The 137,915-nt window shown below is 46.0% G+C and overlaps 9 protein-coding genes and 26 non-coding genes across 39 annotated transcripts in view; 5 read left to right on the forward strand and 30 right to left on the reverse strand.

Moving 5' to 3' along the window:
• plcb3 (phospholipase C, beta 3 (phosphatidylinositol-specific)) overlaps window positions 1-6,917 on the reverse strand; it is a 24,305-nt gene extending 17,388 nt beyond the window's left edge. Inside the window, exons 1-2 of the mRNA XM_068307842.1 lie at window positions 6,140-6,917; window positions 652-738 (exon numbers count right to left, since the gene is read on the reverse strand). Of these exons, the coding sequence (XP_068163943.1) occupies window positions 652-738; window positions 6,140-6,238 (186 nt within the window). The 5' untranslated portion in view covers window positions 6,239-6,917. The remainder of the gene's footprint in view (window positions 1-651; window positions 739-6,139) is intronic.
• A 10,239-nt stretch (window positions 6,918-17,156) lies between these two features.
• On the forward strand, window positions 17,157-23,394 carry ppp1r14bb (protein phosphatase 1, regulatory (inhibitor) subunit 14Bb). The gene is made up of 4 exons (XM_068308234.1): window positions 17,157-17,795; window positions 21,146-21,229; window positions 21,336-21,368; window positions 21,468-23,394. Exons 1-4 carry the CDS (start codon window positions 17,595-17,597, stop codon window positions 21,534-21,536), a joined length of 387 nt encoding a protein of 128 aa, XP_068164335.1. The 5' UTR covers window positions 17,157-17,594; the 3' UTR covers window positions 21,537-23,394.
• Window positions 23,395-24,280: 886 nt separating this feature from the next.
• On the forward strand, window positions 24,281-27,155 carry brms1 (BRMS1 transcriptional repressor and anoikis regulator). Of its 3 annotated transcripts, none has more exons than XM_068308202.1 (10): window positions 24,281-24,406; window positions 25,599-25,830; window positions 25,903-25,993; window positions 26,057-26,184; window positions 26,283-26,362; window positions 26,451-26,547; window positions 26,626-26,709; window positions 26,782-26,846; window positions 26,946-26,985; window positions 27,059-27,155. In XM_068308202.1, the coding sequence occupies exons 2-10, from the start codon at window positions 25,629-25,631 to the stop codon at window positions 27,064-27,066; spliced, it is 795 nt and encodes a 264-aa protein (XP_068164303.1). In that variant the 5' UTR covers window positions 24,281-24,406; window positions 25,599-25,628; the 3' UTR covers window positions 27,067-27,155. The 3 variants fall into 3 exon arrangements, with proteins under 3 accessions (XP_068164303.1, XP_068164302.1, XP_068164304.1); XM_068308201.1 differs by having other exon boundaries at window positions 24,309-24,484; XM_068308203.1 differs by having other exon boundaries at window positions 24,372-24,449.
• A 1,319-nt stretch (window positions 27,156-28,474) lies between these two features.
• On the reverse strand, window positions 28,475-31,764 carry tmem179ba (transmembrane protein 179Ba). Its single transcript, XM_068308250.1, has 6 exons — window positions 31,634-31,764; window positions 31,150-31,262; window positions 29,716-29,906; window positions 29,503-29,640; window positions 29,323-29,401; window positions 28,475-29,240 (listed from the first exon to the last, which is right to left on the reverse strand). Exons 2-6 carry the CDS (start codon window positions 31,246-31,248, stop codon window positions 29,064-29,066), a joined length of 684 nt encoding a protein of 227 aa, XP_068164351.1. The 5' UTR covers window positions 31,249-31,262; window positions 31,634-31,764; the 3' UTR covers window positions 28,475-29,063.
• Window positions 31,765-33,015: 1,251 nt separating this feature from the next.
• Window positions 33,016-33,097, reverse strand: trnal-aag (transfer RNA leucine (anticodon AAG)). The gene has a single exon. It is a non-coding gene; the product is annotated as a tRNA-Leu (tRNA).
• Window positions 33,098-34,205: 1,108 nt separating this feature from the next.
• On the reverse strand, window positions 34,206-34,287 carry trnal-uag (transfer RNA leucine (anticodon UAG)). Its single transcript has one exon. It is a non-coding gene; the product is annotated as a tRNA-Leu (tRNA).
• Window positions 34,288-38,026: 3,739 nt separating this feature from the next.
• Window positions 38,027-38,108, reverse strand: trnal-uaa (transfer RNA leucine (anticodon UAA)). Its single transcript has one exon. It is a non-coding gene; the product is annotated as a tRNA-Leu (tRNA).
• A 1,535-nt stretch (window positions 38,109-39,643) lies between these two features.
• Window positions 39,644-39,725, reverse strand: trnal-aag (transfer RNA leucine (anticodon AAG)). Its single transcript has one exon. It is a non-coding gene; the product is annotated as a tRNA-Leu (tRNA).
• A 1,800-nt stretch (window positions 39,726-41,525) lies between these two features.
• On the reverse strand, window positions 41,526-41,607 carry trnal-uaa (transfer RNA leucine (anticodon UAA)). The gene has a single exon. It is a non-coding gene; the product is annotated as a tRNA-Leu (tRNA).
• Window positions 41,608-43,485: 1,878 nt separating this feature from the next.
• On the reverse strand, window positions 43,486-43,567 carry trnal-aag (transfer RNA leucine (anticodon AAG)). The gene has a single exon. It is a non-coding gene; the product is annotated as a tRNA-Leu (tRNA).
• A 1,096-nt stretch (window positions 43,568-44,663) lies between these two features.
• On the reverse strand, window positions 44,664-44,745 carry trnal-uag (transfer RNA leucine (anticodon UAG)). Its single transcript has one exon. It is a non-coding gene; the product is annotated as a tRNA-Leu (tRNA).
• A 183-nt stretch (window positions 44,746-44,928) lies between these two features.
• On the reverse strand, window positions 44,929-45,010 carry trnal-aag (transfer RNA leucine (anticodon AAG)). Its single transcript has one exon. It is a non-coding gene; the product is annotated as a tRNA-Leu (tRNA).
• Window positions 45,011-46,160: 1,150 nt separating this feature from the next.
• trnal-aag (transfer RNA leucine (anticodon AAG)) lies at window positions 46,161-46,242 on the reverse strand. Its single transcript has one exon. It is a non-coding gene; the product is annotated as a tRNA-Leu (tRNA).
• Window positions 46,243-48,917: 2,675 nt separating this feature from the next.
• Window positions 48,918-48,999, reverse strand: trnal-uag (transfer RNA leucine (anticodon UAG)). Its single transcript has one exon. It is a non-coding gene; the product is annotated as a tRNA-Leu (tRNA).
• Window positions 49,000-49,161: 162 nt separating this feature from the next.
• On the reverse strand, window positions 49,162-49,243 carry trnal-aag (transfer RNA leucine (anticodon AAG)). The gene has a single exon. It is a non-coding gene; the product is annotated as a tRNA-Leu (tRNA).
• Window positions 49,244-50,395: 1,152 nt separating this feature from the next.
• On the reverse strand, window positions 50,396-50,477 carry trnal-aag (transfer RNA leucine (anticodon AAG)). The gene has a single exon. It is a non-coding gene; the product is annotated as a tRNA-Leu (tRNA).
• A 2,679-nt stretch (window positions 50,478-53,156) lies between these two features.
• Window positions 53,157-53,238, reverse strand: trnal-uag (transfer RNA leucine (anticodon UAG)). The gene has a single exon. It is a non-coding gene; the product is annotated as a tRNA-Leu (tRNA).
• A 163-nt stretch (window positions 53,239-53,401) lies between these two features.
• Window positions 53,402-53,483, reverse strand: trnal-aag (transfer RNA leucine (anticodon AAG)). Its single transcript has one exon. It is a non-coding gene; the product is annotated as a tRNA-Leu (tRNA).
• Window positions 53,484-54,628: 1,145 nt separating this feature from the next.
• On the reverse strand, window positions 54,629-54,710 carry trnal-aag (transfer RNA leucine (anticodon AAG)). Its single transcript has one exon. It is a non-coding gene; the product is annotated as a tRNA-Leu (tRNA).
• Window positions 54,711-57,374: 2,664 nt separating this feature from the next.
• Window positions 57,375-57,456, reverse strand: trnal-uag (transfer RNA leucine (anticodon UAG)). The gene has a single exon. It is a non-coding gene; the product is annotated as a tRNA-Leu (tRNA).
• Window positions 57,457-57,619: 163 nt separating this feature from the next.
• trnal-aag (transfer RNA leucine (anticodon AAG)) lies at window positions 57,620-57,701 on the reverse strand. Its single transcript has one exon. It is a non-coding gene; the product is annotated as a tRNA-Leu (tRNA).
• A 1,146-nt stretch (window positions 57,702-58,847) lies between these two features.
• trnal-aag (transfer RNA leucine (anticodon AAG)) lies at window positions 58,848-58,929 on the reverse strand. Its single transcript has one exon. It is a non-coding gene; the product is annotated as a tRNA-Leu (tRNA).
• A 2,674-nt stretch (window positions 58,930-61,603) lies between these two features.
• trnal-uag (transfer RNA leucine (anticodon UAG)) lies at window positions 61,604-61,685 on the reverse strand. Its single transcript has one exon. It is a non-coding gene; the product is annotated as a tRNA-Leu (tRNA).
• A 2,789-nt stretch (window positions 61,686-64,474) lies between these two features.
• Window positions 64,475-64,556, reverse strand: trnal-aag (transfer RNA leucine (anticodon AAG)). Its single transcript has one exon. It is a non-coding gene; the product is annotated as a tRNA-Leu (tRNA).
• Window positions 64,557-66,364: 1,808 nt separating this feature from the next.
• trnal-uaa (transfer RNA leucine (anticodon UAA)) lies at window positions 66,365-66,446 on the reverse strand. Its single transcript has one exon. It is a non-coding gene; the product is annotated as a tRNA-Leu (tRNA).
• A 193-nt stretch (window positions 66,447-66,639) lies between these two features.
• On the reverse strand, window positions 66,640-66,721 carry trnal-aag (transfer RNA leucine (anticodon AAG)). The gene has a single exon. It is a non-coding gene; the product is annotated as a tRNA-Leu (tRNA).
• A 2,729-nt stretch (window positions 66,722-69,450) lies between these two features.
• trnal-uag (transfer RNA leucine (anticodon UAG)) lies at window positions 69,451-69,532 on the reverse strand. The gene has a single exon. It is a non-coding gene; the product is annotated as a tRNA-Leu (tRNA).
• A 182-nt stretch (window positions 69,533-69,714) lies between these two features.
• Window positions 69,715-69,796, reverse strand: trnal-aag (transfer RNA leucine (anticodon AAG)). Its single transcript has one exon. It is a non-coding gene; the product is annotated as a tRNA-Leu (tRNA).
• A 1,146-nt stretch (window positions 69,797-70,942) lies between these two features.
• trnal-aag (transfer RNA leucine (anticodon AAG)) lies at window positions 70,943-71,024 on the reverse strand. Its single transcript has one exon. It is a non-coding gene; the product is annotated as a tRNA-Leu (tRNA).
• Window positions 71,025-74,281: 3,257 nt separating this feature from the next.
• On the reverse strand, window positions 74,282-81,054 carry prox3 (prospero homeobox 3). Its single transcript, XM_068308037.1, has 7 exons — window positions 80,786-81,054; window positions 79,296-79,351; window positions 77,127-78,837; window positions 76,932-77,038; window positions 76,643-76,755; window positions 76,455-76,560; window positions 74,282-75,604 (listed from the first exon to the last, which is right to left on the reverse strand). The coding sequence occupies exons 3-7, from the start codon at window positions 78,835-78,837 to the stop codon at window positions 75,431-75,433; spliced, it is 2,211 nt and encodes a 736-aa protein (XP_068164138.1). The 5' UTR covers window positions 79,296-79,351; window positions 80,786-81,054; the 3' UTR covers window positions 74,282-75,430.
• A 7,214-nt stretch (window positions 81,055-88,268) lies between these two features.
• On the reverse strand, window positions 88,269-91,720 carry snx15 (sorting nexin 15). Its single transcript, XM_068308119.1, has 7 exons — window positions 91,494-91,720; window positions 90,950-91,106; window positions 90,699-90,814; window positions 90,342-90,624; window positions 90,099-90,260; window positions 89,644-89,841; window positions 88,269-88,532 (listed from the first exon to the last, which is right to left on the reverse strand). Exons 1-7 carry the CDS (start codon window positions 91,590-91,592, stop codon window positions 88,405-88,407), a joined length of 1,143 nt encoding a protein of 380 aa, XP_068164220.1. The 5' UTR covers window positions 91,593-91,720; the 3' UTR covers window positions 88,269-88,404.
• Window positions 89,114-89,195, reverse strand: trnal-uag (transfer RNA leucine (anticodon UAG)). Its single transcript has one exon. It is a non-coding gene; the product is annotated as a tRNA-Leu (tRNA).
• Window positions 91,721-95,167: 3,447 nt separating the features above from the next.
• On the forward strand, window positions 95,168-99,012 carry slc3a2a (solute carrier family 3 member 2a). The gene is made up of 10 exons (XM_068307876.1): window positions 95,168-95,288; window positions 96,120-96,330; window positions 96,415-96,599; window positions 96,897-97,070; window positions 97,147-97,241; window positions 97,316-97,455; window positions 97,654-97,763; window positions 97,868-98,148; window positions 98,232-98,451; window positions 98,525-99,012. The coding sequence occupies exons 2-10, from the start codon at window positions 96,134-96,136 to the stop codon at window positions 98,662-98,664; spliced, it is 1,542 nt and encodes a 513-aa protein (XP_068163977.1). The 5' UTR covers window positions 95,168-95,288; window positions 96,120-96,133; the 3' UTR covers window positions 98,665-99,012.
• Window positions 99,013-104,390: 5,378 nt separating this feature from the next.
• On the forward strand, window positions 104,391-108,691 carry LOC137590575 (transcriptional-regulating factor 1-like). 3 transcript variants are annotated; one of them, XM_068308240.1, is made up of 11 exons: window positions 104,391-104,951; window positions 105,043-106,042; window positions 106,113-106,276; window positions 106,365-106,558; window positions 106,649-106,794; window positions 106,939-107,042; window positions 107,138-107,198; window positions 107,728-107,816; window positions 107,902-108,006; window positions 108,103-108,203; window positions 108,299-108,691. In XM_068308240.1, the coding sequence occupies exons 2-11, from the start codon at window positions 105,070-105,072 to the stop codon at window positions 108,660-108,662; spliced, it is 2,301 nt and encodes a 766-aa protein (XP_068164341.1). In that variant the 5' UTR covers window positions 104,391-104,951; window positions 105,043-105,069; the 3' UTR covers window positions 108,663-108,691. The 3 variants fall into 3 exon arrangements, with proteins under 3 accessions (XP_068164341.1, XP_068164340.1, XP_068164342.1); XM_068308239.1 differs by having other exon boundaries at window positions 104,391-104,714; XM_068308241.1 differs by having other exon boundaries at window positions 104,391-106,042; window positions 106,368-106,558.
• Window positions 108,692-113,495: 4,804 nt separating this feature from the next.
• pcxb (pyruvate carboxylase b) overlaps window positions 113,496-137,915 on the forward strand; it is a 100,276-nt gene continuing 75,856 nt past the window's right edge. Inside the window, exons 1-10 of the mRNA XM_068308017.1 lie at window positions 113,496-113,879; window positions 116,046-116,182; window positions 116,274-116,367; window positions 117,003-117,093; window positions 118,047-118,212; window positions 118,405-118,550; window positions 120,063-120,180; window positions 120,761-120,828; window positions 121,587-121,670; window positions 127,509-127,627. Coding sequence (XP_068164118.1) covers window positions 116,047-116,182; window positions 116,274-116,367; window positions 117,003-117,093; window positions 118,047-118,212; window positions 118,405-118,550; window positions 120,063-120,180; window positions 120,761-120,828; window positions 121,587-121,670; window positions 127,509-127,627 — 1,022 coding nt within the window. The 5' untranslated portion in view covers window positions 113,496-113,879; window position 116,046. The remainder of the gene's footprint in view (window positions 113,880-116,045; window positions 116,183-116,273; window positions 116,368-117,002; window positions 117,094-118,046; window positions 118,213-118,404; window positions 118,551-120,062; window positions 120,181-120,760; window positions 120,829-121,586; window positions 121,671-127,508; window positions 127,628-137,915) is intronic.

Here is a 137,915-nt window from a genome sequence, read left to right on the forward strand (position 1 = left end):
GGAGAGGAGCAAGGATGAAGGTGTCAGGAAAGAGACGGAAGAGAATGAAAGACGGGAACCAGTCAGAACTAAGTGAGGCGCCGGAGCAGAGGATGATGGGAAACAGACATCCTGCAGACGTGAAGGAGCAGCTTTTAGTCCTGAGGGCAAGCCCCGCCCACCTGGAGGCAGCTGGACCAATTAGAACCCTGATCAACCGGCTCACTTCCTGGTTCGTTTTGCGGATCTCGTTAATTTCGTTTCCCTCCGACCTGAAGGCGTCGCCGCCGCTCATCTGCCCGTCAACAGGTGAGGTCACTTCCTGTCAGCTCAGGAAGCGCAGTTCCACTCATCGGCCAGTCCCTCTGATTGGCTGATGAGCTTTTTTTTTTTTTATTCCGGGTGATGACATCATGAAGCTAGTGTACGTCGTCACGGTAACAAGTTCTGCTTCATCAGCTTTGAGGTCGTCTCGTTTTACAAACGCCGACGCAGCGGTTTTTAAAGCCAGTTGTTTATGAAAGCTCCTTTTAAAATTAAGATCATTAATAATTAATATTAAAAGTCAGCTCCATCGAATAACGCAAACGCTGACTCAGCGCTTTCTGTCCGATTGTGACGGACAGCAGCGGGATGAAGGTGTGTGTGTGTGTGTGTGTGTGTGTGTCTCACCAGGTTGGAGCCTCCGGTCCAGTAGAGGAAGAACCCGTCTGGGTCGACCTTTAGGGTCACCAGGTTGGGGGGGCCACTGTTGGGCTCCTGGACGACAGCAGAAGAAGAAACATCACAGAGGTGTTTGGAACAACAGTTATGTCGTCGTGACGACCAGCAGTTAAAATGAACATAGCGTCATCATGATGGAGTCGCACACACTCAACACACACACTCTAGCAGACACACACCAATGATCAGGACTGTCATTACAGGGACGGGTGAGTCATCATCATCACCATCATCATCATCAGGAGGGGGAGGAGCCATACTAGGCGCTCCAGTGACCAAGCGGACATTGAACACACCAAGGCGTCAGTGATGTACATGACAGACATTCTGGCTTCTGTTTTCCAACTCCGGGAGGCCCCGCCTTAAAGGAGGAGGCCCCGCCTTCGAGGAGGAGGCCCCGCCTTTAAGAGGCCCCGCCTTAAGGGAGGAGGAGGAGCAAACATCCTTAATCTAAAAAGAGATGAAGAAACTTGTTCATGGTCAATGAACGTGCAGCTAATCACATGTAAGCGTATGTTAGCGTGTGTTAGCATATGTTAGCATGCGTTACCATATGCTGAAATCATTTTCATTTATCCACCCTACATGTTTCTATGGTTATCTGGCTCCGCCTCCAGGAAATGCACTTTAGTCCATTTCAAACTAAACATACCTTCAATTTAGCCTCCGAGGATGGCTAACAGAGGGCGGAGTCAGGAGGAGGAGTCGGGAGGAGTGAGGAAGAAAGAAGAAGAAAGAACCGGGTCAGGAGCCTAGGAGGTGGGCGTGGCTACCTGAGATTATAGATTATATTTGATTAAAAGAGGGAAGCAAGCTCCGCCCTACCAGTGACCACAGACACGCCTCCTTCTACAGCACCTGCAGAACATTTTTAAATCTAAACACCTGGTTTGGGGGCGGAGCCAGGTGACACTCCAGCCAATCACTGCCGTTTCTCCACTGAAAAACTCAACTTTAAAGCAGATTTGACAACAAACAAACAAATGATTGTTTACAATGTAAATAAAAACAGAAACCAGTTGTTTGTTGTTGATGTTTTGATGTAAACTCAACGGTCCTGAGATGATAAAGTTAAGTTTCACTTGTGAAACTTATGGCTGCACCAGGATTTCAAAATAAATCTTGTGCAATCAGGGAAGTTCCCAGACCCCGTCAAAATAAAAGCACAGTAAAAAAACAACCCAATATTAAACATTTACCACAATGCTCATTTATTGAACGTATATGAGAAAATGATCACTGATTGATCCATAATAAAAGTACTAACACAGTATCAGAGTTTATTAGCTTATTGATCTATGATCGTAAGCCCCCTCCATACCCCCCCCCCCACAGTCTGTTCATTATTTATTCAACACTTTAAAAGATTCACCATTCAGTCAGTCAGACATGGAGAAGAGGGGAAATTCCACACACACACACACACACACACACACATCTGTCCACTGGAATGTGACGGGGTCATGTGACCTGCCCTTCAGACGTGTTGGGATGCATTTGCATAATCCCGCTGGGTTTTACATACCAGCTGCTTCCTAACACGCGTGACGGTCACTGTCAACCTCAGATTATCTATCGCTGTTCAATCGATACGATTAGAAATCCCAAGTAATTATTGTCCTGTATGTTTTATTAATTTGCATTAAGACCATAAAAGACTCAGAAAAACAAGAAATGACATTTAAAGACTTTGAAACCAGCAAAACTTCTTTAATCAGTCGTTTGTTCAGATTGTTGATCGATTGGACTGATCGATTATTGGTCCCACCTTCATTCATTTCTTCATACCCTTTTTTTTTGGTCGCAGGTCGAGGAGACGATAAAAAAGCTCCAGCAGCCTCAGCAGGAAACTATTACAGCTGCCACACACACACACACACACACACACACACACTGGGTGGTACTTCTATAATTATCTACCACATGTAGAAACCCTCCAAAGTGTCGCGTCCCTCATCTCTCTCTCCCTTCCTCGTCTCTTTCTCTCTTCATCACCCCCCCCCCCAGAGTACCGGACCCCCTGAGGAACACCTTCATTACCGGTCAGACCATCCTCAGAGGCTAACGCGGCTAACGAGCTGCTCCTGTTAATACACACACACACACACACACACACAGGTGTATGTCACACATTAGCAGCCGTTAGGCGACCTGGGTCGAGGGTCAGTGCGAGTGGAGGGCGTCGGGAGGCGGGGCTTTGGCAACAGCAGGCGACCTTTGGACCTGACAGGAAAAGGGGGAAGGAGGGGGGGGGGGGTGTTAGCTACATGCTAACTAGCGGATCAGTCAAGAGTCTTATTGAGATGAACCACTGAGGTCGCCGGTGGCGACGAGGACGGATTGACGAAGAGGAGGGACGGAGAGATCACAAAAGGATGGAAGTAAACGGAGTCAAGCTGGGACTGAGGAGGAGGAGGAGAGGAGGAGGAGGAGAGGAGGAGGAGTCCAGATGTCTGTCACACACTTCACATGTGGCTGTGGTTGACCTTCCAACCCTCCATCCCTCGTTTCTCACTCCTCTGTCAGGATGTCGACAGCGTTTCTCAACACGGCGCCAGGATTTCTTTCCTCATCATCATCATCATCATCTTCGTCATCAGTCTCGTCAGAACAATGAATCTAACCACGCCAAACCCAGATCCACAAAACCAGATCAACTAAACCAGATCAACTAAACCCAGATCAACTAAACCAGATCCACTAAACCAGATCCACTAAACCAGATCCACTAAACCCAGATCAACTAAACCAAATCCAATAAACCAAATTCACTAAACCCCCTTCAACTTAACCTGATCCATTAAACAAGATCCACTAAACCAGATTCACGGAACCTGATCTACTAAACCCAGATCCACTAAACCTGATCCATTTAAAGGTCGTGCTGTGGGAACGTTTTCCTTCCTGGTGCGTCGACTGAACGATGAGGATCATCTCTTCAATCACCACACAAACAGGAAGTAGATTCAAACGGTGATCTTCTTCTATTTTCATGTTTTTAGCACCGGATCAGAACCCAAAACCAGCCGGTCCGGCTACTTACCCCACAACACACACACACACACACACAGGGTGTGTTGTATTTTATTGCTAAGCTAACAGGTCATTACACGTCTGGACTGACCCTGATCGTCTTCAGGTGGCATCGAGTTGGAGAAAGTCTCTAAAAGTGCTGAACTCATCACACGCGTGTGTGTGTGTGTGTGTGTGTGTGTGTCTGCAGTGATTTTGGTCGGTTTCACAACGCCGTCATACGACTGAGCTCCCGCCACGCACAACAACCCAGACTGCACTGCAGGAGCGATTTCAAAACACAACAGTTTGCGTTGCGTCAGGCGTCTGGAGCCGAGCCTCTAATTACCGCCGCCGCCGCCGACGACCAATCAGGGCGCGGCATTGTTTGATGTCAACCGGTGTCATGTCAACACAAACAACTCCAAAAAGGAAAAGAAGTGGGAGGTTTCTAACCTGAAATGCACGTAAAAACCTGCAGAAAAGAGGCGGGTCTTGGGAGGAGGCGTGGCCTCTGGGGTTACTGGGCGCTCCTGCAGCCTCTGATTGGCTGCTGGGGAGGAGTTTTAACTGAATTGTGGTTGGAATTTAGTTTAAGTGAATTGTGGCTGCAGAGCAGGAGGCGGGGTGGGTGTGTGGGGGGGGGGTTGACTCCAACAGGAAGTCATTCGATGTGAAACGCACACACCCAGAACAAAACAACCACACACACACACACACGAGTAGTTTGTGTGTCATCGGAAGGGAGAGGAAATAAAATTTAAAAAACAGGGAGGATGGAGGGATGAAGAGGAGGGAGAGGAGGTAGAAGTGAGGCATGTGTGGGGGTTAAAAGAGGAGTTTTGGTGTAAACACCCCCTCTGCCCTCGGGCCGTCCTCATTCTCACTCCGCTGCAACCTTAAAGGACCAAACCGTCCACTTCCTGTTAGCCGCTAAAGTAAACCACATGTCCCACAAGCCCTTTGGTCGTAATGACATCATCACAGTGGGGGTCGTCGATACGTCCCAACATGAACCGTCAATAAGAGGTTCAATAAATGTTCAGTGTCACCTCAACCTAATGTGACTCCGCCCCTTCACCTGAAGCCACGCCTATGTTTTTATTAGTTCTTTTCAGTCCGAACAAAACACACGAAGAAGAGAAGCAAACAGATCCGCTACGTGGTGGTTAAATGTTAGCGTTTAACTGGATCAAAGTCCACGTCGCTCGATCAGCTGACTCCGCCCCCTCTGATGTCCACAGGTTCATGATGACGAGGAGGAGGAGAAGAAGGAGCGGACGACAGGAGCAGCTGAGGTGTTGGAGCAGAACAGGATTAGATGTGAACCCGGTGTCACTGATCCGGATTACTGCCGCCGGCCGGACGACCTATGAGCCGAAGGTCAGGACCGACTGTCAACACCCATCACTCTGTTAGGCTCCACCCACTCCAGGGAGGTTCAACAGCTTTAGGGAGATAGAGGAGTCAGTGTGACAGGGGAGGAGTCAGAGGGAGTCAGTACAAAAGGGGAGGGGCCAGCACAAGAGGGGAGGAGTCAGAAGGAGTCCGTGTAAAATGGGAGGAGTCAGCGTGAGAATGGAGGAGTCAAAGGGAGACAGCGTGAGAGGGGAGGAGTTCTGCACTGAAGGTCGAAGGTCGCCACCAGCTGATTGGACAATTCCAAACTTGTGGATTTGTTTTGCTTTCAGATCAATGTGAACACTTCACGCCACATTCACACCAGCACCTGAACGCACCACCACCAATCTGATTCTTAGCTCGTTGTCACACACACACACACACACACACACACACGAGTGTGAAAGTTCGATCCTCAGTCAACCAACAACTAGTTAATCATTGATTGCGCTCAGACACACACACACACACACACACACACACACACACATACCACACACACACACACACACACACACATACACACACACACACACACACACACACACACAAATTGTCTACAGGCGCGTCCCAGTCACCATTAGTGTTGACGTGATTCCGAGTCGGAAGCACAAACGGAACCATTACAGGTGTGAGTCAGAGTCCATGATCGGGTGCGCCCTGACCCAGATCCAGATCCACACAGGTGTGTTACCCCCCCCTCCCCACTGCACCTGGGGGGGCCGCGTTCACCTGAGCTTTAAAGTAAACCGGCTCGACCAGAAGTGAACGCGACCCACGCGTCTCTGGAGGCACCGGCGGGTGGTGGTGGTGGTGGGGGGGGGCCCTGCTGGGGGCGGGGAGCTATGTGGGACACCTGCAGCTCGCGCACACACATACCTGCATTTCCCCAACACACACACACACACACGCACGCGCGCGCGCTTGACCACAGTCAAGCCGCGCGGGACACAAACTGGCGCTCTTCTTGCGCAAGAACGACCCCGCGTCCTCCGCGCCGCCCGGTAACACAAATCAAACTCACCTCGTCCCATTTGATGAATTTGCCCCCCTTCTTCAGCGCCTCGTGGACGGACACGGGCTTCAGCTGCAGCGCGTGGACTCCCGGCTTCGCCCCCGCCATGGCGCGGGACTCTCTGCCCCGGTGCCAACGCCTAAACCCCGGCTACGGCGAGCTGGGCTCCTCGGGAGGACCGACGCGCTCCTCCTTCCGTCCTCCTTCCTCCCCCTCCACCCCCGGATCTCCTTTTTCCGGGAGGAGCGTTAATTGAAGAGCCGCGGAGAGGGGGGGGGGTCGGGGGGGGGGCGGCGCGGCTGTTCCACAAACGGCTCTTTAAAAAGTTGGTGACACTTTGAGGAACATGAAGTGGAGCCCGGAGGGACGCACAACTTGTCTGCTGCGGCCGCGCGCACCGCCGCTGTCTGACGCGCGTGCTCGCCGCGCGGCGGCGCGCCCCGAACTCCCCTTTTTTTTTATTATGACAAGCGTCTGCGGCGCGCGCACGATCCTTTAATCCTTCCTTCCTCCGACTCCTCTTCTCCTCTCCGCTCCAACTTTCTCCTCTTCCTCCCGCGCGTCCCTCCTCCTCTCCTCCCTCCGTCCTCCCCGCATGTTGTGCGGCGGAGTGGAGACCGAGCGCGTCACGTCACGTCGCGTGGAGTGACGAAGAGTGGGAGGAAGAAGAGGGGAGTTAGGGTGGGGGGTGTTCCAATCAGTTCCTGGGTTCTGCCGTTCCATCAGAAACGCGGTTCTGGTCCAGAAAAAGCTTCTCACGTGAGAACGAAACCGGTTTCAGTTCTGGTTCCGGTTTTTCTGCTCATCAGGTCGTTAAACCGACGTGGCGCGAGGAGGTCTCTTTACTTCCTGTTCACGCGCACAATCGATCACTTCCTGCTCTGAGCAGTTTGATGGTGATGTTGACCCTCCGATCAATCAGTTTAAACAGATCAATACAGCAGATGTCAGAGTTCCGCTGTCCAGACGTCCCTGAAGGCAGCACCGATAATCACGTTCAATTTTATTCATGTTTAATTAGTTGAGATTATTGGTGATGATCAATAATCAGATTTAGAGAGACAGGACAGACTTAATGGGATCTGGTTGTTTGTTTACATCTAAATTATGAAAACAGGATTTATTCCTCTGCTGGTGGCGGGGGGGGGTCACCAGGTGACCACGCCCCCGTCCCCTCCCATCACAGGAGTCACCTGTGAAGGAGGCGGAGCCACACGTCTCTCCCCTCTGACTCCTCCTCCGGTCCCACCGTCCCGTCGTCCACCCCCCCCCCCCATCCCCAACTCCCCCCACAGGAATGTGGGCTGTGCTGCAGCCCCCGCTGACCGGCTGGAGCCGTTACCATGGAGACGGACCCCCAAACAATCGATCAGCAATAATCTATCAGGTACGAACAAACCTGAGGAGGTGACCTTTAACAATTCAGTGTGTGTGTGTGTGTGTGTGTGTGTGTGTGTGTGTGTGTGTGTGTGTGTGTGTGTGTGTGTGTGTGTGTGTGTGTGGTGTGTGTGTGTATCAGATTAATCAACAAACCTGACTCAGTTACCGGTTGGATTCACACACGCCTCTCAAATGACAACAAACTCACACACACACACACACACACACACACACACACACTCACACATACTCACACACACACACACACACACACACTCACACATACTCACACACACACACGCAGACACACACACACACACACACACACGGATCTCTGTTCAGATAAATACAGTTGTGTTGAATGCTGCGTTTGAAGTGTGAACACCTGCAGCATCAATAGACCTCCTCCTCCTCCTCCTCCTCTTCCTCCCCCTCCTCCTTTTCCTCTATTTGTGTTTTTGTTGTTCGCATCCCGCTCACCTTCACTGACCTGCGACCAATCACAACTGTCCACATTGAGTCCGGGTGTGTGTGTGTGTGTGTGTGTGTGTTTGGAACATTATCATCGTGCATTAATATTAGCTTTGTCTCAACATGCTAACATGCTAACATGCAAATGTGTTGAACCTTGCACACGGCATGTTAGCATCCTGGTGTTAGCCTTTAGCCCAAAGCACAGAGGTGTCTGCAGACGGACACACAACGTGTTTGTGATTGCATTTCAATGTAACACACACTGAGTGTGTGTCTAACGGCATGAATTAAACATCTATCGCTCGCTCTCTCTCTCACACACACACACACACACACACACACACACACACACACACACACACACACACACACACACACATCTGTGTCCTGATGCGGCCTGTCACAGAGCCAAAGGAGAGGAGGATGAAGCTGAGAGGAAGAGGAGCAGAGCAAGGAGAAGCCAGACAGACAGAAAGAAAGACTTTGATTTCTAAAAGTATGTTTATTCTCAAAAAACAAATTACAGAATAATCCCACTCACATAAAATCCAAAAGAGAGCCGTGCAAAGAGGAATTCACGTTCAACAACAAATAAAAGTAGGAAAATCATAAACAAGCTAAACAAAATATGCATAAATTAAAGCAACCACTGACTGAACACCAGCTACTCACTCAACGCAAAACACACCACACGTTTGTGAAAGTGACTAAATCATTCATAGCTATGAAATAGTTAAAGCTGATTCTGGTGCTTCTTTGACAACATTCTTCTTACTTTTTCCTCCTGCTTACATAAATCGCCATCTTTGCTTGGCCAAGAAGAAAGTTTAGAATCTGCCGATCCTTTTTTCTTTAATTTTTCCCTGCGTTTCAAACCAATAATGTAAACCTGTTTGTCAAAAACACGACCGATTGAGTGAAAGGTTCTCTCTAAAAAACAGGAACAGATTGTCGAGACTCTGGACAGAAAGAAACACGAGTGTTTGAGGGGAATTCAGGAGACAAACAGTACAATAGCAGCTAAAAATGGGACAAATGGAAAAGAATGATAGTGATATATAATAAATAAGAGACACCTATCCCCCCACCCCACCCCCTCTCTCTCTAACAGCAGGATCTTTCTCTCCAGCTTGAAGCCAAAGACCCACAAAGACACATTGTATGAAGACACACAGGCATATTCACTGTGTCCACACACACACACACTCACACACACACACACACACACACACACACACACACACACACACACACACACACACACACACAGAAACACACATACTCTGATATGAAGGGCCTGACTCAGCCCGGAGTGGTTGATCTATTTATGAAGTTGTGTTATTTTGTATTATTATTTTTATTATTGTTTTATTATTGTGTTATTATTGTGAATATTGTGTTGTTATTGTTATTGTTGGGTCATTGTTATTTTTGTATTATTATTGATATTATTCTGTTATTATTGTTATCGTTATCTTGTGTTATTATTATTATTATTATTATTATTATTGTGTTATTATTATTGTGTCTTATTGTGTTGATCCCAAATCCGGATAAATGCAGAGGGTTGTGTCAGGCAGGGCATCCGACGTAAAACTTTTGCCAAATCAATATGCAAATCGAATATATGACTTCCACAATGGATCGGTCAAGGTCTACGTTAACAACAACCGCCATCGGTGCTATTGACCTACAGGGTGCCGGTGGAAATTGGACTACTGTTGGTCGAAGAAAGAGAGGAGGAAAGTGTGCCCGTAGGAAGAGAGAGAAGAGGAACGCCAAGGAAAAGGTAGAGAGTTGGTTGACATGATGCAGAGACGGAAGGTAGACATACTGTGTGTGCAGGAGACCAGGTGGAAAGGTAGCAAGGTTAGAAGCTTAGGAGCAGGTTTCAAGTGGTTCTATCATGGTGTAGACAGGAAAAGAAATGGAGTAGGAGTTATCTTAAAGGAGGAGTTTGTTAGGAATTTCCTGGAGGTTAAAAGAGTGTCAGATAGAGTGATGAATCTGAAGCTAGAAATAGAAGGTGTGTTGTTCAATGTTGTTAGCGGGTATGCTCCACAGGTAGGATGTGAGCTGGAGGAGAAGGAGAAATTTTTGTTGGACTTTGATGAAGTGATGTAGAGCATACCTAGAAGTGAGAGAGTTGTCATTGGAGCAGACTTCAATGGACATGTTGGTGCAGGAAACAGAGGTGATGAGGATGTGATGGGCAGGTTTGGTATCCAGGAGAGGAACGCAGAAGGACAGATGGTAGTTGACTTTGCAAAAACGATGGAAATGGCTATAATGAATACTTTCTTCCAGAAGAGGCAGGAACATAGGGTGACCTATAAGAGTGGTGGTAGGAGCACACAGGTAGACTACATCTTTTGTAGACGGTGTAACCTGAAGGAGATCAGTGACTGCAAAGTAGCGGTAGGTGAGAGTGTAGCCAAACAGCATAGGATGGTGGTGTGTAGGATGACTCTGGTGGTGAGGAAGATGAAGAGGACAAAGACACAGCAAAGGACGAAATGGTGGGGAAAAAAAGGAAGAGTGTTGCATGACTTTTAGGAAGGGGTTAAGACAGGCTCTGGGTGGTCAGGAGATGCTTCCAGATGACTGGACAACTACAGCTAATGTGATCAGGGAGACAGGTAGGAGAGTACTTGGTGTGTCATCTGGAAGGAAAGTAGATAAGGAGACTTGGTGGTGGAATGAGGAGATACAGGAGTGTATACAGAAAAGGAGTTTAGCTTAAAGAAGTGGGACACTGAGAGGACTGAGGAGAGTAGACAGGAGTACAGGGAGATGCAGCATACCGTGAAGGTACAGGTCGCAAAGGCCAAACAAGGGGCTTATGATGACTTGTATGCTAGGTTGGACAGTAAGGAGGGAGAGACTGATCTATACAGGTTGGCAAGACAGAGAGACAGAGATGGGAAGGACGTGCAGCAGGTTAGGGTGATTAAGGATAGGGATGGAAGTCTATTGACAGGTGCCAGTAGTGTGATGGGAAGATGGAAAAGGTACTTTGAAGAGTTGATGAACGTGGAAAACGATAGAGAACAAAGACTAGAAAAGGTGACTGTTGTGGACCAGGAAGTAGCAAAGATTAGTCAGGATGAAGTGAGGAGGGCATTGAAGAGGATGAAGAGTGGAAAGGCAGTCGGTCCTCATGATATACCTGTAGAGGTATGGAAGTGTCTAGGAGAGGTGGCAGTAGAGTTTCTGACTGGGTTGTTCAACAGGATCTTAGATAGTGTGAAGATGCCTGAGGAATGGAGGAGAAGTGTGCTGGTGCCCATTTTTAAGAACAAGGGAGATGTGAAGGGTTGTGGCAACTACAGAGGAATAAAGCAGATGAGCCATACAATGAAGTTATGAGAAAGAGTAGTTGAGGGCAGAAGTGAGCATTTGTGAGCAGCAGTATGGTTTCATGCCAAAAAAGAGTACTGCAGATGCAGCTTTTGCTTTGAGGATGTTGATAGAGAAGTACAGAGTACAGAGTTCCGTTGTGTTTTTGTAGATCTGGAGAAAGCTGATGACAGGGTGTCCAGAGAGGAACTGTGGTATTGTATGAGGAAGTCTGGAGTGGTAGAGAAGTATGTTAGAGCGGTGCAGGACATGTATGAGGACTGTAAGACAGTGGTGAGGTGTGCTGTAGGTGTGACAAAGGAGTTCAAGGTGGAGGTGGGACTGCATCAGGGATCAGCTCTGAGCCTCTTCTTGTTGCTATGGTGATGGACAGGCTGACAGACGAGGTTAGACAGGAATCTCCATGGACTATGATGTTTGCAGATGACATTGTGATCTGCAGTGAGAGCAGGGAACAGGTGGAGGAGAAGCTAGAGAGGTGGAGGTTTGTCCTGGAAAGGAGAGGAATGAAGGTTAGCCGCAGTAAGACAGAGTACATGTGTGTGAATGAGAGGGACCCAAGTGGAAGAGTGAGGTTACAGGGAAAAGAGATCAAGAAGGTGGAGGATCTAAGTACTTAGGGTCAACAGTCCAGAGCAATGGAGAGTGTGGAAAAGAGGTGAAGAAGCGTGTCCAGGCAGGATGGAACGGGTTGAGAAAAGTGTCAGGTGTGATGTGTGATAGAAGAGTTTCAGCTAAAATGAAAGGAAAGGTGTACAAAACTGTGGTGAGACCAGCGATGTTGTTTGGTCTAGAGACAGTGTCACTGAGGAAAAGACAGGAGACAGAGCTGGAGGTAGCAGAGATGAAGATGCTGAGGTTCTCTCTGGGAGTGACCAGGAAGGATAGGATCAGGAATGAGTACATCAGAGGGACAGCACATGTTAGAGGTTCTGGAGATAAAGTCAGAGAGGCCAGACTGAGATGGTTTGGACATGTCCAGAGGAGAGATAGTGAATATATTAGTAGAAGGATGCTGAGTTCTGAACTGCCAGGCAGGAGGCCTAGTGGAAGACCAAAGAGGAGGTTTATGGATGTAGTGAAAGAGGACATGAAGGTAGTTGGTGTGAGAGAAGAGGATGTAGAAGACAGGGTTAGATGGAGGCAATTGATTCGCTGTGGCGAAAGGAAAAGAAGAAGATTATTGTGTTATTACAGCTTATTCTGAGGATGACGATGCTGATGACCCGTAGACAAAACTTGTTCTCTGACTTATTCTCTTCATCCTTTTACTGTACTTCTCCTCTTCCTCCTCCTCTTCCTCCTCCTGTTTGAGGGTTTGAACCCATTCTTCCTCTCCTCCGTCAGCCCGCATCATCCGCATCATCTTGACTATCCTCTGCTGTCACCTGGCGGCAGAGCAGCAGTACTACACCCTCCGTGTCCTGAGCATCTGGGTTGTGCAACAGTTCGGAATGTGGATGAGCAGCCGCTCAGGTGTGTGACGGGGGGCGTGGCCTTACTTGTGTGTGTGCAAATAATCTGAGTCCTGTTTGCGCAGGAGAATCAGTAGTAGAAGACAAACTGAGATTAGAAACCAGAGTAAACCCATTAATAGACGACTCTGATGTAACGTGACTTTAACTCCTATTAATTCAACTCCAGTCAGCTGTTTGTTTGTGGCCAAACGTTTGGTGATACTGTAGTAAACGGGTCAATGCTAACGGGTCTGGGGGCGGACCTTCCTTGTGTCCGGGAGGTCAAGGGGTCACTTGATGACCTTATCCTTCTCTAGATGTTGTAGATCCCCAACCTCTTTAGCTCCAGAATCAGAAACAGCTTTAATTGCCATCGTATATTTAAAAATCAGACAAGGAATATTTTTCCGGCAGGTGGTGTCTCAAACTGTACATTCGGAACATTGAATAAACTATGCTAAATACACCATGCTAAATACTATATATATTACTATGCCAAATACAAAAACACAAAACGGAGTGGGTGGGGGACACAATGTACAAACAGAGTGCAAGGACTGGAAGACATTTAACATTTACTGTTCAAGTGTGTGAGGCTAATAACAACATATTGATTCATCAATATATGATGCAAAATTCTCAATTATATAATATAAAGCACAAGAAAGACTCCATGGAAATTTGACAAAAATCCACTTCTGGAGATCGATGAAGATGATTACCAATATTTTCTTTAATTTTTATCTGCGTATGCTGCTATTCAGTGACTAATGTCCAGAAGGGTTTATTTATATGCTGTCTTTCTTATTTTTGAAATAGACTTGCAATTGTAGGCTATAGAACGGCTATAAACTTTGCTGTCCTCAAATGAGGACACTGGGCATTACGTAAGCGATATGCATCAGAGGAAACGCTGCCTCAATTGGAAGAAACAAGCTCAAACCATAACGAGTTTCATACTTTTAATATGAAATAATGTTTAAATATTGTTCTTAACAAGTTTTGCACTGCAAGGCGGGAAAAAGCTTGAACGTAACACGTTTGAAACTTGTAAAGTGACTAACATACGTGAGAGCTGTAAGTGCTGCCGAGCATTCATTGACTGGAGCTTCTGGTGGACAGTTGTTGTTTTTTATATACAGAAGAGATTGCAAGGTAAGATCCAAGTGTACCACAGTTAGGAATTACTGTATGACTATCTAAGTCACTCCATGAATTAGTGAAGATAAGAGTTTACATGTTTTATTACCATACTTGGTATATCCATTTTTTTGTCATTTACTTTACTCCGATAGAAATATATTTTAAATTATAAATAAATATTATAATAAATAATATTACAAATAAAATAAGGCCACTGATTACTATGCTTCAAGAATCCTTCCAAAAATTTGGAGTGTTTGAGGAGAATTTGTCAGTTGACGAAATGATTGTGTGCTATTATGGACATAACACTGTCAAGCAATTCATACGGGGCAAACCAATTCCATATATTTTTTTTTTTTATAAATTTTGGGTATTGTGTGTGGTGTCAGGATACTGCTGCAATTTTGATCTGTATTGGCAAAGGGTCTGTTAATGAAGAAAACAGCGATTTGTTGTTCAGTTCTAAGGCAGTGCTGAATATGCTCTCGGTTGTAGATAACCCATACTCTTATAATGTATACTTTGGATTCAATGCCATGGGAGCAATGAGGGAATACAGTATCAGCAAGTGCCCATTTAAGGAATTAAATGCAATGAAAAAAGAGCCGAGAGGAACATGTGATTACAGGTTTGATCACAATGAAGAAATCACTATTGTGAAATGGGTGGACAACAAATGTGTTACAATTGGTACAAATCATGACACGGTACAACCAATAAAGAATGTACAGCTTTGGCGGCGAGAATCTAAGTCAATAGGAAATGTTAATCAAAGAACATATTGTAAAAATTGTACTGTAACCTTAGGTGTTGAATGTTTGTTCCATATCGTTCTAAGGAAGGAGCAGTTTCTGAACATGTTAAATTAATTGCTTTTTGTTAATTTGTCATTATTATTAAGTAGAAACCGTTTATATTTATTCTGAAAATGGAAATATTCTTTTATTTGGCTAGAATGTATACATATCAACCCAGTGTCCTCATTTGAGGACAGCCTGTATTTCTTTTCTTACTTGATATAAAGGAGTTTTGGAAGTTCCAACATGCTTCTATTCCCATTTCATGCAAATGTTCTGAGAATCATTACAAAAATCTAAAAATTGTTAACTTGGGTTAAAATGGGTTAACTTGGTGGTTTTTGAGAGGAGGGCTCTGTAGCGCCTCCCAGAGGGTAGACTTTTAAATAGTCTGTGTCCAGGGTGTGATGGGTCTAAGATGATCTCCCCTGCCCGACTCCTGACTCTTGAGGAGTACAACTTTTGGAGGCAGGGCAGGGAGGTCAGTGATCTTCTCAGCAGACCTGCTTGTCTGATCTCCAGGTTGTTACGACTACACCAGTCCACCAGCTGTCTCACCTCCTGTCTCACCTCCACAGACTAGTTTCATACAAGACAATATTTAACAGACCGGCTTTCATTTGCTGGATAATCGTTAAAGACGATTATAAATCTAATCACAAATCACTGCAGTGGTCTGGTGTCAAATGTACATATCTACAGACAATAAACACCCTTTATTCATACATTATTTATCAATATCTATGTAAATGAAATAATTATAAGAAATAATTACAATAAAAAACTTGATTCCAGTGACTGCGCTGATGAGGTTTATTTTTAAATATACCGACTTATAATCAGTGCATTCAACGTAGGAGAAAAACGAATCATTTCTATTTAAAGGGATGAACAAGTCAATCAAATAATAATAATAATAATAATAATGATAATAATGATAATAATGAGATTAGTGGAATCCTGAGGTTGTTTCTCTGCAACCGGTCCCATCTAGGGTTTATGGGAGACAATGAAAACCAAAGTGCGTTCTGAAAGTCTGGTCGACTCCGGAGTTTGGTTCTGTTTGGTCACTGCAGAAAGTCAGGCTTAATAAGACAGGAGTTTTGAAATGAAAGCAGGGTTTTCACTGCTTTTTAGGCGATCTGAGGATATTCTACTAGATTTTAATCCAGAACACTGGCACAGTTGTGGGCGCTTAATTTAGGGGTAACGGCTGGCAAACATGACTGAGATTTGTCAAGAGGCACAGGCGCACGCATTCATCTGTGCGTTATTCCGCACAGAAGTCACTTTTCAATATAAAACATCTTTAGACTGATAATCATTTAAAAATATATATAAATCAAACGTTCTGGCCCGCGACTCGGTGATTTGGGATGGCTGATCTTGACTGTCCTCTGCTGCCACCTGGCGGTCGGGCCGCAGTACTACACCTAATATTTCAAGTTGTGCAACAGTTCGGAATGTGGATAGGCAGCCGCTCAGGTGTGTGTGAAACGAGTGTGTGAGCGTGTGTGTCGGGGGGGGGGGGGGGGGCGTGGCAAACAATCTGTGTCATGTTTGTGCAGGAGAATCAGGATTAGAAGACAAACAGATTAGAACCCATAGCAAACAATTTATTTAGACTACCCTGGTGTCACGTGACTTTCACTGACAGAATAAATCATTGCTGATCTGAATTCTACTGGGACGTCTTCCTGTCACCATGTCAGCGCTTTTATTGTCTTAGATATCACTCCGTTCTCCTCCGGTGACTTCTGTCTACAAGACACGAAAACCTGAATTATTCAAAGAGTATGTCTGAAACTTACGAATGAGTAAACACACACACACACACAGGAAAAGGGGGAGCCTTGTGAAACACCTCCCTCCCTTTATGCACAGGTGACGTTTCCTGTTCATAAACCAGAGGCCACGCCCTCAGCGTTTATATACCAGAGGCCACGCCCTCACCGTGTAAACCAGGAAGTGGTTGGGTTTTGTCCCCGCAAACTGGCAGTTTGTGTATTTTGTCCAATGATGCATCATCTCCAAATATTCCCACAATGCATTTCAGGAACAAAGCTGCGGGCCACGCGTAAGCATGTAGCAATGCTACCTCTTAGCTAGGTGTTAGCATGAAAGCATCCCCATCACAAAGAAGTAAGAAGATACGCGTTGTCAAGGAGACGCCAAATAACAACCCCCACCTGAGACAGAATGACCTTTATTTACCTCAAAATTTAAAAAAAATAGAGGCTCACACACACACACACACACACACACACACACACACACACTTCAGAGCAGCTGCATGAAGTTTGGTTGAAGTGTGTTTTGAGGAGAAACCAGACACCCTTCACTGCTCCTCCTGCTGCTCCGCCCCCTGCGGGGGGGGGGTATGGGTTGGGGGCACGTGAAAGTTAAAGGAAGCAGGGGGCGGGGAAAGAGCGCGTGAGGACAAAAAGCGGGGGCTGAACTCTAAACTTCCACATCAACCCAGCGCGTGTTTCTCTCTCTCTCGCTCCGCGCGCCTTTTACGTCGGATGAGCTCGAGTCCGGTCGGAGCGCGCGCGCGCACGCACCTCCCGTGGGGCCCCGCGAGCCGAGCCGTGATTTCTCTTTGTACTGGAGAGGAGTCGAGGCCGGCTCCTCCGCCGCTGCTCCTCCCTGACGTAAGCGGAGTTAACGCGCTGGAAATAGCGCCGTAAGCCGGCCGCCGTCACCGCCTCCCGGTCCCCGTCGGTTCCGGTTCTGCTGGAGCGACGAGAGCTTCAGGTTCGAGCAGCGCCGCGTCTACCGGGGGGGTGTTTTGTCTCTAGTCACACGATCGTCAGTCGGGGTTTCCAGGAGAGACGGAACCGAGCGGCCATGGCTGCCGTGACGAGCCCGGAGACGAGCCCTCAGCCCCGGGTGTACTTCCAGACGCCGGCCGGCGGCACCGAAGAACCGGAGACGCCGGTTCGGAAGCAGGGACGCGTCACCGTCAAGTACGACCGTAAGGAGCTGCGGAAGCGGCTGAACCTGGAGGAGTGGATCATCGACCAGCTGACCGACCTCTACGGCTGTGAGGTGAGCCCCGACCGGAGCCGATCGAACCCATCGATCCGGCCCCGCTAAGTGATTGGTGCCGTCGCTTCTCTGTGGGGGCCGTCCGTTAAGGACCCCTTTGCATATCCGCCCCCCCCCACGCCCCCTCCCCTGGACACGTGAGCTCGTGGATTGGTGTGTTCACGTTCCTTCCACGCGGTCAAACTTCCGTCGCGCACCCACAGGTAGCTAAATGTGGCACGCGGGGCTTTATAGCCTCATCGTGGACGCGACGGCCTCCGTTCTGCGCTCTGATTGGCTGGAGCTCTTTTAAAGCGCACCTGGGAATAAATTTAATCCAATCCGGGCTCGAATCCAGATGAGGAGCTCGTGGCTTGTGATTTAAATGAAGACTTCCGGTGTGTGTGTGTGTGTTTGGGGGGGGGGGGTCCGCTAACCGGTTCGTGCGGGTCAGCTGATGACGTCAGCAGTCGGTAAACTGCTATCGGCTCTTTGAGCTGGAGGTGACCCACATTCTATTCCCGGTAGGAGGAGCAGGAGTCCTGGAAGATGGGGGGGGGGGGCAGCGCGTGACCCGGTTCAGAGGAGGGAAACTCCCGCGTGTCTGTGGCGGGATGTCCCGCGAGACGCGGCTGGTCACGAAAGGATGTTCCAGAGGGGGGGGGGGTCAGTAAGAACAGGACGGTGGCGGTCCGCGGAATCCCCCCCCCCCTTTTTTTGGCCGGTAACGGGAGACGTGAAGCACGTGATCTTTCCCGTTGCTATGGATAACAGCCTCCATAGCAACCAGGCTGTTTAAATGATGCTGCTTAACCACGAAGGGCTGTGTCCGCTTTCACACACACACACACACACAATTCCTGGGTCTCCTCAGGTGATCATGGGGAGTATCTTGTGTTTAGGGCTGGGGGAGGCAGTGGATGGGGGCGCAGGTCCCGTTTCAATCTAATCTGGTTTTTCCGTTGCCACGGTAACGGGGCTAATGGATGTTTCTGGGTGTTTTCTGCTGGTGCTGACCAGGAGCCAGCGTCCCGATCCAGGTTCTACGTGGCCAAACACACAAACACAGATGGAGGAGGGGGGGGGCAGAGGGAGGAGGGATGAAGGGGGGAGGAGAAGGGAAAAAAACGGGGGGGGGGGGGTGGCAGGAAGGAGGAGAATGAGTAAACAGGAGCAGGGGAAAGTGTGTTTGTTATGTCACAAGAAATATACAAGCCCTAAACAGACACACACACACACACACACACACACACACACACTTCCTCAGAGCTCACACTCAAAGGTCTGAATATCAATCAGTGTCACCCGTCTGGAGTGAAAGACTCCAGTGTGTGTCAGGAACCCCCCTCCAACACACACACACACACACACACACACACACACTACAGGATGTGAGTAACGAAACGAACACATGTAAACACAAATGTAGTGACCAATCAGTGAACTCACCTGTTGGTCACAGGGACACGCCCCCCTGGAATCCCACACAGGAAGGAACAAACGACCGTATTTGAGCAGAGCTCAGAGTCGCTGATTCATCACGTGAAGTGCTGAGTCATGTTCTGTTCATTTGTTCAGTGTCAGGGTCCAGGCGTCTCTTTGTAACGTCATAATAATCCCATGTAATCCGTGTGTGTGTTAATCTGTGTGGAGGTGTCGTTAAGCCTCTGACCCTTGACCTCTGCTGCTGGAGCGAGACGTTTGAATACCAACACGGAGCTTCATTGGAATGGAAGCAGCTGTTGGATTTTGGGGGGCGGAGTCAGGGTCTGCTGACATGTGGGCGGAGCTCTATCTACATGTGGGTGGAGCTCTATCTGTAACTATATATAAATCTATATAATTACAGCCTGGGTCGACACACAAAGCTGCAGCTGAACCCTAATTATAGAGGGTAGATTCCTCTGTGTGTGTGTGTGTGTGTGTGTGTGTGTGTGTGTGTGTGTGTGTGTGTGTGTGTGTGTGTGTGTGTTTTCTACAACCTGCGCTGCCAGTTGTGAGACGCACACAACTGAAGGAACAAGGAGTCTTTGTTGTCTGCTAGCCGGATCGCAGCAACGGTTGAGCCCGCAGGAAGTTTAGATAAGATCGACAAGAGGTGCAAGACAACACACACACACTCACACACACTCACACACCAGGTCTGTGTGTGTGTGTGTGTGTGTGTGTGTGTGTGTGTGTGTGTGTGTGTGTGTGGTATTGGTTAGGAATCTCGCATGAATTCATTCCATTCGCCCACAGCCTAGCTTAGCTTAGCTTAGCATGCATCCAACAGGCTTTGTTCTGTTCTTGGGTCACATGACCATGTGGGGTGGGGCGGTGATGAAACATCCCGACCCTTTCGCCCTCACTGACCCCCCACCACCAGAACTTGTTTTCAGATAGTTGCCGTAGCAACTCAGACTTCTTCCTTTTCACCGTCGTTCATCTTCCTCTTCAGTGTCACGTTTTGCGGATACACACACACACACACACACACACACACATGTGAGTGAACAGCGCCGCGTGGCCGACTTTTCCGTCTTCCTGTCCCTCTTTCCTGCCTCAATCCCTTCCCGTTGTGCCCCCCCCCACCACACCCCACCCCCCAGCGGAGTGTGTTCACCACTTGTTCAGCACCTCTTTCTCTTTTCCTTTATTTTGGCGGGGCGACACGTCAGGTGACCTCCAGCATGCAGATTATTAACCCCAACCTGGGTGTAGCCCCACCCCCTTCTGGAGCTCCTCCCCCCTCGTGGTTCCCTCCCTCTTTTTGTCTCCTCCCTCCCTCCTCCTTTTCTCAGTGTGATTCTTAAAGGTCCCATATTCTGCTGTTTTTAATTCATGTCAGACATCCAGCTACTGTATTTTAAATGTCATCAACACTGCCCCCCCCCCGCGCGTTCACGTGAGTTTGTTTACTTGGCCCCCCGAAGGCGCCGGCGTTACAGATGGACGGATCACCGTTGTCTGCAACTTTTTTAACTTTCAGTAACTTCACCGCTAAATATTTCGCTCTGATTCTTCTCGCGTGATTTTTTTAACGGTTGATTTTTGTGTGTGTGTGTGTGTGTGTGTGTGTGTGTGTGTGTGTGTGTGTGTGTGTGTGTGTGTCTGGACGGGGGGTGGCAGTTGGGCAGGTGCAAAGACAGCTGGTGTGGGCAACTCTAACCAGAGGGGTGAAGGGGGGGTTCTTGAGAATGAAGTGAGAATAATACAGGAAGTGATGAAGAGGGGCAGGGGGGGGGGCACTCAGCTGTCTGGGTTAGTGTTGCCTAGCATCAACACTGAAGACAGGGGGGGAAGACAAGCTAACCCTTTGCTCTTCTTCCTGTGTTGATGCTAAGCTAACCAACACCCCCACTCTTTCTAATCGCCCCCCCCCCCTGCAGGAGGAGGCCATCCCGGAGCTGGAGATCGACGTGGACGAGCTGCTGGACATGCCGAGCGACGTGGAGCGAGCTGCCAGGGTGAAGGTAGGAAGCCGCCGCCCCCCTGTAGGAAGCCGCCGCCCCCCTGTAGGAAGCCGCCGCCCCCTGGTGGCTGGAGGCGGAGCTGAACTGATGATGTGTTGTTTTCTAGGAGCTGCTGGTCGACTGCTTCAAGCCCACCGAGGTGAGTCCCGTCCTCCTCTTCTTGTCCTTCTTTTTGTTTTGTTTTGTTTCATCCTTCTGACTCCGCCTCCTCTCATTTGCCCCGCCCATCTCGCCGCAGGACTTCATCTCAGAGCTGCTGGACAAGATCCGAGGGATGCAGAAACTCTCCACTCCACAGAAGAAATGATGACCCCGCCCTCCTGCTCCTCCTCCTCCTCCTCTCGTCTTCCTCTCCTTCTATTCTGTCGCTCTCCTCATTTCCTCCCGTCTTTAAGACCCTCGTCTCGTCCTTTTGTCTCCTCTTCATCGTGGCTCCTCCTCGAACCCGTCCCCCCCCCCCCCCTCCTTTGTTTCACTCCTCTTCCTCATCCTCCCATCCTGCATCCCTCTGAGGAGGAGAAAGAAGAGAGGATGAGAGGAGACGCAGCCCGTAATTAGTGAGAGGAAGAGGAACGACAGAACAATCGGCCGCCAAGAAAAAGAAGGAAGCATCTGGCCCAATCATTGGTTCTGTGTCGACCAATCAGATGCTTCGGTTTGTGATCTGAAGGCGTTTAAACGTGTAAATCATTCGACCACCAACAATGACTCTTTTGATATTCTCTGTTTTATTTGAGGGGTTTCTTGGGGCGCGTTCAGTTTTTAGAGGCATTTGCTACCGTGGTGCGTTCAAAGACCATCTGTTTTTTTGTGTGTGTGGGGGTTTTTTTTGCGTGTCTGAGAAGAAAATTCCAACTTTTGACCACCGAAGAAGAAAAGATTTGATCCCTGGAAGGAGAAAAACCTTTAAGGAGGGACGTCTGATCGGGACACGAGATTACGCCTGTTTTTGTGTCCTCAGATGTCTCCTAGGAGGGTGCTAGACCCCGCCTCCACACGATATATTAATGTGTGTGTTGCAAATGCTATGTGTGTGTGTGGTGTGTGTGTGTTGCAGCATCTGTCATCGACTCTCCGGCCTGTAAATTCTGCCGTTTTGTGACAAAAGTAGATTTTTAGGATAGGACTGGTTCCTGTTTGGTTTCTGGGATTTTTTTTAACTTCCTATTGAACTCACACAGACACACACACACACACACACACTCTCTCACACACACACACTCATACACACACACATACACACTTACAGGGGGACCCAGAACAAAGCTGCCTTGTTTTTTTATTCACCCCTTTCTCGTCTCGTTACCACGGGAACGATTTCATCCGTCACATCGGTCTCCTCCACCTGACGAGACGTCTGGGGTGGGGGTGGGGGTGAAGCTGTCTCACCCTTTCTCCATCACATTCATGCCCCCCCTCCTCCACAGCAGCCAATCACCTTTGAGATTAATCATGTAATCCTGAGCCAATCAGAACAGAGGCTGGAGCCCCATCAGCCCATGGGAGGAGCACACACACACTCACACACACACACACACACCCTGGCCCTCCCTTTCTTGCTGCTGTCGTTTCTCATCCCTCCATCCTCCCTCAGCTTTCTCTCCATTTCAATCAGACGTTGCCTTAGGTGTTATTTATGTTACACAAACCAAATAAATGTTTTAAAGGTAACACTAACTGCTGAGTCACCGGGCGGGGCCACTGGGCGGAGCCTCTGGGCAGAGCCTCTGTTAGGTCCTGCCTCCAGGTGAACTGTCTTTACTGTGATCGTTCGGTTCTTGGGTTTTCATCGTAGAACAAAAACCAGTTCCGGTGCGATTGCTCCTGCCTTTCGGGGATGGTTTCAAAATAAAAGTACAGTCAGCGTATTTTGAGACTCTGAATCGTTGGGCCGTACCAAGTTCCTTTAGTAGCTGCATTTGAGTGGGTTTGATTTTTATAGACTGTTATTAAGAAGTCTGTTTTTTTACTGTTGGGAAACTTTCAGAAATCTCCTCCTGATAATCGTTGAAGCTCAAATACAAGAATTGAATCTTTTTTTTTTTTTTTGGACGATGATCCGATCAAATAAACAAAACAAATGTAGCAATATCAACAACAGGTCTCGTTTTTGCCCAATTTTGTTACACTTTTATGCAACTTTAATAAAAACATTGTGAAATGGATGGTTTGTATGTTTGTTCTAGACAGATAAATACGTTATTGATCGCAAAGCAAATTCAATGTAATATTTGCTCACAAAAATACAAATAAATACACAGCAGTGGCTGAAACAGACAAAAAGACGTTACATAAATACATAATTAATAACAACAGTACACATAAAGAAAGGAAACAAGAACATGGAAGAAGCATGTAGTTTGTGATTTGTGCACCTTTTTATGAAACGCATTGACCTTTTGTTGACCTATTGACCCTTAACCCCAATCCTAACCAGTCTTGACGTTGACGTGACCGCAGACGTAGGTGACGTCATCAGGCGGTAGAAGAAAAAAAAAAAAAGCCCTGTCGTTGCGTTTACGTCACTTCAGCGCCATCTGGTGGTTGAACGCGACACGACAGTCGTTTCTGTGCCCAGTGGTGAAACAGGGGCGCGTCTGATGTAACGTTAACAACTAATTCACAGCTGTCAAAGTGGTAAAAGTATTCATGAAAGATGGATGGATAGATGGATAAAATAAGGGAAAAGGACCAGATGCTTTGCACATTATGTTTAATATTTCTGCATATACTGTACATCACAGATGTTTGTGCCAAAACAAATTATTTTTATTTTTTTCTGAAGTATAAAATGCATCAAGGGAAAATTCCTCTAATGTCGAATTTACATTCTTACTCGTTTAAAGTTTATTTATAATTACAGTTTGTAGTCGCTGTATTTTTTTTTTATTACAATAGAACAGAATAGAAACGATATTCATGTCTGTTGGTCAAATCTGACCGTTCGGAACAAACCGGAATGTGATTGGCTGACGAAACCAGCTCGAGCATTCTGATTGGACAGAGTACGTTTGGGACGATCGCAACGTCACAGCTCCGTCGCTGATTGGTTGAACGTCCAAACTGCAGAGTCCGGCAAAGTGTGGAAGTGAAATCCCGAGGAAGAGAGGAAGTACTTTTAAAATGGGATTATAGCGAACATCATTTAAGGTCGTGACGGGCGCGTGACGGGGACAGGTGAGCGGCACCGGAAGCGACCGTCTCTACCGGCGAACGGCAGGTTGTTTACCGGCAGCATCGGCGGAACAGACGCGTGTACGTCACTTGTTAATCCGTTCCTGAACGCTACACCTGAACGCTGCTTGTTGTAAATATTATGTTTATTAAAGCACGCGAAGAGAACATGTTTGTCAATAAAAACAACTTGTTCGGGCGCGCGTGAGGAGCGGCAGCTGCCGTTCCGTCGTTAGCAAGTGTACCGGAAAGAGGCTCGCTGATGCTTTTATTTTTTTAAATACGTGAACTCGTAAAGAAACCGGATCCGGGTTCGGTTCCGGTCCCGGTTTCAGTCTGAACACCACTGGCGAGTTTAAAACCATCCTTAGAGAGATGTATGACATCACGCAAGATAGCCGCTGTCAAGCTAAGGAAGTTGGGCGAGTATGCGGAAGTCAAAATGTGATTTCCGGTTGTGCAAAATAAAAGCATCGTTATTTCACGACCAAGTTTTGTGCAGGATGTTTGACGTTAGTTATAGGTGGAATTTTATTTTGTATGCTTAAGTCGACATGTTATTTCCGGTTGCGAGAAATAAAAGCATCAGGATTTAACGACCGAGTTATGTTGAAAATAACGGGGTTTGACGTTACAGGTGGGATTTTAATTCATATGCGGAAGTCGAAATGTAACTTCCGGTTTTGAAAAATAAAATCTGTATTTACCAAATTGTGTTGAAAATAACAGGATGTTTGGCGTTTAATATCAGTAGGATTTATTTTTTAGCCAATTAGAGTCATTATTTTTGAATGCATTAAATTAATGTTTTATCAAAAGTACGTATTTTTGACGTTTCACGGTGTTTGTCTTTCAGACCTCATGATTAATATAGAAGCATCCGGCCTGTTTTATTCTGCTCCAGGAAGAGTTTTACGTTTTCATCTTTTTTTAAATCTCTTTTTATGATTCTCAAGAACAATGACATTTAAATGTTTGCTTTGAGATCTTAATTCTAAAACAAACGTGAGCTACATAGATGGTTAATGTCATTTTTTAAAAAACAAGCAAATTTAAGGAGTGTAATCACATCTTTTTTATAGGGTTTAGATTCAATGTTGACCTTTGTTCAACAAATGAACAATAAAATGTAAAATGTGAAAAAAGCACTAGTAAAGATCACGTGATTGTGACCTTTGAACCTCTATCCTGACAGGTTGTGTGACGACTCGTGTCTCGACTCGCCATGCCTGCCGAGCCCCCGGCGAGGGAGCCGGAGGAGGAGATGGAGGCCGATGGAGAGTCCCGACTTCCCGAGGCCAACGGAGAGGTGGAGCCTCTGAGAGAGCATGAAGGAGGAGGAGAGGACACCATGGAGGAGAGCACAGAGGAGCGGGACAGCGACCTGGACGAGAGCGAAGAGGAGGAGGAAGAGGAGGAGAGCTCAGGTAAAGTCCAGGTGTCAGACGGCGGCGGTCGGACGTGACGCCGTGTTCCTGATGTTTCTGTTCTGTGTGAAGAGATGGACGATGAAGACTGTGAGCGGAGGAGAGGAGAGTGTCTGGACGAGATGTCGGATCTGGAAAAACAGTTTCAGGACCTAAAAGAGAAGTAAGTCCAGAGAGGATGAAGATGACGAAGAGGAGGCGGGGCCTGATGCTGGCTTGATTGCAGGCTGTTCCGGGAGCGGCTGAACCAGGTGAAGGTGAAGCTGGACGAGGTTCTGACGGGGAAGGCCGGAGAATACCGAGAACCGCTGGCGGCGCTGCAGGACAGCATGCAGATCCGGACGCAAGTCGCCGGTGAGGGGAGGGAGAACGGGGCCTCGCCACCGGGGGGCGCTGCTCCACACTGGAGTCAGTTAATCCTCTAACTTCCTGTCTCGCGTCTCCGTCTGCAGGTGTGTACAGAGAGCTGTGTCTACAGGTGATCCAACACAAGCACGAGTGCGAGCTGCAAGGAGCGAGGCAACACCTGGAGGTCTGACACACACACACACACACACACACACACACACACACACACACACACTAAAAGCAGGACGACAAAGCCTCGTTGTGTGTTCCAGAGCGAGAGGTCGTTGCTGTCCGACAACATGAGGGCGGAGCTTCTGGAGAAGATCCGACGGCTGGAGGAGGACCGGCAGAACCTGGACCTGGACTCAGGTAGGGCAGGAACCGCCTCAGGGGGGGGGTGTGGTCACACACCAGAGGGGAATCGCTCACGCTGCGCCCTCCTTCCAGAGTGGGGCGATGAGACGAGGAGCAGGAAGAGGAAGAACCCGCTGGATCGACCGGACAGGAAGAAGAAAATCGCTCTGGTTTCAGGTGAAGCTCCTCCCCTTTACTGATTCAACCGCCTTCTCATTGGTCGATATTGACTTTGACGCCCCCCCCCAGGTCCTTTCATTGTCTACATGCTGAGAGACATCGACATCCTGGAGGACTGGACGACCATCAAGAAGGTCGGCTCCCATAATCTCTGATTTTACCTGAAGTATCCCAGAAGGTGAAGTACCTGAACGCATCGCAGCTACAGAGTCTCACTGTGATGTGTTTTACAGGCCAAAGCAGCGCTGACCCCACCAAAGAAGAAGAACGACAGTAAGTCTGACCCCCCCCCCCCACTTCTACCCGGGTTTTGCCTGTGGTTCTGACCCGTCCTCCTGTCTTTCAGAGCGGTGATAACAGGATCATCCGATTGAAGGCCGGTGGAATAACTCAGTCACCCCCTCCCAACCCCGCCCCCACCGCTTTGATAAATATTTATATTTAAAATAAATTCAGAATAAAATGAATCCATGTATTTATAGAATGATTTTTAACGTTGATTAAAGTTTTCATCTTTTGTGACACAACTTTATGTCTGTGCGGTTTTCTTCATTTTCTGTGTGAAACAGTTGAAATTAAAAATTTTTTTTTAACCCTTTAAAAACCAAATTTTTGAAAACAAAAAAATAAATAGAATAAACAAACGGGCTCTCGAGAAGCTTTGTCTCTGATGCACGATGTCAATAAAGTCTACAGGAATTTAAAGCGTGATAATCGATTTAAATGTTGTTATTTTTTATTTGATCTGTAAAGCTTAACCAGTTCACACCGGAACAACATCCTCTTCCTCCTCCTCTTCCTCGTCTCACAGCTGCTTGCTCAGCTTCCTCGCCTGCCTCTCTCGGGCCTCGAAGGCGTACTTGGTGTCCATCAGCTCGTCCAGCTGGCGGCGGATCAGTGCCATGTCCAGCTGGGAGGCGTGGCCTAACTCCCTGAGGGCGGCGGCCTCCACCCTCAGCTGGGTGGCGGCCAGGGCCAGCTGCTCGCTGCGTTCGCCGCATTGGAGCTGCATCCTCACGGCGTCGGCCAGCAGGGCCTCGGCGCTCGCCGCTGCCTCCTCCCACTGGTCCTGAGACGTGTTCTAGGGAGAGAGATGGGGGTCAGGGGTCAGAGGTCAGGGCGGTGGAGGGTTAAGAATCTGAACACAGGAAATAAATGGGTCGAGTCCAGCTTAAAGAGGTTTATGGCGGTCCCGCCCAGCCCGCCACCCCCGTTAGACGCGCTACGCTGCTAATGTTAGCACCTGGAGCTAACAGACTAGCCTGACATCACGTGACGATGCCTCACCATCGACGTGAGCGTCAGGTGGATCACCAGCCTCCTGCTCGTCTTCTCGTCCTCGCCGTTCTCCAGAGTCGATCTCACTTCCTGTTTGGAAAGAGACGAGCGTGAACGGATGGACCTGAAGGCTGGAGTGGAGCCGACTGTCAGAACGGTTCAATCTCCTCCACCACCAGTGGTAATCCAGGGATTAGACAGGTGAGGAGGAGGAAGTGAACGGCCCTAATCTCATGTTCATTCTGACCCTGTCAGAATAAAGGTCACCTGGATTGGAGGTTTTAGTGGTTCTGGTTTGCTTCCATGGATTCAGACCCAGAATAACAGAAACATGAAGCTTTATTGGGTTTTAAACCTTTTCTATGTCATAACAATAAAAGCGCGTCTCTCGTGAGTGTGTAATATTAGGATCCAGCAGGGGGCGCCACACCCCGTGCTCTTATTTTGATGTAAAGAAAGCTCATAAAACAAACTGAATGCATGCTTCAGTTTAATTATCTTTATTTAATCTCATTCAGTCACAAAGAAATACTTATTTTTGTCAGTTTTATTTCCTTTTTCCATTGATTTGGGTGTTTGTTTGTTTTTTAAATCTTTGTTCAATCATGACAAAAACAGTTTCCACTCTTTGGTTTTATTTGTTTTAGAGAAGGATGGTGACAGAATCATGAAGGACGTGATGAAACCTTTAGATCCGGATCGAGAAAAACATTTCAGAGGATGAAAGAACGGAAATAGAAAATAAACCCGTAGAGAAAAGGGCCCCCCCCCCATGGTGGTCTGAACCCATGACCCCCAAACCCGTTAGTATTCACTCATGAGCTAATCCATGCTAACAATGCTATCAGTTTAAACTGTGTCGATCACCGGACCGGACTATGACCTGCATCCAGATCGGGTCCTGATGTGGGTTGGCTCTTGTGGTGATGTCATTGTGATGTCATCGTGATGTCATCATGTTATTTCTGTCCAAGCTTCGTGACAGAGATTCAGTACAAAAAAATTAAAAACCGGATCCGGATCAACCCCGATGCCAGATGAGCCCCGTTGGCCCTGAAGCTTGCCCCCCCCCCTCACTGAGGCCGGGCGGGCCGGTTGAAGAACGGCTCCGTCTCCTCCGCCGTCACCCCCGGGTCCCCGAAGAGCCCCTCGGCGGGTCCGGACAAGCGACCCGTGGAGCTCTGTCGCTTCTGGAAGAACACCAGGAGCGCCACGATGATCCAGAAGAAAAAGTTGACCCACGCCGACGTCTGGGGGGACGAAAAGGTCAAAGGTGACGCTGCATACTAGCAGATGCTAATGCTAGCTACTTATCCTGGGAGCCACACCCACCTCTGCTTTGTAGAGGTTGCTGTAGAACTTCTGTCCGTTCAGAGGACTCACCCACTGGAGGGACTCGGCCGCCTCGCAGCTGAAGAACCAGGACCACACATCACTATGTGTGTGTGTGTGTGTGTGTGTGTGTGTGTGTGTGTGTGTGTGTGTGTGTGTGTGTGTGTGTGTGTGTCCCACCTGGTGATGTTGGGGACGGCGTTCACGATGGATTTGCAGAGAGTGTCGCGTCCGATCTTCAACATGCAGCCGGTGACGAGCAGGAAGAAGAGGAAGACGCCGCTGAGCACCAGCATCACGTTCATCCAGACGCGCTCCCTAAAGGGGAGGAGCAGAAGGGGTAAAGCCCGCCCCTTCAGCGTTATCCTCCAAACAGGAAGCGGCAGCGGTTACCTGGCGATCTGCGTCTCGATGCAGAACACGTAGATCCAGTAGAGCGACAGCGAGAAGCACACCACCGCCACCAGCACGGATATGGCCGACACGAAGTAGCACAGGGAGGCGGAGCTAGATGACTGGATGGAGATGGCGCTCCCATTGTAGCTGACCAGTCCGTACAGCATGCAGTGGCCCCCGAAGTTCCCCTGACAGGACACATGGGGCCGGACGTGTCACAACCAAGTCAGGATAGTTCACTACTACTAGATTATATTGTCATCATATTTCAAACATCTTTGACATACAGTGCGCCCTCGCGAATTCGCACATCAATGCTCGCAACTTCACCTCATCGCGGATATTTGGTAGGCAGTCACGTGACACCGTACACGCATTCTATTGGTTGACGGCATCCAGAAGTGCGCTGTGTTCCGTGAGACACAAAAGTGCTTTAAACAGTCTATCAGAGTGTGGGAAAAGGTGATACAGATGGTGGTTTAATATCTGTATGGGGAGATTTATTTATGCACATTTATTTAGACATATTTTAATCCCAGTTACAGTGTCACACTGAAGGATTAAAAAAATATCTAAAATATAAAAATATAATAAAACAAAAACGTTTACATACAAAATATTTATGACAAAATTTTTTTTCATTTATTATAAAATATGTCTAACAGCATATATACATAACAAAAAGTTTAGATATATTAAATAGGAAATACATGTAACAAATACGTTTATATGCAAAATATAAACAAAGACGACAAAACGTTTCTATTTAAAATATAAAATAACAAAAACGTTATATAAATATATATATATATATATAAAATAAAAGTTTACATATAAAATACACACACACACACACACACCTCCTGAACACGAGGACAGTCTGGTCACATGACAACAAAAATCCCCACCGGACAGATGCGTTTCAGCCGCGCTGCTTCACCAGTGTGTGGGAAAGTGAAAAGCAGCGTTTCAGCGTGAAAATACATCCGCGTGTGAAGCTGTGGGTTCGGCTAAATGAATTACACGGAAAGGAATGTGTCGCTAAGCGTTTCCCTCCCCGTGGACACGAAATGTGGAGATAAAGCTCCAAGAAATAAGAAAAGGACGAGAGAGAAACAAAGTGGAGGGGCGTGTCCGTCCAGATGAATTACTGCTGCGAAGGATCCACGAAACATCCTGGTGTCCCGAGTGGATTTATATTAAAGATTTATTTTTTTTAAAAATAATTTTGATTTAAATTCCACCCTTAAAAGTAATGTTTTTAAACTCGATATAATCGCACAAACACATCAAAAATCACTTTTATAATCGGGCGAACTTAAAAATGTTTATGACAGGCACGCGCTCAAAAGTTGGAAAACCCGGAAGCGGATGGAAACAGGAAGTTTGTGGTCGTAGGGGGGTCATTTGGGGATGGAGGGGGGGGCTCACCTGCACTAGGGTGGTGGTGGCGGCCGTGACGATCCCGCATACGAAGCAGGCGGCGTACAGACACAGCTCCAGCAGCAGCAGCAGCCTCGCTAACGCCATCCTCCAGCCGGCTCCTGTCCAGGAAAACAGCGGTAAAGCCCGCCACAATAAGACACCGCGCTTCCGGTCACGCGTTTCAAAGTAAAAGTGCAGGTCCGGCGCAAAGACGCGTTACAGTCAAATTGGAATCAACATTTTTTGGCTTTTGCGTCGCAGAAACGATGAATAAAATGAGTTAAACCTGCATGAATATATTCAAAGAGAGAAATATGCATTTTCTACACCTGATTTACTCTTATAAGTGTTTATTTAGAAATTAAAGGTTGTATCATGTGGAGAGAAAGAGAAATGAAACGTGATTTCTACATTCTCCTAAATAAACCTATAATAATAATAATTCGTAAGAACTCGCCTGTTCTGTCTTAGAAGGTGGAATAACACTTACTCTTTCACTCTTTTTTTCACTCTTCCGGTGTAGTTTTGGGCGTCTTTGCTCCGGTGCGGTCGGGTGACTTTCTGTCCGGTTCGGCTCCGATCAGCCGCTGCTTCTGTTCAGCTCCTCCACACCGGGGATGTGGACACTCTGAGGGGTCCAGGAGGTCCAACACTGGACGCTTTCATACCGATTTTCTCCGGGTCAGAGTTGCTTCCAGCTGAAGCATTCCAACATTAACACTGTTAATAAAGGGTTATTGGTTCTTTTTCTTACCTTTAATATTAATGAAAGTGGAATTTGTTTTTATCTCCTTTAATTAACAAAACTCCATTTATTTAACTGATTAATATTCATGCTTTCAAGCAGAGTTCTGTTTGAACAGATTCTAATCAGAAAGGTTTGGTTTGGTGGATCAGCAGGAGTCAGGTGACTTTAGAATTTGTGTGTGTGTGTGTGTGTGTGTGTGTGTGTGTGTGTGTGTGTGTGTGTGTGTGTGTGTGTGTGTGTGTGTGTGTGTGTGTGTGTGTGTTCACGGGCATTCCAAGATTGCTTAATCATACTTGTGACTTGTGTCATGTGATTGTTCTCTATCTATATATTTATATATTGATAAAGAATGAACACAGTCTGTTAGCATAGAAATTCTATTTTACTTTATTATTATTATAGTATTGAAGTATAGTAGCATAGTATTATTATTGTTGTAGTAGTACAGTAGATGTCATTTTCAAAATGTTTTCAGGAGCTTTTCACACAGTTTAGCTTTTAGCACGTTTCAAAGAGTTTTTAACATTTTTTAAAGCAATTTTAACACATTTCTTAGGAGGTTTTAAACACAATTTAAGGAGTTTTTTTAAACATATTTTAAGAATTTTTTTTAAAACTCTAAAACATATTTTAGAGTTTTGAAAACGTTTTATTTTATTTTTATTTCATTTTATTTTAGAGGTGAAAATATTTTCACAATATTTTGGGGTGTTTGAACCAAACATTACATTTTGAGATGTAAGAATTTCAGTGGTGAAAACAGATGGGGTCAGGACCATTAATCATTCTCAGGTTGGAGTGAACATCTTTATCTAATCCTTTATTTACTTCTTTGAGATAAAACCACAAATGGCAGCAGTTGGATTTGAACCCAAGCCTCCAGACAGACTGGAGCCTAAATGTAGCATCTTAGACCATTCGGACATGCTAGCTGCTTGCATACTTGGGTCCAGAGTCTGAGTGACAGATGGTCTGGTTAGCTTAGCTTTGGCAACACATCTAATCCCTTTAAAACACGTCAATTTCAGATACAGCATGTTTTCTCAGGTAAAATGTGTCCAGCAAAGACAGCCTACGATCTTCTCTCCTTCTGCACTACTCGCAGTTTCTTGAACTGAAAAGCTTGGCAGCGGTGGGATTCGAACCCACGCCCCCAGAGAGACTGGAGCCTTAATCCAGCGCCTTAGACCGCTCGGCCACGCTACCTCCATGTAAACACCTGGGGGGGACACGACAGCAGGCGCCCCATAACTTGTATGTAACATCATCACTGTGAGGTTCCTCAGGCATCTTCTCACTATCTAAGATCTTGTTGAACAACCCAGTCAGGAACTCTACTGCCACCTCTCCTAGACACTTCCATACATCCACAGGTTTATCATCAGGACCGACTGCCTTTCCACTCTTCATCCTCTTCAATGCCCTCCTCACTTCATCCTGACTAATCTTTGCTACTTCCTGGTCCACAACAGTCACCTCATCTAGTCTTTGTTCTCTCTCATTTTCCACGTTCATCAACTCTTCAAAGTACCTTTTCCATCTTCCCATCACACTACTGGCACCTGTCAATAGACTTCCATCCCTATCCTTAATCACCCTAACCTGCTGCACGTCCTTCCCATCTCTGTCTCTCTGTCTTGCCAACTGGTATAGATCAGTCTCTCCCTCCTTACTGTCCAACCTAGCATACAAGTCATCATAAGCCCCTTGTTTGGCCTTTGCGAACTCTACCTTCACTGTATGCTGCATCTCCCTGTACTCCTGTCTACTCTCCTCAGTCCTCTCAGTGTCCCACTTCTTTTTAGCTAACCTCTTTCTCTGTATACACTCCTGTACCTCCTCATTCCACCACCAAGTCTCCTTATCTACTTTCCTTCCAGATGACACACCAAGTACTCTCCTACCTGTCTCCTTGATTACATTAGCTGTAGTTGTCCAGTCATCTGGAAGCATCTCCTGACCACCCAGAGCCTGTCTTAACTCCTTCCTAAAAGTCATGCAACACTCTTCCCTTTTCAGCTTTCACCATTTCATCCTCTGCTCTGTCTTTGTCCTCTTCAGCTTCATTCAACGAACATTCAACGTCCCTACTCCCATTCCTATACTCTTGGCGTTCCTCTTCTCTCTGTTCTTACGGACACACTTTCCTCCTCCTCTTCTTCTACTTTGGTATGTTTGAATCAAAAACTTAAAATTTGAGATGTAAGAATTTGAGGTGTGAAACCAGATGGGGTCAGAACCATTAATCAGTCTCAGGTTAGAGTGAACATATTTCTCCAATCTTGTATTTACTTCTTTGAGATAAAACTACAAATGGCAGCGGTGGGATTTGAACCCACGCCTCCAGAGAGACTGGAGCCTAAATCCAGCGCCTTAGACCACTCGGCCACGCTACCTGCTAGTTTATTTAAGTCCAGAGTCTCATTCACACAAGGTCTGGTTAGCTTAGCTTTAGCCACACGTCTTCTTCTTTTCCTTTCCGCTTTTCCCTTCAGGGGTCGCCACAGCGAATCAATTTCCTCCATCTAGCCCTGTCCTTTGAATCCTCTTCTCTCACACCAACTACCTTCATGTCCTCCTTCACTACATCCATAAACCTCCTCTTTGGTCTTCCTCTAGGCCTCCTGCCTGGCAGTTCAAAACTCAGCATCCTTCTACCAATATATTCACTATCTCTCCTCTGGACATGTCCAAACCATCTCAGTCTGGCCTCTCTGACTTTATCTCCAAAACCTCGAACATGTGCTGTCCCTCTGATGTACTCATTCCTGATCCTATCCTTCCTGGTCACTCCCAGAGAGAACCTCAGCATCTTCATCTCTGCTACCTCCAGCTCTGTCTCCTGTCTTTTCTTCAGTGACACTGTCTCTAGACCAAACAACATCGCTGGTCTCACCACAGTTTTGTACACCTTTCCTTTCATTTTAGCTGAAACTCTATCACACATCACACCTGACACTTTTCTCCACCCGTTCCATCCTGCCTGTACACGCTTCTTCACCTCTTTTCCACACTCTCCATTGCTCTGGACTGTTGAGCATAAGTACTTAAAATCCTCCACCTTCTTGATCTCTTCTCCCTCTAACCTCACTCTTCCACTTGGGTCCCTCTCACTCACACACATGTACTCTGTCTTACTGCGGCTAACCTTCATTCCTCTCCTTTCCAGGACAAACCTCCACCTCTCTAGCTTCTCCTCCACCTGTTCCCTGCTCTCACCGCAGATCACAATGTCATCTACAAACATCATAGTCCATGGAGATTCCTGTCTGACCTCGTCTGTCAGCCTGTCCATCACCATAGCGAACAAGAAGGGGCTCAGAGCTGATCCCTGATGCAGTCCCACCTCCACCTTGAACTCCTCTGTCACACCTACACACACCTCACCACTGTCTTACAGTCCTCATACATGTCCTGCACCGCTCTAACATACTTCTCTGCCACTCCAGACTTCCTCATACAATACCACAGTTCCTCTCTGGGCACCCTGTCATCAGCTTTCTCCAGATCTACAAAAACACAATGCAGCTCCCTCTGGCCTTCTCTGTACTTCTCTATCAACATCCTCAAAGCAAATACTGCATCTGTAGTACTCTGTTTTGGCATGAAACCATACTGCTGATCACAAATATTCATTTCTGTCCTTAGTCTAGCTTCCACTACTCTTTCCCATAACTTCATTGTATGGCTCATCAGCTTTACTCCTCTGTAGTTGCCACAACTCTGCACATCTCCCTTGTTCTTAAAAATGGGCACCAGCACACTTCTCCTCCATTCCTCAGGCATCTTCTCACTATCTAAGATCCTGTTGAACAACCCAGTCAGAAACTCTACTGCCACCTCTCCTAGACACTTCCATACCTCTACAGGTATATCATGAGGACCGACTGCCTTTCCACTCTTCATCCTCTTCAATGCCCTCCTCACTTCATCCTGACTAATCTTTGCTACATCCTGGTCCACAACAGTCACCTCTTCTAGTCTTTGTTCTCTCTCATTTTCCATGTTCATCAACTCTTCAAAGTACCTTTTCCATCTTCCCATCACACTACTGGCACCTGTCAATAGACTTCCATCCCTATCCTTAATCACCCTAACCTGCTGCACGTCCTTCCCATCTCTATCTCTCTGTCTTGCAAACCTGTATAGATCAGTCTCTCCCTCCTTACTGTCCAACCTAGCATACAAGTCATCATAAGCTTCTTGTTTGGCATTTGCTCCCTCTACCTTCACCTTACGCTGCATCTCCCTGTACTCCTGTCTACTCTCCTCAGTCCTCTCAGTGTCCCACTTCTTCTTAGCTAACCTCTTTCTCTGTATACACTCCTGTACTTCCTCATTCCACCACCAAGTCTCCTTATCTACTTTCCTTCCAGATGACACACCAAGTACTCTCCTACCTGTCTCCCTGATCACATTAGGGGACAGACAGAGGTAGCCGATTGCCGATGAACCACCACACAAAGGCCTGTGAGAGAGAACAGCAGAAGAAGGGAGAGAGACAGAGAGAACAGGGCGAGAGTGGTGCTAGAGGGACCAGAATAGCAGAGAATTAATGGGAGGCAGGGGCCTAACTAAGAAATCCTATAACTCGTCGGCAGGACTAGGCTAAACCTAAACATTGAGACCGCCATCCCCGATATTACTTATATGTTAGGTCGAACAGATATGTTTTGAGTCTAGATTTAAAGACATTTACAGATTCAGACTGTCTAATATTTATAGGGAGGTTATTCCACAAGAAAGGGGCACGATAGGAGAAGGCCCTCTGGCCAGCTGACTTCTTTTTAAATCTAGGAACACAGAAGAGACCAGTATTCTGAGAGCGGAGAGCCCTAGTCGGCGTATAAGGTTTAACAAGATAAGACAGATAGGTTGGAGCAAGCCCATTAAGGCTTTTGTATGTTAATAAGAGTACCTTAAAATCGGATCTAACATGAATCGGGAGCCAGTGTAATGCAACTGGGGTGATATGGTCAAATTTCCTAGTTTTAGTTAATATTCTTGCTGCTGTGTTCTGAACCATCTGAAGGCCCCTAGTTCTAGACCGAGGCAACCCTGATAACAGAACATTACAATAGTCAAGTCTAGAGGACACAAAGGCATGAATCAAAATTTCTGCATCAGCCATGGCTAAAGAGGACCTAATTTTGGAAATATTACGTAGATGAAAGAAGGCGATCTTTGTCACCTCTTTAATATGCTTGTCAAAGGCAAGAGTCGAATCTAACGTTACTCCTAGGTTCTTGACTGTTGAACTATGGGTTATAAGACAGTTATCTACAGATATTTTTAGGTTTTGAAAATGGTTTCTATGTCGTGCAGGGCCAATGATTAACATTTCAGTTTTGTCTGGGTTTAGGAGCAGGAAATTACTGGACATCCAACTATTCACAGCAGAAAGACAGGCCTCTAGTTTACTCAATTCAGATCGATCATCTGCTTTTATGGGCATGTAAAGTTGTGTGTCATCCGCATAACAGTGGAAAGTTATTCCAAAGCTGCTTATTCCAATGACAACTCTCTAATTTCTAGGTATGCTCTGCATCACTTCATCAAAGTCCAACCAGAATTTCTCCTTCTCCACCTCACATCCTACCTGTGGAGCATACCCACCAACAACATTGACCATCACACCTTCTATCTCTCGCTTCAGACTCATCACTCTATCTGACACTCTTTTTTACCTCCAGGACATTCCTAACAAACTCCTCCTTCAAGATAACTCCTACTCCATTTCTTTTCCTATCTACACCATGATAAATCAAGTTGTACACTGCTCCTAAACTTCTTGCCTTGCTAGCTTTCCACCTGGTCTCCTGGACACACAGTATGTCTGCCGTCCTCCTCTGCATCATGTCAACCAACTCTCTACCTTTTCCTGCCATAGTTCCAACATTCAACGTCCCTACTCACAGTCCTATACTCTTGGCGTTCCTCTTCTCTCTGTTCTTACGGACACACTTTCCTCCCCATCTTCTTCTACTTTGGTATGTTTGAATCAAAAACTTTAAATTTGAGATGTAAGAATTTGAGTGGTGAAACCAGATGGGGTCAGAACCATTAATCAGTCTCAGGTTAGAATGAACATATTTCTCCAATCTTTCATTTACTTCTTTGAGATAAAACCACAAATGGTAGCGGTGGGATTTGAACCCACGCCTCCAGAGAGACTGGAGCTTAAATCCAGCGCCTTAGACCACTCGGCCACGCTACCTGCTAGTTTATGTAAGTCCAGAGTCTCAGTGACACAAGGTCTGGTTAGCTTAGCTTTAGCCAAACGTCTAAATCCTTTAAAACACGTTAATCACAGATGCAGGTTCTTCTCTTGGGCAAAACGTCTTCAGGAAAAGAAATCTGTGATCTTGGACTGAAAAGCTTTGCAGTGGTGGGATTCAAAACCAACGCCTCTGGAGAGACTGGAGCCTTAATCCAGCGCCTTAGACCGCTCGGACACACTACCTCCATGTAAACACTTCAGGGGAAACGGGAGACGACACGCCCGATAACTCATATGTAACATCACTGTGAGGTGAGGTCGAACACCGACTGATGTCTGCGTAAAACGCGTTTATCAGTGTTGAAATGACAGTTTTAAGGTGTTTTTAACTGTTTTCAGGAGTTTTCAATGTGTAGTATAGGAATTTTTAACACATTTTCAGTGCTTTGCATGTGTAATAGTTTTCAATATGTTTTGGTTTGTTTTGAACATGTTTTCAGGAGATTTTGACACAATTTTAGGAGTTTTTAGCACATTTTAAGGTATATTTCAGACAGTTTGAGGCGTTTTTAACATGTTTTCAGGAGTTTTTGACACAATTTTAGGAGTTTTTAGCACATTTTGAGGTTATTTAACACGTTTAAGGCATTTTTAACATGTTTTCAGGAGTTTTTGACACAATTTTAGGAGTTTTTAGCACATTTTAAGGTATATTTCAGACAGTTTGAGGCGTTTTTAACATGTTTTCAGGAGTTTTTGACACAATTTCAGAAGTTTTTAACATGCATATTGTATTTAACACAATTTCAGGAATTTTTAACACATTTTGAGGTTATTTAACACATTTAAGGCATTTTTAACGTGAATTTAGGAGTTTTTAAACACATTTTAGACACATTTTAATGAGTTTTTTGTTCGTTTTAAATAGTTAACATGTTTGAAAACAATTTTAACACACATATATGGATCTTTCAAACTGAATTCAAGGAGTTTTTTTAAAAACATGTTGTAAGTAGTTTTTTTTTTAAAAACTCTAAGACATGTTTAAAACATGTTTTGAAACATTTTATTTTTATTTCATTTTATTTTGGAGTTGAACAAAATTGTCAAAATGTTTTGGTATGTTTGAACCAAACATTAAATTTGAGATGTACGAACTTCAGTGGTGAAAACAGATGGGGTCAGAACCATTAATCATTCTCAGAGTGAACATCTTTATCTCATCTTTTATTGACTTCTTTGAGATAAAACACTACTTGCCAGCAGTGGGATCTGAACCCATGCCTACAGAGAGGCTGGACCCTAAATCAAGCAACGTAGACCACTCAGCCAAGCTACCTGCTAGTGTACCTAAATCCAGTGTCTCGGTGACAGAAGGGCTGGTTAGCTTAGCTTTAGCAAGACAACTAATACCTTTAAAACACGTCAATTTCAGGCGCAGCATGTTTTCTCAGGTAAAATGTGTTCAGAAAAGACAGCCTACGACCTTTTCTCCTCCTGCACGACTCAGCAGCTTCTTGAACTGAAAAGCTTGGCAGCGGTGGGATTTGAACCCACGCCCCCGGAGAGACTGGAGCCTTAATCCAGCGCCTTAGACCGCTCGGCCACGCTACCTCCATGTAAATACCTCGGGGGGGACGGGACACAAGACGCCCGATAACTCGTATGTAACATCATCACTGTGAGGTTCCTCAGGCATCTTCTCACTATCTAAGATCCTGTTGAACAACCCAGTCAGAAACTCTACTGCCACCTCTCCTAGACACTTCCATACCTCCACAGGTTTATCATCAGGACCGACTGCCTTTCCACTCCTCATCCTCTTCAATGCCCTCCTCACTTCATCCTGACTGATCTTTGCTACTTCCTGGTCCACAACAGTCACCTCATCTAGTCTTTGTTCTCTCTCATTTTCCACTTTCATCAACTCTTCAAAGTACCTTTTCCATCTCCCCATCACACTACTGGCACCTGTCAATAGACTTCCATCCCTATCCTTAATCACCCTAACCTGCTGCACGTCCTTCCCATCTCTGTCTCTCTGTCTTGCCAACTGGTATAGATCAGTCTCTCCCTCTTTACTGTCCAACCTAGCATACAAGTCATCATAAGCCCCTTGTTTGGCCTTTGCGACCTCTACCTTCACGGTACGCTGCATCTCCCTGTACTCCTGTCTACTCTCCTCAGTCCTCTCAGTGTCCCACTTCTTCTTAGCTAACCTCTTTCTCTGTATACACTCCTGTACCTCCTCATTCCACCACCAAGTCTCCTTATCTACTTTCCTTCCAGATGACACATCAAGTACTCTCCTACCTGTCTCCCTGATCACATTAGCTGTAGTTGTCCAGTCATCTGGAAGCACCTCCTGACCACCCAGAGCCTGTCTGAACTCCTTACTAAAAGTCATGCAACACTCTTCCCTTTTCAGCTTTCACCATTTCATCCTCTGCTCTGTCTTTGTCCTCTTCATCTTCCTCATCACCAGAGCCATCCTACACACCACCATCCATGCTGTTTGGCTACACTATCGCCTACCACGATTTTACAATCACTGATCTCCTTCAGATTACACCGTCTACATCAGATGTAGTCTACCTGTGTGCTCCTCCCACCACTCTTATAGGTCTCTCTATGTTCCTGCCTATTCTGGAAGAAAGTATTCACAATAGCCATTTCCATTCTTTTCACAAAGTCAACTACCATCTGTCCTTCTGCGTTCCACTCCTGGAAACCAAACCTGCCCATCATCACCTCTGTTTCCTGCACCAACATGTCCACTGAAGTCTGCACCAATGACAACTCTCTAATTTCTAGGTATGCTCTGCATCACTTCATCAAAGTCCAACCAGAATTTCTCCTTCTCCACCTCACATCCTACCTGTGGAGCATACCCACCAACAACATTGAACATCACACCTTCTATCTCTCGCTTCAGACTCATCACTCTATCTGACACTCTTTTTTACCTCCAGGACATTCCTAACAAACTCCTCCTTCAAGATACCTCCTACTCCATTTCTTTTCCTATCTACACCATGATAAATCAAGTTGTACACTGCTCCTAAACTTCTTGCCTTGCTAGCTTTCCACCTGGTCTCCTGGACACACAGTATGTCTGCCGTCCTCCTCTGCATCATGTCAACCAACTCTCTACCTTTTCCTGCCATAGTTCCAACATTCAACGTCCCTACTCCCAGTCCTATACTCTTGGCGTTCCTCTTCTCTCTGTTCTTACGGACACACTTTCCTCCCCATCTTCTTCTACTTTGGTATGTTTGAATCAAAAACTTTAAATTTGAGATGTAAGAATTTGAGTGGTGAAACCAGATGGGGTCAGAACCATTAATCAGTCTCAGGTTAGAATGAACATATTTCTCCAATCTTTCATTTACTTCTTTGAGATAAAACCACAAATGGTAGCGGTGGGATTTGAACCCACGCCTCCAGAGAGACTGGAGCTTAAATCCAGCGCCTTAGACCACTCGGCCACGCTACCTGCTAGTTTATGTAAGTCCAGAGTCTCAGTGACACAAGGTCTGGTTAGCTTAGCTTTAGCCAAACGTCTAAATCCTTTAAAACACGTTAATCACAGATGCAGGTTCTTCTCTTGGGAAAAACGTCTTCAGGAAAAGAAATCTGTGATCTTGGACTGAAAGGCTTTGCAGTGGTGGGATTCAAAACCAACGCCTCTGGAGAGACTGGAGCCTTAATCCAGCGCCTTAGACCGCTCGGACACACTACCTCCATGTAAACACTTCAGGGGAAACGGGAGACGACACGCCCGATAACTCATATGTAACATCACTGTGAGGTGAGGTCGAACACCGACTGATGTCTGCGTAAAACGCGTTTATCAGTGTTGAAATGACAGTTTTAAGGTGTTTTTAACTGTTTTCAGGAGTTTTCAATGTGTAGTATAGGAATTTTTAACACATTTTCAGTGCTTTGCATGTGTAATAGTTTTCAATATGTTTTGGTTTGTTTTGAACATGTTTTCAGGAGATTTTGACACAATTTTAGGAGTTTTTAGCACATTTTAAGGTATATTTCAGACAGTTTGAGGCGTTTTTAACATGTTTTCAGGAGTTTTTGACACAATTTTAGGAGTTTTTAGCACATTTTGAGGTTATTTAACACGTTTAAGGCATTTTTAACATGTTTTCAGGAGTTTTTGACACAATTTTAGGAGTTTTTAGCACATTTTAAGGTATATTTCAGACAGTTTGAGGCGTTTTTAACATGTTTTCAGGAGTTTTTGACACAATTTCAGAAGTTTTTAACATGCATATTGTATTTAACACAATTTCAGGAATTTTTAACACATTTTGAGGTTATTTAACACATTTAAGGCATTTTTAACGTGAATTTAGGAGTTTTTAAACACATTTTAGACACATTTTAATGAGTTTTTTGTTCGTTTTAAATAGTTAACATGTTTGAAAACAATTTTAACACACATATATGGATCTTTCAAACAGAATTTAAGGAGTTTTTTTTAAAACACGTTGTAAGTAGTTTTTTTAAAAAACTCTAAGACATGTTTAAAACAGGGCGGCATGGTGGCGCAGTGGTTAGCTGCCTCACAACACGGTGGACCCGGGTTCCAGTCCCGCTCTGTGCGGAGTTCGCATGCTCTCCCCGTGTCTGCGTGGGTTCTCTCCGGGTTCTCCGGCTTCCTCCCACCTCCAAAAAGCATGCGCTTCAGGTTGATTGTCTGGTCCCAAATTGACCATAGGAGTGAGTGTGTGTGTGAGTGGTTGTTTGTTTCTATGTGGCTCCGCGGTACACTGGCGTCGTGCCCGGAGTGTCCCCTGCCTCACACCCTGAGACTGCCAGGATAGGCACTGGCTACCCCGTGACCTGCGTCAGCGGATTAAGCGGGTTGGAAGATGAATGTTTTGAAACATTTTATTTTTATTTCATTTTATTTTGAAGTTGAACAAAATTGTCAAAATGTTTTGGTATGTTTGAACCAAACATTAAATTTGAGATGTACGAACTTCAGTGGTGAAAACAGATGGGGTCAGAACCATTAATCATTCTCAGAGTGAACATCTTTATCTCATCGTTTATTGACTTCTTTGAGATAAAACACTACTTGCCAGCAGTGGGATCTGAACCCATGCCTACAGAGAGGCTGGACCCTAAATCAAGCAACGTAGACCACTCAGCCAAGCTACCTGCTAGTGTACCTAAATCCAGTGTCTCGGTGACAGAAGGGCTGGTTAGCTTAGCTTTAGCAAGACAACTAATACCTTTAAAACACGTCAATTTCAGGCGCAGCATGTTTTCTCAGGTAAAATGTGTTCAGAAAAGACAACCTACGACCTTTTCTCCTCCTGCACGACTCAGCAGCTTCTTGAACTGAAAAGCTTGGCAGCGGTGGGATTTGAACCCACGCCTCCGGAGAGACTGGAGCCTTAATCCAGCGCCTTAGACCGCTCGGCCACGCTACCTCCATGTAAATACCTCGGGGGGGACGGGACACAAGACGCCCGATAACTCGTATGTAACATCATCACTGTGAGGTTCCTCAGGCATCTTCTCACTATCTAAGATCCTGTTGAACAACCCAGTCAGAAACTCTACTGCCACCTCTCCTAGACACTTCCATACCTCCACAGGTTTATCATCAGGACCGACTGCCTTTCCACTCCTCATCCTCTTCAATGCCCTCCTCACTTCATCCTGACTGATCTTTGCTACTTCCTGGTCCACAACAGTCACCTCATCTAGTCTTTGTTCTCTCTCATTTTCCACTTTCATCAACTCTTCAAAGTACCTTTTCCATCTCCCCATCACACTACTGGCACCTGTCAATAGACTTCCATCCCTATCCTTAATCACCCTAACCTGCTGCACGTCCTTCCCATCTCTGTCTCTCTGTCTTGCCAACCTGTATAGATCAGTCTCTCCCTCATTACTGTCCAACCTAGCATACAAGTCATCATAAGCCCCTTGTTTGGCCTTTGCGACCTCTAACTTCACGGTATGCTGTCTACTCTCCTCAGTCCTCTCAGTTTCCCACTTCTTTTTATCTAACCTCTTTCTCTGTATACACTCCTGTACCTCCTCATTCCACCACCAAGTCTCCTTATCTACTTTCCTTCCAGATGACACACCAAGTACTGTCCTACCTGTCTCCTTGATAACATTAGTTGTAGTTGTCCAGTCATCTGGAAGCACCTCCTGACCACCCAGAGCCTGTCTTAGCTCCTTCCTTAAAGTCATGCAACACTCTTTCTTTTTCAGCTCCCACCATTTCGTCTTCTGCTCTGTCTTTGTCCTCTTCAACGTCATTCAACGAACATTCAACGTCCCTACTCCCAGTCCTATAGTCTTGGCGTTCCTCTTCTCTCTGTTCTTATGGACACACTTTCGTCCTCCTCTTCTTCTACTTTGGTATGTTTGAATCAAAAACTTTAAATTTGAGATGTAAGAATTTGAGTGGTGAAACCAGATGGGGTCAGAACCATTAATCAGTCTCAGGTTAGAGTGAACAAACTGTATTTCTTCAATGTTTTATTTACTTCTTTGAGATAAAATCACAAATGGCAGCGGTGGGATTTGAACCCACGCCTCCAGAGAGACTGGAGCCTAAATCCAGCGCCTTAGACCACTCGGCCACGCTACCTGCTAGTTTATGTAATTCCAGAGTCTCAGTGACACAAGGTCTGGTTAGCTTTGCTTTAGCCAAACATCCAATTCCTTTCAAACACGTTAATCACAGATGCAGGTTCTTCTCTTGGGAAAAATGTTTTCAGGAAAAGACCGTAGTGTGTGACCTTAGACTACTGTGACCTTAGACTGAAAAGCTTGGCAGCGGTGGGATTCGAACCCACGCCCCCAGAGAGACTGGAGCCTTAATCCAGCGCCTTAGACCGCTCGGCCACGCTACCTCCATGTACGTACCATGGGGGGGACGGGACATGACACGCCCCATAACTCGTATGTAACATCACTGTGAGGTGAGGTTGGACACCGACTGATATCTGCGTACAACGCGTTTATCAGTGTTTAAATGACAATTTTAAGGCGTTTTTAACCGGTTTCAGGAGTTTTCAATGTGTATTATAGGATTTTTTAACAAATTTTTAGTGCTTTACATGTTTAATAGTTTTTATAGGTGTTGGTTTGTTTTGAACATGTTTTCAGGAGGTTTTAACAAGTCTTAAGCCATTTTTAACATGTCTATAGGAGTTTTTGAACAATTTTAGGAGTTTTTAGCACGTTTTAAGGTATATTTCAGTCGGTTTGAGTCGTTTTTAACATGTTTTCAAGAGTTTTTGACACAATTTCAGGAATTCTTAACACATTTTGAGGTTATTTAACACGTTTAAGGAATTTTTAACATGTTAAAAGAGTTTTAACATGAATTTAGGAGTTTTTTAACACATTTTAGACACATGTTAATGAGTTTTTTGCACGTTTTAAAGAGTTAGCATGTTTGAAAGCAATTTTAACACACATATGGATCTTTCAAACACAATTTAAGGAGTTGTTTTAAACGCGTTGTAAGTAGTTTTCTTAAAAACTCTAAGACATGTTTAAAACATAATTTAGAGTTTTGAAAACATTTTATTTTTATTTCATTTTATTTTGTAGCTGAAAAACATTGTCAAAATGTTTTGGTATGTTTGAACCAAACATTAAATTTGAGATGTACGAACTTCAGTGGTGAAAACAGATGGGTTCAGAACCATTAATCATTCTCAGGTTGGAGTGAACATCTTTATCTCATCTTTTATTGACTTCTTTGAGATAAAACACTACTTGCCAGCAGTGGGATCTGAACCCATGCCTACAGAGAGACTGGATCCTAAATCAAGCACCTTAGACCACTCAGCCAAGCTTCCTGCTAGTGTACCTAAGTCCAGTGTCTCGGTGACAGAAGGTCTGGTTAGCTTAGCTTCAGCAAGATGACTAATACCTTTAAAATACGTCAATTTCAGGCGCAGCACGTTTTCTCAGGTAAAATGTGTTCAGAAGAGACAGCCTACGGCCTTTTCTCCTTCTGCACTACTCAGCAGCTTCTTGAACTGAAAAGCTTGGCAGCGGTGGGATTCGAACCCACGCCCCCGGAGAGACTGGAGCCTTAATCCAGCGCCTTAGACCGCTCGGCCACGCTACCTCCATGCAAATACATTGGGGGGGACGGGACACGAAACGGCCGATAACTCGTATGTAACATCATCACTGTGAGGTGAGGTTGGACGCTGAGGGATATCTGCGTACGTGTTTATCAGTGTTTAAACGACAGTTTTAAGACGTTTTTAACCGGTTTCAGGAGTTTTCAATGTGTTTTTAAGACATTTTAACACATTTTTAGTGTTATACATGTTTAATAGTTTTCAATATGTTTTGGTTTGTTTTGAACATGTTTTCAGGAGATTTTAACACGTTGTTAGCCATTTCTAACATGTTTGTGTTTTTGACCCGATTTTAGAAATTTTTTAACATGTTTTAAGGTATATTTCAGACGATTGAGGCATTTTTAAGACGTTTTCATGAGTTTTTGACACAATTTCAGAAGTTTTTAACATGTTGTAAGGTGTATTTAACACAATTTCAGCTGTTTTCAACACATTTTGAGGTGCATTTAACACGTTTTAAGTTATTTTTAACATGTTAAAAGAGATTTTGACATGATTTCAGGAGTTTTTAAACACATTTTAAACACATTTTAAAGAGTTTTTTTTTGTGCATGTTTTAAAGAGTTTTTTAACATGTTTTACAGAAATTTTGTCACATTTTTATGTATCTTTCAAACACAATTTACGGAGTTTTGTAAACATGTTGTAAGAAGTTTGCTTAAAAACTCTTAAGACATGTTGAAAATATATTTTAGGGTTTTGAAAATATTTTATTTTTATTTCATTTTACTTTGGAGTTGAAAAAAATTGTCCAAATGTTTTGGTATGTTTGAACCACAAATTAAATTTGAGATGTGAGAATTTCAGTGGTGTAATCAGATGGGGTCACAACCATTAATCATTCTCATGTTAGAGGGAACATCTTTATCTAATTTTTAACATGTTGTAAGCCATTTTTAAAATGTGTTTTTGACACGATTTAAGGAATTTTTAGCATGTCACATACGAGTTATTGGGCGTCTCGTGTCCCGTCCCCCCCCATGGTATTTACATGGAGGTAGCGTGGCTGAGAGTTCTAAGGCGCTGGATTAAGGCTCCAGTCTCTCTGGGGGAGTGGGTTTGAATCCCACCGCTGCCAAGCTTTTCAGTTCAAGAACCTGAAACTCCATTGCTCTGGACTGTTGACCCTAAGTACTTAAAATCCTCCACCTTCTTGATCTCTTCTCCCAGTAACCTCACTCTTCCACTTGGATCCCTCTCATTCACACACATGAACTCTGTCTTACTGTCTTACAGTCCTCATACATGTCCTCCACCGCTCTAACATACTTCTCTGCCACTCCAGACTTCCTCATACAATACCACAGTTCTTCTCTGGGCACCTTGTCATCAGCTTTCTCCAGATCTGCAAAAACACAATGGAACTCTGTACTCTGGCCTTCTCTGTACTTCTCTATCAACATCCTCAAAGCAAATACTGTATCTGTAGTACTCTTTTCTGGCATGAAACCATACTGCTGCTCACAAATTCTCACTTCTGGCCTTAGTGTAGCTTCCACCACTCTCTCCCATAACTTCATTGTATGGCTCATCAGCTTTATTCCTCTGTAGTTGCCACAACTCTGCACATCTCACTTGTTCTTAAAAATGGGCACCAGCACACTTCTCCTCCCTTCTTCAGGCATCTTTTCACTTTATAAGATCCTGTTGAACAACCCAGTCAGAAACTCTACTGCCACCTCTCCTAGACATTTCCATACCTCTACAGGTATATCATCAGGACCGATTGTCTTTCCACTCCTCAATCTCTTCAATGCCCTCCTCACTTCATCCTGACTGATCTTTGCTACTTCCTGGTCCACAGCAGTCACCTCATCTAGTCTTTGTTCTATCTCATTTTCCACGTTCATCAACTCTTCAAAGTACTCTTTCCATCTTCCCATCACACTACTGGCACCTGTCAATAGACTTCCATCCCTATCCTTAATCACCCTAACCTGCTCCACGTCCTTCCCATCTCTGTCTCTCTGTCTTGCCAACCTGTATAGATCAGTCTCTCCCTCCTTACTGTCCAACCTAGCACACAAGTCATCATAAGCTTCTTGTTTGGCCTTTGCTACCTCTACCTTCACCTTACGCTGCATCTCCCCTACTCCTGTCTACTCTCCTCAGTCCTCTCAGTTTCCCACTTCTTCTTAGCTAACCTCTTTCTCTGTATACACTCCTGTACCTCCTCATTCCACCACCAAGTCTCCTTATCTACTTTCCTTCCAGATGACACACCAAGTACTCTCCTACCTGTCTCCTTGATCACATTAGCTGTAGTTGTCCAGTCATCTGGAAGCACCTCCTGACCACCCAGAGCCTGTCTTAACTCCTTCCTTAAAGTCATGCAACACTCTTCCCTTTTCAGCTTTCACCATTTCATCCTCTGCTCTGTCTTTGTCCTCTTCAACGTCATTCAACGAACATTCAACGTCCCTACTCCCAGTCCTATACTCTTGGCGTTCCTCTTCTCTCTGTTCTTATGGACACACTTTCGTCCTCCTCTTCTTCTACTTTGGTATGTTTGAATCAAAAACTTTAAATTTGAGATGTAAGAATTTGAGTGGTGAAACCAGATGGGGTCAGAACCACTAATCAGTCTCAGGTTAGAGTGAACAAACAGTATTTCTTCAATGTTTTATTTACTTCTTTGAGATAAAATCACAAATGGCAGCGGTGGGATTTGAACCCACGCCTCCAGAGAGACTGGAGCCTAAATCCAGCGCCTTAGACCACTCCGCCACGCTACCTGCTAGCTTATTTAAGTCCAGAGTCTCAGTGACACAAGGTCTGGTTAGCTTAGCTTTAGCCAAACATCTAATTCCTTTAAAACACGTTAATCACAGATGCAGGTTCTTCTCTTGGGAAAATGTTTTCAGGAAAAGAAATCTGTGACCTTAGACTGAAAAGCTTGGCAGCGGTGGGATTCGAACCCACGCCCCCAGAGAGACTGGAGCCTTAATCCAGCACCTTAGACCGCTCGGCCACGCTACCTCCATGTACATACCATGGGGGGGATGGGACATGGCACGCCCCATAACTCGTATGTAACATCACTGTGAGGTGAGGTTGGACACCGACTGATGTCTGCATACAACGCGTTTATCAGTGTTTAAATGACAATTTTAAGGCGTTTTTAACCGGTTTCAGGAGTTTTCAATGTGTATTATAGGATTTTTTAACAAATTTTTAGTGCTTTACATGTTTAATAGTTTTTATAGGTTTTGGTTTGTTTTGAACATGTTTTCAGGAGGTTTTAACAAGTTTTAAGCCATTTTTAACATGTCTGTAGGAGTTTTTGAACAATTTTAGGAGTTTTTAGCACGTTTTAAGGTATATTTCAGTCGGTTTGAGTCGTTTTTAACATGTTTTCAAGAGTTTTTGACACAATTTCAGGAATTTTTAACACATTTTGAGGTTATTTAACACGTTTAAGGAATTTTTAACATGTTAAAAGACTTTTAACATGAATATAGGAGTTTTTTAACACATTTTAGACACATGTTAATGAGTTTTTTTGCACGTTTTAAAGAGTTAGCATGTTTGAAAGCAATTTTAACACACATATGGATCTTTCAAACACAATTTAAGGAGTTGTTTTAAACGCGTTGTAACTAGTTTTCTTAAAAACTCTTAAGACATGTTTAAAACATAATTTAGAGTTTTGAAAACATTTTATTTTTATTTCATTTTATTTTGTAGCTGAAAAACATTGTCAAAATGTTTTGGTATGTTTGAACCAAACGTTAAATTTGAGATGTACGAACTTCAGTGGTGAAAACAGATGGGGTCACAACCATTAATCATTCTCAGGTTGGAGTGAACATCTTTATCTCATCTTTTATTGACTTCTTTGAGATAAAACACTACTTGCCAGCAGTGGGATCTGAACCCATGCCTACAGAGAGACTGGATCCTAAATCAAGCACCTTAGACCACTCAGCCAAGCTTCCTGCTAGTGTACCTAAGTCCAGTGTCTCGGTGACAGAAGGTCTGGTTAGCTTAGCTTTAGCAACACGTCTAATCCCTTTAAAACACGTCAATTTCAGGCGCAGCATGTTTTCTCAGGTAAAATGTGTTCAGAAGAGACAGCCTACGGCCTTTTCTCCTTCTGCACGACTCAGCAGCTTCTTGAAATGAAAAGCTTGGCAGCGGTGGGATTCGAACCCACGCCCCCGGAGAGACTGGAGCCTTAATCCAGCGCCTTAGACCGCTCGGCCACGCTACCTCCATGCAAATACATTGGGGGGGACGGGACACGAAACGGCCGATAACTCGTATGTAACATCATCACTGTGAGGTGAGGTTGGACGCTGAGGGATATCTGCGTACAACGTGTTTATCAGTGTTTAAACGACAGTTTTAAGACGTTTTTAACCGGTTTCAGGAGTTTTCAATGTGTTCTTCAGACATTTTAACACATTTTTAGTGTTATACATGTTTAATAGTTTTCAATATGTTTTGGTTTGTTTTGAACATGTTTTCAGGAGATTTTAACACGTTGTTAGCCATTTCTAACATGTTTGTGTTTTTGACCCGATTTTAGGAATTTTTTAACATGTTTTAAGGTATATTTCAGACGATTGAGGCATTTTTAAGACGTTTTCATGAGTTTTTGACACAATTTCAGAAGTTTTTAACATGTTGTAAGGTGTATTTAACACAATTTCAGCTGTTTTCAACACATTTTGAGGTGCATTTAACACGTTTTAAGTTATTTTTAACATGTTAAAAGAGATTTTGACATGATTTCAGGAGTTTTTAAACACATTTTAAACACATTTTAAAGAGTTTTTTTGTGTGCATGTTTTAAAGAGTTTTTTAACATGTTTTACAGAAATTTTGTCACATTTTTATGTATCTTTCAAACACAATTTACGGAGTTTTGTAAACATGTTGTAAGAAGTTTGCTTAAAAACTCTTAAGACATGTTGAAAATATATTTTAGGGTTTTGAAAATATTTTATTTTTATTTCATTTTACTTTGGAGTTGAAAAAAATTGTCCAAATGTTTTGGTATGTTTGAACCACAAATTAAATTTGAGATGTGAGAATTTCAGTGGTGTAATCAGATGGGGTCACAACCATTAATCATTCTCATGTTAGAGGGAACATCTTTATCTAATTTTTAACATGTTGTAAGCCATTTTTAAAATGTGTTTTTGACACGATTTAAGGAATTTTTAGCATGTTACATACGAGTTATTGGGCGTCTCGTGTCCCGTCCCCCCCCATGGTATTTACATGGAGGTAGCGTGGCTGAGAGTTCTAAGGCGCTGGATTAAGGCTCCAGTCTCTCTGGGGGAGTGGGTTTGAATCCCACCGCTGCCAAGCTTTTCAGTTCAAGAACCTGAAACTCCATTGCTCTGGACTGTTGACCCTAAGTACTTAAAATCCTCCACCTTCTTGATCTCTTCTCCCAGTAACCTCACTCTTCCACTTGGATCCCTCTCATTCACACACATGAACTCTGTCTTACTGTCTTACAGTCCTCATACATGTCCTCCACCGCTCTAACATACTTCTCTGCCACTCCAGACTTCCTCATACAATACCACAGTTCTTCTCTGGGCACCTTGTCATCAGCTTTCTCCAGATCTACAAAAACACAATGGAACTCTGTACTCTGTCCTTCTCTGTACTTCTCTATCAACATCCTCAAAGCAAATACTGTATCTGTAGTACTCTTTTCTGGCATGAAACCATACTGCTGCTCACAAATTCTCACTTCTGGCCTTAGTGTAGCTTCCACCACTCTCTCCCATAACTTCATTGTATGGCTCATCAGCTTTATTCCTCTGTAGTTGCCACAACTCTGCACATCTCACTTGTTCTTAAAAATGGGCACCAGCACACTTCTCCTCCCTTCTTCAGGCATCTTTTCACTTTATAAGATCCTGTTGAACAACCCAGTCAGAAACTCTACTGCCACCTCTCCTAGACATTTCCATACCTCTACAGGTATATCATCAGGACCGAGTGTCTTTCCACTCCTCAATCTCTTCAATGCCCTCCTCACTTCATCCTGACTGATCTTTGCTACTTCCTGGTCCACAGCAGTCACCTCATCTAGTCTTTGTTCTATCTCATTTTCCACGTTCATCAACTCTTCAAAGTACTCTTTCCATCTTCCCATCACACTACTGGCACCTGTCAATAGACTTCCATCCCTATCCTTAATCACCCTAACCTGCTCCACGTCCTTCCCATCTCTGTCTCTCTGTCTTGCCAACCTGTATAGATCAGTCTCTCCCTCCTTACTGTCCAACCTAGCACACAAGTCATCATAAGCTTCTTGTTTGGCCTTTGCTACCTCTACCTTCACCTTACGCTGCATCTCCCTGTACTCCTGTCTACTCTCCTCAGTCCTCTCAGTGTCCCACTTCTTCTTAGCTAACCTCTTTCTCTGTATACACTCCTGTACTTCGTCATTCCACCACCAAGTCTCCTTATCTACTTTCCTTCCAGATGACACACCAAGTACTCTCCTACCTGTCTCCTTGATAACATTAGTTGTAGTTGTCCAGTCATCTGGAAGCACCTCCTGACCACCCAGAGCCTGTCTTAACTCCTTCCTTAAAGTCATGCAACACTCTTCCTTTTTCAGCTCCCACCATTTCGTCTTCTGCTCTGTCTTTGTCCTCTTCAACGTCATTCAACGAACATTCAACGTCCCTACTCCCAGTCCTATAGTCTTGGCGTTCCTCTTCTCTCTGTTCTTATGGACACACTTTCGTCCTCCTCTTCTTCTACTTTGGTATGTTTGAATCAAAAACTTTAAATTTGAGATGTAAGAATTTGAGTGGTGAAACCAGATGGGGTCAGAACCATTAATCAGTCTCAGGTTAGAGTGAACAAACTGTATTTCTTCAATGTTTTATTTACTTCTTTGAGATAAAATCACAAATGGCAGCTGTGGGATTTGAACCCACGCCTCCAGAGAGACTGGAGCCTAAATCCAGCGCCTTAGACCACTCGGCCACGCTACCTGCTAGTTTATGTAATTCCAGAGTCTCAGTGACACAAGGTCTGGTTAGCTTTGCTTTAGCCAAACATCTAATTCCTTTAAAACACGTTAATCACAGATGCAGGTTCTTCTCTTGGGCAAAATGTTTTCAGGAAAAGAAATCTGTGACCTTAGACTGAAAAGCTTGGCAGCGGTGGGATTCAAACCCACACCCCCAGAGAGACTGGAGCCTTAATCCAGCGCCTTAGACCTCTCGGCGACGCTACCTCCATGTAAGCACCATGGGGGGGACGGGAGATGACACGCCCCATAACTCGTATGTAACATCACTGTGAGGTGAGGTTGGACACCGACTGATGTCTGCATACAACGCGTTTATCAGTGTTTAAATGACAATTTTAAGGCGTTTTTAACCGGTTTCAGGAGTTTTCAATGTGTATTATAGGATTTTTTAACAAATTTTTAGTGCTTTACATGTTTAATAGTTTTTATAGGTTTTGGTTTGTTTTGAACATGTTTTCAGGAGGTTTTAACAAGTTTTAAGCCATTTTTAACATGTCTGTAGGAGTTTTTGAACAATTTTAGGAGTTTTTAGCACGTTTTAAGGTATATTTCAGTCGGTTTGAGTCGTTTTTAACATGTTTTCAAGAGTTTTTGACACAATTTCAGGAATTTTTAACACATTTTGAGGTTATTTAACACGTTTAAGGAATTTTTAACATGTTAAAAGACTTTTAACATGAATATAGGAGTTTTTTAACACATTTTAGACACATGTTAATGAGTTTTTTGCACGTTTTAAAGAGTTAGCATGTTTGAAAGCAATTTTAACACACATATGGATCTTTCAAACACAATTTAAGGAGTTGTTTTAAACGCGTTGTAAGTAGTTTTCTTAAAAACTCTAAGACATGTTTAAAACATAATTTAGAGTTTTGAAAACATTTTATTTTTATTTCATTTTATTTTGTAGCTGAAAAACATTGTCAAAATGTTTTGGTATGTTTGAACCAAACGTTAAATTTGAGATGTACGAACTTCAGTGGTGAAAACAGATGGGTTCAGAACCATTAATCATTCTCAGAGTGAACATCTTTATCTCATCTTTTATTGACTTCTTTGAGATAAAACACTACTTGCCAGCAGTGGGATCTGAACCCATGCCTACAGAGAGACTGGATCCTAAATCAAGCACCTTAGACCACTCAGCCAAGCTTCCTGCTAGTGTACCTAAGTCCAGTGTCTCGGTGACAGAAGGTCTGGTTAGCTTAGCTTTAGCAAGATGACTAATACCTTTAAAATACGTCAATTTCAGGCGCAGCACGTTTTCTCAGGTAAAATGTGTTCAGAAGAGACAGCCTACGGCCTTTTCTCCTTCTGCACTACTCAGCAGCTTCTTGAAATGAAAAGCTTGGCAGCGGTGGGATTCGAACCCACGCCCCCGGAGAGACTGGAGCCTTAATCCAGCGCCTTAGACCGCTCGGCCACGCTACCTCCATGCAAATACATTGGGGGGGACGGGACACGAAACGGCCGATAACTCGTATGTAACATCATCACTGTGACGTGAGGTCGGACGCTGAGGGATATCTGCGTACAATGTGTTTATCAGTGTTTAAACGACAGTTTTAAGGCGTTTTTAACCGGTTTCAGGAGTTTTCAATGTGTTTTTAAGACATTTTAACACATTTTTAGTGTTATACAGTTAATTAGTTTTCAATATGTTTTGGTTTGTTTTCAGGAGATTTTAACACGTTGTAAGCCATTTCTAACATGTTTGTTTGTGTTTTTGACACGATTTTAGGAATTTTTTAGCATGTTTTAAGGTATATTTCAGACGATTGAGGCATTTTTAAGACGTTTTCATGAGTTTTTGACACAATTTCAGAAGTTTTTAACATGTTGTAAGGTGTATTTAACACAATTTCAGCTGTTTTCAACACATTTTGAGGTGCATTTAACACGTTTTAAGTTATTTTTAACATGTTAAAAGAGATTTTGACATGATTTCAGGAGTTTTTAAACACATTTTAAACACATTTTAAAGAGTTTTTTTTGTGCATGTTTTAAAGAGTTTTTTAACATGTTTTACAGAAATTTTGTCACATTTTTATGTATCTTTCAAACACAATTTACGGAGTTTTGTAAACATGTTGTAAGAAGTTTGCTTAAAAACTCTTAAGACATGTTGAAAATATATTTTAGGGTTTTGAAAATATTTTATTTTTATTTCATTTTACTTTGGAGTTGAAAAAAATTGTCCAAATGTTTTGGTATGTTTGAACCACAAATTAAATTTGAGATGTGAGAATTTCAGTGGTGTAATCAGATGGGGTCACAACCATTAATCATTCTCATGTTAGAGGGAACATCTTTATCTAATTTTTAACATGTTGTAAGCCATTTTTAAAATGTGTTTTTGACACGATTTAAGGAATTTTTAGCATGTCACATACGAGTTATTGGGCGTCTCGTGTCCCGTCCCCCCCCATGGTATTTACATGGAGGTAGCGTGGCTGAGAGTTCTAAGGCGCTGGATTAAGGCTCCAGTCTCTCTGGGGGAGTGGGTTTGAATCCCACCGCTGCCAAGCTTTTCAGTTCAAGAACCTGAAACTCCATTGCTCTGGACTGTTGACCCTAAGTACTTAAAATCCTCCACCTTCTTGATCTCTTCTCCCAGTAACCTCACTCTTCCACTTGGGTCCCTCTCATTCACACACATGTACTCTGTCTTACTGTCTTACAGTCCTCATACATGTCCTCCACCGCTCTAACATACTTCTCTGCCACTCCAGACTTCCTCATACAATACCACAGTTCTTCTCTGGGCACCTTGTCATCAGCTTTCTCCAGATCTACAAAAACACAATGGAACTCTGTACTCTGGCCTTCTCTGTACTTCTCTATCAACATCCTCAAAGCGAATACTGTAGTACTCTTTTCTGGCATGAAACCATACTGCTGCTCACAAATGTTCACTTCTGGCCTTAGTGTAGCTTCCACCACTCTCTCCCATAACTTCATTGTATGGCTCATCAGCTTTATTCCTCTGTAGTTGCCACAACTCTGCACATCTCACTTGTTCTTAAAAATGGGCACCAGCACACTTCTCCTCCATTCCTCAGGCATCTTCTCACTATCTAAGATCCTGTTGAACAACCCAGTCAGAAACTCTACTGCCACCTCTCCTAGACATTTCCATACCTCTACAGGTATATCATCAGGACCGACTGTCTTTCCACTCCTCAATCTCTTCAATGCCCTCCTCACTTCATCCTGACTGATCTTTGCTACTTCCTGGTCCACAGCAGTCACCTCATCTAGTCTTTGTTCTATCTCATTTTCCACGTTCATCAACTCTTCAAAGTACTCTTTCCATCTTCCCATCACACTACTGGCACCTGTCAATAGACTTCCATCCCTATCCTTAATCACCCTAACCTGCTCCACGTCCTTCCCATCTCTGTCTCTCTGTCTTGCCAACCTGTATAGATCAGTCTCTCCCTCCTTACTGTCCAACCTAGCACACAAGTCATCATAAGCTTCTTGTTTGGCCTTTGCTACCTCTACCTTCACCTTACGCTGCATCTCCCTGTACTCCTGTCTACTCTCCTCAGTCCTCTCAGTTTCCCACTTCTTCTTAGCTAACCTCTTTCTCTGTATAGACTCCTGTACCTCCTCATTCCACCACCAAGTCTCCTTATCTACTTTTCTTCCAGATGACACACCAAGTACTCTCCTACCTGTCTCCTTGATAACATTAGTTGTAGTTGTCCAGTCATCTGGAAGCACCTCCTGACCACCCAGAGCCTGTCTTAACTCCTTCCTTAAAGTCATGCAACACTCTTCCTTTTTCAGCTCCCACCATTTCGTCTTCTGCTCTGTCTTTGTCCTCTTCAACGTCATTCAACGAACATTCAACGTCCCTACTCCCAGTCCTATAGTCTTGGCGTTCCTCTTCTCTCTGTTCTTATGGACACACTTTCGTCCTCCTCTTCTTCTACTTTGGTATGTTTGAATCAAAAACTTTAAATTTGAGATGTAAGAATTTGAGTGGTGAAACCAGATGGGGTCAGAACCATTAATCAGTCTCAGGTTAGAGTGAACAAACTGTATTTCTTCAATGTTTTATTTACTTCTTTGAGATAAAATCACAAATGGCAGCTGTGGGATTTGAACCCACGCCTCCAGAGAGACTGGAGCCTAAATCCAGCGCCTTAGACCACTCGGCCACGCTACCTGCTAGTTTATGTAATTCCAGAGTCTCAGTGACACAAGGTCTGGTTAGCTTTGCTTTAGCCAAACATCTAATTCCTTTAAAACACGTTAATCACAGATGCAGGTTCTTCTCTTGGGCAAAATGTTTTCAGGAAAAGAAATCTGTGACCTTAGACTGAAAAGCTTGGCAGCGGTGGGATTCAAACCCACACCCCCAGAGAGACTGGAGCCTTAATCCAGCGCCTTAGACCTCTCGGCGACGCTACCTCCATGTAAGCACCATGGGGGGGACGGGAGATGACACGCCCCATAACTCGTATGTAACATCACTGTGAGGTGAGGTTGGACACCGACTGATGTCTGCATACAACGCGTTTATCAGTGTTTAAATGACAATTTTAAGGCGTTTTTAACCGGTTTCAGGAGTTTTCAATGTGTATTATAGGATTTTTTAACAAATTTTTAGTGCTTTACATGTTTAATAGTTTTTATAGGTTTTGGTTTGTTTTGAACATGTTTTCAGGAGGTTTTAACAAGTCTTAAGCCATTTTTAACATGTCTATAGGAGTTTTTGACACAATTTTAGGAGTTTTTAGCACGTTTTAAGGTATATTTCAGTCGGTTTGAGTCGTTTTTAACATGTTTTCAAGAGTTTTTGACACAATTTCAGGAATTCTTAACACATTTTGAGGTTATTTAACACGTTTAAGGAATTTTTAACATGTTAAAAGAGTTTTAACATGAATTTAGGAGTTTTTTAACACATTTTAGACACATGTTAATGAGTTTTTTGCACGTTTTAAAGAGTTAGCATGTTTGAAAGCAATTTTAAGACACATATGGATCTTTCAAACACAATTTAAGGAGTTGTTTTAAACGCGTTGTAAGTAGTTTTCTTAAAAACTCTAAGACATGTTTAAAACATAATTTAGAGTTTTGAAAACATTTTATTTTTATTTCATTTTATTTTGTAGCTGAAAAACATTGTCAAAATGTTTTGGTATGTTTGAACCAAACGTTAAATTTGAGATGTACGAACTTCAGTGGTGAAAACAGATGGGGTCAGAACCATTAATCATTCTCAGAGTGAACATCTTTATCTCATCTTTTATTGACTTCTTTGAGATAAAACACTACTTGCCAGCAGTGGGATCTGAACCCATGCCTACAGAGAGACTGGATCCTAAATCAAGCACCTTAGACCACTCAGCCAAGCTTCCTGCTAGCGTACCTAAGTCCAGTGTCTCGGTGACAGAAGGTCTGGTTAGCTTAGCTTTAGCAACATGTCTAATCCCTTTAAAACACGTCAATTTCAGACGCAGCATGTTTTCTCAGGTAAAATGTGTTCAGAAGAGACAGCCTACGACCTTTTCTCCTTCTGCACGACTCAGCAGCTTCTTGAAATGAAAAGCTTGGCAGCGGTGGGATTTGAACCCACGCCCCCGGAGAGACTGGAGCCTTAATCCAGCGCCTTAGACCGCTCGGCCACGCTACCTCAATGTAAATATGTTGAGGGGGACAGGACACGAAACGGCCGATAACTCGTATGTAACATCATCACTGTGAGGTGAGGTCGGACGCTGAGGGATATCTGCGTACGTGTTTATCAGTGTTTAAACGACAGTTTTAAGGTGTTTTTAACCGGTTTCAGGAGTTTTCAATGTGTTTTTAACACATTTTAACACATTTTTAGTGTTATACAGTTTAATAGTTTTCAATATGTTTTGGTTTGTTTTGAACATGTTTTCAGGGGATTTTAACACGTTGTAAGCCATTTCTAACATGTTTGTTTGTGTTTTTGACACGATTTTAGGAATTTTTTAGCATGTTTTAAGGTACATATCAGACGATTGAGGCATTTTTAAGACGTTTTCAGGACGTTTTGACACAATTTCAGAAGTTTTTAACATGTTGTAAGGTGTATTTAACACAATTTCATCTGTTTTCAACACATTTTGAGGTGCATTTAACACATTTTAAGTTATTTTTAACATGTTAAAAGAGATTTTGACATGATTTCAGGAGTTTTTAAACACATTTTAAACACATTGTAATGAGTTTTTTTTGTGCATGTTTTAAAGAGTTTTTTAACATGTTTTAAAGAAATTTTGTCACATTTTTATGTATCTTTCAAACACAATTTACGGAGTTTTGTAAACATTTTGTAAGAAGTTTGCTTTAAAACTCTTAAGACATGTTGAAAATATATTTTAGGGTTTCGAAAACATTTTATTTTTATTTCATTTTACTTTGGAGTTGAAAAAAATTGTCCAAATGTTTTGGTATGTTTGAACCACAAATTAAATTTGAGATGTGAGAATTTCAGTGGTGTAATCAGATGGGGTCACAACCATTAATCATTCTCATGTTAGAGTGACCTTCTTTATCTAATTTTTAACATGTTGTAAGCCATTTTTAAAATGTGTTTTTGACACGATTTTAGGAATTTTTAGCATGTTACATACGAGTTATTGGGCGTCTCGTGTCCCGTCCCCCCCATGGTATTTACATGGAGGTAGCGTGGCTGAGAGTTCTAAGGCGCTGGATTAAGGCTCCAGTCTCTCTGGGGGAGTGGGTTTGAATCCCTCAGCTGCCAAGCTTTTCAGTTCAAGAGCCTGAAACTCCATTACTCTGGACTGTTGAGCCTAAGTACTTAAAATCCTCCACCTTCATGATCTCTTCTCCCAGTAACCTCACTCTTCCACTTGGATCCCTCTCATTCACACACATGTACTCTGTCTTACTGTCTTACAGTCCTCATACATGTCCTCCACCGCTCTAACATACTTCTCTGCCACTCCAGACTTCCTCATACAATACCACAGTTCCTCTCTGGACACCCTGTCATCAGCTTTCTCCAGATCTACAAAAACACAATGCAGCTCCCTCTGGCCTTCTCTGTACTTCTCTTTCAACATCCTCAAAGCAAATACTGCATCTGTAGTACTCTTTTTTGGCATGAAACCATACTGCTGCTCACAAATTCTCACTTCTGGCCTTAGTCTAGCTTCCACTACTCTCTCCCATAACTTCATTGTATGGCTCATCAGCTTTATTCCTCTGTAGTTGCCACAACTCTGCACATCTCACTTGTTCTTAAAAATGGGCACCAGCACACTTCTCCTCCCTTCTTCAGGCATCTTCTCACTATCTAAGATCCTGTTGAACAACCCAGTCAGAAACTCTACTGCCACCTCTCCTAGACACTTCCATACCTCTACAGGTATATCATCAGGACCGACTGCCTTTCCACTCCTCATCCTCTTCAATGCCCTCCTCACTTCATCCTGACTAATCTTTGCTACATCCTGGTCCACAACAGTCACCTCTTCTAGTCTTTGTTCTCTCTCATTTTCCACGTTCATCAACTCTTCAAAGTACCTTTTCCATCTTCCCATCACACTACTGGCACCTGTCAATAGACTTCCATCCCTATCCTTAATCACCCTAACCTGCTGCACGTCCTTCCCATCTCTGTCTCTCTGTCTTGCCAACCTGTATAGATCAGTCTCTCCCTCCTTACTGTCCAACCTAGCATACAAGTCATCATAAGCCCCTTGTTTGGCCTTTGCGAACTCTACCTTCACTGTATGCTGCATCTCCCTGTACTCCTGTCTACTCTCCTCAGTCCTCTCAGTGTCCCACTTCTTTTTAGCTAACCTCTTTCTCTGTATACACTCCTGTACCTCCTCATTCCACCACCAAGTCTCCTTATCTACTTTCCTTCCAGATGACACACCAAGTACTCTCCTACCTGTCTCCTTGATCACATTAGCTGTAGTTGTCCAGTCATCTGGAAGCACCTCCTGACCACCCAGAGCCTGTCTGAACTCCTTACCAAAAGTCATGCAACACTCTTCCCTCTTCAGCTTTCACCATTTCATCCTCTGCTCTGTCTTTGTCCTCTTCAGCTTCATTCAATGAACATTCAACGTCCCTACTCCCAGTCCTATAGTCTTGGCGTTCCTCTTCTCTCTGTTCTTACGGACACACTTTCGTCCTCCTCTTCTTCTACTTTGGTATGTTTGAATCAAAAACTTTAAATTTGAGATGTAAGAATTTCAGTGGTGAAACCAGATGGGGTCAGGACCATTAGCCAGTCTCAGGTTAGAGTGAACAAACTGTATTTCTTCAATGTTTTATTTACTTCTTTGAGATAAAATCACAAATGGCAGCGGTGGGATTTGAACCCACGCCTCCAGAGAGACTGGAGCCTAAATCCAGCGCCTTAGACCACTCGGCCACGCTACCTGCTAGTTTATTTAAGTCCAGAGTCTCAGTCACACAAGGTCTGGTTAGCTTAGCTTTAGCCACACGTCTTCTTCTTCTTTTCCTTTCGGCTTTTCCCTTCAGGGGTCTCCACAGCGAATCAATTTCCTCCATCTAACCCTGTCCTTTGAATCCTCTTCTCTCACACCAACTACCTTCATGTCTTCCCTCATTACATCCATAAACCTCCTCTTTGGTCTTCCTCTAGGCCTCCTGCCTGGCAGCTCAAAACTCAGCATCCTTCTACCGATATATTCACTATTTCTCCTCTGGACATGTCCAAACCATCTCAGTCTGGCCTCTCTGACTTTATCTCCAAAACCTCTAACATGTGCTGTCCCTCTGATGTACTCATTCCTGATCCTATCCTTCCTGGTCACTCCCAGAGAGAACCTCAGCATCTTCATCTCTGCTACCTCCAGCTCTGTCTCCTGTCTTTTCCTCAGTGACACTGTCTCTAGACCAAACAACATCGCTAGTCTCACCACAGTTTTGTACACCTTTCCTTTCATTTTAGCTGAAACTCTTCTATCACACATCACACCCGACACTTTCCTCCACCCGTTCCATCCTGCCTGTACACGCTTCTTCACCTCTTTTCCACACTCTCCATTGCTCTGGACTGTTGAGCCTAAGTACTTCAAATCCTCCACCTTCTTGATCTCTTCTCCCTGTAACCTCACTCTTCCACTTGGGTCCCTCTCATTCACACACATGTACTCTGTCTTACTGCAGCTAACCTTCATTCCTCTCCTTTCCAGGACAAACCTCCACCTCTCTAGCTTCTCCTCCACCTGTTCCCTGCTCTCACTACAGATCACAATGTCATCTGCAAACATCATAGTCCATGGAGATTCCTGTCTAACCTCGTCTGTCAGGCTGTCCATCACCATAGCGAACAAGAAGGGGCTCAGAGCTGATCCCTGATGCAGTCCCACCTCCACCTTGAACTCCTCTGTCACACCTACAGCACACCTCACCACTGTCTTACAGTCCTCATACATGTCCTGCACCGCTCTAACATACTTCTCTGCCACTCCAGACTTCCTCATACAATACCACAGTTCCTCTCTGGACACCCTGTCATCAGCTTTCTCCAGATCTACAAAAACACAATGCAGCTCCCTCTGGCCTTCTCTGTACTTCTCTATCAACATCCTCAAAGCAAATACTGCATCTGTAGTACTCTTTTTTGGCATGAAACCATACTGCTGCTCACAAATGTTCATTTCTGCCCTTAGTCTAGCTTCCACTACTCTCTCCCATAACTTCATTGTATGGCTCATCGGCTTTATTCCTCTGTAGTTGCCACAACTCTGCACATCTCCCTTGTTCTTAAAAATGGGCACCAGAAAGTCAGAAACTCTACTGCCACCTCTCCTAGACACTTCCATACCTCTACAGGTATATCATCAGGGCCGACTGCCTTTCCACTCTTCATCCTCTTCAATGCCCTCCTCACTTCATCCTGACTAATCTTTGCTACATCCTGGTCCACAACAGTCACCTCTTCTAGTCTTTGTTCTCTCTAATTTTCCACGTTCATCAACTCTTCAAAGTACCTTTTCCATCTTCCCATCACACTACTGGCACTACTGAACACATTTTCAGTGCTTTGCATGTGTAATAGTTTTCAATATGTTTTAGTTTGTTTTGAACATGTTTTCAGGAGATTTTGACACAATTTTAGGAGTTTTTAGCACATTTTAAGGTATATTTCAGACAGTTATAGCCATTTTTAACATGTTTGTAGGAGTTTTTGACACAATTTTAGGAGTTTCTAGCACATTTCGAGGTTATTTAACACGTTTAAGGCATTTTTAACATGTTTTCAGGAGTTTTTGACACAATTTTAGGAGTTTCTAGCACATTTCGAGGTTATTTAACACGTTTAAGGCATTTTTAACATGTTTTCAGGAGTTTCTGACACAATTTTAGGAGTTTCTAGCACTTTTTGAGGTTATTTAACACGTTTAAGGCATTTTTAACATGTTTTCAGGAGTTTTTGACACAATTTCAGAAGTTTTTAACATGTATATTGTATTTAACACAATTTCAGGAATTTTTAACACATTTTGAGGTTATTTAACACGTTTAAGGCATTTTTAACTTGAATTTAGGAGTTTTTAAACACATTTTAGACACATTTTAATGAGTTTTTTGTTCGTTTTAAATAGTTAACATGTTTGAAAACAATTTTAACACACATATATGGATCTTTCAAACACAACTTAAGGAGGTTTTTTTAAAACACGTTGTAAGTAGTTTTTTAAAAAAACTCTAAGACATGTTTAAAACATGTTTTGAAAACATTTTATTTTTATTTCATTTTATTTTGGAGTTGAACAAAATTGTCAAAATGTTTTGGTATGTTTGAACCAAACATTAAATTTGAGATGTACGAACTTCAGTGGTGAAAACAGATGGGGTAAGAACCATTAATCATTCTCAGGTTGGAGTGAACATCTTTATCTCATCTTTTATTGACTTCTTTGAGATAAAACACTACTTGCCAGCAGTGGGATCTGAACCCATGCCTACAGAGAGACTGGATCCTAAGTCAAGCACCTTAGACCACTCGGCCAAGCTACCTGCTAGTGTACCTAAGTCCAGTGTCTCCGTCACAGAAGGTCTGGTTAGCTTAACTTTAGCAACACGTCTAATCCCTATGCTAATCCCTATGCATGTTTTCTCAGGTAAAATGTGTTCAGAAAGGACAGCCTACGACCTTTTCTCCTGCACGACTCAGCAGCTTCTTGAACTGAAAAGCTTGGCAGCGGTGGGATTTGAACCCACGCCCCCGGAGAGACTGGAGCCTTAATCCAGCGCCTTAGACCGCTCGGCCACGCTACCTCCATGTAAATACCTCGGGGGGGACGGGACACGAGACACCCGATAACTCGTATGTAACATCATCACTGTGAGGTTCCTCAGGCATCTTCTCACTATCTAAGATCCTGTTGAACAACCCAGTCAGAAACTCTACTGCCACCTCTCCTAGACACTTCCATACCTCCACAGGTATATCATCAGGACCGACTGCCTTTCCACTCCTCATCCTCTTCAATACCCTCCTCACTTCATCCTGACTGATCTTTGCTACTTCCTGGTCCACAACAGTCACCTCATCTAGTCTTTGTTCTCTCTCATTTTCCACGTTCATCAACTCTTCAAAGTACCTTTTCCATCTCCCCATCACACTACTGGCACCTGTCAATACACTTCCATCCCTATCCTTAATCACCCTAACCTGCTGCACGTCCTTCCCGTCTCTGTCTCTCTGTCTTGCCAGTCTGTATAGATCAGTCTCTCCCTCTTTACTGTCCAACCTAGCATACAAGTCATCATAAGCCCCTTGTTTGGCCTTTGCGACCTCTACCTTCACGGTATGCTGCATCTCCCTGTACTCCTGTCTACTCTCCTCAGTCCTCTCAGTGTCCCACTTCTTCTTCTCTAACCTCTTTCTCTGTATACACTCCTGTATCTCCTCATTCCACCACCAAGTCTCCTTATCTACTTTCTTTCCAGATGACACATCAAGTACTCTCCTACCTGTCTCCCTGATCACATTAGCTGTAGTTGTCCAGTCATCTGGAAGCACCTCCTGACCACCCAGAGCCTGTCTTAACTCCTTACTAAAAGTCATGCAACACTCTTCCCTTTTCAGCTTTCACCATTTCATCCTCTGCTCTGTCTTTGTCCTCTTCATCTTCCTCACCACCAGAGTCATTCTACACACCACCATCCTATGCTGTTTGGCTACACTATCGCCTACCACGATTTTACAATCACTGATCTCCTTCAGATTACACCGTCTACATCAGATGTAGTCTACCTGTGTGCTCCTCCCACCACTCTTATAGGTCTCTCTATGTTCCTGCCTATTCTGGAAGAAAGTATTCACAATAGCCATTTACATCCTTTTCACAAAGTCAACTACCATCTGTCCTTCTGCGTTCCACACCTGGATACCAAACCTGCCCATCACCTCCTCATCACCTCTGTTTCCTGCACCAACATGTCCATTGAAGTCTGCACCAATGACAACTCTCTCATTTCTAGGTATGCTCTACATCACTTCATCAAAGTCCAACCAGAATTTCTCCTTCTCCACCTCACATCCTACCTGTGGAGCATACCCACCAACAACATTGAACATCACACCTTCTATCTCTCGCTTCAGACTCATCACTCTATCTGACACTCTTTTTTTACCTCCAGGACATTCCTAACAAACTCCTCCTTCAAGATAACTCCTACTCCATTCCTTTTCCTATCTACACCATGATAAATCAAGTTGTACACTGCTCCTAAACTTCTTGCCTTGCTAGCTTTCCACCTGGTCTCCTGGACACACAGTATGTCTGCCATCCTCCTCTGCATCATGTCAACCAACTCTCTACCTTTTCCTGCCATAGTTCCAACATTCAACGTCCCTACTCCCAGTCCTATACTCTTGGCGTTCCTCTTCTCTGTTCTTACGGACACACTTTCCTCCCCATCTTCTTCTACTTTGGTATGTTTGAATCAAAAACTTTAAATTTGAGATGTAAGAATTTGAGTGGTGAAACCAGATGGGGTCAGAACCATTAATCAGTCTCAGGTTAGAGTGAACATATTTCTCCCATCTTTCATTTACTTCTTTGAGATAAAACCAGAAATGGCAGCTGTGGGATTTGAACCCACGCCTCCAGAGAGACTGGAGCTTAAATCCAGCGCCTTAGACCACTCGGCCAAGCTACCTGCTAGTGTACGAAAGCCCAGTGTCTCTGTGACAGAAGGTCTGGTTAGCTTAACTTTAGCAACACGTCTAATCCCTTTAAAACACATCAATTTCAGACGCAGCATGTTTTCTCAGGTAAAATGTGTGCAGAAAGGACAGCCTATGACCTTTTCTCCTCCTGCACGACTCAGCAGCTTCTTGAACTGAAAAGCTTGGCAGCGGTGGGATTTGAACCCACGCCCCCGGAGAGACTGGAGCCTTAATCCAGCGCCTTAGACCGCTCGGCCACGCTACCTCCATGTAAATACCTTGGGGGGGACGGGACACAAGACGCCCGATAACTCGTATGTAACATCATCACTGTGAGATTCCTCAGGCATCTTCTCACTATCTAAGATCCTGTTGAACAACCCAGTCAGAAACTCTACCGCCACCTCTCCTAGACACTTCCATACCTCCACAGGTATATCATCAGGACCGACTGCCTTTCCACTCCTCATCCTCTTCAATGCCCTCCTCACTTCATCCTGACTGATCTTTGCTACTTCCTGGTCCACAACAGTCACCTCTTCTAGTCTTTGTTCTCTCTCATTTTCCACTTTCATCAACTCTTCAAAGTACCTTTTCCATCTCCCCATCACACTACTGGCACCTGTCAATAGACTTCCATCCCTATCCTTAATCACCCTAACCTGCTGCACGTCCTTCCCATCTCTGTCTCTCTGTCTTGCCAACCGGTATAGATCAGTCTCTCCCTCCGTACTGTCCAACCTAGCATACAAGTCATCATAAGCCCCTTGTTTGGCCTTTGCGACCTCTACCTTCACCTTACGCTGCATCTCCCTGTACTCCTGTCTACTCTCCTCAGTCCTCTCAGTGTCCCACTTCTTCTTCTCTAACCTCTTTCTCTGTATACACTCCTGTATCTCCTCATTCCACCACCAAGTCTCCTGATCTACTTTCTTTCCAGATGACACATCAAGTACTCTCCTACCTGTCTCCCTGATCACATTAGCTGTAGTTGTCCAGTCATCTGGAAGCACCTCCTGACCACCCAGAGCCTGTCTTAACTCCTTACTAAAAGTCATGCAACACTCTTCCCTTTTCAGCTTTCACCATTTCATCCTCTGCTCTGTCTTTGTCCTCTTCATCTTCCTCATCACCAGAGTCATCCTACACACCACCATCCTATGCTGTTTGGCTACACTATCGCCTACCACGATTTTACAATCACTGATCTCCTTCAGATTACACCGTCTACATCAGATGTAGTCTACCTGTGTGCTCCTCCCACCACTCTTATAGGTCACTCTATGTTCCTGCCTATTCTGGAAAAAAGTATTCACAATAGCCATTTTCATTCTTTTCACAAAGTCAACTACCATCTGTCCTTCTGCGTTCCACTCCTGGAAACCAAACCTGCCCATCATCACCTCTGTTTCCTGCACCAACATGTCCATTGAAGTCTGCACCAATGACAACTCTCTCATTTCTAGGTATGCTCTGCATCACTTCATCAAAGTCCAACCAGAATTTCTCCTTCTCCACCTCACATCCTACCTGTGGAGCATACCCACCAACAACATTGAACATCACACCTTCTATCTCTCGCTTCAGACTCATCACTCTATCTGACACTCTTTTTTACCTCCAGAACATTCCTAACAAACTCCTCCTTCAAGATAACTCCTACTCCATTCCTTTTCCTATCTACACCATGATAAATCAAGTTGTACACTGCTCCTAAACTTCTTGCCTTGCTAGCTTTCCACCTGGTCTCCTGGACACACAGTATGTCTGCCATCCTCCTCTGCATCATGTCAACCAACTCTCTACCTTTTCCTGCCATAGTTCCAACATTCAACGTCCCTACTCCCAGTCCTATACTCTTGGCGTTCCTCTTCTCTGTTCTTACGGACACACTTTCCTCCCCATCTTCTTCTACTTTGGTATGTTTGAATCACATTAACACATTTTAACACATCACATTAACACATTTTCAGTGCTTTGCATGTGTAATAGTTTTCAATATGTTTTGGTTTGTTTTTAACATGTTTTGAGGAGATTTTGACACAATTTTAGGAGTTTTTAGCACATTTTAAGGTATATTTCAGACAGTTTGAGGCGTTTTTAACATGTTTTCAGGAGTTTTTGACACAATTTTATGAGTTTTTAGCACATTTTAAGGTATATTTCAGACAGTTTGAGGCGTTTTTAACATGTTTTCAGGAGTTTGTGGCACAATTTTAGGAGTTTTTAGCACACTTTAAGGTATATTTCAGACAGTTTGAGGCGTTTTTAACATGTTTTCAGGAGTTTTTGACACAATTTTAGGAGTTTTTAGCACATTTTGAGGTTATTTAACACGTTTAAGGCATTTTTAACATGTTTTCAGGAGTTTTTGACACAATTTTAGGAGTTTCTAGCACATTTTGAGGTTTTTTAACACGTTTAAGGCATTTTTGACATGTTTTCAGGAGTTTTTGACACAATTTCAGAAGTTTTTAACATGCATATTGTATTTAACACAATTTCAGGAATTTTTAACACATTTTGAGGTTATTTAACACATTTAAGTCATTTTTATCGTGACTTTAGGAGTTTTTAAACACATTTTAGACACATTTTAATGAGTTTTTTGTTCATTTTAAATAGTTAACATGTTTGAAAACAATTTTAACACACATATATGGATCTTTCAAACAGAATTTAAGGAGTTTTTTTAAAAACATGTTGTAAGTAGTTTTTTTTTAAAAACTCTAAGACATGTTTAAAACATGTTTTGAAACATTTTATTTTTATTTGGTTTTATACTCTTGTCCTATACTCTTGGCGTTCCTCTTCTCTCTGTTCTTATGGACACACTTTCGTCCTCCTCTTCTTCTACTTTGGTATGTTTGAATCAAAAACTTTAAATTTGAGAGGTGAAACCAGATGGGGTCAGAACCATTACTCAGTCTCAGGTTAGAGTGAACAAACTATTTCTTCAATGTTTTATTTACTTCTTTGAGATAAAATCACAAATGGCAGCGGTGGGATTTGAACCCACGCCTCCAGAGAGACTGGAGCCTAAATCCAGCGCCTTAGACCGCTCGGCCACGCTACCTGCTAGCTTATGTAAGTCCAGAGTCTCAGTGACACAAGGTCTTGTTAGCTTAGCTTTAGCCAAACGTCTAATTCCTTTCAAACACGTTAATCACAGATGCAGGTTCTTCTCTTGGGAAAATGTTTTCAGGAAAAGACTGTAGTGTGTGACCTTAGACTACTGTGACCTTAGACTGAAAAGCTTGGCAGCGGTGGGATTCGAACCCACGCCCCCAGAGAGACTGGAGCCTTAATCCAGCGCCTTAGACCGCTCGGCCACGCTACCTCCATGTATGTACCATGGGGGGGACGGGACATGACACGCCCCATAACTTGTATGTAACATCACTGTGAGGTGAGGTTGGACAACGACTGATGTCAGCGTACAACGCGTTTATCAGTGTTTAAATGACAATTTTAAGGTTTTTTTAACCGGTTTCAGGAGTTTTCAATGTGTATTATAGGATTTTTTAACAAATTTTTAGTGCTTTACATGTTTAATAGTTTTTATAGGTTTTGGTTTGTTTTGAACATGTTTTCAGGAGGTTTTAACAAGTCTTAAGCCATTTTTAACATGTCTATAGGAGTTTTTGACACAATTTTAGGAGTTTTTAGCACGTTTTAAGGTATATTTCAGTCGGTTTGAGTCGTTTTTAACATGTTTTCAAGAGTTTTTGACACAATTTCAGGAATTTTTAACAAATTTTGAGGTTATTTAACACGTTTAAGGAATTTTTAACATGTTAAAAGAGTTTTAACATGAATTTAGGAGTTTTTTAACACATTTTAGACACATGTTGATGAGTTTTTACCACGTTTTAAAGAGTTAGCATGTTTGAAAGCAATTTTAACACACATATGGATCTTTCAAACACAATTTAAGGAGTTGTTTTAAACGCGTTGTAAGTAGTTTTCTTAAAAACTCTAAGACATGTTTAAAACATAATTTAGAGTTTTGAAAACATTTTATTTTTATTTCATTTTATTTTGGAGTTGAACAAAATTGTCAAAATGTTTTGGTATGTTTGAACCAAACATTAAATTTGAGATGTACGAACTTCAGTGGTGAAAACAGATGGGGTCAGAACCATTAATCATTCACAGAGTGAACATCTTTATCTCATCTTTTATTGACTTCTTTGAGATAAAACACTACTTGCCAGCAGTGGGATCTGAACCCATGCCTACAGAGAGGCTGGATCCTAAATCAAGCACCTTAGACCACTCAGCCAAGCTTCCTGCTAGTGTACCTAAGTCCAGTGTCTCGGTGACAGAAGGGCTGGTTAGCTTAGCTTTAGCAAGACGACTAATACCTTTAAAATACGTCAATTTCAGGCGCAGCATGTTTTCTCAGGTAAAATGTGTTCAGAAAAGACAGCCTACGGCCTTTTCTCCTTCTGCACGACTCAGCAGCTTCTTGAAATGAAAAGCTTGGCAGCGGTGGGATTTGAACCCACGCCCCCGGAGAGACTGGAGCCTTAATCCAGCGCCTTAGACCGCTCGGCCACGCTACCTCCATGTAAATACATTGGGGGGGACGGGACACGAAACGGCCGATAACTCGTATGTAACATCATCACTGTGAGGTGAGGTCGGACGCTGAGGGATATCTGCGTACAACGTGTTTATCAGTGTTTAAACGACAGTTTTAAGGCGTTTTTAACCGTTTTCAGGAGTTTTCATTGTGTTCCTCAGACTTTTTAACACATTTTTAGTGTTATACATGTTTAATAGTTTTCAATATGTTTTGGTTTGTTTTGAACATGTTTTCAGCAGATTTTAACACGTTGTTAGTCATTTTTAACATTTTTTTAGTATTATACATGTTTTTAGAAGTATTCAGTATGTTTTGAAAATGTTTTCGGGAGTTTGAATGAGTTTTTAACATGTTTTGAGGTATTTTTAACAAGTTTTCAGGATTTTTTTTTTACATGATTTAAGGAGTTTTCAATATGTTTTGAGGTGTATTTAATACATTTTAAGGCATTATTGAAATGTTTTAAGGTGTTTTTGACATAATTTCAGAGGTTTTTAACATGTTTTAAGGTGTATTTAACACATTTTTAGGAGTTTTGAACACATTTTAAGGTCTATTTTACGTTTTAAAGCATTTTTAACATGTGAAACAAGTTTTTGACATGATTTCAGGAGTTTTTAAATAGTTTTTAAGGAGTTTTCAACATATTTCAAGGTGTTTCAACACATTTCTATGAGTTTTTAGCGTGTTTTGAGGAGTTTTTAACACTTTTTGAGGAGTTTCTAAACATATTTCCATTGTAATTTATGTTAAACGTTAATCTACCGAGAGAAAATGCTTTTATTTCCATCCTATTGAAACAAACTGGTTTACAGACAAAATAAAAGCTACAGTTTATTGTTGACATTGTTGGCTAAAGTGCTTTGAAATGTCTTCAGATGTGATTAAGCGCTATATAAATAAAAGTTGATTGATTGGTATAGCAGTGATCTCCAAACTTTCTTACTCCACATGATGAACGTGAGTCCACTTTGTATCAACTTTATTAGCAGTACAGTATTTTCCTCAGTATAAGGCGCTCTGGACTATAAGGCGCACTTTCAATGATTGGCCTATTTTAAAACTGTTTTCACCAGAATAGGGCGCACTGCATTATAAGGTGCATAGAATAGAAACTTCTGTAGTGGCTGTGGTTGCATTATACAGAGATTACATTCACGACTCCGCAGCCTTTTCTCAAATTTCAAGAGCCAAGTCACTGCTAGACAGCGCAGCTTAGACTAGTGTATTCTGTCTCAGGAGGTTTTAAACGCAATTTAAGTTTTTTAACTTGTTTTAAGAAGTTTTTTAAAAACTCTAAAAAATGTAGAAAAGATATTTTAGAGTTTTGAAAACATTTTTTTTAAATTTTATTTTATTTTATTTTATTTTATTTTATTTTATTTTATTTTATTTTATTTTATTTTATTTTATTTTACTTTAGAGTTGAAAAATATTTTCAAAATGTGCCGAAAACAGATGGGGTCAGGACCATTAATCATTCTGAGGTTAGAGTGAACAGCTTTATCTAATTTTGTATTTATTTTCTTCGAGATAAAACTACGCTTGGCAGGATTCCAACCCACGCCTTTAGAGAGACTGGAGCCTAAATCCAGCGCCTTAGACCAGCGGTCCCCAACCTTTTTTGCCCCACGGGCCGGTTTCATCTAAGACTATTTTCACGGACCGGTCTTCATTTGCTCGATAATCGTTAATGACGCCAGGACAGCTGTAGTCTAATAATAAATCGTCCGCAGTGGTTTTATGTAAAATGTAGACATCAACAGACAATAAACAAACTTTTTTTCATAAATTGATAATCAACATCTCTATTTCGTCTCTGTAAACATAATAATTATAAGAAATAATTACATTAAAAACTCGATTTAAGTGACTGCACTGATGAGGTTTATTTTGAAATTTCGTGACTTACAATCAGTGCATTCAACGCAGGAGAAATATTGATCATTTCCAATAGAAAGATGAACAAGTCAATCAAATAATAATTATTACAATAATGAGAATTAGTGGATGGGGACCGCTGATCTAGGGATAACGGGAGACAATGACACCTGAAGTGTGTTCCACATGTCTGGTCTACTCCGCAGTTGGGTTTGGTTTTCGGTCACAGCAGAAAATCGCTTCACAAAGTCAGGAGGTTGGAAATGGAAACAGGGTTTTCGATACTTTTTGGGCGATCTCAGGACAATCTGCCTTGACTTTATTCCAGAACACTGGTGCGCTTATGGGCGCTTCATTGTGTGTGTTGATAACCTGTCACATGACCGAGACCCGTCAAGCGGGACAGATGCATGAATTTGTCAGTGCGTCATTCCACACAGACGTCACTTTTCAAATTTAATGTCTTTCAGACTCCGAAATAAATAAAACGGAAGTAATGTAAATAAGTTCTTCTTTCTGAGCGGCCCGGTACCAAATGACCCACGGACCGGTACCGGTCCGCGGGTTGGGGACCACTGCCCTAGACCACTCGGCAACGCTACCTGCTAGCTTACCTGAGTCCAGTGTCTCAGTCACAGAAGGTCTGGTTAGCTTAGCTTTAGCAACACGTCTAATCCCTTCAAAACACGTCAATTTCAGACGCAGCTTCTTTTCTCAGTTAAAATGTTTTCAGAGAATAAAACCTGTGACTTTTGCTCCTTCTGTCTAAACGACAGATTTAAGGTGTTTTTAACACGTTTTCAGAAGTTTTCAATGTGTTTTTAAGACTTTTTAACATGTTTTAGTGTTATACATGTTTTTAGAAGTTTTCAATATGTTTTGAACATGTTTTCGGGAGATTTTAACACATTTTAAGCATTTTTAACATGTTTTCAGTAGTTTTTTGACATGATTTTAGGAGTTTTTAACGTGTTTTATGGTGTATTAACATGTTTTAAGGAGTTTTTAACACATTATAAGAAAAGTTTTTTTTTAATTTTGGGGCCTTTTTAACACATTTTCAGGAGTTTTAGACAATTTCAGAAGGTTTTGCATGTTTTAAGGTGTATTTAACACAATTTCAGGAGTTTCAACACAATTTCAGGAGTTTTTAACATATTTTAAGGCGTGTTTAACACGTTTTAAGGCGTTTTTCACATTTTAAATGAGTTTTTGACACAATTTCAGGAGTTTTTAAACACGTTTCAAGGTGTTTTCAACAGTTTAGCATGTTTTGAGGAGTTTTTCACACTTTTTGAGGAATTCCTCAACATGTTTCCATTGTAATATATGTTCAACTTTAATCTACGGCAAGAAAAGCTTTTATTTCCATCTTAGTGAAACAAACTGTTTGACAGACAGAAGTATCAACAATGTGTCTTGATCTTCATTCATGGCTCTCTGTGGCATTGGCGTGTCCTTTACGCGTTCTCACACACACATGACAACAGAGGGTTGATATCACTTTAATTCATTGATAAGCTCAAACATCAACATGGGGCGTAAAACAAAGAGCGTCAAACAAGGAGAGGCTCAAATACCAAAAGACATGTGAATATAGGGAACATGCCACATGTGGGTTATATACGTGTTGCCTGTCACAGAGGCCGAGTGTGCAGTAACAAACCGGTCTCCATGGTGACGACAACAACAACAAAAGCTCACCATGAACAACAAAACATTAATGTCACTGTTTTTAAGTCAACATGTCGTCCATTACGGTTCAGCAGGTTTGATTACAGATATAAGTAAGTACAACGCTTATAATCATTTCATAGAGATGGAAACACAACGGCGTCGCACGACTACACAAACGTGTGGCTGGAACTGTTTGTCTCTTTTGGTCCTTTTGTTTTTCTTGTGATTTCTGAAACCTGATTTCAACGGAAACAGAAAAAAAACCTCACGTGGAGAAAATCATCCAATCAGCCGCTGGGAAATATCTAAAAACTACCAGAGGAACAACAACAACATCAACAACAGGCGTACCTGCTGCTGGGACATCTGACTGTACAACCGAGTTGCGTTCTGTATGTATGTGTGTGTGTGTGTGTGTGTGTGTGTGTGTGTGTGTGTGTGTGTGTGTGTGTGTGTGTGTCGCCTGTTGGTGCTGTAATATTAGACGAGGGGCATCCAGATTGCTCACCTAGCAACCCTGCATAGCAACTGCTTAGCCTAAACTGTCATATGTGATTCTTACGTTATGGGGTGTGCAGCAGCGCTGTGACGACGCGAGTCAGCTGACGGGGAGAGGAATGTCCGGAGAAAGAATTCCTGCTCTTCCAGTTTTCTGATCCGTCGATCATGAGATTGGAACACCGGAACACCGCGGAATCTTCTGTTTAAAGTCTTTAATTCTTTTTTAGCTATAATGAAGGAGTTCTGTGTGATTTGAAGGGATCTTCAGGTGAAGTGGACGGCGACGGCGTGCTTGTGTTTGTCCATTCATGATCCGGGTCTCCGTCAGCCGACGGGACAGCCTGGCAGTCTGAAGGAGTCCGGGACGGGACAGTCCAGCTTGCAGATGATTTTGTATATTCCCTTCTTCCAGCAGGGGTCGCTGTCTTTGCCGGTCCAGATGGCGGAGTAGAACTCCCTCAGAGCCACCTCTGAGATCTCCAGGAAGCGGTCCGGAACCTAAAACACCAACGAGAGGAGACGGGCGGTTAGCATGGAACCAGAACGCAGCATGGTGGGTTATCTCAGCTGGTGAGAGTGTGGTGCTACTAAGGCCAAGGTCTCGGGTTTGAACCCCATACAGGTCGAAGCCTTTTGAGTTAAAGGAGGGTCAAATGTCAAAATAAAAGCTACACAGTTTATCTCTACCAGTGGTCTCCAAACCTTTTTACTCCACATGATGAACGCGAGTCCAGTTTGTATCAACTTTATTAGCAGCGTCCTCGTAACATCACCCCAACGTTTGTTTCTTGTTGGTCCTGCTAGCTTGGGAGTGTCAGTTTAGAAGTACAGTATTTTCCACACTATAAGGCGCACCTTCAAAGAATGGACCATTCTAAAACCTTTTCTATATATAAAGCGCTGGATTATAAAGCGCACTGGATTATAAGGCGCACTGTCGGTTTTTGAGAAGATTAAAGGCTTTTAGGTGCGCCTTACAGTGCGGAAATTACTGTAATGTATTCTGTGTTAGCGGCCAGAGCGGCCCCTTTAAGAAGGTAGTCATGTGACCGAGGCAAGCATCTCGACAAGCGTCAAGAGTGACACACAGAAAGATGTGGAGGAGAGAATGTCATTTAAAACATTGTTCAGAATCATCGGAAACGGCAACGCGGCCGGTTAGCTCAGTTGTTAATAGCATGGCGCTAATAACACCAAGGTTGTGGGTTCAATCCCCAAAAGTCTCCTGACCCGAAGAGTGGAGGGCAGGTCAGATCTGGGAGATGCTATTTCAAAATAAAAGCTGTATTCCTGTCATCTCTAGTCACCAATCCACCTGAGCCGACAGGTGTGCCCCCCCCCCCCTCACCTGGTAGATGTTGCTCTTGTTATAATGCATGTTCAGGATGCGGTACAGCTCCGTGTCCCGGCCCACCCTCAGCTGGCTCTCCCTGCCGGGTCGAGGGGCCCCCTCCCTGAGAGACAAGTCAGGTGTGACGTTAGAACAGGTGAAACTGGTCCAGCCAATGAGAACCGAGCGCCGACTCAAAAACGCACCGCGTCAGCGCCTCGCGGACCGCCTGCCGGGCGAAGCGCTCCATCTGGATGTAGAAGAACTCTCTGAAGTTGCTGAACCACTTGATCATCTGGGAGGTCACGCAGCGGTTGAACTGGACAGGAAACAGGAAGCAGCGGGACAGGAAGTGAGCCTGACGGCGCAGGAAGGAAGGGATGCTAACTTCATTTAGAGCTAACATGTCAAAATCCTTCAGAGTGAGAGAAACAGGGAGGAATGATTTTGTTATTTTTGTGAAGGTGGGGGGTGAGGTTGGTGGGGGGGGGGCACCTTGACGTCGGGGAAGTAGGTCTTGAGGGTGTTGGAGCTGGGATAGCGGGAGTAGAAGAACATGAGCTTGGCCTTCTTCAGGTGACAAGGAGACAAACCCTCCTGGGTGTAAACAGCAGGTCAAGGATGTAAACAACCACAAATAAACAAACAAACAAACAAGTAAACAGCCCCCTCCCAGCTGAGAAAAGGATATCCCCCCAGCTGTCAGGTAGAGCTCTCCCCCGTCCATCCCTCCTCTCATCCCCCCGTCTCTGATCCCTCGCTCCCGCTCTCTGCCGCCGTGGGGGTGGCGCCCGAGGGAGGGGTCCAGGTGGCCGAGGAGAGGGAGGGGGGGGAAGGAGGGGTGAGACGAGAATTCCAGGAAAGGGTCGGAGGTCAGGTAGTCCTTCCGGGACGGTGGGAGGTGGGGCAGCTGGGGGTGGTGGAGGGAGCGGGAGAAGAGCTGCTGCATGGAGTAGTGGAGGAGGGGGAGGGGGAGGGGGAGAGGGGGAGGCGGGGGGGGAGGCGCGGGGAAAGAGGAGGAGGACGAAGAGGAGGAGGCGGAGGAGGGGTGGAAGGAGGAAGAGGGGTCCTTGGGTTGGGAGGCGGGAGGTAAGAGGGGGGGGTGAGAGAGGGAGGGGGCGCGGGGGAGGGGGTGGTGATGGAGGGGGAGGTTGGGATGGGAGGGGTTCAGGTGAGACGAAAGGGGCGGGCCCAGGAGAGGGTGGGCCTTCCGTAGGTCAGGTGACCTCTGGGAGACAAACGCCGTGGCCAGATTGGGCCCTTCGGGGCGAGGGGGCGGGCCCCGAGGCGGCGGGCTCTGATTGGTCAGTTTGCGGAGCTGCTCCTCCCTTTCTCCCACCTTCTCCTCCGTGCCTTTCGTCTTCTCTTCCCCCCTCCCTCTGGCGAGGAGCCCCATCCACGCCCCCTCCTCCTCTCCGTCGCCGCTGTCGGGCGGGAGGAAACAGACGGCGGCGGGCGGGGGAGGGGAAGGGGGCGGGGCCTCGCCGTAGAGGCGAAGCACGCGGTCGATGACCCTCGCCACAGCGCTGCCCAGCTCCACCTTCAGCGCCCGGGCGAACTTCACCCCGCCCTCATCGGCCTCGTCCTCCACCCCCAGGTACTCCAGCCACGCCCCCTCCCCGCCTTCCAGCATGTCTGACTCCGCCTCCCTGTTGCCCCGCCCCTCTTTTCTGCGCTTGTGGAAGCCGTGGAAGGGGGAGTCTGAGAGGAGGGAGAGGGTCTCCTTCTCCGTTTCCACGGCGTCAGCTTCATCATCCTCATACATCCCTCTGGAGGCGTCTTCCTCGCTCATCGTCCTCACCCCTCCTCCCCCTCCTCCCCCTCCCTGCTTCCTCCTCTCCTCCTCCTCCAGGTGCTTCTCCCCAAACGCCCTCCACACCTTCTCCTGGAGCGCCTGCAGTCTCTCCCTCGCCTCCTCCAGCTGCTCCTTCAACTCCTCCCTCTCCCTCCTCCTCCCCTCCCTCACCCCATCGCTCCTCCTCCCTCCCCCTTCCGCCGCTCCATCTCCCCCACGGTTCTCCAGCTTCCTCCTCCTCCCCACTTTGCAGAGGTCGTGACTCCACCCAGTCACCAGGGCGGTGTCGCCGTGCCTCCTTTCCCCCCCCGTCGAGCCGTCCTCCTCCTCGTCCTCCTCCTCCTCCATCGCTTCGTCTCCTCCCCCGCTCCTCTTCCTCTCCCCCCTCGGGTGTCGGTGCGAGGTGGCGGCGGAGAGGTGGCCCCCCGTGCGTCTGGCGGCTCCACCCACCTGGAGGAGGTGGTGGATGAGGGGGAAGCCAGGGGGCCTGAAGGGAGGGGCGGGGCGTCCGGCGCCAGGTGGGGCGTGTCCCCCGGGGAGGTCCGAGGAGCCGAATGCTGGCATCTGAGGAGGGGAGTCACGGAAAAGATCCGTGGGAGAGTCCATCTGTAGAGGGGGGGTCATCATCACCATCATCATCACCATCATCATCATCATCACCATCATCATCATCATCATCATCATCATCATCATCACCATCACCATCATCATCATCATCATCACTATCATCACCATCACCATCATCATCATCATCGTCATCATCATCACCATCTTCATCACCATCATCTTCATCATCATCATCATCATCACCATCATCATCACCATCATCATCATCACCATCATCACCATCATCATCACCATTATCATTATCATCACCATCATCACCATCATCATCACCATCATCACCATCATCACCATTATCATCATCATCACCATCATCACCATCATCATCATCACCATCATCACCATCATCATCATCACCATCATCACCATTATCACCATTATCATCATCATCACCATCATCATCATCATCATCATCATCGGTTAGTGGGGGTGTGGCTCACCGATCGATCACAGGATATCCTTTATTGGTAGTTGGGGATCAATATGCCGGGACGTCCTGCAACAGATGAGACATGGTCAGCTGATGGAGGGTTCAGGCTATGTGCTGGGGTGGAGCAGGCTAATATCTGGTGGTGTTAACAACACCCCCCATCCGTTTTCCAGTTTGTAACCTTCCCCCTTCCTTCCTCCCATCCCTCGCTCATCCTCTCTTCCTCTCCCTCCGTTATCAGCTCAGGCAGCTTGTTAAGCGCTGTTTGATCACAGTGTTTACCGTCACACACACACACACACACACACACACACACACACACACACACACACACACACACACACACACACACACACACACACACACACACACACACACACACACACACACACACACACACACAAACTCCCGGAGGACCGCTGACCATTGTTATCCATTTTTCAAGCCTCTTTGCCTCCGTGTGTGTGTGTGTGTGTGTGTGTGTGCGTGTGTGTGTGCGTGTGTGTGTGTGTGTGTGCGTGTGTGTGTGTGTGTGTGTGTGTGCGTGCGTGTGTCAACAGTCGTCCTACTTAGCTCTGATAACACCCCTAATCCACTTCAGATGGATACACTACCATTCACTGACAGGAAAGATGGAGGGATGATGAACGTATGCAGATGGAAAAAGAGCAGCAGATAGATTATAGATAGATAGATAGATAGATAGATAGATAGATAGATAGATAGATAGATAGATAGATAGATAGATTATAGATAGATAGATAGATAGATAGATAGATAGATAGATAGATAGATAGATAGATAGATAGATAGATAGATAGATAGATAGATAGATAGATAGATAGATAGATAGATAGATAGATAGATAGATAGATAGATAGACAGACAGACAGATAGATTGATTGATTTGTTTGACTGATTGACTGATTGATAGGAGCCTCTGTGCGGCGTGGAGGGAATAATCCCACTATAAATAGATTAATATCAATAATTCAGAGCCGGGCTCGCGCCTCACAGATGGCTAACCAGCTGATATCAGGACAGATTAGCTCCTCAGCCGCATCAGAGGTGAACGCAGAAAGCCGTTCGCGGCAAACGAGCTTTAACCGGAGCCCACAGTCCAGTCACCCTGGTTACTGTGTGTTGACGTCACAACCGATAATCAATAGATACCGGATTGGTGACAGGAGTAACGCGTTACCCCTCCGCGCGGTGCCGCTCGCGCTGCTTCGAGCAGCCTGATTTTAAACTGCGGATGACGCGCGGCAACATCTGCCGCCGCGTCTGCCGCGCGGCAGGGAGCCGCGCGCTGCCCGTAAATGTGAGTGAGCGCGCGCCCGCGGTGCGTCCCGTCCCTGGTGGGCAGCGGCGGGCTAATGTCGCACTACCAGGGATCAAAGGAACACCGGAGCGGCCGGAGCGGCGGAGACGCGCTCACCGACCCGGACGGTGGAAACGCTTCAGACGTAGCGACGCGTCAGAAGTTTGACATGAACTCACGCGCACTCCAGAGGAGCTCCTGCGGACGCGCGAGCCTTTCCACACCAGTTGACAGGAGCCGCACGCGCCGCCGCCGCCGCGGTCGGTTCTCCGCCGGCACCGGAGCAGGCCTCGGACACCGGTGCCGACCGGCGCCGGTTCTGGACTCCCTCCGCGCGGCTCGAGCCTCCTCTTCCTCCCGGCTGTGCGTGTGTTTAGTTTCCCTCCCTCTTCTTCATCAACCGGTCCGTGACTGACATCATCCTCACGCGCTCCTGTGTGAGAGGCGCGCGGTGGGCGGGCGGGCAGCAGAGCTGGTCCGGTCCGGTCCCTCCCATGTTGGCATGACCCCCAGTCCACACACACACACACACACACACACACACACACACACACACACACACACACACACACACACACACACACACACACACACACACACACACACACACACACACACACACACACACACACACAGATAGAGAGAGAGCGCGACTCAGAATAACTCATTAATTAACTATTAGTTAATCTGAGGGAATTTAAAGCGTTTCTCGCTTCTTCCGGTACCTTCTTTACGTCACGTGTTCTCGTATATAATGGTTTATGTAAATGTATTCAACATATATCAAATTTAAAAATGAATAAATAAATAAACATAAAAAATAGAAATACCGTAGACGTTTTGTTAGTTTGTTTTCAAAATAAATCTCAACTTCACACACATTTGTTACAACTATTACACATTCAACTATTACACATACAACACAACTATTACACACGTTACAACTATTACGCGTACAACACATTTATTACATACTGTATGTAATAACATGTATAACTAATACACATACAATACAAATATTACAGGTAAATTACAACTAAACACATATAGTACAACTCTTTACACATATGTTCCAACTACTACACATATGTTACAACTATTACACATACAATACAACTGTCACAACATATAATGCAACTATTAAACATATGTCACAACTAGCGTTGAGATGGGTACTCGTGTCCGGTACGGATAACGCATTTTTGATGAGTACGAGCATGCTACGAGTTAAACTCCTCAATACTCGTGCTCTATCATTCATTCATTCATTCATTCATTCATTCATTCATTCATTCATTCATTCATTCATTCATTCATTCATTCATTCATTTTCCTGACCACTCCATCCACTTGCGCGGGTCACGGGGAGCTGGAGCCTATGCCAGCTAGCATAGTTGAAGGAAAATCCTCAGAACTGACTGTCTTCACGCTCTGTGATTGGCCAGTCACACACAGTGCCCGCCCCTTCCTGAAGAGATTCACCATAGCCAGAGCTGTCGCTGGCCCACTCTCTCGCACACACACACACACACACACACACACACACACACACACACACACACACACACACACACACACACACACACACACATGCTCGCTCTCTGTATCTCTCTCTTTCCCTCTCACAGTCACTCAGTCACAGACACAAACACACACAAACACACCTTAGTAAACTATGTTTAACTTTGTGTGAAAACAAATGGCAAGAACATTAGGTGGTAAAAAAATAAGTAAAGAATTTAAAAAAAAATCATAATAATAGTTTTAAAAAATTGAAAGTTGTTTTGAGTATGACAAATCTTGTTCCTGCATACTTTGTAGTTCAACATTTCCTATTGCATGTCTTGCATTCATTTTTTATGCATGTTCTGAGTTCATAAAAAACTTTGAATCTCACATCTGAGGCTGTTCTGTAAATATTCAGTCATACACTTAAGAATATTCATGTTCTGAGTTCATTAAAAAACTGTGTTCTGTAAATACTTTTCTTACTTTTGTGATCAAAAATATTGATTTGAATCTCAACTTTGAGGTTGTTCAGTAAATAGTTTTAAAATAAACAATAAATATATCTACTTCTGATCAATCCATATCAATTTCAAGCATAAAATACTGTACCGATATAAACCCTACACATTTCAGAGGAAACCACAACAATTTTCCGGTTTAAGTTCCGCCAATTCCGAGTTCAGATACGGACACAGATAATTTAGATGGTTTAACAGATACAGATATAGATAGTGGTGTACTCGCTCATCCCTAGTTACAACTATTACACATACAACTATTACACATACAGCTATTACACATATGCTACAACTATTACACATATGCTACAACTACACACATTTAATGCAACTGTTACACATATGTTACAACTATTACACACATAATACAACATTACGCATACAGTGGTACTGCTACTTACAAAATTAATTGGTTCTGGAAGAAATACGTAAGTAGAAAATTTCGTAAGTGCAAACAATGACACGATGCAAATGCCTTAATCCGTTCCGAGCCCACAAAAATTCCGACATAAATGTTTTATAAAACATAAAAATGCATCAAAACATGTAACAAATACATGTTAGGATTAGATTATTACAAAATAAATGAGGGTTGTGCATAATGTAAAAAACAAAGAATAAAGTAAAGAATAATAATGAGGTCATTTACCTTTTAACAGCTGTCCTCATTGTTTTTTGTTTCTTTGGTTCATGCGCTCCTATCTAACCATGAACAACAGAGTGAATTCCAGTCCTCCTTCTGAACTTCTCCAACCACCCACGCGATGCCTTAAACTCCTTAAACTTACTTTTGTTTTAATAATGTGGCGATTGTAGATGCATTACGGCCATATTCTTTGGCGAGATCAACCAAACGAATCCCTTTTTCATGTTTTCCTATGATCTCTTGTTTTGTTTGTACAGACAAAAAAACTATTTTCTTTGTCTTTTCTTTTCCTCTTTTCTCCGTCACTTTCTTGGGGTCCATAGTGAATACTCAAAAAGTTAAAATATTTACGAAATACCATCAGAACACCTCATGGGTCGAGAGCCGAATGACAAGGACCCTGCATAAACTCCGATCTAGGTCCACACAGAGGTCCCTCTTAGCCAATAGGATGCCAGGAAGATACTAGGTACTAGCCAATGGCAGAGCAGCTATGAGAATGTTGCGTTCAGGAACCTGTGGGAGCTGCTAGTATCAGCCGATACTGTGTTTTTACCTTTCGTAAGTCGAAATTTCTTTCGTAACTAGAGGTAATATTTTCCTGAGAAGTTTTGTAAGTAGAAAATTTCATAAGTAGAGACATTCGTAAGTAGAGGTACCACTGTATGCTACAACTATTACACATTTGATACAACTATTACACATGTAATACAACTGTTACACATGTAATACAACTGTTACACATATGTTACGACTATTAATTTTTCTTTATTATTTTAATTTTATATACTGGTCACATCCCCAAAGGGACATTAAGAGCACACTCTAGTTAGTGGTGGACCTACAAGTGGACCTGTAGGCAGGCAGGGGGAGGTAGAATGGCGGGCAGCCCCTTTGTGGAGCGCCCCACATGTGCAACCTGTGAAGCGGGACAGCGCCTTGCTCAAGGGCACCATCGGCAGTGCTACACATATAATACAACTATTAAACATTTGTTACAACTATTACGCATACAACTATTACACGTGTGTTACAACCGTTACGCACGCAGCCATTCAGACTCAGCAGTACATTCTCACTTCTTCTCACCGTTAGACGTTGGTAAATCATTATAGTTACAGATTTGTGTCAGTTCTGTTGTGATTGCTGCTTTTGAAACGGAATATTTCCAACTTGAGACCTTTAATGAAGATTTAAAACACCTTAAACTGAGAAACATTTCAGTGTTTCCTCGGCTTCCTGCTGCAGAGACGTCGCTGACAGGAAGCTACTGAAGTGTGTTTGACCTTGAGTGGTGCTGGATCACCTGTTGCCCGGCGGAGCCTCATCTTCAGACGGATCCCATCATCTTCCTGTCCGTGAGGAGGATGAGGAGCACGATCGAGCACCTCCTCCTCCTCCCAAACCCACCCCATCCCCTTCTGCTCTCATCTCTGTCTTTTTCAGCATCTGATTAAAAATGGTTAGGCATGACAGAAAGGTTGCAGTTGTTATGGAAACGAGGCTAGTAACAAAAGCTGGACATGAGGGTGAAACGATGGGGGGGAGGTGGGGGGCACGAGTGGAAAAAGAGGTAGATGTGTGTGAATCAACACAAACATGCCGAGAGGAGGAGAGAAAGAGTTGGAATAAATCAAAACAGATGCGGAGAGAGGATGGAGAGACGGCAAGGTCACCAAACGACGCTCCATCGCTGCGGTTCAAAACAAAAGAGGATTCTGGGAAGGCGGTGGAGATGCGGCGACGTGTGTTGATGAGTGGATGTGGATGGAGTGGGAGAACGCGGTGGGTTAACGCTCGGGCGGCAGAATACTAACAAGCACAAATTGTCCAAAGAAAAGCACCAAAAAGCCTAAAATTGTGTGTGAGTGCAGGAACGTTTTCCCTCTGTGGACGCTTATTATGTTAACTACTTAGACCCACATCACACACACATACACACACACACACACACACAGACACACACACACACACACACACACACACACACACACACACACACACACACACACACACACACACACACACTTGAGTGCAGGCATGAAGGTGCCAGCCATATAAATAGGATGTCCCAGAGCGACGGATATAAAGAGAGAGGGGGAGACAAAGAGGGGGGAGAGATGATGAATTCAAAGTGGAGAGAATAAATAACAGAGGGGGGGGTGAGGAAAAGCAGGGGGGGGTTGCATATGAAGGGATCGATAGATGGCATAAAGTGTATGCTCATTGATTTACTCACGGGGGGGGAGAGGACAGACAAGCAGAGTGACGAGACGAGGAGAATGTCAGTGAATCAATAACTAGTAATCAATACGTTGACATCAGCAGGAAGGGATGAGCGGCGTCCGCAGCAACCATGTGAAGACCAGATGTTAGCGTGGGCAGCGTTAGCATGGGCAGCGTTAGCATGGGCAGCGTTAGCCACTAGCCGGGGAACTTGTTAGAGGCCGGTGAGCCTGATAAAGGTTCTCTTCAAGACCTGAACATGTCCTGGATCTGGGCCCTAGAGGACCACCAGGACCACCAAGACCACCAGGACCATTTGAACCACCAGGACCACCAAGTCCATCAGGACCACCAAGACCATCAGGACCACCAGGACCACCTGGATCACAAAGTCCAGAACAGAAGAGTGTGGGTTTAAGACATCTTTATGATGTCACAGGTCAGGAGGTCAGGAGGTCATGTGATCCTCACAGGTTCCACCACAGATAGAGGCAGAAAGAAGTGACTGAGGTTGTTTATGTTCATCTACACCTAAAAGATTTAAAACACAAACATAGACAACACCTAACGTTCTAAAAGTAAACAGGAAGTGTATACTCAAACAAACAGTTTTGGAGTTACGACCCAGAAACCATCAGCGGAGAGAGTTCCCGCTCACGGAACGACCCTGAATCCACCATGTTTCCATGGAGACAGAGAAAACACAAACGGTTAAGCCGCTCAAATTAGCAGAAGGCTAAAGCAGCTCATAACGGCTGTTTGGAGAAAGTTTGGCTCTAAAACGTTCAACAGATTTGGAGTCAAGCTCCTCCCCCTCCCCCCTCATATGGGGGAGGGGGAGGGGGAGAGGGGAGGGGCTTGTGTGGGTGAGCGAGAGAAGAGCACTCAAATAGCTCAGGGCAAGGTGAGAGAGAGAGACGGATGGACAGAGATGGACGACAAGCTCGCGGGGGAGGGGGGGAGGAAAAAATAAGAGGGGGGTAGAGAGGGAGGAAAAGAGGAAGAGGAGGGGGTAGAAACAAAAACGAGGGGGGGTGGGAGCATGGAGGCCGAAGGTGTCAGCGTGTGCTGTTGGGCTTAATGATGACCCACTGGGCATGTAGGTCACAACGGCTCGCGTGTGCACACGCACACACACACACACACACACACACACACACACACACACACACACACACACGTTAGCACGAGCAGGAGTAAACACACACACATGCAAAGTGGGTCTCTGCACGTTGAGTGTGTTTGGTCAGAGGTTGGAGAAGCAGTTTTTGTAACCCACACACACACACACACACACACACACACACACGCACACACACACACACAAATGCTGCAAATCCAGGTTCTGGCAAACACACATCAGCAGCTGCTCTAGATGTCATACATGTAACACACCACTACATTATGCACACACACACACACACACACACACACACACACACACACACACACACACACACACACACACACACACACACACAAACTACAGGCTATTATGCTCTCAGGCTGGAGTGTTTTGATGGTATAATTGCAGTGACCAGTGAAAGAGATGGAGGGATGGAGAGATGGAGGGGGGAGGAATGGAGGGGGGAGGGATGGAGGGAGGGAGGGATGGAGGGAGAAACAGAGGAGTGCTGACACTCTCAGCATGCTAATGTTACCACGCTCTACCCCCTCGTTTTCATCCTGTCCTCCCTTCATCCATTCATCCACTTCTTTGTCCATCCTCCCCTCCATCACCCCCCCTCCCCTCATGTGTTTCACAGGTGCGGCACTAGAGGGGGTGGGGGGGTGGAGAGGTGGCGAGATGAGAGGAAAAGAGGGATGTTCGACAGGATGGAGAAATGTTATCTCTTTCTCTCCTCTGGCCGCTGAGTGTCAAAAACAAAGGGTGAGAGGAGGAGAGAGGCGGGTGAAAAGAGGGGAAGAGGGAGGGTCGCTTTTTCCATCCCTCCAACAATGAAGGGATGATCTCTGCTTATCCTCTAATCGCATCCCTCCTTTCTCCCTCTCCTCCATCCTCTCCTATCTCCTCTCCTCCGGCCTCCGTCGTTCTGTCACCTCTCCATCTGTCTGTCCTCCCTCCATCCCTCCATCCTCTCACGCTGGACGACAGCAATTTTCTCTTTTTCCTCTAAATCCATTCTTTTTCTGGTCCGGATCAAAGCGAGGCGAACACCTGAGGAGGAGATCGATCAGATTCCTGCAGACGTTATTGGCTCACATTGATCACCTGATCAATATCTGTGATGCTGGAAATGAAAGATTGTATGAAATTAAATCAGACTATTTAATATTCTGATGCACCACGTGACCGTTTTGGCAGCAGGTGGGTGGGAGGAGGAAACAGTTGTAGATTCTAAGTGATGACAAAAGCGTCTCTTTATTAAATAAACAATATTTATGACGTCAAAAGAGTGAAAAACCGAATTGATTGATCACTGTCAGCTGATTATCATCATCGATCAGCTGAGTTCAGGCTGTTAGAAGCCTTCAGTCTGTCATAGAACGAGTCGAACGTTATCATAGCTGTGATCTTATAGCGAACAGCGACATCCAGCGGTAGAGACGAGTACTGCAAGAATTCAACTCCGGAAGTCAGACCCATTCCTGGACCAATCACTGGTTCTCTTTAAGTCACGAGGACACACCTTTGTAAACATGGCTATGAGACCACTGTATGATATAGAATTTATAATATAATCGATTGAATTATTGATATCTGATCAGCCGTAGCTCCACCCACATTAACAGACACAAACGTTAATTTCAGTTCACTTTTATTAACAAAAACTTTGTTCTCATTTTATTTTTCACAAAACAGAAAAGACAACAAGCATACTGTAGTGTTAGGTGTCCAGCAGGAACGTGTGTGTTGTTGTGTGTGTGTGTGTGTGTGTCAGTGTGTGTCGGTGTGTGTTTGTGTGTGTGCGGGCGAGCAGTGCCTGCTGACCAGCGTCTCGGCGTGCTTCAGGTACTGGTCAATCCGTTTCATCACTGACTCCCGGCGTGACGGCTCCTCGTCTCCTGGAGGACAGATGTGTGCACAGGGGTCAAAGGTCAGGTTTGAGCTACCCCTACTTTGTTCATCATTTCCTGTCTATCGGAGCGATAATTCCTTCACAAGAAGGAATTCTTGTGAAGGAGAATGCCCACAGGCTTTAAAGGAGAATAAAATGAAAGGAAATAACATGAAATAAATTAGATGAAAGTTAGATTAAATTAATACTGATGAAATTACACAAATTACAAATTAAATGAAGCAAATAAAATAAAGATATTTAAATGAAAATAAAGTATAAAAATAAATTGCAACACAATTACATTAAAAAATATACAAAATGAATTAAATAAATAAAATAAATAAAATGAAAAATTGACAATTAACGTGAAGTCTCGCTCACAGTTAATAGAAAGCAAATGAACTAATAAATTAATGGAAAATAAATAAAAATGAAATGAATAAATTCAAACTAAAATTTAATGACGAAACATTAAATCTTGAGCTGTGAGGATTTCAGTGGTGAAAACAGAACTATTAGTCATTCTCAGATCTGCAGGTCTTTATCTAATCTTTTATTTACTCGTCCTTGAGACAAAACTACACTTGGCAGCGGTGGGATTCGAACCCACGCCTCCAGAGAGACTGGAGCCTAAATCCAGCGCCTTAGACCACTCGGCCACGCTACCTGCTAGCTTCACTGAGTCCAGAGTCTCAATAATAGAAGGTCTGGACGGTTAGTTGTTAGCTTAGCATCAGCAGCACATAGATATTTATTTCAGGAAATAAAACCTGTGACCTTTGCTCCTTCACCATGACTCAGCAGACAGTTGAATTGAAAAGCTTGGCAGTGGTGGATTTGAACCCACGCCCCCGGAGATACTGGAGCCTTAAAACAGCGCCTTAGACCGCGCGGCCACGCTACCCACACGCAAGTGTGTTTACCAGCGTGTGAACAAACGACACGGTCAAACGTACAACCTGATCTGAGCTGAGGCGCTCGCCTGTTTGCACATGCTGTCGCCGCGGCAACACGCCTGACCTGTTGTAGCAGAGGACAGAACGCATTCAAGGGCGATGACACGTTCTGGTCCCTGAACGCACCGCACTCGGTTCAGACACGCCCCCCCTCCTCACCCTGCACGCCGGTGATCAGCACGTCCACGGCGATCCTGTATCCACGGATGGCGGCACTGACGTCTCCCTCCTGCTCCCGCCCCATCGCGGCCGTCAGCTCGGCGGCGGCCTGGTTGAGGTAGGCAACGCCCCCTTCGGTGGGACCGCCCATCGGCAGCGAGAAGAGATCCGAGTGATCGCCGGAGGGACGGACAGCGTCTGAAAGAAATGCAGGAACACGGTTTAAGGTCTCAGCTGGGGGTCGCGACCCCATTAGAAAATAAGAGTCTGAATAGTTTGACTTTACAATAACTGAACTTTTAAGTAATTTAAATTTCTTTATATTTCCTTAGAAACCCCAAAAGTTCTGAAAACTGCGACTGGCAGCAGTGGGATTTGAACCAACACCCCCTGGAGAGACTGGAACCTGAATCCAGGGCCTTAGACCACTACCTGTGGCTAGCCAACTAGCTAACCTTGTTTCCAGCAGGGATCAAAAACTGCCAGGTCGTCGCCGGACAGAGGGGGCGGAGCCTCCTCTTTGGGGGATGGGAGTGGCTCTTCTGCCACAGGGTCGAAGAGCGAATCGAACTCTTCCTGGGCCTCCTGTGATTGGTCCGTTCTGTTGGGGGACGTGTCTGGAGACGTGGAGCAAAAGTCATAAATGTAAACAAACAACATGTGTTTACGTGTTTTTGTTTGTTTGATCTTCTGCTCACGTTGGTCGCTCAGCTCTGCGTCGCTAAGCTCCGCCTCCTCCTCCTCCTTTTCCTCCTCCCTCTTCATCTCGCTGTAAGCCTCGGCCGCCACCTCCGGCAACCCCGCCTCCACACCTAGGTTGTCACCCAGGTCTTGGGGTAACGTGGGGGCCTCCCGTCCCTCCTCCTCCTCGGCGGGTTCACAGTCCGACGCCCTCCTCTTGGGGAGGGGGATGAGGGGCGGCGGCAGGAGGCCGGCAGAAGACAAAGGGGCGGGGTCCAGGGGTCTGCTGACCTCACCGGCCTGAGAGGACGGAAGCAGGTGGAATGTGAGTCACGCTGGTCATCGTTTCCAAGGCGACCGAGGCGTTTCCTCACCCGGAAGAAGTCCTTGAGCTGCGGGCTGTTGTAGAGCGCCGGGATCCGCGTGGCGAAGAGCAACATGGCCTCCGCCGCCGCCCTCCGCTCCTCGATGACGGCGTCGTCGAACCGCCCTGAAGCAGAGACGTTTATGATTAGATTTACAATAAAACAGTTTCCATGCTGGTTTTATTTACACTATCTGACGTTAAACCAGTTGCTGGCAACCCGCCGCGGCCCCTCACAGGCTCCGCCCCTCCGCTGCGTACCGAACACTTGTGATCGGGGGAATGGCGGGAACTCCTCGTGCCTCCTGAAGAGGTTCTTGTGCGTGAAGGCCAGCTCGCCGTGGAGCTTCTTGAGCTCGGAGAACCTTTTCCACACCACCACCTCCTTCACGTCGTCAGGGCGACGCCTGGACACGAACTGCAGGAGGAGGTAGGAGAGATTATTTCACCAGAGGGTCACCAGGGTCACGAGGAACCACATCACACGCTCACTGTGGTTTTTTTTGCACGACTGCCTCCCATAAAAGGCACTTTGTGTGTGTGTGTGTGTGTGTGTGTGTGTGTGTGTGTGTGTGTGTGAACAGTGATTGCATTGTGTTACAAACAAGGAAAAAAAAGAGGAAAAAGTCAAGCTAACGTCACTTCCGGTGGAGATAAAGGTGAACAAATAAAAGCACAGGTTAACTTTGCTGAAAGAAGCAGCACCGTGACATCCCATAATAACATGACCTTTGACCCGGACCTCCCGGATGAGGCTCTACACCGACGGGCGGATGGACACAACCCGACCGGAGGAGGAACCCACCCGCGCCGTCACTTTGTACTCGGTGTGTCCTTTCTCGTGGGATCGCGGCTCCGTCACGGAGAAGAACCGGTGATATTCCTCCTTCGGTTTCCGTGACATGACCGGCAGCCGGTAACGACACAACCCCCGCCGGTTCAACGGTATTCCGCCCGTAGCGGGGCGGTCGGAGCCGGAGCGGGTCTGTTTGGGTTCCGCTGCCCCTCCTCTTCCGCTACTTCCGGATATGTGACGTAGATGAACACGTGATACGGAAACCCGCTAGTGCGCGGATTTCAAAGTAAAATAATCTGTTTACGCTTCTAAAAACTTTTTTTGCTCTTATTTTAAATGGACCAATTATTTGTGGCGGCAGTTATGAACATTACGTGTTCCTGTTTTAATTTTTGTTTTTATTTTATGACGTAATTACATTCACCAAATATCAGTCGATAGTTTTGTTAATTTATATTTAAATTTAATGACGCCAGTTTCATTCATCACTTCTCATTAGAGTCATTTTGTCATTTCAGTGGAAGTAGAATCCACGTAGAGACCGTTAGAAAACGCCAGGGGGCGCTAGATGTTGATTTAATCATATGGGAAGCTGGAAATGCACTATAAATAACACCTGATGTTACCTGCAGCCAGACTGTGACGTCATTCTTTTCACCTTTTCCCCGACAAGTTTTCCCTCTGATCATTTAAAGCCAGAACACTTTCCCTTCATTAATCATTAGTTTAATTTAATTTATTTAAATTGAGTTTGTTTAAAGTTTGTTTCCCACATTAAAGTTTTTATCATTAAAGAGCTCCGTATCTTCTTTAAACTGCCTGTTAATGTGAGATTATTATTACTATTATTATTTGAGATTTAGTGTAATTAAGTGAGTGTAATAAGGAGAACCTGTTGGGCTGGTTTGGGTCTGGAGGGGGGGGGGCACCTCTTTTGACCGGCTTACAGGTGAGTCCAGGTTCAGAACCCAAACCAGAGGAGGGTCGCGACCCAAACACCTCCTGGCCCAGTGCTCCGCTGTTTGACATTCTCCTCACATGAAGGAGCCTTCTTACATAATGAGCCTATTGTCTTATGCTGGCAGGGGGGGGCGGCAAGGTCCAGTGGGAGGAGGCCACATGAACAGAGCCATCCCCCCTTCCTCCAGGAAGTCAAAAACTTGTAATCATGGATCTAATGAATATCTGTCATTTGCTCCATTTTTCCTGCACATGTGTGCTCAACGTGAGGAGGGAGGGGGTGCTTGGTTTGCGCTTCTCAACGCCCCCCCCCCTCCCCACTTCTTTGTCTGCATGAGAAAACCAGGACACATTCGTCCGACCAGAAACGAGGGAACAGGGCGGAAAAAAAAGAAAGAGAGGAACGTCATGCAGGAGAGAAGAGAGGTCCAGAACCCCCCCTGGTGTAGAACCAGGTGGGCGGGGGGGCGGTCCTGCTGGCTTCCTGGTTCTGCAGGTCTGGTTTGTGCAGCGATCCTGAAACAATGACATGAAAGCTGGAAACAAACCGGTCTGAACCGGTCCGGGTCGGGTTTTGTTCCCGTCGGGCTCACGCTGTCTGGAAAAATAAAGTCTGGGAGGGGATCAGAGGACGATTGATGTCGGGGCCCCGGGGCCCGCTGGCTGGTCCTGTTGCTGGGGGAACGTTTTTAGAACCCCTGGACTCGTTTAAACCACTTGTTGCTTTTTATGCTCACATCTAAACCCCTGACGGTCCTCTTCCTCCTCCTTCTCCAAACATGGACGTCCTGCACCTCCCCTGGCCTCACATTATTCCGTCTGATCACCCCCACTAAACCCCCCCAGAACCGCCCATCAACATGTTTACCACCTCCAGACCTCCTCTCCTTCTCTCGGCCCTCTCCCCTCCTTCCTCGTGTTTCCTGAATGTCGCCTCTCATCCGTGTTTTCCTTCTCTCAATCCCACCATCCCATAATATGATACCGCTGTCTGTCCGGGAGTCGAGGGAGGGTTTTCCTCTGAATCAGCAGCGGCTAAAAATGGCGGCGTGTGTTTGAGTGTCTGATTTCTCAAAGGTCAGCAGATCGTAGCCGTGACACAAACCTGGCAACGTGAGTCCGCTGGTTGCTAGGTTACGTGGCGTCTGCTCCCAAATGAGGACGGGCTAGCGTTTAGCGGCTAGCGCGTGCTACCTAGTGTGAAAATAAACAGCCATCAGTCTGAAATAAGAAAGGCTTTAATTTAGACTCCACTCATTTCATCATTCAGGGCGTCGTCGTAGCGACTGCCCCAAACAAATCACAAAGGGGTCAGAGGTCACCAGGTGGATGAAGAGCAGCCTTATCAGCGTCATCGTTCATCACCTGCAGACGTGTTTAATCCCATCAGCCCCCGTCCTCTGGGGTCTTGGGTTTTTTTGAAATTTCTTATTTACACTCAGAAAAAAAACGGTAAACATTAAATTAGCAAAGAGACAACAAGTAAACAACAACAACAACAACAACAACAACGTCCTCCCTCTCCTATTCCTCGTGCCGCCTCACCAGGTTAAATGTGCAGTCATGAATGGACGCCAGATTCTGTGGGGGCTTTTCTTAGAAGCTCAGTGAGGGGCAACAACAGCTGGGGTGGTGAGGGGGCGAGGGGGGGGGGGCAACAGGGTCTCTATGAACTTATCAGCCGCATTCAATGTTGTTTTTAAGTTAATCCTTCATCAACGGCAGCAGAACGACATGTGAAAGAGATCAACGGGTTATTTTTAGGGTGGCGGGGGGTCATGTGATCGTCATCAAGGCCTTTATCCTATTTATTTTGCTGATGTTTGTTGATGTCATCAACCCTTCTATCAGTTCATCATTATACAATCCTGAGTAAAACATTTTACAACCAATAAACCTTTCTGAGGTCAACCCCCCCCCACCACCACCACCACCCTGCTCCTCTTCCTCCCTTGGCCTCTATTTCTGCTTCAGGTCATCAAAAATGACTTGTTGGAGATGAAAAACCAGAATCCCTCACTCGGATTCTTTACATTCCATGTCGGAACGACTCAAACTGGACAGACATGACCCCCCCCCCCCAAAAAAAAGCAGATTCTGAACTCAGAGTGTGATCCGACCCGAAGCAACGTGTTCCTCCAAAAAGTACATTTCACAACATTCCCATTCCCAACATGTTTGCGTGACGTGCTTCAAAAACGCGTCGATCTGTTCTGAGGAAGAGCCGAGAATGAGTTACTGCAGTGAAAACGTGAAAAATAGGAGTTTTAAAAATGTTAAATGTTCCAAACGCAGCAGCTTTCACCTGAATTTATTTTTTTTAAAAATGTGACTATGTCTGGAGAAAAAAGTTTAAAAGCAGAGTAGTGAGTTATATATCAGTTACAATGAGTTTATAGACAGGAAGTGTACTTTATAAGACATCTGAGCATTTATTTATTAAATGATTATCATAGAGAGGCCTGTTCTTGTTTTGATGGAAACATCTGACGTTGTTTTTGCGTAATTTTCGCCCATTAATATGACAATTATGCAGAGTTTTAGGAGTTTCCATGGCGACGTGAAAGGTGTTGGTGACACTGTTGTGCCTATATTTACCCACGAACATGAAAAAACAAAGAGTTTATTACACACAAACAGGTCCTGACAGTAGCCTGGAGCCGCCGCGCTGGGACTTCTGGGTAGGAACGAGTCGTGTTACAGAGTTGGCTCCGCCCCCAGGAGGCGGAGGAACCGCGAGAATATAAAACCAGCGCGAGCCGGTTCACAGTAAGACTAACGCAAAAGGAAGGATTAACTGCTGAAGAGGGCAGACTCGCGGACGGACTACTTTTATTTTAACAGGTAATTTAAGTTGTTCGGTTTACTTTTCACGGAGTAAATTCAACGGTTTTAGTTTAAATCGAAGAATCGCGGAGAAACGTGATAGTACAATGACGTGTCTTAACCCAGAGATGACGCGAGCGACGAGCTTGATTTCATCATGTTGCGCCGAGTCTTACGCGGAAGGACATTCATGAACGCGTAGTCATCCGGGACTAGTTTAGATACGAAAACTTCAAGCTTTGTTTGAAGTTATGGTTAAAAGTTTTACGAAGCGAACAACTCGATTCAGAATTATTTATTAAGTTTTTGTCGGAAAGTGATTTTAAAAGATAACCGTAAATAGTTTGTGAAGAAATTGCAGAGAAAGCCAAGAAGCTAACGAGAGTATGTCCAGAAAGCTATCGATGCATTCCTACTATGGTGAAGTTAAGTCCCGCCTTTGTCCGTCTCTGATTGGCTAGCGCATGCAATCCTTTTTGGTTGGGCTACAAATGAACCAATCAGAAGTTGAGTAGGGCGGGTCATCACATTGCCATAGTAACATCCGAAAAGTTGCCTCCAGGTTGATCCGAGCTGTTTTCCACGAGTTTACACGAGTGTGTCGTGTTATAACCGGTTCAAACTGGTCTTATTTTAATTTTTCCTTCACTTTTTACCTGGTTTTAATTTATTTGATGTTTTAGCCGCTTTTTTAAATGTGTTTAGTTGCATTTAAAACGTTTTAGAGTCAAATTCTCATTGGGTTCTTATCAATTTTTCTTTCCTCTGGAGAGTCAAATCTGTTTTGTCGTCAGGGCCAAAGCTAACGCTAATGATTTCTCCCTCCCCCATCGCACCCCCCCTACAAAGAACTCTGATTAATCATGAATAAAGACGCTGAGATCGACATGAAGGACGTGGAGCTCAATGAGCTGGACCCTGAGAAGCAGCCGATGACTGGTGACGGCCAGGCCCCCAGCGGGGAGAAGAACGGCAGCGTCAAGGTGAAGGTCCCCGAAGACGAGGTGTCCTTCACCGGCCTGTCCAAAGAGGAGCTGATGCAGGTCGCCGGCACCCCAGGGTGAGACCCGCCGCCTGATATACCGGTGGAGGTGGACGCCCGTGGGTTGGGGGGTCCTGACGTCTCCTCTGGTTGTGTGTGCAGGTGGGTGCGGACCCGCTGGGTGCTGCTCATCCTCTTCTGGCTGGGCTGGGTGGGAATGCTGGCCGGAGCCATCGTCATCATCGTCCAGGCCCCCCGCTGCAAACCCATCCCCGAGATGAACTGGTGGAACGAGGGGCCCCTGTACCAGATCTCTGACGCCGAGGCGTTTGCCGGCGGACTGGAAGGTAGGACTTTAGGCTTCCTGACGTTCCTCCAGCTCGTGACCTTCCCGAGGCGATCAACCCAGAGCAATAGAACCTTTCAGAGTCATGTGGTTTTAATCTCCTCGGGGGGTCAGAGGTCACGCCTTGATCTCCAGTGGCTCTGATAAGGACATGAGCGTGGAGATCAAGGCGTGACCTCCTGAGTCAGCGATTCTTTCTGTACATAAAGGCCGTCCTTGTGGAGGGAGCCGTTCACACCCCAACCCCCGCCCTGAGTCAAGAACCTCATTGCTGACCTCTGGCCTTTTGGCTCTCTAGGTGTGGAGAACAAGCTGGACTCAATCAACCAGCTGAAGGTGAAGGGGCTGGTCCTGGGCCCCCTCCACTCAGTGCAGGCGGACCGCCTCAGCACCCTGAACCTGCTGGAGGTGACCCCCAACCAGGGCTCGCAGGAGGCGCTGCTGGGCGTGCTGAAGAAGGCGCACAAGAAGGGTAGGTGGGCGTCTGAAGGCGTGACGGTTGAAGTGTTTTGGGCTGGATGTTCTGACCGGGTTTACCCCCCCCCCAGGGATCTCCGTGGTGCTGGATCTGACTCCAAACTACCTGGGGGCGGATCCCTGGTTCGGCGCCGGCACCAGCGGCGAAGTGATGGAGAAAGTGAAGGTAGGCGTGGCGTGGCGTCTCTGAACGCGCTCTGAGGCGACTCTGGTCTGACGTTTAATTTTGGCGTCCTGCAGGCGGCGGCGGAGCGCTGGCTGGATCTGGGCTTCGATGGCATCAAGATATCAGACCTGGGCGCCGCGTCCGGCTTCGTGGATTGGTCGCTGCTGCAGGCCGCCGTCCAGGGCAACCGCACGGAGGACGACGAGAAGAAGAGGTAGGTTTACTTCCTGCTGGGGTGAGGGGGGAGCCCGTTGAAACGGTGGTCTTCAGCGACCTCTTGTGGACAGTCGGGGTAAATGTTTCAACAGAAGGGACTGAATCCGGGTTAGCTCTATCGTCTCTCTTCCAATGGATGAAACCGGTTTAAGCCGGCCCCCTTTGCATCATGTGACCACGCCTTCTCCCCCTTCAGGGCGCTGATGGGGGTCGTCGAAAACGTTTCAGCTCCTGAGGTGCTTGAGCTCGTCAACACCACCGGCGTGGATCTGGTCCTGTCCGACTTGCTCAGCAGCAAAAGCGGAGGTGGGTGGTTGATGCGCCGCTGTCTCGGCGTCATGCGCCGCTGTCTCGGCTGCTGTCAGGTCCTGAATTAAACCTCGTTTGATCTGTTTTCTTGAACCCTGCAGGCGTGGAGCGCATCCGGGACATGGACGCCCTCAGCGCGGAGCAAAGGAGTCTGGGTTGGGGGCTCGGCGCCACCCAGAGGGACCAGCTGTCCAAGCAGGCGGCGACCGCCGCCCTGATCCGCCTCTACCAGCTGTTGCTCTTCACCATGCCCGGAACGCCGGTTTTCTCCTACGGAGACGAGATCGGCCTCCCGGCGGGACAAGGCCCCGACTCTCCCAAGATGCTCTGGGACCTGGATCAGGAACCCGCCGAGGGCGCGGTGGTGGATGAGGCTGTCGAGGTAAGCGCGCGTTCACAGGACAAGACACAGGTGTGGACTTCCATCGGCGTTTCTAGATCTAGATCGCTGTTTTCTCGTTCCAGGCCCAGCGGCAGGAGCGCCAGAGCTTACGGGCGTGGTTCATCTCCCTCAGCGACCTGCGGGGGAAGGAGCGCTCCCTCCTCCACGGCAACTACCACCCGCTCCACTCCTCCTCCTCGTCCCTCGCCTTCCTGCGCGTGTGGGATCAGAGCGAGCGATACATCACAGCGGTCAACTGGGGGGCGGCGCCCGAGACCATGGCACTCAAGCTGGCGCCCACGGGTAAGACGTCCGTCCGATAAAAACCGCAACGATGGCGTTCCGATCTGTTTTTTAACGCTGGATGTTCCTGCAGAGGAGCTGGAGTGGCCGACAGTGGCGAAGGTGAAGATGTCCACCGATGACGAGCTGAGCGAAGACACCCTGGTGGAGCTGGGCAAGCTGACCGTGGGCCCGGGCCACGCCGTCCTGCTGCAGTTCTCCTATAAGGCCTGAAGGCGGCGCCAAAGCGCAGCAGAGACCCGTCAGGAAAAGAAGAGACGGAACGTCGACTTTACCCCAGAAACAAAAAGTTTTTAATGTTTAGTTAAAACCGACAGAACCAGATCAGAACCAGTAGTTCGAGCCGCTAACGGAGCGCCGCTGTTTTAGTTTGAAGTTTTATTTCTGTCTGGAAACGATTCAGATTTTTATTCTGTTTTCACTCCGATGTTCGAATTTCTCTGTTTCCAAAACATTCCAATCGTTTCTCCTCGCAGCATTCCTGTTTTTTTTTAGTGTTTTTAACGAGTGAAACATGTCAGAACAGGAGAACGACCCAATAAACCCAACAATCTGAAGCGACTCCCGTGTGTGTGTGTTCATATCAGATCAGTTATTTTCAGCTCACAGGTGTGTGTTAGTGTGTCACACCTGTTGACAGAGGAAGCTTTCTTGTGTTGCCATTCTCAAGTGTGTGTCTTTAGTTTGCGTGTGTGTGTTGTGACAGCGTGCTCATTCACTCAGACACACACGTTTTATCTGGAAACCAGTCTGAGGTCTGGTTTGAAGTAGAAACCACCTTTGTGCTTGACATTTAAACAAAAGTTTTTGTTCAAAAAAATGTTTCAAAAGTTCGAAAATCTTTTAAATACGAATTAGTTAAAAGAAAAAAACCTGAAACGAAGTGTTTAAAATTGTTTCATAGAGCACAGCGCCGCTTGAGATTAATTCTGATTTTAAATGTCAAACCCCGCTATCTGAAGGTCAACCTGAAACTATATTTTTTTGATAGTTTGAAATTTAAAATACTTCCAAGAAGCTTCATAGCATAAATACCCCCCCCCATCCCCCAAACGAGAGTTTCAGGGCCTTTAATTCGGGGCCGCCGCTGAGCCACGGGGGAAGATCTTGGCCGGATGGTGACGGGAATCAGAACCCGTCTGTGAAACCCACGCCAGAGTGAAACCAGCAACCTCCACCGTGAACTGATACGACTGTGTGACGCGCCATCTCCACGGCAACGGCGTGACTTTCAGCGGCTGTCGAGCGGAGCAGTACCGACCCGAGCAGAACCGATCCGGGTCACGGGTTTGAACCCTGAACAGCTCAACACAACAACCATGTTCTAGTCAGAAAAGTCACAACAGTTACAAATGAAAGAGTAGAAGAAGAAACAAACTTTCAGTATTTAAAATTTAAATTCAATATTTAAATATAAAATAGTTTTTTAACTATATTTTTAGTATTCAGTATTTACAAAAGTATTTCATGTCACTTTTAATTAATAGCTAATTTTATGTGACATAAAGCTGCACAAAATGTTTATATACAGTGTATGTATGTATGTATATACACATATGTATATACATATATATACATATAAGTGTACATATATATAAACATATATGTATATATACATATATATACATATGCAAACATTTTGTTGTGCAGCTTTATATCATATACAATAAGTTAACTTTATATATATATATACAGTATATACAGTATATATATATATATACACACATATATATATACACTGTATATATACTGTGTGTGTGTGTGTATATATATATATATATATATACACACACACACACACACACACACATATATATGTATATGTGTGTATATATATATATATACACACACACACATATATATATGTATATGTGTGTATATATACACACACACACACACACATATATATATATATATATATATATATATATATATATATATATACACATATATACATACATATATATATGAGTTGGAAGGAGGACTCAAAATTTCTCCATCCAGTTCAGTTTATGATTAAATCAGTAATTAATTATACGTTGATGTTTAATTTGTATGAACTAATTGCCCCTTCAATTGCCACTTGGGAACAAATAAAGTTTTTTGAATTGAATTGAATTAAGTTTTTTTTAAAACCAAACTGTTAACTTTCCTCTTCGGCATAAATGAAATGTGTTGAAATTACGGTTTCAAAATTTTTGATTTACTAAAGCCTGTTTTCCTGCATTTTTAAAAAAATCCCGACTAAAAAAACAAATCTGTGTAATACAAACATATATGTAAATACAAACAACAACAAATCGCCGCTGGATTCCAGACTGGAAGTGGTGGCGGCCGATGACTCCGCTGAAACTGATTATCTCTACATCCCTGATGGGGTGAGGCTTTAATAACAGCTAGCATAGCTGGGTGAAGGAAGTCACATTATGCCTTTAGCTTAGCGTGATGACTAGAAGGCTAACAAAATTAGCCCATTAGCTTGCTAGCTTGCTCGCAATTAGCAGCAGAGGGTTTTATGTCCCAGGAATGTGTGCAGTTTTTGGATGGGAATCTAATTGCAAATAAAAACATCAAAGTGCTGTTTTCTTTTCTCCCGGTCAGAAAAAACATCCTGACAGGAAACAGGAAGCAGCACAGGAAGAGTTCAGCTTTATTTACTGACAAAATTAATTTATGGTTCATATTTTAATTTAATTTATTTACTTTATGGTTCATATTGTCATACATGTGCAGACTGATGTTCACTACTCACTACCATTAGCACATTTGCTAACAATGCAAAGTAGTTAATGTCATTATTTAAAATATACTGGATCACATTTAGTTCTTTAGTGGAACCGATCGACATAAAAAACAATTAAAAAATGTGTCACTGTAAAAAAAAACGAGGAATGAGAAGAAAAAAGATACAGTCAAACTGAAAGTGTGTGTGTGTGTGTATGTGTGTGTGTGAGTGTGTGTGTGCGTGCATTAACATGTGTGAATGTGTGTGTGTGCTGAAGCCACACATTAGGGTGTTTTTCTCTTGTTTCCAGCATCATTATGACACAGGTTCACACACACACACACACGCACACGCACACGCACACACACACGCACACACTCACACACACACACACACACACACACACACACACACACATACACACACAAAAGGAGGATGAGCAGATAAAAGATCAACCGAAACGACGGCAGCCATCATCTCTCTCTCTCGTTTGTTGTGTCTCTCTCTCCTCCCTCTTTCTCTCACACACCCCTACCCAACATTACACACACACACACACACACATATACTAACACACACACATACCAACACACACGTGCTTTCAGTGTCAGAACCGTCTCGCTGTGATGACAGGTAAGCACTTCTTTTCATTCTCCTGACATTTCTGAAGTGCACACCAGCATTATTAGCATTATTAGCTTTATTATCATTATCAGCTTTATTAGCATTATTAGCATCATTAGCATTCATGCAGCTGCGGCGTTGGAGACACACTTTCTGAGACGGCTCAGTAGAAGCCAAACTTTTGCCTGTGAGAATCAATCAATCAATTGATCAATCAGTTGATGATGAGGATCCCCCCGATCGAGGGGGGGGGGACGCCCAGATGCTTCTGCACCTGCAGAGGAACCACAACATAAGTTTTTGGTGTTGTTCTCTGGAACACACAACTGATTGTGTCTAAGATGAGATACAAGCAGGGCTCTGGATAAACATGTCAACATGTAAACATGTAAACATGCTTCATGCTCTCCTGGAGCTCTTCATCCCCTCAATACTGAAGAAGAAGAAGAGGAGTTTCTGCATGTCTTTGCGCGCCTCAGCTTCCGTGACCTCCTTCAACATCTGCAGAGTCGGGGCTAACGGCAGCTGCTTCTGCTACACGCTAAGCTCCACACGCTACACGCTATACGCTACGAGACAAACAACATTGTTCATGAAATCCAGAAAAAAGTGTTTGTGTCAGGTTCATCCAGAGCGACAGAGGTCAAAGGGTCGCCGGTGAATCCAACATGAATCCAACATGAATCCGACCGAGGCTCGCCCTGAGGTCGGATCCATCAATCAGGTTTATAAAGAATTATACATTTATATTGTCAACGAAACAAACAAATTATCATCAAAAAATCTGTTTTTTACAAAGTGAAAAATATCCTTAATTTCTTGGCGGCAAAACAAACCCTAAAGAAATTTATAGGAAATTTGCTTGTAAAATTTGGCTTCCATTTATTTGAGCATTTTTTAAATTTCTTATTGTTTTGTTTTGTGTTACCGTTGTTTCAAATATAATAGAAAACTATTAGACTTTTAAACTTTTTGTCGTTAATGATTGTCCAGACAGTGTGTGTGTGTGCGTGTGTGTGTGTTAATGACTGCAGAGATGAGGTAAGATGCAAATTATAATAATAATAATAATAATAATAACAACACAAATAATAATGATAACACTGTTTTTTCTGGAGTATAAATTAACTGTAAATAAATGTATTATAAAGCAGCGAGAGCTCACACTAATATTCTACAAGTGTTCATAATATTTTAATTTAATTTAATTTAATTTAATTTAATTTAATTTAATTTAATTTAATTTAATTTAATTTAATTTAATTACGTTTTTATTATATTTGTGTTTTTAAAAAAGAATAGATAAACTCAAACATTGATTTCTTTATTTCTGACCTCTGACCTGTCGGTGATCTCTGTGATCTTGTTTTAGACATAAACAGATTTATTTGCTAACATAAATTAAAATCCTGTCTTTCCGCATTAAACTTCAGACGACCGTTGTAGTTGTTTAATGCCGAAACAAAAAAAATGTGGATCCGTCCTCAGCAGCCGGTTCAGTTGTAGAGTTTAACCCCAGTTCTCCTTAATGGTTCTCGTCCGTCTTCTCGCTCCGTCCCTGCGGGTCATCACGTCTGCTGTCGGCGACGGACAGAATAAAAAAGTCCAACTGGGTTTGAAGTTGAGAGAAAGCGAGAGACGCCTCTCCTCCACTCCAATTCATCCGTTCATTCTCAGTTTTCATTTGAATAAATAGAAAATCTGACGTTCAGGATGAAGGTGTTTCACCCTCTGATGCGTTTATGAACACAACAAACAAACAAACAAACAAACTAACTAACTAACTAACTAACTAACTTACCAACTAACTAACTAATGACTAACTGACTAACTACTGATGATCGTATGTTTAATTTTAGGCATTGATCAGAAATCTGATCAAAAATGAAAAAGCAGCGATCACAAGGATCAATAAAATGTGTCACACCTGCTCATATAGAGATTAGGCTGTGCAGATCACATGATTATCTATTAGGCATTTTAACAAACACACACACACACACACACACACACACACACACACACACACACACACACACACACACACACACACACATCAGGAGCATGTTGTTGGTTCACAGACCTGCAACCTGTCTCCATCCTGTGTGGGCGGGGCTTCAGGTGTGAGAGGGTTCCCTGAACCTCGCCGTCGGCCTTCCTGTTTCATCCTCTCATTTCCTGTCAGCTGACTCAGCCGGAGAATCTTGATCTGGCAAACATATACGCTGCTGCCGCCTCCACACACACGCGTGCACACACACACACACACATACACACACACGCACACACACACACACACACATGCATACTGTACCAGTCCAATAGGCTTCACACACATTTTTACCACAGCTAGCTCAGCTAAGCTAAGCTACTATTTACTGAAGGTATAAGAAGTGCTTTTATTTTGACGCGTGATGTCATCAAAGTGTTTTTGGCGCTCAAGAATGAAAAAAAGAGAAAACAGAAGAAGAAGAGAGACAGAGAGAGAGAAAAGGGGGGCAAAGATAAAGATAGCCGACATGAGGGAGATCCGTCAGCGTTTGTTTCCTCAGGATGTGGTTACCACGACGACAAAAACGCTGAGAGGCAGCATCACAACCCGCTGGTCCTCTCTGACACCTGCGAGTGTGTGTGTGTGTGTGTTTGAAGTAGGAATGTGTTAAAAGTTTAGAAGAATTCGAGACAAACTTTCACGACGCGACAGAACGATGAAGAGTAGGAGCCGAAAAAATCGAGGAACTCAAAGGACCAGGAGCGGCAGAAGGAGCTGAGGCGCTAACAGCGCTAATGGCGCTAACGGCGTGTTTGTCTCGTCGTCTCTTCTTCCTCCATTCTTCCTCCATTCTGACTGAGTGCCAGCAGGGCGATAGAACCAACAACCAAACACGCCAACAACAACAACAATCCGCTCACGGTTGAAACTTTTTTTTTATTTTTTTTAAAGATTCTTTCATCAAACGTGTGTAAAAAAAAAAAAATTGTCACAAATCTCTAAAATGCGGAATGTGTTAGCGGCGTTAGCTTCTGGTTAGCTCCTTCCTGTGTTTTTATGCGGATGACAATACGTTCTATCACTGGAGCTAACAAACACATCCAGTCTGAGCAGACGGTGTTAGCATGAACGCTAGTAGGAACTGTTATTTATAAAAAGGTACAGCAATCTTTTTCACAAGGAATCCTGGGTAAATATAGCTACCAGCTAGCGGCTACTGCTAACCCTAATTGTATTTGTGTTCTGTTAGCGTTCTAGATCCACCCAGCCAATCATCATGGAGAACTTCTCCAACCACCGCCCATCATTTCCAGGCGCGCTACCCCAGAGTCCTGATCTAGGGTACCCGCCCCCCCAGCCCGTCCTGGTTCCACCAGACCAGTACCAGAACAAGGGCGGGCAACTCAGAGGTTTGCTAACCGTGAGCGACGCAGATGCTAACAGGCTAGGTGTCCGTTTGAACGAGGCGTGGCCTGTCGGGATCAAGAAGGAGGAGTTCTGGGAGAGCTGCGAAGGAGCGGCGGACGATTTCTGCTACGCTAACGCCAACGACTGCCACCTCAAAGCCGACATGAGTAGCTATGCTAGCTATGAAGCTAGAAGCAAAGAGTTTTACGACAGGGAGGCTAACGTTAGCCACCTAGCCGGAGATTGCAGTCAACCCGACTTGAGCGATTATCTGGGAAGAGAGGAAGACTTGGGATCCAGTTGTGGCTCCGGGGAAGACCAGATCCAGTCCGCGGGGGGGGTGGAGGAACCCTGGATCAGTGACTCCGCCTCCTTTCAGAGAAGGAGGGGCGTGGCCTCCACTCAGAAACTGGACTCCTTCTCCGAGGCCTTCCTCCCCCAGCGGAGGAAGACATTCTCGCTCGTTCCCAGCGGGGAATCCTCCGCATCGCTCTGGGAAAGTCTCGGCTTTAATCCGGACTCTTACGTCCCTCCCTCCTCCTCTTCCTCACCCATTTTCCCTTCTCCTCCCGCCTCCTCCCACCTCATGCCCTCTGTTCTCAGCCCACCTCCCACACCTCGGCCTCCCCCCGCCCTCTCTCCCGTGGCGTTCCGCGCCACTGGACACCCATCCTCCCATGGCGGAGACTCGGTGGACGCGCTCCAGTTCTTCACCTCACACCTCCAGGCGCTTCCATCCATCTATTCCTCCGGGACGATGTGGGCACTGGCGTCCGGTGACCCCCACATCACGGGGGGTGACCTGAGGTCGGGTCACGGCGGCGACTTCCAGAGCGTTGCAGGTGAGACGTGTTAGCATCTCGAGCTAAGCTAACATTCCACATCCAACCTGGAATTCTTTTCCGTCTCCAGCGTCTCCAGGACCCCCGTTCCTCTCGTCGCTCCGCCCCCCTTCCTTCACTCCTTCATCCCTCCATCCTTCTCTCCATTGCGAGGCGGCGGCGAAGCTGCCTCCTTATATGGTGTCCCAGAAAGCAAAGAATGGATCAGGAAGAGTCAACCAATCACAGCTCAGGGTGACACTTCCTGTTTTCACCACAGGAAGTTTTTTTTTGTTTTTATTTTATCTTATTTCTGCTAACAGAATGAATGTTCTCCCAACAGCAGCTCTCCCAAATCTACACTGGGACTCCATTTCCCAGCATCCTTCAGTCCTCCAGGGATCAGAAGAAGGGGCGCTACACTCCTCCACCCCTCCTCGATCCTTCCCGGACGGGCGTGGGTCTCTACTCCTCCCTGTCATCCCTCCATCACAGACGGGGGGAGACGAGTGGAGGGCAGGAGGGCGGGGCCTTCCCGTGAGTCGCTCTTCATGCGTTCACTTCTCGTCCTTCATCCGTCCATCCCTCCATCCTTCCATCCCTCCATCCTTCCATCCCTTCCTCCAGGTGTGTGAACGTGGGTCAGGACTTCCAGGCGGAGCTTCCTCAGTGCTCTGAGGGCAGGGAGGAGTCAGAGGATGAGTCGCCGTGGGAACAGTTGCTGTGGAAACCTCTGGATGACCTGGAGGAGAGCGCCGACCTGCAAGATAGAGGTGAACACACACGTGTGTGGAGATGGAAGAGGGTGTTTTGCATAACGATGTGTGTAACATGTATTGTGTGTGTGTGTGTGTGTGTGTGTGTGTGTGTGTGTGTGTGTGTGTGTGTGTGTGTGTGTGTGTGTGTGTGCTGCCCAGTGGACCAGCTGCTGTCAGTGTGTAGTTCCAGCTGTTTACCAGGAGGGGGCAGCAACGTGGAGCTGGCGCTACACTGTCTGCACCGCTGCGAGGGGAACATTCTGGTGTGTCGCCGTCGGCCTCCGCCTGTCTGTACTTATCAATAACTTATTAACAATGGATTTATTACCTATGTCTGTCTCTGCCCCCCCCCCCTCAGGACACCCTGGACCTGCTGTTGTTCTCTTGTTCTTCGCTGACAGGAACCTATCATTACTCTGGTGAACCTCTCAACTCTTTCTTTCCTGATTGGTCCATTCTGTCCATCCTCCTGACTGGATTGGTTCTGGATCAGTTCTGGATTGGCTCTGATTGGTTCTGGATTAATTCTAGATTGGTTCCGATTGGTTATGGATTAATTCTAGATTGGTTCCGATTGGTTCTGGATTAATTCTAGCTTGGTTCTGATTGGTTCTGGAGTCTCTTCAGTTTGGAAAGACAAACAGTCTAAATTGTTTGTCAGTCCAGGAAACTTTAAACCAAAATGGAGGAGGAGCTGCCACCCCCCCCTCCCGTCACACAATAAAGCTCTGTGTGGGAGGCCGAACCTCCTGACACTGTAATCACCCCCCCCCCCCCCTGTTTACTGCATTAAAAGCCACAAAGAACCACATGGGAAACATTCCTCTACAGAACTGTCCATTCATGATGTGAAAACCCGCCCCTCCATCTAAGCCCCGCCCCCCAGTGTTATTTTATGTCTTTGTTTTCAATGTCTCTCATGCCCCCTACCCCCTCACCCCCCCACAGGTAGTGATGTTTGGACCGACGGTGAGAAGCTTCTTTTCAGCGCCGCTCTGGGGACGTACGGGAAGGAGTTCTCTCTCGTACAGAAGACGGTACTGTTTGTGTAACCACACACACACACACACACACACACACACACACACACACACACACACTGTGACCATATCCATGTTACAGGTGCGGACTAAGACCACAGGTCAGTGTGTGGAGTTTTTCTACCTGAGCAAGAAGCTGCAGGACAAACAGAAGGAGAGCAGAGATGGGGGGATGGAGCAGACGAGTGTGAGACCTTCTACTTCCTGTCGTCCTGTTTGTGGTTCGTCTGCTCCCAAGACAGCGAAATAAAAAGAAGGATTCTGATTGGTCTTTTCCCCTTAGGTCACGCCCACCAGCCGACGGACGAACAGGCAGGTTGGGCTGGAGCTGCCGGTTCCTGCACCCTCATTGGCCAGCTTCTTCCCCTGCAAGCTGTGTGGCAAGTGAGCAATCACAGGAGAGGAAGCGGGGGCTCCGGCTGTTTGGCTCCGGGGGCCGACAATCTTTCATTTGTCCCTCTTTTCTTCTTCATCTCCAGAATGTTCTACAAGATCAAGTCCCGGAACGCCCACATGAAGATCCACCGGCAGAGCCCGGAGGACTGGACCGACCGGCCCGCCCAGCTGCTCGCCCAGCGCCTGGGCGGGCCCTTGCTCCAGCCCCAGGTCCCTGGGGGCAGGAACCCCAGCAGCGTGGTAACCTATGGCAACCTCGCCATGTCAAACACTCATGTGATTGATGAGGGAGGGGCCACCACTGCGCCATCGTTCGGCCAATTATGGGGCTCCTTAGACGTGGCCCCGCCGCTGCAACCTTTACCTGCATGGTTGAATAGAAAGAAGGAAGAGGCGGGCCGATGGGTGGAAACCAGCCAATCCCCTGGCAGTAGGGCGTGGCTGTAATGTTAAAACTTGATGTTGGCCTTGTAAATAAAGTTTTAATGTATTTAAATGTTTTTCTGCTTTTTTTTTCTGCTGTGTCAGCAGAAAAAACACTAAAAACTAGAAATGGAAAGAACAGAGTCAATGTTTGTCCGCCCACATGTGATGAACACGTTAGGCGTGACACGCATGAACACACACACACGTCTCAGCGACACACACCACCGGGCTAATGGGCTAATATTGACTGGAGGACGCGTCCGCCGCCTCCGGACCCAAACCGGCCTGTTGATCAGTAACCACGGAGACAGAGCTCATCCCGCGTTAATGTGTGTGTGCTTAAATGTGTGTGTTTGGACGAGACGGCAGGTCCAGCCCATCTGTAGGAAACCCAGAACGAAGCAGGAAACAAGCGTTACCTGACTAGCTGTCGTTAGCTGACTAGCTGTCGTTAGCTGACTAGCTGTCGCTAGCTGGTTAGCTGTCTTTAGCGGATTTGACTCTTTGGGACGAATATAGTTATTTGAACTGAATTGAATATACTACCATATACTTCTTCTTTTCCTTTCGGCTTTTCCCTTCAGGGGTCGCCACAGCGAATCAGTGTCCTCCATCTAACCCTGTCTTCTTCATCCTCTTCTCTCACACCAACTACCTTCATGTCCTCTTTCACTACATCCATAAACCTCCTCTTTGGTCTTCCTCTAGGCCTCCTGCCTGGTAGTTCAAAACTCAGCATCCTTCTACCAATATATTCACTATCTCTCCTCTGGACATGTCCAAACCATCTCAGTCTGGTCTCTCTGACTTTATCTCCAAAACCTCTAACGCAGTGGTTCTTAACCTGGGTTTGATCAAACCCTTGGGGTTTGGTGAGTCGGTTTCAGGGGTTCGGCGGAGACGGAGGTCAAGACAGAACACCCGACATGATGTGTGGGGTGTTTTTGCCGAACATACACAAATCACTGTGTACGTTTGAAACGTTGTGTCAATTGGTGATGACACGCCCCCCTTAGCCATCACTGGCTGCAGGTGATAACATGACGCTACATCGATTAGCCTACCTGTGCTACAGGGGATTTTGCGCACTCAGTAGTCGATTGATGCCTGTCATGATGGTACGTCATCTGATTGCTTTCTTAATATTTTAATTCATAGTAACCATGTTGAGCAAAAAAAGGACGTGGACGGACGAATATGTGCAACGTGAATTTACATGTACTGTGTAACGGAACGTGATGGGAGTCAGCGTTCTGCAGAATTTGCAATGTCAAGTTGAGCATCTCTAGTCTCACACTGGCAAAAATAAAGGAACACTTCCTCAAGCTGCATGGAAAACAACAGAAACAGACTTTGCTGTGAAAATGACATAAGAGTAGCACTTGCCAAGGTGAAGCCACGCATATCTGAAGTGGTCTCTCAATCACAACAGCAGAAGTCACACTGATTTGCAAGTAGTTCATTTCATGTGAGTTCATGCACTGTCTTGGTCTTGTTCTTTGAAAAAGGTGACATTAATGCACAATTCATTAAATACACCAGAAAAACATATACTTATGTCTTCAATTTTAAAAAAAAGAAAAAAAAGCTCGCTGAAGAAGGGCATGTGAAAATGGCAGGGTTCAATACCTCCAACAAGATTAGGAACCACTGCTCTAACATGTGCTGTACCTCTGATGTACTCATTCCTGATCCTATCCTTCCTGGTCACTCCCAGAGAGAACCTCAGCATCTTCATCTCTGCTACCTCCAGCTCTGTCTCCTGTCTTTTCCTCAGTGACACTGTCATCGCTGGTCTCACCACAGTTTTGTACACCTTTCCTTTCATTTTAGCTGAAACTCTTCTATCACACATCACACCTGACACTTTCCTTCACCCGTTCCATCCTGCCTGGACACACTTCTTCACCTCTTTTCCACACTCTCCATTGCTCTGGACTGTTGACCCTAAGTACTTAAAATCCTCCACCTTCTTGATCTCTTCTCCCTGTAACCTCACTCTTCCACTTGGGTCCCTCTCATTCACACACATGTACTCTGTCTTACTGCGGCTAACCTTCATTCCTCTCCTTTCCAGGACAAACCTCCACCTCTCTAGCTTCTCCTCCACCTGTTCCCTGCTCTCACTACAGATCACAATGTCATCTGCAAACATCATAGTCCATGGAGATTCCTGTCTAACCTCGTCTGTCAGCCTGTCCATCACCATAGCGAACAAGAAGGGGCTCAGAGCTGATCCCTGATGCAGTCCCACCTCCACCTTGAACTCCTCTGTCACACCTACAGCACACCTCACCACTGTCTTACAGTCCTCATACATGTCCTGCACCGCTCTAACATACTTCTCTGCCACTCCAGACTTCCTCATACAATACCACAGTTCCTCTCTGGGCACCCTGTCATCAGCTTTCTCCAGATCTACAAAAACACAACGCAGCTCCCTCTGGCCTTCTCTGTACTTCTCTATCAACATCCTCAACGTAAATACTGCATCTGTAGTACTCTTTTTTGGCATGAAACTCTACTGCTGCTCACAAATGTTCACTTCTGCCCTTGGACTAGCTTCCACTACTCTTTCCCATAACTTCTTTTTGTGGCTCATCAGCTTTATTCCTCTGTAGTTGCCACAACTCTGCACATCTCCCTTGTTCTTAATAATGGGCACCAGCACACTTCTCCTCCATTCCTCAGGCATCTTCTCACTTCATCCTGACTAATTTTTGCTACTTCCTGGTCCACAACAGCCACATTTTCTAGTCTTTGTTTCTAGTCAAATTTTTAATTACAATGCTGTCGTGGAACTCAACCCAAACATCATAATTAAACCTTTATCATGTAAATTTGCTGAGGGACGTGAACCCAAACTTCACTCAGAAAGAATCTTTCGTCCCAAAACAGAAAAGCAAACAATGCTGACACAGCAACTTTCTTTCTGCAGACAGTTTGGACATTCTGGGCTTCCATAGAAACATGGCCACCACCTTGTCTGTGCTCTTCAAATGATTGGACGTGGTTGAAACCCTCGCCGTTCCTCCTGTTCGTGGTTTCCTGGGGGTGAACCTCTTGGAGCGGCGTGCCGCTGCAGACTGCGGCGAGCAGCGTGCCGCTGCAGATGGCGGTCGCCTGCTGTCATTGACACAGGAGGTCAGGGCGGCGTTACGCAATCAGCCCTCAGGCTCCGCCCCCATAGAGTCTCAGCAGATAAGCTTTTATCATGTAGACAAACGTTAAGAGACTATAAGCTGGTTTTGAAACTAAATTAGCACCTCAGAAATCAGTGTGAGCGAACCCCAAGAAGGTCAAAGGTCACCCGGATCATAAACACTGAGTAACTGAGAGGTTTTGCACAGGAGGGGGTCCCATAAAAATTGTCTGGACTCGATCCGACGCGGCCCTGGCCATGAGCTGATGCAACACTGCAAGCCTGCCAGTCTGCACGCCTCCTCCTCGCTCCTGGAGGGGGTTTGAGACCCGTCCATCAGAGAGCAGAAGGTTGGCGGCTCGTCGTCCATTCACAGCCCATCGATCGGTGCTCATTTGTTCAGGCTCCCACCATCCCTCCTGGTGGTTGTGACGGCTTCCCGTCAGGAATGTCATTGACACAGACCGTTATCTGAAGGCGATAGGAGAACACACAAGGGTTGGGAAACGATCCAGAGCAAAGCCGTGTGCTATGACGTCGGCGTGTTCGTGAACTTGAAATGAAAAGAAGATCTGATTTCAAATCCGAGTCGTTCTGTGTTTTTAGTTCAAGTTGGGTTCAGAGCGATGCCCTCAGAGGATTCGCCACACAGATTAAATCTGACATCTGATATCCAGACAATAAAGAACCTGTTGAAGAGCCTGGAATGAGTTTCACTGAGGTTTCTCCTCCTCCTCCCCTTCAAACCGCTTCAACCTCAGAATTCTCACCGTAAACACTGAAGATCACATTAAACTGATTTCTTTGCTCTGTGCCAGACTGAATGTCTAAGGCTTAAAATTATTTCCCTTAGTTTACACTGTCCAAAAACAACAAAAACATCTGTCACATGAACAAATAAACATGTCACTTCTTGTAGTTTGAACCCAGCAAGTAAAATTAAAGGCTGTGTTAAATAGTTTTAATAACAAACAGCAACAAACAACAGAATTACACATTGAATCAACGAACAAAGAGCATCAAAAAGGAGGAAACATCTAAATACTAAAAAAAAAAAGGAGTGAATTCAAAACAAATAAAATTAACCAATAAAATACAAATATCACCACAGTGTTAGCGTCGCATGCTAATGCTCAGCGGTGCTAAATCTCTTGAAAACGAAATTAAGCATAAATATACACTGTATGTTTAAATAGTTGTTTGTTTTCATACTTTATTTTATTTTTATTTGCTTTTCTTTTTGTTCACCTTACATTTGCTTTACATACTTTATTTATTTACTTCATTTTGATCTTATTTTCCTTCTGACATCATTCATACACCGTCAGTGACAGCTGAACTAACTAGCTAACTAGCAAACTAACTAACTAACTAACTCACTCACTCACTCACTCACTCACTCACTCACTCACTCACTCACTCACTAATATTTTTCTTCTTATTTATTTATTTATTTATTTATTTATTTATTTATTTATTTATTTATTTATTTATTTATTTATTTATTTATTTATTTACATACATACATACGGGTGTTTTCTCCTCCCTCTGGGTCCTACGAACTTTTATGTAGGGGCGTTGTCTGGCTCGCGCTCTTTAAATGGTGGCGCTCCCTGCGTGCCAGAGCTCTCCTCTTCTGCGATTGGCTGAGCGCGAAGGGGGCGTGCTCGGTAGCATCCTGTCAGAGAGAACGAGAGAGGGAGAGACAGGGATTAAGTAGGGGACAGGCGCTGCGCGGACTGCTATATCCGCCAGCCGGAGCCGAGCGGTGCCAGCTGCTAGCTAACTTAGCCCCCGTAGACACTTAGCACCTAGCATCGGTGCCCCAGCGGCTCCCCCCCACGTGAGGTTCTGACACCGTGGGAGTTGGTGCTTGACAGCGCGCGCGTGTGTCCACGCTGTGAGCGCGCGCCCCCCGTCCTGGAACCAGCCCTGCCCGCACCTGAGTGAGCGCGAGCGGCTGTGTTTACACTCAACAGCCCGCATACCCTCATCATCCGCGGCTAGCAGGAGGCACCCTCACGCCGCTAGCCCAGCTGCTACACTCGGTGTCCGGTTACTGCAGCGGATCCCCGTCCTTCTGACACCAGCAGCGCGTGAGTACCGACGTGGAACGGGTGGGAGACCGGGAGGGGGACACGCGTGGTGTTCAATGGGGGGGAGGTTTGACCCCACCGGGGCAGAAGGGGCACGACGTGTCATCGGTGTGATTATAAACCGGTTCGGTCACGAGAAGTCTGACTTGTTCGCTGCACGTGAACTCGTCGTGGAGGAGGGGGGGGGGGTTATTGGGGGTGACGTCACAATGAGTGGAAGTTCGTGTCACAACGTGCCGCGTGTGCTTATTAAAGAGCTTGCACGCGCAGGTGATGGGGCGGGAGCTGCTTCATGGAGGTGATACTTGATGACGTCATCAGAGCAGACAGTGCTCCTCACGCACACCTGAAGGGACACAGGCAGGTAAGTCAGGAAGGAGGCGAGGGGCCAACAGGTGTCCCTACAAGTGTGTTGGCATGACAACAACATGATGTCATCAGCTGCCGGTCAATCATAGGAGGGGGGAATTCTTTCCAGTTAGCTAGCCGGATGCTAACTGGATGCTAACTTGTCACTGGGGTTCCCAAACAGAGTTACTACTTGCTGGTACACGGCGTTCTGTCACCTGGACGTGATGCCTGTGAACCAATCAGGAAGAGTGTGTGGTTAAGGGGAGGTATCAGGTGGATGATGGGAGATGGATGGACGGATACACGCCTGTTTTCCATTGGTTGTTAGCTCTGGCCGCTGATGTCGGATCACAACTCCAGGGAGTGTTTTAGCTCCAGGTTCAACAACAACCGGTAATCCCGCCGAAAGTTTCCCATCAGGAAGGAAGTGGAGGTGAGGAATCGTCCCTCTTCATCCTCAGCAGCAGGATGTTTCCCAAGATGCTCTTCTCCTGCGTCAGACGGACAGGTGCAGTGGACCGCCGACCCGCTGATGTTGCACAAACGCTGGGCGATAACGTGTGTGTTGACGGGAGGTCAATGGTCGGACCTGCTAGTTTTGTGTTAGTGTGTCACAGTCTCTGTGTGTGTTTCTTTGTGTTTCTGTGTGTCTGTGTGTGTATGAGCGTCACAACACAGACGACCTTTGATCTGGAAGAAGTTAATGTATGAGCCAGAGTCCCTGAGATGCATCCCCATGATGCATTGTGTTCGCAGAGTCTGTGTTCCAGATGTTACAATTAAATTACTGTGTGTGTGTCTGTTTCTAAGGTTTGTTTCTACAAGTACCTTTTAATTCGTCCCATTTCTGCAATGAGAAACAGTCCAGGTTCACACAGTGAAACGGTCCAGGTTCACGCGGTGAAATGGTCCAGGTTCACGCGGTGAAAGGTTCTGGACCCACCTCCAGATCTCATGCCGTGTTGTCAGTCTGGTATCTGCACCGTAAAGAGATGGAATCCAATCTGTTGATGTTATTTCGGGTGCTTAAGATCGTATGTTTACCTTTGTTTTGTTTGTTTGTTGTCTGTTGTCAGGGTTACGTGCAGATCCTTTGTGGTTGATGTTTGTTATAGGAGATGATCCAGTTTCTCCTCCAGTATTCCTCCTCCACCCAATGTTCCAAAAACGCCTTCGAGCAGTATTCCTGTTGTTTCAGGAACTTCGATCCGTCTTTCTAATACTTCAACTCCCTGTGCATCATGGGAACTATGGTTCTATTGATCTGTAATCAATACAGATTTCTGCTGTTGGCCTTGAACTCGGATCACATGACCTGAAATCGTTTACAGACGACTGGATTAAACCGTTCTCAGGGGGGAAGTCGGATAATCCAGAGGAGGGTTGCTTGGGGTTGTTTGGGGAGGAGTAAACACAGCCCTGTTTGTGTCCCTGCGATTGTTGATTATTTGTTATTGATGAAGCTGCTCGTCTGTGGAGCGTCTGATCACTTCATCCGGTCAGGAAGCCTGACAAATGAAAACTTTATCTAAACCGTCTCCAGCGGCACTGCTGCTGTTTGACCACAGGGGGGCAGCAGAGGACTGACATCGAGGAGCAGCCTTCATCACCTCCTCCTCCTCCTCCTGACGGAGGCAAAACCCGTCTGAAGAGGTCGTTGTTGTTGTTTACATGTTTATGGACAGATTTTTCTTCTTTAGTCATTTTCAATCTGTTACTTGATTCAAATCAGGCTTTTTGTTTGTCTCCTTATAAAGATTTTGTAGCTGCGTTAGCATCACATGCTAACTCCTTCTGCCCCCCCCCCCCCTGCAGAATGCTGAGGTTCTCTGTGCTACGCGGCGGCCTTGGCCTATTGGCCGTGAGGAGGGCATGTGTCATTTCTCGCCACGCCCACTCCGCCCCTCAGACCCAGTATCGACCAATCAAGAAAGTCATGGTGGCGAACAGAGGTGAGGTTCTGAGCTCAGACTGAACTGGGACAGGGACTTTAAACGAGGGGGGTGGTGGGGTGACGAGGCGCTGACGTGTGTGCTTTTCCAGGTGAGATCGCCATCCGGGTGTTCCGGGCGTGCACAGAGCTGGGCATCAGGACGGTGGCGGTCTACTCGGAGCAGGACACGGGGCAGATGCACAGGTACCAGAATCAGCAACAAGCTGAGAATAGAGTCAAACATCAGCAACACATGAGCTCTAACATCCCATATGAGATTAGATCACATTTGACTAGATCAATTACACTATTAGATAATCACAGATTATATTAATATTAGATTACATTACATAACAGATTATGTTAATATTAGATTCCACTGGATAGTAGATTATATTAATATTAGATTACATTGGATAATAGGTCATATCAATATTAGATTATATTACATTAGATGATAACAGATTAGATTAATATTAGATTATATTTCATGAGATAAAAGGTTAGACTTGTATTAGATCTTCAGGCTGTTTGTGATCAGATTAACTGAACTCGTCAATTAGTCTGCAATGTGGGTGGGGGAGTAGGTTTAGGCCTTCCCACCTGGTGTATTAGCAGGTGTAGGCTTTCCAAGCGAATGTAATAGTGAGTGCAGGCCTTTTCAGCGAGTGTAGGCCTTCGCAGCGAGTGTATTAGAGGGTGTAGGCCTACCAAGTGGGTATATTAGCGGGTTCAGGCCTTCCTAGCGGGTGTAATAGAGATTTTAGGTCTTCGCAGCGGGTGTATTACGGTGTAGGCCTTCCCAACAGGTGTCTTAGTAGGTGTCTCTGTCCCCACAGGCAGAAGGCAGACGAAGCCTACCTGATCGGTAAAGGCCTCCCTCCCGTCGCCGCCTACCTGCACATCCCTGACATCATTCAAGTTGCCAAGGTGAGCACCTGAGGGGGTGGAGTCTGGATGACGTCGTGAGGGAGGGGAGGGTCCAACATGTCTTTGACCGTTTCGTCCTTCCTCCCCCGTTTTTTCCTTCATCCTCGTTTCCTGCTCTATTTTACTGATGCTTCACCACCTCCCTCTTCACCATCATTCTTTTTCCTCATGTTTCCACCATCTGCCTCCTACCTGGTAGATCGGTTCGAGTCCATCCCTCCATCTGTTCATGATCACTTTTCTGATCACTTTTGGACAGTTGAGGATATTCTTCGCGGTCGGCCAATGAAATCTGGAGTCCTCCTCCGTCCAACTTGTTCCACGTGTTTGTGTGTGTACCTGTGTGTGTGTGTCCCCAATGCTGAGTGTCTGAAAAATGCGTATAAGCGTTTACCCCCTCGACATGGTAACGCCATTTTTCCATGGCGTTACCGTAGAAATATGAATGTCCGCCTCTATCCCACTGAGAATGTGTGTGTGTGTGTGTGTGTTTGTGCTCGCCTATCTGACACTCTGGCCTTCCAATAATGGCTCCCTTAACAACGGGACATCCCATAATTACGGTCTGCTTCGTATCCAAGAGCAGATGGCAACCACTGATCCAAAGATGGCTCTATCTGTCAAGCCTGGCAGCGACTTCGGTGTGTGTGTGTGTGTGTGTGTGTGTGTGTGTGTGTCTGTGTCTGTGTGTTAATGTGTGTGTGTGTCTGTGTTAATGTGTGTGTGAATGTGTGTTTATTAGTCCATCTAACCTTCGGATGATCAACGCTATCCGTCCCGCCTCCTGCTGGCGAGCGTCGATGATGATGATGAGCAGGATTAGAATCAAACATCAGACGACGCAGCGGCGTTCCGTAGCGTTAAACCCGCCAGCCACGCCCACAAGTCGGGGTGTGGCCTTCACTGGCGGTCGTCCGGCCAGAAGGTGACGGTAATATTTCCTCTGGTCTCAGGACAACAACGTGGACGCCATCCACCCGGGATACGGCTTCCTGTCTGAGCGCTCCGACTTCGCCCAGGCCTGCGCCGACGCCGGCCTGATGTTCGTGGGACCGTCCCCGGAAACTGTCCGCAAGATGGGGGACAAGGTGGAGGCTCGCTCCCTCGCCATCGCCGCAGGTATGACATCATCACCATGTGACTCCCTGAGGTTCACAGGTGGTTCTGTCTCTTTAAGTTTATCTGTTGTCGTGACGATGACTCTTATCCCGGATGTAGAAAACTCCTCTCAAATCAAATGGGTGGAGTTAGTAGAGGAAATACCCGATACTGTTGTGACTTTCTGTTGACTCCGCCCACTTCCTGTCTCAGGTGTGCCCGTCGTCCCGGGAACGGACGCGCCCATCGCCAGCCTGCAGGAGGCGCAGGTGTTCGCCCAGACATACGGCTTTCCCATCATCTTCAAGGCGGCCTACGGCGGAGGGGGGCGTGGCATGAGGGTGGTCCGCGAATACGAGGTGAGCCCGTCTGAGGGAACAGGAAGTCCCGTAGGGTCACAGGAAGTAGGGAACGTAGTCAGTGCAGAGCAGCAAGCGACGCTAACGCACATTGCATCGCTGTCGCTATCTTTGTTCATTCATTGGGCAGCTGGTTGTCGTCCAATCAGACGGAGAGGAGGGCGGAGATCGACTCATCCCGTCAGCCGTCATGGCCGCTGGCGTTCGTGTTTCTTTATTTAAATTGTCACATGACCTCAAATAAACTCCTGTATGTCCTCATCCAGCTTTAAATTACAGGCAAATGAAAGCGACTAATTGAATCCCTTTTCCCTGATGTGATTGGTCGGGGGGTCCCGCCTCCTGTAACATCATCAGATCTTTGACCTAGAGTAATGATCACATCTTTCAAAGCCTTCACTGATCAGCAGGGAACAGCAGAGCATCGCCGCCGCGCCGCGTCGGTTAGCAATCAATCGGGAAGTTTGACCTTTTGTGATTGGTCTAATTAACTGTCGACGTCTCCATTCATTCGCCGGCGACACGAGCAAAATTCTAAAGAGGCTCCTCAGTGCCGTCGGGACCCGGAGCGTCGGCGCGTGGGCCGGCTCTTTATTCTAAGGTTTAACTAAAGTTTCCTGCCTGTTTATCGTACGGCAGGATGTTTGTGTTGACTAACAGGAAGCCAGACTTAAAGCTCCAGATTTTAGTCAGACGTGATGCATTTCGTCAAACAGGAAGTGAAAAGAAGAGCGGCACGTAGCCAGCCTCCAGTGGCGCCGCCGCCAGACGGGCCGAGTCGAGGCGGAAGGTGCGGAAATTAAATTCAGCAAAGTTTCCAGCGTCTGTTCTGTGGTTTAGAAAAACAGTGATTTTTAACGACACTCGCCGTGAGACTTCAGAGATTAGAATTGTGGGTAAATTAATTTGAGTTGATTAAAGTATTTTTTTAATTTGTAGAAACGTAATGGAGGCTCGAAAGAATTAGTTTGGCTGAAAGTACTAAATATTTTGTTAAAAATAGAGTCAACGTTGTTAACTTTTTTTTTATTTGTTGGTTTGAGCTCCAACTTTGATTTTTATTGTGTTAGCATTGCGCTAACATAGTGCTAACAACATGTGAGCACAATCGAAGCAAAAAGATTGTGCTAGGTTAGCATGATGTTAGTTTATTAGCATGGTGTTAATGAAAACAGCACTATATTAGCATGTTGCTAGTGCATTAGTATGGCGTTAACATAAAGACAGCACTACTTTAGCATGATGTTGGTGCATTAGCATGGTGTTAGCATACAGATAGCACTACGTTAAGTGCTGTGCTAACATTGTGTTACCTTGTCGTTACTGAGCATCTTTCTGCTAGCGTTCAGCGTCCTCCTGAGCCACAGGAACAGGATGAATGATTCATGTGTTTCCTGTGGGAGGAGCCGGCCAGAGTGGGACATCCCCCCCAGCTGTCTGTGGACTCAGGTGTGTCACCCCCCAGCCCTGATCTAATGTAATGACCTGCATGGATCTGCTGTCTGTCGCCAGGAGCTGGAGGAGAACTACCAGCGGGCGTACTCCGAGGCGCTGGCGGCGTTCGGTAACGGAGCGCTGTTCGTGGAGAAGTTCATTGAGAAGCCGCGACACATCGAGGTGCAGATCCTCGGTAGGTCCACCTCGCTAGCGCAATGCTAACACTGACGCTCTGAACCGGGCCGGTCACACCAGAGACAGAGAGAGAGCAGATGGGAGCTACTTTGCCTGCATGCTTGTGTTGCTTCCTGGTTTCCCTTCCTGTTGTCTTGTTTCCTGTTGTCTTGCTTCCTGTTATCTTGCTCCCTATTGTTACTTCCTGGTGTTGCTTCCATTTTTGAGTCCTGTTGTCTTGTGTCCTGTCGTTGCTTCCTGTTACTTCCTGTTGTCGCTTCCTGTCATTGCTTCCTGTTATTGGCTTCCTGTTGTCTTACTTCCTGTCCCTTTGTTGCTTCCTGTCGTTGCATCCTGTCGATGCATCCTGTCGTTGCTTCCTGTTGTGTTGCTTCCTTCCGTTACTTCCTGTTGTTGCTTCCTGTTCTTATATTCTGTCATTATTTCCAGTCGTTGCTTCCTGTGGTGTTGCTCGCTGTTGTCATAGTTCCTGTTGTTACTTCCTGTCGTTGCTTCCTGTCGTTTCCCGTTGTTGCTTGCTGCTGTGATACTTCCTGTTGCTACTTCCTGTTGTGTGTTTACATGTCCTTCCTCCCCAGGTGATAAATACGGGAACGTCATCCACCTGTACGAGAGAGACTGCTCCATCCAGCGCCGACACCAGAAGGTGAGTCCTCATTTTCCAGCTAACCTGGCTAACGCTTGGCGTGTTGCTACGTAGGTTAGCATAAAGTCGCTGCTGAAGGGGGCGGGGCTAAAAGGACGGGTTTAATTTTTCTCCATTCAAACCGTGAAGGCTCAGGTTATTCTCTTGTGATTATATCAGTAATGATGTGGGTGTCGCCGCGTCCGGAGCGGCAGGGGGTAAGAGGATTATCGACCAATGAGAAGCCACCGTGACGCCGTCATCGGATCAGAGTTTAAGAGTTTCTGGAGGCAGAATTAATCCCATCGATTTGTCACGGCTGGTTTTTCTGCGTTTCTTCGCTTCAATTAGAAATAAATGACATTTATCAAATTACCTGATTGTCAAAGCAACAAAGAGGCGCGAGAAGCCGTCGTCACGGCGACGCTTTCATCAGTCGATTAACCTCTAATATCTCATCCCGTCTTGTCTCCTCTCTCCTCCTCGCCTGTTAATCAGATCACGGATGATAATCCCGTTAAGGCGGCGCTCGCCGCCGAGCCTCCGCCCCTTTGATCCAGGAGAGGTAATCTGAGATCTCCTCCGGCCCCGCCCTCGCTAAATGAAAGGCAAATTATGATGCTAAAGCTAACAGGTTACACTATGATGTCACCAGGTTAAATGATGCAGAGTTGGTAGGCGGGGCTTATGGGTTTGAAATATGTTGGCTTTACCACTCCATTTATTTTGACAGTCTCGCAGTCGCTATGACATCATCAATAACGTCCTGTCTTCTCAAGGTGGTGGAGATCGCCCCCGCCTTCCAGCTGGACCCCCACCTGAGGACCCGCCTCCACTCTGACGCCGTCAACCTGGCCAGACAGGTAAGCGAGGCGTCGACGCCCAAAACCCACCCAACGCGCTGGTGAAACAGTCGTTTTTAGGCATGGAACGATTTAATTCTCCAAGGGGGGGTTGTGAACGCACCGCGTATCTGAAAACACACCTCCCCCCGAGCGGCGTTTCAATCTTGTGGCTGTTTGTGTGCTTTGATCGGATACTCGACGCATCAGCGTTCCCCACATCCGTCCGTTCAGACGAACGCCGTCCGTCTCCTCCATCCAGCCTGAGTGAACGCGGCGCCGGTAATGGCCTCTCAGGTAATGGACCAGCGGAGGGAGGGAGGGATGGAGAGAAGAGCGGAGGAAAGAAAACGACCCCGAATGGAACAGACTGATGAAACTGTCGTACGAGAGGCGGAGCTGACCTTGAGACGACCTCTCCGTTCTGGTTGTCGGCTCCTCTGAGGATTGTTGGGGATGAACAAGAAGAACAACAACTGCTTCCTGTTAGAGAGGTGTTTCAGCTGAGTCACGCTGACGCAGCGTTTTCTCTTCAGCCGCCAGGAAGGATGGAGTCAAATAAACTTTATTTATAATTAATAATAATAATCAAAACCTTTGATACAAAAAGGTCGCTCAGAACCGACGAGTCGGACCGTATTGTGGACGAGTGTCACGCCTGCAGTGTGTGTTCATTGCCACCAGGGGGCGTACTTCTTCTTTGCGTCGTGTTGCGTTCATGATGCCCCCCCCCCCTTGCTGATCCGTGTTATGAAGTGTTGATGGATGAGCAGCAGGACCGTCGGAGCGCCGGCGCCGATCTGCAGGCGAATCGGAGCCTTTTAATTCAATTTGGCGGCTTGAGTTTAAACCCCTCCCGCCGCCGACGCCTCCTCCACGCTCCTCCGCCTCCTCCTCCTCCTCAGCCCTTCATCTCGCCGTCTGCACCGACTGGTTTTATGCCTAAGTTTTATTCTGCTGCGCTTTATTTTTCACACCTTTTATTTTTACGCTTGTCTTTCCAAGCCGGTTTGTCGTGACTCAGACGGAGCCGTGAGAAGGACTCCGCTGACTCACTAGAGCTATAATTCGTATTTATAAGTGATTATATAATATTATTAGTTTATTTACCGTTAGCTGATTTGAGCCGCTCATTAGCTTAGCATTTGTAGCCGTCGCGTCTGATTTTGACGCGTGGTGAGGTCTCACTCTGTGCGGCTTTTGTTTGACGACCTGTTTAGCTTTAGAGAGTACCGAATGTAATCGATTACTTTGAGGAGCGGCAGAAGGCTGATGTGTTCAACGAGAGAAATAAATACGAAATAAATATTAACTTCAAAGTCTGGCCCCCTTCTCTCCGACCTGGCCTCTGATTGGTCGGTGCCGCTCCCTGCTGTGATGTCATCATTCAGAACATTGGTTCGTCCGGTTTTTGTTTGTTTGTTTGTTCCAGCGTCTCCTCGTATTTCGGGCCAGTTGTCGACACGGAGGGCTTGAAAACGCAGGGATTAGTTCTACTGTCAGTCGCCATGGTGACGGCGAGCGAAGAGGGGCATCAGAAACCAGAGGTGACACGCAGTCCCTGGAGGCGTCGGCCGTCCCGTCAACGGCGTGATGATTGTTATTATTACCGACCGTAAACATCCTGTTTGTGTGTTTGAACCTGACAGCAGATATTTATGTGTCGTCTTGGAGACGTGTCACTTCCTGTGGAAGCAGGAAGTCATTCTGTGGCGTTTGGAACACCTGCCCCGTGTCCTCATGCGTTTTGACGTGTGGACTTTTTGGACGGAGAGGCGGAGTCGAGCTGAAAGCGACAGATTAGAAGGAGGGAGGAGCATCCTGTGGGGGCGGAGCCCTCCAGAGCGGTAGCGGCTAACAGCGGCGGATGTTTAAATGAGAGAAAGGGACGCGCCGCGTTCACAAAAAAACGCACCCCCTCCACACATGAAGTGGAACGCCGCGGCTGGAGGTCCAGTTCCATTTAACTTAATCCTGATTGGATTAATGAGCGACCGGCGCCAAACGCGTTCCAGCTGCTTTTGTCTGACGCCAGCAAAAAAAAACTGGATCCGTCTTTGGTCTGCGTGGCGCTGATTTCCCATAAGGCCTCACCTCGCCGGCGCCGCTTCAACCCGCTAATGACGTTCAGCCTGGCCTCCCACCAGCGCCGACCCCCCCCCCCCCACGATTAAAAGTTTGTAACGTTCTCCTCCTGCAGGGGAAGATGGAACCTCCAAGAGGAGGAGAAAGAGGAGGAGGAGGAGGAGGAAGGATGCCAGCGCTTCCTCTTCCTCTTCCTCCCATTAGGAAGCATTAACAGATTCCGTCCTCAGCAGTTTTCCTGCTTCCTGTCGCTCCCAGCGGGGTAACGGGTGACAGACGGGCGTCACCCCCCATCTGCTCCCTTCCTCACCTCCTCCTCATCTTCATCACCACTCAGGAGGTCATGTGATCTCCTCCCTTTGGCGCCGCTCCTCCTGATTGAATCGGGTCTAACAGGAAACTCCTGACTCCAGCCCTTACTTCTTCCTGTCACATCAACAAGCTCCAAAAGTGGGAGGAGCTTCCTGTGGCGTTCCTCTTCACGCTCCTCCAGCGATCACATGACCTCTGGGTGTCGTTCGCTCGCCGGCCATCGCACAAAACCGAACGCGACCAGTTGAGTCGATGCGTTACGCCGTAGTCTAAAATATTCCTACACGAAAAAAAAACCCCGCCACCTTCCTCGCTCCTCTTCCTCGCTCCTCTTCCTCGCTCCCTCGGGCTGTGTCAAATGCTGCAGTGTGCTTGTCGTCACGCCGACTGCAGCCAAACTCTGACAGGCAAGCGCACAAAATGTCAAAATACACACACACACACACACACACACACACACACACACACAACCCATCTGCCCTGACTGGAAGGAGAGGAAAAAGAGGGGGATGGAGTACGGGGTGAGGAAGCCATGAGGATCAAACACACCTGTGTGTGTGTGTGTGTGTGTGTGTGTGTGTGTTCCCTGTTTACAAAGGGCTCGTTATGCTTCTATCAGCTCCTGACGAAGCAACAGAATAAAAGCGGGGGGGAGGAGAGCGAGGAAGCTTAACCCCTGAGAAGAGGAAGAGGAGTGGGTGAGGAAGATCAGGGAGCAAGAGGAGGCTTTTAGGATGTGAAAAGGATTAGAGGAGGGGGGGCAGTCGGATGAGAACCCGGATAATATGACGCTCCAGACGGGAAACGATGGCCCCGGTCTCACCAAGCCCCGCCCATCTTCCTCTCCATTGGCCCGGGGGGGGGGGGTGAGGGAGAGGAGGAGGAAGAGGAGGCTCATCTTCCTCAAACACCTGAACTTCCTCTCGTTTATTCCTGACCTTTCCGACTCCGGGATGTGAGGCAAACGTTTTTCCGGGTGGAAGTGAGCCGTAGCTGGCATTTCCTGAAAGGCCAAAGAGGAAGATGTGAGGTCGGCGAGGAAGAGGAGCGGCGGTGGACGGTAACGGAGGAAAGGAAGGACGAGTAAAAAAGACGTGCTGACAGCCAATCGGTCAGCAGGAGCGCCCTCTGAAGCGTGCGCTGCTATTTTTGGCCGAGTCTTCCTCGCCTCTTCGTCTCCTAAAGTTACGACGGCGCTTTGCGGCGCCATTTTTTTTCTTTTTTCACCTTTAATTGATAGAAAACATCAGATTTTATGAGCCCACAACGCCGCGCCACCGCTCGCCGACAGTAAATCCCCGTTAGCCGCCTTCTGCGGCGGTATTGATGTAGACTCTATCTGTCTGGCCCCGCCCCCCTCCCCCCCGCCGCGGCGCTCCGGCGTTTCCGTGTTTCCTCTTTATGGCCACTTTGCTTCCAAAGCGCGCTCTACTTCCTGTCCCGCTGCCGCCTGATAGCCCGCTAGCTTCCTCCAGTCCACCTGATTCAGACGTAATGTGAGAAAACAAGCCGCCGATCTGCTCCCGCCGCAGCGCCATGGCGCCCGGCTCACCGGGGCTGCAGATGGATTAGCTTGTCACGCTAATCGCTGCTCCAAAGCAAGGAATCGCACGTCCGGAACGCCGAACATGTTTTATGGCGTATTTCATGGCGCCTAAATTTCTTTTTACAGCCATTTACACCTTGACGGAGCGCTCTGATTGGCTCGTTCCTCGTCTGATTGTTCTTTCTTTCCCCTCGGGTGGAAGCGATGGAGCCAGAAAAATGGTCCGGAATATTTAAACATTTTTATAAATTTCTATAAAATTCCAATTTTACGTTTCCAACATGCTAACTAGCCGTTAGCATTTTAAACCAACACACATTAGTCTCCGCCTCCAGATGATGCTGCATTCGTCACAACCAATTGGGTGAGGTCATCCTGGGATCTTCATTCACTCTTTCAGTATTTTAATGATCAAAGGTCAAAGGTCACGTCAAGATGTTGGACTTTCTTCAGAGAGCTCCCCCTGGTGGTCAGGAGCAGGACTTTCCCGCCTCTATTCCCAAACGAACGGAATTCCAATCAGGAATTCTTTGATCTGTTGAAGGTTTCCCGGTCGATTATATTTTGTAGAGCATTGCTGACATCACCGCCAATCTTCAACTCTGGGCCTGTGAGCCCCGCCCCAAGGCCCCTCCTCATGGAGCTCCACGGGCGCTGTGATTGGCTGTCGCTCTCCAGTCGTCTGGCGTTCTGTTCTCCGTCCAGCCATCTGCTCTCCCTCCGCCCACCTCCATCCTCCATCCTACCATCTGTGGCCCTCAAACGCTCCACAGGCCTTCATCTTCCTCAGAAGCTTCCTCTGCTTTCTGGAGGAAGAGGAGGAAGAGGAGGAAGAAGAGGTCTTACTCCAACAAAACCCTGAGCACCTGTATTGTCTCCGCCCCTGGAGGCGGGCCTAAGCCTCCTGTGACCTGGTTTAGCATTAACGTTAATGATCGCTCCGTCTGAGGAGCATCATCCTCATCATCTTCATCACGTGAAACGCTTTGATCTGAGGAAAGCGTCTGTTTTTGTGGAAACCCTCTGATGTACGACTGAGGATGAAAGTTTGTTTTATTGAGTTTCTTCTTCATATCCCTGCTCGAGTCACGTTCCACTAAAACATTTTCTCGGCATTACGGCAGCGCGGAAATTAGGAAAAATAATTAAAAAGCAGCGTCGGAGACGTAATTAAAAGATAAAACAGACATTAAAATTTAACAGGAAATGTCCGATCATAATGAACCCGTGTAATTAAGACGGAACAGACGCAAACGCGCCGCGTCAGAAGTGGAGAGTCGACATTTGATTATTATTCTTTTTTTTTTTTCCATTGCATTGAAAGCAAGCAATAAAAAGAAGCTTGAAAAGGTATTAAGAGCAGCGCCGTCGCTTTAAATGGCGGTTGTGAACGGGGCGGCGCTGATGAATGAACGTTTGTTCGGCGCCAGAGGAATTAAATGGAGGTCCTACATCAAAAACCTTTATGGGTTTTTAGTAATTAAATAAAAGCAGGAATAACTTTAATACAGCAAGTTTTTAAAGACGGGTTACAAAATGTTTTATACAGGAGAAGAAGAGCCAGCCGGCCAATCAGAGCGCAGGACGTAGCCAAATGTCAGGTTTGGCCTTCCTTAAATATCCTGATTGTGTCCTTGTGTGGTAGCTGGAGGGGGGTGGGGAGTAAAGTAGGAGGGCGGAGCTTGTGTTTTATCGTTTCTATAAATTCGCTGTGATTAATGGTGTAATTATCGCGTTCCAGGGAAATGAAGAAAAATGTGACGCCTCGTCTTTATTTACGCAGTCGTGTTTTTAATAGTCTGCTTTTCTTCTCTTCGCGCCTCATTAGCGTGACGCGGCGCTCTTTTTGCTCGCCGCTCTTCGTGTTGTCGGTTCGGCGCCTTTTGAAACTCTCTCTGCTTCTGGTTCTGCTGCAGGTGGGCTACGAGAACGCCGGCACCGTGGAGTTCCTGGTGGACAAACACGGGAAGCACTACTTCATCGAGGTCAACTCCCGCCTGCAGGTGGAGCACACCGTCACCGAGGAGATCACAGAGTGAGTAGGAGGGGCTTAGACGGGTCATGGTGGTGGGGATACATGGGGGACAAACACGAGCACGGATTTGCTGTCGTCTCCAGGCGCCGCTTGACCCATCCCATAATGAACACAATGCTTTCATGAATGCATTTCATGTGTTTTGCTCATGCAAATTAGTCAAGGCTAGCCACACCCCCTCCAGAAGTGGGTGCGGCTTCTCCTTTCCAGTGTATGCTCAGAGGTAACTCCGCCCACTTGTAAGCAGCTCCTCCCAGAAAGAGGAGGGGCTAAGCCTACTATGACATCAGATATTTTCTGGTGGGCGGAGCAAACGAAACAGATGGGAGGGGGCGTGTCTGATGGCGTTTAGAGTAATTCTGTCTGGAAACTAAAAAAATACAAACACAGCTGTGAACAAAATAAGTTTATTTCCCCAAAACATGAAATTGTGTCTCCGCCTCTCGCCTGTAAATCCGCTGGGATTGGCTCCAGCAACCCATGTGACCCACGACATCGGATAAGAATGAACTTGTGTTATTTTGAGTCGGGTTTGTGGGACCGGGTCCAGGTGGTTCTGGGTTTGTTTCCGCCCCGTCGGGTCTGGACTCCGGTCGCCCTTGGTTGACCTTGTGCTCAGGAAACGTTATTAACCGGCGTGTTTATGGTTCAAAGCCCCCGACGCTCCTCCCCTCCCACTCAGGTGGCCGCGGTCTGACTGATTAGACTTGTTGTGGGTGAGTGGGCCGTAGGACCCGGCAGGACGCCGCCGGTAGCCTACCGCACATTTTTCACCTTTACGATTCCATTAAGAGTCTGGGAAGCATCGCGGCGTATTCCCAGCGTAGCTCCGCCCCGCTTTTAAACGACCTCATTATCCCAGAACACGAGTGTAAACCCACTGTGGGCGGAACTTAAAATATATGAGAACATTTAGGGCACAGACGACCAGAGGAGCGTTCAGACCGCCGCAGCAGGGAGGAGGAGGAGGAAGAGGCGTGTCCTCACGTCCTTTTTTTCTTTCCGTACGTCTGCCAGTGTTCCGGACCGTTGTGTGGAGACGACGGGACGTTCATCCATCATAAATATTTAAATTGCGTTTCCGGAGCCGCCGTTCTTTTCTGTCACGGCCGTTGAATCTGATGTCATATCTGATATATTCATGTGGATCATCGCCGTGGCGATGTCGGGCTGCGTTACCCCGGGAACAAAGTGAGACGGGAAGACATTCCGTCCATCGCCCCCTCCCCCCACGCAGTATCTACAAGTTCAGTCCGTTCCAGCAGTGGAAAAACTACCTAACTCCCAAATTAATGAAAAAAACCCAATATTTTTATCAACCAATAGACATGCAGACTTTACCCTTGTATAATTAATTATATATGTTATTTAAACAATGGTAAAGAATGAAAAGAAATGCAAAAGTTACAAGAACACACAAGCTACGTCTTTACTCGACCAATGAGAATGAGATCCGGTCTCACCTGACGTATCCATCCACCACCAAGTCGTGTTGGTGTCCTAAAGCATGACTCGTATCTCCAATAACTCGTACATGGAGCAGCTTGTATCTCGAGGTGCTGCTGTACTTCCTCCCATCCTCGTGGCTCCATCACGAGTTCACATCCCACCCTGTGGCGCTGGGGTCCGATCAGGTAGGCGCCGCCCGGAGGGGAAGTCATTAGAGATCTTTCTCCTCTCTGCTCCCATCCCGGTTTGTCATTTCCATTCCTCCCTCCCATCTGGTTGAACCGTGACGTTCTGCAGAATTGGGGTCGTCACCGGTGGCGGCGGTGCAGTAATTACTCGATCATTGGCGGCGCCCTGCGTGAAACATCACACTCTGAAAGTTTGGGCTTTCGCAGACGACACTTTTATTTGCACAGCTTTCGTTTAAGCGTTCCAAAAGGAAGTCTGTCCTTCTGAAGGAAGCTCCATTGTGTCAGAACAATCCTTCCATTAGTCTCTTCTGATTGGCGCGATCCCGTTCTTTCATGTTTCAATCGCCGGAGTTTCCATCAGACTTGTCAGGGATGTGGTTTTGAACCCAGTCTTTGGTTCTCGAGCTCCGCCCTTCATCCTTTCATCTCCCCCGTCTGATCCTGTCTCCATCCACTGTTCCCGTCATTCCCGAGTCCATTAACTGTCTTTTTCCATCCCGGCTCTCCGAGTCTTTAATCTCCACTTTTCTTCTTCATTCGTTTGATTTTTGAATCCGGGCAGGATCTTTGTATGCCGGTCTGTTTAGGAGGAAAACCTGAAGGGACTCTGGATCCAGGATGCAGGATTTCCTGGTTCTATGAGTTGAACTCTTGACCTTCTGTCTTCAAGCAGTTTGACCTTTGACCTACAGTTATCCAACAGCGTCAAACTTTATTTCAGATTCCAGTTTCGCAGCACCAGCTGGTCTTATTGTGTATGCTAATCGCTCTCTGGTTAGCTTGTCCAGATAAGGAGAATTCATCTCAGGTGATGATGGGTGGTATGGCAGCACCTTGAAGCCTTTTCGAGGCTCCTGATTGGTTGGACCTGATCCAGGATGTTTTGATCCAGATGCGGCTGTGAACGGATCCTGATTAGTTGCTCTCGGAGGCCTTCGGTTGGCGTTATTAGCTCGCTGTGCTAATAGGATGCTGCCCAGACTGAGGGTCATTCTGAAATACACTCATTTATCAGTCTCTCCTTCTCCCAACTTAATCCATCCCCTTTTCCTTCGCGGCCGACCTTCCACCTCATCCATCACCCCCCCAGGCTTCCCTCCTTCCTCTCACGCTGACTCGCTGTACTCGTCTATCCACCTCTGTCCATCTCCTCTCTCTCTCTCATCCTCGAGCCATTAGCTCCTGTTCTGTCTCCCTCTTTCCCTCCGCTGTCCTTTCAGCCCCATCAGTTTCTCCCTCCGTCTGTCTGCTGCATACTCCGTCACTCCCATCACCCCCCAACCCTCCTCCTCCTGCATCTCATCGTTGTCATTTCCACCTCTCCTCACATCTATCCTCTCTCCTCCCTGACATCTGTCCATCGGTTCGTCTCTGACACTCTCTGTCCTCTCCGTCACCTTTGCTTCATACACTTCCTCCCACACCTCATTGGTTCTCCCTCTCCTCCCGCTCTCATCCCATTTTCCTGACGCTCTACCTCTTTTCTCTTCTCCATCACTTCATGTATCTGAAGAAGTGAGACCAAACTTAAAGGAAGAAGTCAGCGGTAAAGATAAACCGTCTGCGGCCAAGACCCCCAAAGATCCTGATTGCTGGGTCTGGATTAGACCGGATCAAGATTTTATGAATTCACTTCCTTGTTGGTCGAAGTATTTTTTCTGAACCCAAACTTTGAGTCTACAAGAACCTTGATGCACCTGAACACCGGCTGTTCCTGAAGATCCAACAATCAATTAGCAGGAACGGTCAGAGGAATAGTCCTGGATGCTGGCGTAAAACTTTTTACCGGAGCATTGCTGTAAACAATGTCCTCCACAAACGAAAGGAAGGATTCTATAACGATAGCGGAAAGGACAAGGAAAACTTTTGGTCTCTGTGAAGAAATAATTGGCGATAACAAAGAGAGGTTCAATATCCGATGGAGCGAGAATTGTTTGCTGTGAATATTAAACGGAGCAGCATCGACGGGATCTCACAGAAACGGTCGGTGTAACGATCAGTCCAACCGTTTTTGTGCAAGGTTGAGGCGGGGTACACCCCAGGTGATACGCCGGTTCAATGGAGGGCCTCATCGACCGATCATGCGTCAGACCTACAAGCCCCTACCGAACTAATCACGACCTGGGAACACGAGAACTCATCCCAGAAAGCACTTGAAACCACGACCTTTTGAGACGGCGGCACTACCCGCTAACGCAACGTGGGCGCAGCGGCACCATTCAGTCTGGTCAGACGGATGAAGGCGTCAATTCAAAAAACGTTATTTGTCCCTAAGGGGCAATTCAAGGGCCAATTCTGGATCCCGATTGTGACATTATTCAAGCTCTAATCCCAAACACCAACTATCTTTGTAAATAAAAGCGACCCTTTGAAACCAAAATTGGCCGCCTCCGACAAAAACCATTGTGACATTTCTTTTTTCTCTCTCCTCCACATATCCTCCCACCCTCCCTCCTCTTCCACCACCTCGCCCGGTTTTTGCTTCGTTTGCCGCGTTGCATTCCTGACAAGGTGGCGTCTCCTTGACTGAGGAGGCATCCTCGCACTCTCGACTTGTTGTTTTGCTTCCCTCTTTAGCTCTCCGGCACTAACGGTTGCGTTGTTGAGTTGGTGAGGAGGTGGAATACCACGATCAATCAGAATGAATGCAACCCACACACACACACACACACACTCATTCACAGATGCTCACAAAAGTACGCCCCCATGTTGAGAAATTTGTCCAAAGGCATCGAGCGAGGATGCGCACACGCTTGGACAAGGAAGACACATTATAAGAATACATATTTATCTGTCTTCCTGCTTGACTGAATTCTGCAAAATCGAGGTAATTCCGTGTGATGCATCTACTGTGTTTGTGCCGCAGACAAATACGAGATGCGTTCGTGAGATACATGTAGAATCGCTCGTCTGGGAGGCATACCGCCCGCGTGTGAAGGCGATGTTCATCCATCTGAAAGGCATAAGAATGAGGATTTTGTAAGCCTCTGCCTTTGAACTTCCTTCTCCCAAAGCTCAATTTGTCCGTAATTTCGCCGTAAACGATCTTCCCTTTGAGTCCGGCGTGTGTCGGTGGCGGCAGCAAATGTTGGATTAGCGCACATGGCCCTCAGGGGACGTGGCGGTTGATTGGGTGGACAGGACTTCTTTAGATCCCAAAGTGATCTTGTTCTACCCCCGAGGCTTTCCGTGTGCCGTTATCCCGTGGCTTTATGCTCCGGAGACGACGGGGGATTATGAGGCCTGCTCGCCGTAATTGTGAGGCCGTCTGCTACTGTCCGCATGCAAGGAAGAGGAAATGTCAGGTTTGTTGGGGCAGAACTTCATCATTAGGCCCACCAGTAAATAATGGTAAGTTCAACTCGGGTTAGTGTTAGGGACAATTTGCAGGAATTTTCGGTTTTGTCCATTTTCTGTACGCCGGAAAGACGGCATTAGATCTGCAAAAAGGGGCGGAGTCAGCAAGTCTTTTTCGTCCCTGTCGAAAAATAAGGCCAGGGTCCCATTCAAGGCATCAGCTAATACCCTCGTCTGTTCAGGGGTACCTGAGTTCACTCCTGCTCTGTAGGACCACAGTCAAACCGGACGATGTCCTCGAACGGAGTTCAGAACTCCGTCTTCATTTACGTGTTCAGAAGGAGTTCTGAACACGTAAACGGCCTGGGTGGGGGCTGCTGAGTCAGCTACGTGTCGCCCAGTACAGCTCAATAGCCATCAACCAGGTCCAAGTCTTTCCAATCGACAGGGTTGTCGCGGTTCACAGGAAGTCTCAACCTTTTCGGTGCTTGTGGTCTGCAGAGTCTGACTCCCCGTTGTCATGGATACAGTGAAATCTGATGGGATTGTTTTATTTTAGGATGTTTTGGTTCAGAGGCTTCTTTGATTATTCGGTGCCAAATCAACTTTTATGAAGGGAAATCGTTTCCAAGTAAAATTCTCCCAGAAAAGTTTTTCTAACTTTTTGTTGCTGAAGTCACCTCAACTCTTCAAATCCAAGTCTTCTCTTCTTCTTCATCTTGTCTTCATCACCAAACTGAAACCACCAGCTGCCGAATGTGGAGGCGGTACTGAAGATGTCGGAACCAATAAGAAGACCCTGCTGATAGAAATCCAGACGCATGCTGAGCTCTTATTGGCTGAAAGCTTGAGCAAAAATGGTGCGACAAGATGCAGTCGTGTCACAAGGGTTTTGAATCGAAGTTTAGATTTCCTGCGGCCCCTGAAGTGGCGTTGAACCCGCGTGTAAAACCCTTGAACCCAGTTGGTGCTGGTGAGGAGGAGGAAGGTCTAGGTTCAGAGTGAGGAAGAATCCCAGCATCCTTTGAGGTATCGCCCTGTTTGGAAACCTCCAGGTGGAGATGATGATGATAATAATGAGTTGTGGTGGCAGTGGTGCTCCGGAGAGACGTCTTCATCAGGCTCGTCCTCCTCCTCCTCCTCTTCCTCAATTAGCTCGGCTAATTGGTCTTAAATGACCGCCGTCCATCTTCATCAGGCAGCGGCGCCGTGAGGAAGATCCCTCGCTTTAATTTAAAGGTGTGACCGATGAAGGGCTGAACGGACAGAGGAAGAGGAGGAGTGCTCTTCAGTTCTTCTTTCTTTCGTTCCTCTTCCTTCCATTTATTAACGATCACCTCTGTCTCCTCCTTTCACCTCCTTTTCCTCCCTCCTCCTCTCTGGAGGTGGGATTCCAGCTCAGATGGCGAACAGGAAGTAGAAAGAAACATGACCCCGCCCCTCTGCTTTTATTCCCCCATCATTCCCTTTCTTTTTTCTAACCCTTTTTACATTCCTTCTCCTCCATTCTTCATCATCCTCCTCCTCACGTTGTGTTTGTGTTGCTGTTGTCAGTCCATAAAACAAACATCGATAACCCCCCCCATCTGTGGGCGACGCCCCTAAACGCCTCGTAATGAGCTGAATAATGTTTTGTTCGTGTTCACCAGTAAATTGTACTGTGCAGTGAAGTCAGTGCATAAATTTAGTTGTGTGTCTGCAATCAGAGTGTGTGTGTGCACGTGTGTGTGTGCATGCGTGTGTGTGTGTGTGTGTGTGTGTGTGTCTTCATGTGCATCGGTTTTGGTTGCGCGAGCGCGTCATAAAATAACTTTAAGGTGATTATAATTGTTTGGTGAGGCGTGCAGTGACTGATGGGAAAGCAAGCAGGTGTGTGTGTGTGTATGTGTGTGTGTGTGTGTGTGTGTGTGTGTGTGTGTGTGTGTGTGTGTGTGTGAAGGGGGCGTGTCCGTAGTGTTTAAAGACGCATATTGTAGTCATTGCTTTGTTTGTGTGAAATAATTTTTTTACCTCTCCTCTTTCGATGGCGCCCCCTGCTGGGCCCTGATGCTGACTCATCAATCAGACCATGACTCATCGTTTCTGAATGAAGCTAGCTTCACCTAGCCGCTAGCGGCGGAGCAGCTAATGAAAACCGTCTCAGCGGTTCGACCTTTTCAACAGAAAGCGTTTCGTGGCCGCTGTTCGGGTGCGAATGCGTAAAGAAGGCGGGGCAGAGAATTCGTTAGCGTTAGCGTGAGTTGACGCCTACGCTGCTGCCTGCATTCAGTTGGAGCATTAGCCTGTTAGCACAGCGCTGTGAGGGGAAGCTAGCGGGGAGCAGTGACAGATAATTCTCTCCAGCTACGTGTGGAGGAAGCTTTTCACCGCCGTGTCGGGCCCGCCCTCCTGCAGCGCCGCTCTGCAAGCCACGCCCCAAAGAGCATCCATTTAAAGTGACAGGCACGGAGATTGTTTCTGTCTGCTGTGCATGTGATGGATTTGCTCTTGCCTGCTAATGTGAGTTCAACCGTTTCCTGACAATCTGCAACTCGAGCTTTAATTAAGACGCTTTCCTGCTGGGGCTTCGCTTCAGAAAGAGGAAGACCCGGCGTCTCCCCCCCCCGCTTCGCTGGCGCTTCGTTAGGATGCCCCCCGACCTGGAGATGAAGCTCCAGCAGGGAAGGTAGCGATTTAAATGTGTGCACGAGGTCCCTGAATGCACCGCTCTGGTCCCTGAATGCCCAAGTAATGTTCCTGAATGCACCATTCTGGTCCCTGAATGCCCAAGTAAGGTCCCTGAATGCACCATTCTGGTCCCTGAATGCACCATTCTGGTCCCTGAATGCTCTAGTACGGTCCCTGAATGTGCCGTTCGGGTCCCTGAATGCCTCCACACACGTTAAACGAGTGGCGCCGCTTCACACACACACGCAGTTTTTCCGGCATCAATCAGAAAGGCGGCGTGTTGCTGGAATAAATATTCATGACATCATCAAACGAACGTTAATCTGAGAACGTCCCCGGGGAACCAGAACTGGATGGAGCAGCGGGACAGACGAGTGTGTTCTCAGAAGGCTTAATGGAGTTGTCTGCTTCCTATTGGCTCCTCCTCCTCCTCCACCTTTTCGCCACCTTCACCCTCCTCTTCCTCCCGTCTTCATCCTCTCCTCATATTTTTTTAAACTCATCTGTTGTCGCCGTGTGTTTATGCGACCTCTTCCTGTGTGTGTGGTGATGTTTGTGTACCCTACTTGCGCACATGTGGCTGCATTTATTTGTTTATTGATCTATTTATTTATTCTCCGGCCTCGCTCCTTCTCTATTTGTAATTTTCCGAGTGAGAGACCTCGGGTTGTGTGTCTGTTGGGCTGGTGTGAGCTTCTGCCTCTGTGTGTGTGTGTGTGTGTGTGTGTGTGTGTGTGTGTGTGTGTGTGTGTGTAAATCTTGGTGTGTTTTGAGTCAAACAAACCATTAAACCGCTGATCTTTTAATCTTCCTGAGATGTGGATAAATTGCTTATCAATAAATGATGACTTGACCGATGATGTCACAACTCCTGGAGGAACTTCTCTCGGAAATTTTATGGTTGAGACTCCACTTCCCATGAGTCTTTGCTTTAGCTTGCATATAGGGGTAGATTAAATGAAGGAACTTATCATTAATGTCAGAAATATTGTCTTTTTTTCCCCCTTGCTCCTCTTCCTCCTCTTCCTCTTCTTTTTGCTCTTCCTCCTCTTCCTCTTCCTGCTGGAGTCACTCTACATTCCTGTCGTCACTCTTGCATTTGCTCAACGACTCCAATTGAGAGGCTGATGTAGAGTTTCAGCCGTCTGACTGCTGGCATCTGATTGGCTGTTTAATTGATTGCTTGTTTGCCCCGCCCCCTAATCTCCTAGGTCACAACCTTGACCTTGAAAAACTAGGTCAAGTTTTCACTTTTACAGTGCAACCTCGCGCATCAACGCTTGCGACTTCACCTCATCGCGGATTTTTGTGGGCAGTCATGTGATACCGTACGCGTATTCTATTGGCTGACTGCATCCGGAAGTGCGCTACGTTCTGGGAGTCTCGGACTTGCGCGAGACACAAAAGTGCTTTAAACATTCGATAAGAGTGTGGGAGAAGGTGGTTTAATATCAGTAAAGGGAGGATTCATACCGTAAATAATAAGATAGTTTGTCGCGATATTGCGGATTTTGTTAATCGCGGGTGGTTCCTGGAACGCATTAACCGCGAGGAACGACGACCTTTTTAGGTACACGTCTCTGAAACCCGATGAGATATAATCACAAAACAAAAAGCAACATTTTCAGGAAGTCAGAGGCACAAAAATGTGTAATCCAGGGTAAAACTGTTGAATTCAGGGGTGTTGCGGTCTGACTGCCTTGTTTCATCTACGTCCCATCCAGAGTCTTCCTCCTGTTCCTGTAATTAATAATCCTCCTCTTCCTCCTCTGGTGTACTTTTCTCCCTCCTAAATGGATGTCAGGACGTCTTCCTGTCTCCACAGTGATGCTCATTTTGTATTTCGTCTCCTCTCGCATTCGACAACTCATCCCTCCATCACCCCCCCCCTCCACCCCCTGGCATTTTGTTGTTTGTGTTGAAAACCATCTAATGAAACTCTTACAGCAGACGGAGACGCGGCGCCGTCCTCTTCCTGTCATCTTCATTTGTTTTTCTTTCATTCGTCGTCTCGCTCCAATTCCCCGTCCTTCTCGTCCCTCCGCCCGTCTCACACTCATCCCTCCATCCGTCTCACACTCATCCCTCCGTCCGTCTCACACTCGTCCCTCCATCCGTCTCACACTCATCCCTCCAACCGTCTCACACTCGTCCCTCCATCCGTCTCACACTCATCCCTCCATCGCTTCACTCTGTGGGCCTCCCTTCTCCCATTTGTGTGTGTCTCCCCTCCTCCTCCACCACCGTTCCTCCTTCCACTGTGTGTGTGTGTGTGCGTGTGTGTGTGTGTGTGTGTGTGTGTGTGTCAGACAAGACTCTGCATTAGTTTAACTGAAATGAGAAATACATTTCTGCTTTGTTCGCCTCGGAGAGAGAAAACGTATTTACCCAAAAACGCACGCACGCACACACACACACACACACACACACACACACACACACACACACACACACACACACACACACACAGTCTAATGAAGTTCCATTCACTTCAAAAGGAGTGAATGTTTTTCATTTGGAGGACATTGGGGGGGTGGGCAGGTGGGGGGGTTTAGGATTAAAGGAGAAGGAGGATCATGAGGAGACGCAAAGTCGAGGAGGACTTTTGAGGAAGAGGAGGACTTTGCCGTACTTCCTCTTCCTCACATTGAACTCATCAGAGGTGAAAGGGCGGCTTGTGGCTC

This window comes from Antennarius striatus, chromosome 23 (genome assembly GCF_040054535.1).
Source record: "Antennarius striatus isolate MH-2024 chromosome 23, ASM4005453v1, whole genome shotgun sequence".
Lineage (NCBI taxonomy): Eukaryota > Metazoa > Chordata > Actinopteri > Lophiiformes > Antennariidae > Antennarius > Antennarius striatus.

Coding starts and splice junctions, on each gene's coding strand:
- prox3 (XM_068308037.1), bottom strand. CDS start 78,837: ATGGACTCTCCCACGGATCTTTTCCGTGACTCCCCTCCTCAGATGCCA. Junction 77,039..77,126: donor CTACCTGACAGCTGGGGGGA/TATCCTTTTCTC, acceptor CTGCTGTTTACA/CCCAGGAGGGTTTGTCTCCT. Junction 75,605..76,454: donor ACAAGAGCAACATCTACCAG/GTGAGGGGGGGG, acceptor TTGGTGTTTTAG/GTTCCGGACCGCTTCCTGGA.
- tmem179ba (XM_068308250.1), bottom strand. CDS start 31,248: ATGGCGTTAGCGAGGCTGCTGCTGCTGCTGGAGCTGTGTCTGTACGCC. Junction 29,641..29,715: donor ATCGAGACGCAGATCGCCAG/GTAACCGCTGCC, acceptor CCTCCCCTTTAG/GGAGCGCGTCTGGATGAACG. Junction 29,241..29,322: donor GCAACCTCTACAAAGCAGAG/GTGGGTGTGGCT, acceptor TCGTCCCCCCAG/ACGTCGGCGTGGGTCAACTT.
- LOC137590575 (XM_068308240.1), top strand. CDS start 105,070: ATGGAGAACTTCTCCAACCACCGCCCATCATTTCCAGGCGCGCTACCC. Junction 107,043..107,137: donor GCTGCGAGGGGAACATTCTG/GTGTGTCGCCGT, acceptor CCCCCCCCTCAG/GACACCCTGGACCTGCTGTT. Junction 107,817..107,901: donor TCTCTCTCGTACAGAAGACG/GTACTGTTTGTG, acceptor TCCATGTTACAG/GTGCGGACTAAGACCACAGG.
- ppp1r14bb (XM_068308234.1), top strand. CDS start 17,595: ATGGCTGCCGTGACGAGCCCGGAGACGAGCCCTCAGCCCCGGGTGTAC. Junction 17,796..21,145: donor CCGACCTCTACGGCTGTGAG/GTGAGCCCCGAC, acceptor CCCCCCCTGCAG/GAGGAGGCCATCCCGGAGCT. Junction 21,230..21,335: donor AGCGAGCTGCCAGGGTGAAG/GTAGGAAGCCGC, acceptor GTTGTTTTCTAG/GAGCTGCTGGTCGACTGCTT.
- brms1 (XM_068308202.1), top strand. CDS start 25,629: ATGCCTGCCGAGCCCCCGGCGAGGGAGCCGGAGGAGGAGATGGAGGCC. Junction 25,994..26,056: donor TTTCAGGACCTAAAAGAGAA/GTAAGTCCAGAG, acceptor GCTTGATTGCAG/GCTGTTCCGGGAGCGGCTGA. Junction 26,363..26,450: donor GAGCGAGGCAACACCTGGAG/GTCTGACACACA, acceptor TGTGTGTTCCAG/AGCGAGAGGTCGTTGCTGTC.
- snx15 (XM_068308119.1), bottom strand. CDS start 91,592: ATGTCACGGAAACCGAAGGAGGAATATCACCGGTTCTTCTCCGTGACG. Junction 90,261..90,341: donor CGCAGAGCTGAGCGACCAAC/GTGAGCAGAAGA, acceptor CCACGTCTCCAG/ACACGTCCCCCAACAGAACG. Junction 88,533..89,643: donor GCTGATCACCGGCGTGCAGG/GTGAGGAGGGGG, acceptor TCTGTCCTCCAG/GAGACGAGGAGCCGTCACGC.
- slc3a2a (XM_068307876.1), top strand. CDS start 96,134: ATGAATAAAGACGCTGAGATCGACATGAAGGACGTGGAGCTCAATGAG. Junction 97,764..97,867: donor GCTCAGCAGCAAAAGCGGAG/GTGGGTGGTTGA, acceptor TGAACCCTGCAG/GCGTGGAGCGCATCCGGGAC. Junction 98,149..98,231: donor TGGTGGATGAGGCTGTCGAG/GTAAGCGCGCGT, acceptor TTCTCGTTCCAG/GCCCAGCGGCAGGAGCGCCA.